General features: G+C 44.7%; 4 protein-coding genes across 8 annotated transcripts; 1 reads left to right on the top strand and 3 right to left on the bottom strand.

The window, feature by feature from the left end:
* Window positions 1–15,374: 15,374 nt before the first annotated feature.
* Window positions 15,375–36,125, bottom strand: UTP14A (UTP14A small subunit processome component). Its single transcript, XM_053373244.1, has 14 exons — window positions 35,895–36,125; window positions 34,698–34,771; window positions 34,517–34,581; window positions 33,913–34,055; window positions 32,599–32,754; window positions 29,948–30,067; window positions 29,731–29,825; window positions 28,301–28,424; window positions 28,112–28,189; window positions 26,649–26,946; window positions 21,801–22,150; window positions 19,212–19,402; window positions 19,023–19,122; window positions 15,375–17,843 (listed from the first exon to the last, which is right to left on the bottom strand). Exons 1-14 carry the CDS (start codon window positions 35,964–35,966, stop codon window positions 17,553–17,555), a joined length of 2,157 nt encoding a protein of 718 aa, XP_053229219.1. The 5' UTR covers window positions 35,967–36,125; the 3' UTR covers window positions 15,375–17,552.
* A 579-nt stretch (window positions 36,126–36,704) lies between these two features.
* Window positions 36,705–57,422, top strand: ZDHHC9 (zinc finger DHHC-type palmitoyltransferase 9). 5 transcript variants are annotated; one of them, XM_053373237.1, is made up of 10 exons: window positions 36,707–37,045; window positions 39,595–39,860; window positions 49,234–49,394; window positions 50,112–50,270; window positions 51,137–51,274; window positions 51,440–51,489; window positions 51,655–51,756; window positions 52,563–52,666; window positions 54,829–54,979; window positions 55,221–57,422. In XM_053373237.1, the coding sequence occupies exons 2-10, from the start codon at window positions 39,694–39,696 to the stop codon at window positions 55,320–55,322; spliced, it is 1,134 nt and encodes a 377-aa protein (XP_053229212.1). In that variant the 5' UTR covers window positions 36,707–37,045; window positions 39,595–39,693; the 3' UTR covers window positions 55,323–57,422. The 5 variants fall into 5 exon arrangements, with proteins under 5 accessions (XP_053229216.1, XP_053229212.1, XP_053229213.1 ...); XM_053373238.1 differs by having other exon boundaries at window positions 36,707–37,075; XM_053373240.1 differs by lacking the exon at window positions 36,707–37,045 and adding an exon at window positions 37,355–37,449.
* Window positions 57,423–57,964: 542 nt separating this feature from the next.
* Window positions 57,965–71,381, bottom strand: SASH3 (SAM and SH3 domain containing 3). Its single transcript, XM_053373242.1, has 8 exons — window positions 71,222–71,381; window positions 65,758–65,853; window positions 64,132–64,284; window positions 62,423–62,534; window positions 61,779–61,942; window positions 60,748–60,954; window positions 59,526–59,676; window positions 57,965–59,245 (listed from the first exon to the last, which is right to left on the bottom strand). The coding sequence occupies exons 1-8, from the start codon at window positions 71,276–71,278 to the stop codon at window positions 59,073–59,075; spliced, it is 1,113 nt and encodes a 370-aa protein (XP_053229217.1). The 5' UTR covers window positions 71,279–71,381; the 3' UTR covers window positions 57,965–59,072.
* A 3,849-nt stretch (window positions 71,382–75,230) lies between these two features.
* Window positions 75,231–108,942, bottom strand: XPNPEP2 (X-prolyl aminopeptidase 2). Its single transcript, XM_053373562.1, has 21 exons — window positions 108,705–108,942; window positions 104,762–104,835; window positions 103,689–103,799; window positions 102,376–102,439; window positions 100,415–100,519; window positions 98,601–98,687; window positions 96,226–96,372; window positions 94,965–95,066; window positions 94,050–94,131; window positions 92,861–93,059; window positions 90,948–91,037; window positions 90,087–90,196; window positions 89,484–89,561; window positions 85,649–85,720; window positions 83,906–83,966; window positions 79,471–79,540; window positions 78,558–78,662; window positions 77,930–77,989; window positions 77,319–77,395; window positions 76,348–76,446; window positions 75,231–75,723 (listed from the first exon to the last, which is right to left on the bottom strand). The coding sequence occupies exons 1-21, from the start codon at window positions 108,751–108,753 to the stop codon at window positions 75,529–75,531; spliced, it is 2,037 nt and encodes a 678-aa protein (XP_053229537.1). The 5' UTR covers window positions 108,754–108,942; the 3' UTR covers window positions 75,231–75,528.
* Window positions 108,943–132,262: the final 23,320 nt, after the last annotated feature.

Below are 132,262 nucleotides of genomic sequence, written 5' to 3'. Positions count from 1 at the left end.
GCTGGCCCCCGGCCTCTTGAGTGAGATGGGCGCACAACCCTAGAGTCTGTCAAGACTGGCCCGTACGGGCAGGGGTACCTTTACCTTTACTATCATGCCAAGCTAACAACAAAGCTTTAGCGTTGCTTCCCCCTCACAAATAAATTGTCTGACTAGATCAGATTTAAAATCAGACTTGCTGGGGTTGGTGATATCAAAGCTTTGGGAGAGCCTGTGGCATTTCCAGTTCTAAATAGTCTGGGTGAGAAAGGCCTTTGACTGAGACCCTTGACAGCTGCTGCCAGTCAGTGTGGACTGAGCTACTGAGCTTGATAATGCAGTTTCTTATGCTTCCTGTATTAGAACCCATGGGGTATGGTGGTTAGAGCAGGTATGGGGCACCTGTGATCCTCCAGATGTTTAATGCTGCTGGAGTTCAACTCCCATCAGTCCTAGCCAGCAGGGCCATTGGTCAGGGGTGATCAGAACTGTAGCTGCATTCAGACAACATCTGGACAGCCACAGGCTCCCTATCCCTGTGCAAGAATGGCCACATCTGCACTATGCAGATTCTTCAACATCAACTTCATTGGACTGGTCATGATGCCTGGTTATCGTCTTCCAAAGCAACTCCTCTATTCCGAACCTAATAATGGAAAGCGTAATGCTGGTGGTCAACAAAAGAGGTTTAAAGACTGTCTCAAGGCAAATCTAAAAAAATGTAGTATAAACACTGACAATTGGGAAACACTGGCCTGTGAGCGCTCCAGTTGGAGAGCAGCCTTTACCAAAGGTGTCATGGGCTTTGAAGACACTTGAACTCAGGACGCAAGGGAGAAACGTGCTAAGAGGAAGGCACGTTTGGCAAATCCAGACCGTGATCAACTCCCACCCACAAACCAATGTCCCCACTGTGGAAGGACGTGTGGATCCAGAATTGGCCTCCACAGTCACTTAAGGACTCATTGTTAAAACCGTGTTTATGGAAGACAATCTTACTCGGCTACGAGTGATCGCCAAAGAAGAAGAAGAAGAAGAAGAAGAAGAAGAAGATGCATTTAATGCAGTATCACACCACTGTAAACACTTGTGATTTTCCCCAAAGAATCATAGAACTGTACTGTATTTTGTTAAGGGTGCTAAAAATAGAGAGGGAGACCTCTTTTCCCCTCACAGAGCTGCAATTCCCAGAGTTCCCTGGGAAGGGGGACTGACTGATAAATCACTTTGGCAGAGGGAGCAAAAGGCAGAAGGAAGGGCTTTCCACAGTGCAGAGCAGGAGCAAAAAAAAAATGCGCAAAAAATGTGCCTGTAATATTATATCGGTGTTTCCCTAACTTGGGTCTCCAGCTGTTTTCGACTACAATTCCCATAATCCCTGACCACTGGTCCTACTAGCTAGGGATGATGGGAGTTGTAGTCCTAAAACAGCTGGAGCCCCAAGTTTGGGAAACACTGGATTATATAGAGCGTGGTGCCATGAGTAAAATTCCCCATTTGATATGAGTCAGGAGTTCTCAGACTGTGGCCTGTGGACTGCCAGTGGTCTGCTAGCTTCAATCAGGTGGCTGTGGCATGTCTATATTAAACATTCATACTGGTTTTTAACTGCTTTTTTAAAAAAAATATTATATCTTATTGTATTGTAGTTTGAAATCTATGGAATGCAAATTGTACTACAATGAAATACAAGATAAGAAACAAAAGAAGCAATAAAAGTATTGTTTAAAACTATACAGCATTTAGCACAGCTACTACAGGCAGAAAACTCGCTGAAGTGGTCCAAGATCCTCAGCAATTTTCAAGCAGTCTGTTAAGAAATAGATGGGAAGCCACTGGTGTAAGCGATCTTATTATTTACTGTTATAACAGTAAGTGCATTTTAAGTTCTTAGGAATTTTCAGACCTCAGACACAGGGGCTGTGGCAGAAGAGGGTGGGGACTTTAGGAATGAAGAAGACAACCCCCCTTTTTTTTAACACAGTTCCCTCAACTTGCCAGATTGCTGCTTTGCTCCAAAGCACACACAGGATGGCTTTTGTAAAAGAGAAAACGGAGCTTGCTAAACTACTCCAGCAGGAACATCAAACTCTCCAATAATTCAAAGTTTCCTGGTCCAGAGTTTTACAGCAACAAGGATTTACTTGCAGCTAAATCTGGAGAACCCTCCAAATATGTTGCAAACAGCTCCCCACCACCACCACCTTCAGCTATAACCAGCCGTAACAAGCAGAACATCCTCCCCATGCGGTAATGTGGCCATAAAACACACACACACAAAACCCCCCTTTTTTCAGAGGCTGCATTTCAGGAATCCAGGACCAAGGGTCACAAAAAGCTTCCCTAGCATACAGCAAAGAGAAGGTAAGAGGCCACAATTCACTAAGGGAACTTCTCCTGTGCAAGCCTCATTGGTATGGCTGGGAGCACATGGGGGCACCACAGAATGTTGGGGAAGGGCTGTAGCTCAGCGGTAGAGCATCTGCTATGCATGCAGAAGGCCACAGGTTCAATCACCAGCATCTGCAAGTAGGGCTGGGAATGTCCTCCACCTGACACCCCAAGACAGCCACTGCCAGGCGGTGCTGATGCACCAATGGGATAATCTGGTATAAGACAGCTTCCTATGACAAAGCCAGAAATGATTTTTCCCTGCTTTGTCCTGTCCCCACCTGTCTGGCTGCCCTGGCCAAGCCTCCACACAACCTGTTTTTCCTTCCTTCTTGCCATATTTCCTGACCCATCCTGCTGAATTTCAGCGGCACTGTCTGTGGTTTCAAGCTGCTGCATAGACTCGGGCAGTCAGAAAAGGTTGAGCAAACTTGCAGTGCAGCCATCATTTTATCACTCTTTTTTACTCAAACCTTGAATCAGCTTTGGTGGCCCAACCTCAGTTCCGGGTGGAGTAGGAAGGAGCAAGTGCTTTTGTAAAGCCAGGAGTCCTGGACTCTTCCTTGAGAAACATGGAACAGCAGAACACCTCCTATTCTCTCTCTTGCCACTCAATTCCTAGTCCTAGCCTCTTTCTCTACCAACACCAACAAAAGGGCTCTCGTGGGAGCAGCCCTCACTTTCACGGCTTCCAAGTCTGGAGGTGGCATTTTTAGGCAAGGCTGAAATTACCTAATGAACTGGTGATTCGCCTAAACCAAAAAAAGATTAAGAAATGTTTGAGTTAAAAGTGGCTCCTGAGTCTGAGAAGGCTGAAGTCTACTAACCCCTGAGAAGCCCAAGGCTCCTTTCCCATGTTTTGCATTTCCATCGCAGAAAGCAGGTTGTGGGAAATAGGTTGTGGGAAAGGGGCGGCTACCCACGTGTCGAACGTCACATGGTATGACAGCACACACGTGCATTTGGCATACCTGCAAGGGAAGCCTCAACCAAACTAGAGTTACGCGGCTACAGCAAATTGCACTCGTGACTGTCAACCGCCCCCACCCCGCCAAACATTCGTTACCACAGCGGGCAAAGTCGCCTTTAACTGCGCTCCCGCAAGAGCTTTACAGACGTGCGCGGCGTTATGACATAAAGTGGGGACACAGAGAATAGAGATAGGTGTACAGTACCTAGTTCCGTGGCTAGGGAACGCATTCATTTTTCTTGTGGGTCCTAACTGTGAAAGAAGCCGCGGCTCGAACATTACTGCGTCCCCATGCCAGATATTCAGTGAGGCTGGACGAACGGGGGTGACGAAGCGGGCATCCTGCAAAAAAAACCTATCCTCGACGGCACTAAATCACTGACGATTTATACATGCGAGTTGTCCGCACGCTACTGCCTGCAAGGAAGCGCTTTCCTTTCCAGGTAAACGACACGTGTGTAATGTGTGAAGCGGCTGTGCATGGCCGAGAGGGAAGGATTGGGGGCTGATTTGGCTTGCATTTCTCTCCAGGAGACGGCGAGGAGGAGTCCGCCGCCTAAGGGCGTGAGCGCGGCGTTTGTTTGTGTCTTTCTAAACGGCCGTTTCTGACCCTGGTGGAAACCGGACTCCGGAGCGGCTCCGGCACACGCGTTTCTCCCCTTGAGTAAAGGCCGTCTTGGTTGCCAATCTGCCCGACGTGTAGTCGGGGAAGAGGGTGGAGGGTATCCGGGTGAGCACGCAGCGAGGGAGGGCGGCAAACCAAAGAACGGGAAGCGACTCCCTTTCTTTTCTTTGCAATTTTTTTTTTTGCTGTGGCTGCTTTCTCCCTCTACTGCCGCCGCCGCCGCCAATCTGCTCCGCGAAGCTGGTAGGGGACGCGCGCTTTGCTTCTGCAAAGTAGGCCAGGCAGGCTCTGCTGCGGCCGCTCCGCTCGCCTTTGCCGCAAGTGAACCCTCCCCCGGCACCACCCGCCCTGCAAGGTGGGGAGGCGGCGGGCCTTGTGAGTGTGTCGGAGCCGGAGAAACATATAGCGAGGGGCTGGCATTAGCAGATCGAGCGGTCGCAGGGAAGGAGGGAGGTTCCGCAACTAACTACTCCATCCTCCGGCTCTGCTTGCAAAAGCTGCGTGTTTATTTCACTTTTCTTTTTCTCCGCCAGAATCTGCATTCCTCTCTGCGCCCCTCGGAATCATTGTGTAGCACGCCAGAGAAAGCGGAGGCATTTCTTTCCACATGTGACGCTAAGAACCGCGTGGCCGTGCTTCTCACTTGGTTATTTATTTATTTGATCTGTGCTTGCCAGGGGCAGGGCGCTGGAGTACATTTAAAAGAAGAAGGCAGAAACATTTAAGTGCGCGGTAAAACAACGATCCATATCGCTGGTGTTCTTCCGTGCAGCATGTATGATGGTTAGAGGAACAGAATAGGACCTGGGAGACCAGAGCTCAACTTCTCCACTCAGCCGTGAAGCTCACTAGGTACCACCCGTCTTTCAACCTAAGCCTACCTCACAAGGTTGTTGTGAGGGTAAACTGAGGATGGAGAGAACCACCTGGAGCTCCTTGAAGGAAAGGTGGGATGTAAATGTAATTATAAAGAGAATAAAATTGTCAAAAAAAGAGAAGGGTCTGGGGGTCCCACACCTACCAGGAAAATATACCATTCTTAATTTTCTGGGGATGCTTAGCGAACTAAATAGGCTGTGTGCACATTAGAGGAGGGGTTCCTAAACTGTGGTCTAAGGACCACCATTAGTCCACAAGCTGCATTCAGGTGGCCTGTGGCATTTCCACATTAAATACTCATATTGATTTCTAATTGCATCTTTGTGGCTTTTTTATTTCTTATATTGTATTTTATTTTCTTTTTGAATTTGAATTCTATGGAATGCGGATCATAATGCAAAAAAGCAAAAAAACCCCACAAAACAATAAAAACACAATCGAAAACCTTGCAGCATGTTAGCACGGCACATTACAATTGTGACAACAGGCAGGAAAAAAAATCACCAAGAATTATCAGCGATTTTCAAGTGGTTCATGGAAAGGGGAGATGGGGAACCAATACCATTGGAGCATTTGGGGAACACTTCTGATTCACCAATGTATGCCCATTGCTCGTTGGTTGCTGTGCCTTCACACATATAATTTGTGGGATTGTCTGTAGGAGGTGGTGTTGGCTACTGGTTTCGCCCTCCAGATGTGGATGGGCTCCAGCTCCCCTTCAACCCTGATCGTTGGCTCTGTTGACTTGGTGTGATGGAAGTTGGGTCCAGTAACACCTGAACTCTAGCATAGTAACATTCCTGACAAATGGCCACCCAGCCTTCACCAAGGGGCCCCATCGCCTTCCAAGACAAGTTGTTCCACAGCCTCCTAATGCAGGGATGGTGAAGCTCAGGCCCACGGGCCAAATGTGTCCGTTCCTGGTCTTTCTGGCCCTTGGGACTCTCCCAAGGCTACACACCCTCTCCAGTGACACCCATTAGCACACTCCATTTTATTCCTTAGGTAGTTTTGCAAGGGCTGGAATGTGTCTTTGAACCCTGATCATATATGTGCCTAGATGAAGGACTACTGCAGAAAGGCAAAATTTTGTATGTGTGCTCTGCCTGCTTTTTCCTATGGTCCCACCCACCACCGTCATGTGGTCCTTGGAGGGTTGCCCAGAAGGGAATGCAGCTCTCAGTGCCATGCTGATGTTGAACTAAAATGCGCAAGAAGCTAAGCAGGGTCAGGCCTGGTTAGTACTTGGATGGGAGACTGGGAATACTGGGTGCTGTACGCTTTCTAAGGGAGTCTTTGGTGCGAAGGGTCAGTGCATCTGGCTGTTGGCCAGACGTTTGTTGGTTTGAGCCAATGCAGTATTCCTGGATTAGATGACCCTCGTGGTCTCTTCCAGCACTATGATTCTATGAATCCCTATGAGTTTCCACCCATTTTTCTAGTACCATCCTCTGCTGCAATTGAAACCAAATCCTGCTCCATTTTCCACATGACATACCTCTTTCAACCATTCCTTATAGGGCTTGGCTTCCAGACCACCTCACCATCTTAGCTGCCTTCCTGTTGACAAAGCTCCCATCCTTAAAATGTGTTGACCAGAAGTGGATGCAGTACTCCCACCTGCAGTCTGACAAGCGCAGACTTAATTCATGAAGCCTCTGCCTACAAGTGCAGCTTCACCCTTCGCTAAGGATGCCACGTTACTTTCCAGTGAATGCAAGAGCAGAGAATCTCATTTCCCACTCACTCTCTGCCTTTTGCCTGCCCGGAATATCCACTGTTGTATTGCAATAATGATGGACAGCAGGCCAGTGATGTGCATCAGGTGGAATATCTCTCCTTGCAGGTGACATAAAACGTGCAAGAAAATGTCCCGGTTATTTGCTGTGCGCTGATTGTCTGGATTGAATAAGCTATTTAGAATGTGATTCTGATTTTGTATTTTTTAAATGACACAAATCAGGCAGATCTTATACATATCCTTTAGGTATCTTTTATATATGTTCTTTAAAAGCTTCAAATTCTTTGCGCGCTCTCTCTTTCTCTCCACTTTTATGCATTTGTTTGTTTGGTTTTAATATTGAAAAAAAAACTTATGATGGGTTATTGGCAGCAATAGTCATACTCATTGAATGGACATTTATAAATAAATTTATAAGCTGCGTTTTTCATAAAAACAGAGCAAGACAGTTTACAAATTTACAACAACACAACCTACAAGTTACAGGAAAAGCATCAGTAAAAACTGGTTAGGAAGAGTAAATTCATGTTTATTAACAGACTGACTTATGCCTATTAAGTTTAATGGGTCTCTGCTCAAGTGAAATTTGGTTGGCTGCAATCCTAACTAAGTTAGTTTTTGCATATCTTTTCTTATATATATATATATAGTCATAAAAAGGTAAAGGGACCCCTGACCATTAGGTCCAGTTGTGACCGACTCTGGGGTTGTGGCGCTCATCTCACTTTGTTGGCTGAGGGAGCTTCTGGGTCATGTGGCCAGCATGACTAAGCCGCTTCTGGCGAACCAGAGCAGTACACGGAAACGCCGTTTACCTTCCTGCCGGTACCTATTTATCTACTTGCACTTTGACATGCTTTCAAACTGCTAGGTTGGCAGGAACAGGGACTGAGCAACAGGAGCTCACCCCATTGCAGGGATTTGAACTGCTGACCTTCTGATCGGCAAGTCCTAGGCTCTGTCCCAGGCAGGCAGGCAGGAGCGGCCACCGACTACACACCACCGTCCCCCGGGGCGAGGAGGCAGATGGGTGGACAGGGAGAGGCCCGGGCTGCCCAGGCAGCATACTTGCAGGCAGGTGAGGAGGCCGTGAGTGGGAGACAGGGCGCATGGGGTCTGGGGTGCGTGAGGCGCCTCTCTCCTCCGCAGTCCCCTCCCTCCCTAACTGCCTCCTCCTTTTCCAAAGACATGACAACTCATCTTCATCTCCCCACCCCAGGTGAGCCAGGTTCAGGACCTTGACAGGCTGGATCTGGCCCACGGACCATAGTTTGAGGACCCCTGCCTTAAAGGATGATGTGTGTCACAGGCTTGAGAAACACCCTGCTGTTAGATTACATGTTCAGTAAATGGATGCCAGGTGGTCGAGAAATTGTGTTTAGTTAAAGCTAAAGGGACCCCTGACCCTTACGTCCAGTCACCAACGACTCTAGGGTTGCGCGCTCATCTTGCTTTACTGGCCGAGGGAGCCGGCATACAGCTTCCGGGTCGTGGCCAGCATGACTAAGCTGCTTCTGGCAGCGCACGGAAACACCGTTTACCTTCCCACCGGAGTGGTACCTATTTATCTACTTGCACTTTGACGTGCTTTCGAACTGCTAGGTTGGCAGGAGCAGGGACCGAGCAACGGGAGCTCACCCCGTCATGGGGATTTGAACCGCCGACCTTCTGATCGGCAAGCCCTGGGCTTTGTGGTTTAACCCACAACGCCATTTAGCTTGTCTATTTAATTTTGTTACCTTCTCTATAATGACTAGATTGCAGATCATGTTCCAGCAGCCTTTCAGGGTGAACTGAGAGTGTAATCCCCAACGTTGTGCTAGTTCCAATCTGGCCACCTCCACTAGATGTGGAATCGAGTCCTTACACGTGGCATTAAACACCAACCCACCTTCATGCAGGGCACTCGGTTCTTTACATCCAAAGCCACATTCCAGTTCTTCACATGATGCTAAATAAACACAGAGGTTCAGGGCTTTTATTATTATTATTTTTTACCAAGGCTCAGCTCTGGTTATTTGTCTCCAATAGCAAGTTCTGAGACCTCTCATTCTAGAAACCAGGCAACTTAAAACTGGGGGAGCTGAGGGGAGCTGCTTCACATGTTCTCTCTTATCTACCTGGAACATACTTCTTTGTATAAAATATGGTGCATTTGGTGTGAATTGGATCACATGGGAAGTACATGAAAGGCCCATTTTGGTCCAGCACCCTGTTCTCACAGTGGCCAACCAGATGCTTAATGGGAAACCAGCCAGAAGGAACTGCTCTCCACAACAGTCTTCCATGCTTACGGATCCCAGCACGTGGTGTTCAGAGGTATAATGCCTCCAAACACTGGGAAAGGGCACTTTCACACATAGGTGTGCAAACACTTCACTTGCCATTTGGGAAAAGTCTTAGCTCACTGGCAGGGTATATGCTTTGCATGCAGAAGGCCCCAGTTCAATTGCTAATACCTTGCATTGCAGATCTTGCCACTAGCAGGTGGCTGGACTAAACCTTGGAGATCCCTCCCGGTGTTATAGTTCTCTCAATTAAAAATATTTGCATGTGATAGTTGTCAGTCCAATTGTGTGGGGGAAGGTGTGAACCCTGAGCCCGCTAGTTCATTTAACATTCATTTTGTGCCTGCTGCAATTATCTGTCCCCGGTGGAGAGGGGCTCATAATCTGTGCTTGCCCTGGTCTTGAGCTGAACTGGGGAAGAAATGCAGCCCTATAATATTTTTTTTAAGGCTTGGCCACAGTAGAAATAGAAGAAGAAATGAGGGAGGGAAATCCTGCTTCTGAGTGTTTGCAAAATGCATTTCCCTCTCTCCATTTCGTAACCACGGTTCCACCTCCTTCCAAATCAGGAGGTTTGAGAAGAGGTGGGTTTCCAGTTGAGAAACAGCGTCATCTGCACAGACTTGCGTTGCAGCAGCACTCTTAGGCTATGTACACATTGCCGTTTACTCTGGCTCCCACCACTGGTTTCTGAAACCAAGCGCACATGATGTTTGCCACAATCCATCTGCATCCTGTATCTTCTTGAGAAATATTGCTATTTGATACATTTCAAAAAGCCATTATACATGCACAAATGGCAGTGCATGTGCAGCTGACAGCTTCATTGAATAGGACTTTGGAGGTTTGGGATAACAAATCAGGTAATATGTGTGTTGGGGGGGGGGAAAGCAGGTAACGGTGTGTACAGCAACATAAAACGCAGCTTGAAACACAGTGTGTGTATGTGTGTGGGAAATTACCTTCCTGTATTTTAAGCTGCTAATGTGTACATGTCATTAGATACTAGACCTGGGATGTGACCCTTCATGTTGCTAGATTGCATCCTGCATCATTCCTGGCCATGGGCCATGCTTGCTGGGGGTGGGGTGGGAACTGGGAGTTCAGCAACACTTGGAGAGCCACAACTTCTTCACTCTTCTAAGCAGATCGATCCAGATGTTTGGTTCAAAAGCTCGGTCCTTTTAAAACATGATCACCTTCCTTATGCTTTCCAGAGTGCCGCAACTGCACGCCTGCATAACTCACTGAAATTTAAGTCAGCATCAAAATAAAACATAAACATCTGTCTGAAAGCCTGTGTTAGTTATTAAAAGCTCATGTTCTGCCATAATAAAGGTTTCTAAATTTAACAGCCCTTGTAGGAGATAATATGCATGTCATTTGGGGTGTCCTGGAACTTATTGCAGAGAAGCTGAATCTGTCTTCTTGCATCTGTCTTCTGAGAATAAGATATAAGACAAACCTTTCTGCCTTTTTGCAGAAAGACAGTTTGAGGAACTGAGGCAAACAGTGGTGGTAGGTAATAGGTTTTACACCTAATAGGCAAAATAAGAACCAACGAATTGCCAGGTCCAGATGGTATCCACCTGAGAGTTCTCAAAGAACTCAAAGGTGAAATTACTGGTCTTTCAAGAAGAATATGTGACTTATCCCTAGTGTCAGCTTTCATATCTGAGGACTAGAAAGTAGCCAATGTAATACCAATTTTTGAAAAAGGGATCCAGGAGGAATTCTGGAAATTATAGGTTAGTTAATGTATTTTGCCAACGGACAGTGTTGTTAAAGATAAAATACCACTGTGTACAGAAGAAGGAACCTTGTTGAAGCAGAACAAACATGGCTGCTGCTAGGGGAAGTCCTGTCTCAACCTACAGAGAGTGTCAGCAAGCATACTGATAGAGGTGATGTGGTTGATGCAGTGTGCTGGACTTCTAAAAAGCTTTCAGCGAAGTACCTTACAAAAAACTGAGTAAACTTAACAATCATGGAATGAGAGGTGAGGTATTGATCAGGAACTGGTTAAGTAACAGAAGTAGAGCATAGGAGCAAATGATGATGATGGCAGGATGTAGAAAATGGAGCCCACCAAGGATTTATACAGGAATCTGTGCTTATTTTATTTTACTTTTTACTTCCTTGGATGTTGTTGTTTAGTCATTTAGTTGTGTCCGACTCTTCGTGACCCCATGGACCAGAGCACGCCAGGCACTCCTGTCTTCCACTGCCTCCCGCAGTTTGGTCAAACTCATGCTGGTAGCTTTGAGAACACTGTCCAACCATCTCGTCCTCTGTCGTCCCCTTCTCCTTGTGCTCTCCATCTTTCCCAACATCAGGGTCTTTTCCAGAGAGTCTTCTCTTCTCATGAGGTGGCCAAAGTATTGGAGCCTCAGCTTCACGATCTGTCCTTCCAGTGAGCACTCAGGGCTGATTTCCTTAAGAATGGAGAGGTTTGATCTTCTTGCAGTCCATGGGACTCTCAAGAGTCTCCTCCAGCACCATCATTCAAAAGCATCACTTCTTTGGCGTTGCCGTGGCGAAGGGGCTTGAATAACTCAGTGAAGCTATGAGCTATGCCGTGTAGGGCCACCCAAGATGGACAGCTCATAGTGGAGAGTTTTGACCAAACGTGATCCACCTGGAGCAAGAACCAGCAAGCCACTCCAGTATCCCTGCCAAGAAAACTCCATGGACAAAGACAACATCCCAGGAAATTCCACCCAAATACATTATGAAAAGCAGTACTCTCACACATGCACCTCAACTTTTAACCGTATACATCTGTGAAACACATTCTTATTAAGTGGTCCACAAGTTAGTAGAAACCTTTGGAACTAGTCTTTGGTTTTCTGGAGAGGACCTGTGCTTTTTAACTTGTTCATAAATGATATAGAATTAGGGATGAACAGTGAGGTAGCCAAGTTTGCTTATGATACGGAGCTGTTCAGGGTCATTAATAAGGGATTGCGAAGATCTCCTAAAATATATCTCCAAATTGAGCAAATTGACAGTTAAAATTGTTGGTTCAAGTTAAAAAATAGGTATATAGAAAGCATAATTCCCTGGATACCAAGATCTAAGTCGGAGGCAAGTACTCTTTGATGAGAGAACCCCAGCAGAGATTTAAAATCACAAAAAATGCACCAAAGTAAAGCATGGAGATATGGGCTGTTAGACCTTTAAAATAAGCCCTTCCAAGTTCCTTCCAAAGCTTCCCACTTCCCCTAGCATAGAAAAGCACTACTCATTTTGTAAGCTAAAAATGGTTTACTTACACACTCTCCAAAGGTCAGGTTCATGTGCTTTACCATATAGCATTCAGAAAAGGTTGCACAGGCAATAAAAGTTTAGTTGCAAAGCAGTGAAAGTCCCTAATTTATTGGTATAGGAGCTCAACAGAGGCTTATAATAGCCATGTGATCTGAGCTTCTGCAGCGAGCTCAGACTTCCTCACACAATGAGCTTCTCTGGTAGACTCAGTGGGAACAATGGTTGTCTACCTAGTTCAGGCATAGGCCATAGCTGTCAACGTTTCCCTTTTTTAAAGGGAAATTCCCTTATTCCAAATAGGATTCCTCGCAAGAAAAGGAAAAATTGACAGCTATGGCATAGGCAGACTTGGCCATCCAGATGTTTTGGGACTACAACTCCCATCATCCCTAACCACTGGTCCTGTTAGCTAGGGATGATGGGAGTTGTAGACTCAAAACATCTGGAGGGCTGAGTTTGCCTATGCCTGACCTGGTTCCTCCCAAGCTGAGCTAAGCCTGGCAGGATAGCTTGCAGTATGGTATTAACTCCTTCATGCAATTAAGTAGACTTAAGCAGGTTGGTTATATGAGGCTGGTTATCCCACAGAAATGGCTAATGTAGTTCAGGATAAACAAGTGTAAAGTGCTTCAAATCAGGACAAATAATCTTAATTCCACATATGAATATGCTCATGGGGTCTAAACTGGTGGTGATTGACCAGGAGGAGCAAGTCTTTGAGGTTGCAGTAGATAGCTCGCCGAAAATGTCGACCCAGTTTTCAACAGCTGTGAAAAAGGCAAATTCAATCCTACAGATCATTTGGGAAAGGAGAATAAAACTGCAGATATAGTATCATGAAATCATGGTCACCTCCTGCAGTCTCCAGGAATCTGTATTCACATGTATACTATCGCCAAGCCTGGAGGTAGTATCCAGCCATCCTAACTAGTAGTGCTCATTGTTAGCCTTATCCTTCATGAAAATGTCCAAAGCCGTCCAAGTTGTGGGTTGGGACACTACTGCATATTGTGGTAGCAAATGCCATATTTTAATTATGTGCTCTGTCAATAAATCCTTCCTTATTCTCTGTTCTGAATCTCCCAACATTCAGCTTCATTGGGTGTGCCCTAGTATTACGAGAGGGAGGCAAGTTCCTTTCTGTCCACTATCTCCATCCCATGCTTAATTATATATACCTTTTGTCATGTTTGCCCCTTGCCTTTGCTCTAGCTCCTTAATCATTTTGCTTGCGCTTTTCCAGCTCTGTGATATCCTTCTTGAGGTGCCGTGACCAGAACTCTCCACAGTATCCCAAGTGCAATCACACTGTAGATTTGTATCAATAAATGGATATTGGTGGCTCCTTTCCTAATGATTCCCAGCATGGAGTTTGCTTTTATGCTGCATTTGGTTGTTTTTGTCTGCCATTGTTGGGGCAATGGAGAGTTTAAAACAAAAACAAAAAAAAAATAAAAGAAAAAAGGAGCAGCAGGTAGGAAGGGGCAAGTCCTCATTTGAACAAACATCTCCCAGTGGACTTGATATTGGCAATCCACAGGGGTAACTATGCATTCCTAGAGAGCCTGTGTGGTGTAGTGGTTAAGAGCGGTAGTCTCGTAATCTGGTGAACCGGGTTCGTGTCTCCGCTCCTCCACATGCAGCTGCTGGGTGATCTTGGGCCAGTCACACTTCTTTGAAGTCTCTCAGCCCCACTCACCTCACAGAGTGTTTGTTGTGGGGGAGGAAGGGAAAGGGGAATGTTAGCCGCTTTGAGACTCCTTAAAGGGAGTGAAAGGCGGGATATCAAATCCAAACTCTTCTTCTTGCCTTCTTCCAAAAATGGGAACTTGAGAGGATGGAAACTATATTTAGCAAGTCTGTCTCATGGCTCCCACAGGAGGCAGTGATGGCCCAACTTGGATTAGGCAAATTCATGGAGAAAACTGTTGATGGGTACTAGCCATGATGGCTCTGCTCCGCTCCCATGATCAGAAAGAGAAATGCATCTGAATACCAGTTGCTGGAAGCCGTAGGTGAAAGTGCTATTGTGCTCATGTCTTGCTTGCAAGGTTCTGACAGGCATCTGCTTGGACACTATGAGAACAAGATGGTAGACTAGGTGGGTCACTGGTCTGATCCAGTTGGGCTATTCTTACATTCTCAACATGCATGTTTTTAAATATGCAAATAGCAGCCTCCAGACAATGGGAATCAGAGAGTTGGATCCTAGCATCCCTTGTGTGGTCCTGCAAAAAAAAAAAGTGTGGTCCTGAAACTATTCGCTCACATCTCATGCAACCAATAGCTCCTGGCAGGTGATTTCCATTGGGACCATGGGCGTCTATAGGGTTAATCTTTCTCTCCAGATCCTAAATCATGGGTAGGCAACCTAAGGCCCGGGGGCCGGATCCAGCCCAATCACCTTCTAAATCTGGCCCATGGACGGTCCAGGAATCAGCGTGTTTTTACATGAGTAGAATGTGTCCTTTTATTTAAAATGCATCTCTGGGTTATTTGTGGGCCATAGGATTCATTCTCCCCCCCCCAAAAAATAGGCCCCCCACAAGGTCTGAGTGACAGTGGACCAGCCCCCTGCTGAAAGTTTGACCCCGGTCCTAAATGCTACAGGCATTAACTTGGTTGTGTGAATCATGTAACTCTGGGCATCAAACAAATGTGGACATGCTCTAACATCCTTTCGTGTAGCACCCTTGCTGTGTCCCCAACCTCCCTTGTGTGGAGCAAGAAAGGTCTGCAGGGCTTTTTGAAAACTTCTGCTTTCTTGAACATAGAACATCTCACATTGAGGACTCCGATATACCTTTCCCACTTAACATTGGGCACACCGCACCTTGGGAGTGGGGCTGCCATGCAATCCCCTGCTTTTGCCCTTGGATACAGAGTTTGAGAGTTCAGGCAAATACCTGAACACTCCTTATCTCTATAGCAGGCTGTTCATATGTTGCAGCAGGGGCAATGGAAACACATAGAGTGACAGTGCTGATCTGCAAAATATGCTTTCAGTCTTTAGAGCCAACACAGGAACAATTTGCCATAGAAGTGTCATTTGTAATTATTTGTATTCTGCACTCTCACTCCCATTTCGGCTTATGAGGTGTAGTTGTTTTCTACACACACATGCGCACAATTAACAGCGTTTTAAATGTGCAAATATTAATAGGAAGCTTTCAGCACCAATTCTTAGATTTACACCTCAGGAAGTCACAACAACAACAATCCCACACATGATGCAATCAAATGTAGAAGTTTTATTGGAGATAAATACATGTTAGTAGCTTTATTTCCCTTGAGCTTGTTGAAGTAGCAGTATATTGATAGTTTTCCCCCATAGTAGGTTGAGTAGAGTATGGCAATTAATCTTGGAAGAGATGAACAAACCCAACTGCATTATTTTTAAAGTATTTTGCTTATGAAAAAGAGCCAGGTATTAAACATATCTTTCAATACAAGCTTGCACTTTTAAACCCATCAACCTTGTCACCAAACTCGTGGCTAGTAGACCAATGTCTTCACATGGAATACCCTATCCCATCTTCCCTTCTCTCCCTCCAACAAAACACAACTGGCTGAACTCACAGACAGCTAGCTTCTTCAATTAAGTGGAAGCTAAACACTAGAATAAACTCCAGTTGGCCTCAAAAAGCTAAATGCTGGAAATTTGGTGATGGGTCTGTCACTTGCCTCTTGATATACGCGCATATGGGCTGTTGAGTTAGCAGGAGAAAATGACATTGAAAATTTGACATTGAGGGAACAACTGGCAAGTTGTATTTTGTTAAATTTGTTTATTGATTTCTCAAAAAACAAATAACACTTATTTAAAAAGACAGGGTGGTGGTGACGTCATCTGCGCAACGGTCAGACTTACCCTCTCAATTTATTTGCTGATTATATTGCACTCATGATCTCTGATCCAGACTAATCACTGTCAGAGGCCAACAGGGAGATGGAAAGCATATGGTAAAATTGCTGGGCTATCTCTGAACAAGTAGTTGTGTTTTAGTTTATCCTGTGAATTGTGATACATTCAAAGTGATCACAGGCTTTAAGATCTGTCCCCACCATGTAAATATATAGGAATTCTTGGGTAAAGCTTGATAAAAGTACTTTTTTACCATTACTAAAGATACTGTTAAAGACCGTAAGTAATAGGCCCAAGTTTAACCTGTCATGAATGGTAAGAGCGTCATCGGTAAAAATGATGGTATTACAAAAATTGTTTTCATTTCAGACTATTCCTATTTGTATATTGATCGAAACTCTTAAAATTATTGGTAACGTTTGTCCATCAAGGCAAAAGACCTAAGATTGACAGAACACTTCCAGAAGTATAATGATGCGGCTCACCTACAAAATACAATTAGAATGATAATATGCAATACAAACCTATGCTTTTCAAAATACTCAGCCAACTAACAATTGGACAACATGATCATGTAAAATGGCTGTGGGAAACTGATTTAGCATAGAAAGTGAAGATGTGGATTGGAATAATTTATGGACCAAAAAACCCTTAGCATTAGTCTCAACTCATATATGAGTGATTACATTTAAGCTGTTACATAAATGGCATCTGACACCACTAACATGCAGCTATAGTAATAAATCATTATCATACTTGTGTTTGTAAGCTTGCAATACAATTGGTACAATGTTCCCCATGTGACTTATATACATCCTTTTGGCAAAAGGTGTTCACAGGGTGGGTGGGGGGAAGCCACATCAAGAGGCAACATGCAGAATGCACATCAAGTTTAGGACTGTTAACCATCTCCAGGGAAGAACAGCTTAATTTCAATGGCAGCAATAAAACTACTAACACATTTGTAAAGCTGAGCAGGGTCTGGTATGGTTTCAAATTGGACAAGGGATCGCGTGTTGAGATTCCTGCATTGCAGGGGGTTAGACTAGGTCACCCTCGGAGATCCCTTCAAAATCTACTGTTCCACAGTTTTGTACAAATGGTTAATAGATTCACTTTCCACTTGGTGGCACAGAAATGGAAGAGACTGGATCATTCACAGAATTCTGTGTGGAAGCAAGATGCACAGACAATTTCCCTTACTGGAAAAACGAACAAGGAGAGTACAAACACTGAACAGCACAGAAGACATAGATGTCTGAAACTTGTCATCCTTTCATTGGGTTTTCAAAATGATAACCCTGATGACCAGCATCCACCTAATTCACTCAATGGACTCTGGCAGAATTTAATAAACTGATTTGTTCCGTGGGAATAAACGGAGGGAGGGAGGGAGGGAGGGAGGGATGGGAAACGAAGACATTTGTTGTATGTGTTTCTGTGCTATATACTGAAAATCAATAAAATTGACTTAAGAAAATAAGAAGACAACAACGCCAGTTAGCCCAAGGAGTCTGGCCTGTATGGCAGAGTCCCTGTAGGACTTAGCTCCGCCGACCCTTCCTCTTTGAGGCATGGCGTGGGTGATGATTGTGGGATGACGATGACAGTGCCAAATCTGGCTCCCTTCCCATGCTGTTTGCCTTTTCCACTTTGCAGAGCAGCTCACTGTCCTCAGCACTGATGGGCCGGATGATGTGGCCAGGCTTGGTGACAATGTGAGGAGCTGTCAGACGCTGAAAAGCACGCTGGGTGTTCCAAGTGGGGCCCATGGGTGCTTGGATGCTGCGTTCAAATTGCTTGCTGTTCTCAAAGGGGAAGGGCAGATGGCTCACCTGCAGTGTAGTGAAGAAGTAGTTTAATGGCACCCTGAAAGTGGAAGGCTAAGGAACAACACACAGCTAAGCAGGCACTTCCTGGGAATGAGGTGGCAAGAGCACAAAGCCATGGTGAGCTGCTTGCATTTTATTATTTTGTAGTTGCAACCTGCTCTGTCAACCTTCAGGCAGATAAAACAATCCTTATAAATAATACCAAAAGAAAAGAATTGCTATCAGGTACATAGTATGGGCGGATGCGGGTGGTGCTGTGGGTTAAACCACAAAGCCCAGGGCTTGCCAATCAGAAGGTCGGCGGTTCGAATCCCCGCAACGGGGTGAGCTCCCGTTGCTCGGTCCCTGCTCCTGCCAACTTAGCAGTTTGAAAGCACGTCAAAGTACAAGTAGATCAATAGGTACCGCTCCGGCAGGAAGGTAAACGGCGTTTCTGTGCGCTGCTCTGGTTCACCAGAAGCGGCTTAGTCATGCTGGCCACATGACCCGGAAGCTGTACGCCGGCTCCCTCGGCCAATAGAGCGAGATGAGCGCCGCAACTCCAGAGTTGGTCACGACTGGACCTAATGGTCAGGGGTCCCTTTACCTTTACATAGTACAAGCAGCGACCATATTCTGCACATCTGATTGTCGCCTGGGCACTGACATGCATGCTGCTTTTGGCCCCAGAACAGGGCAGAACAGGCTTCTGCGCAATTGCTGATGCGTACAATAACCCAGAACACAACCTCCATGCAAACAGGGTGTTGCCTGTACATACCCAATCAAGTACATAGGAATTTGCCTTATAATAGGTTGGACTATTTATCCATCTGTCCCAGAACTGTCTACTTCTCAGCAATCCACGCAGACCTCTTTCCCATCACTTCATCCTTTTAAACTGGCGAGGCAGGGGATGGAAGCTGGGACTTTCTGCATGCAGAGCAGATGCTCTCCTGACTGAGCTATGGTCTTTCCTCAATTAAATTCACAGAGTTTAATTACATTTCTGCATTGCAGGGAGTTGGACTAGACAACCCTTGAGGTCCCTTCCAACTATAATTAAGAAGAAGTTGAAGTCAATTCTAACATCTTAGAATTCTATGATTCTAAGAACATTTATACTGCATTTTCTTTTCCCCATATTGTTTCTGCAGGTGAAAGCGTGAATGGCAGTCTCCCAGGCCTGAGTGATAAACTCACCTGATGCACCGCTGCTGAAATATTGCGCTTTTCACTCAGGATAACATTGGGCAGGTGCCTGTCTTTCCTTAGGGGCCCAGCTGCTGGTTTGATAAGGAACCTAGAGGGCAAAAAAGAAAAGGAAGAAGGGAGGTGAAGCAGGTGACAGCTGGCAGTGACAGACCACTAAGCTTCCGCCCTGAAACGTACCGTCTCTTCTTCTTCTTACTCGGCTGTAGTCCTGCGCCTCCCCACTCGCCCCATCCTGGAAGAACCAGATTGATAACTTTCGGTTTGCTGTTCTGCTCTGCCCGACGCTTTTCTTTCATAAAGTCAGCAACGACGTTGTCACTTGCAAAGGCCTCCCGGATCACCTGTCGCTGGTCTTTGCCCATCTCTAGCTGCAAGGGAGAAAAAGATCAGGAGGCAGGTGGACAAGGAGTCTCACAGGATTTCCAGACAATAGGTCTGAATGAATGAAATGAATGAAAGCTCATTCGAGGAGATTGCTGAATTGCTTCTGCTCACAAAGTCTGACTCAGTGCAGGGATTTGAAGCAGGAAGGAATTTCTCTGCCCAGAAGTCTGTCCAGGAGCGCTGGTGTTTGGATTTTAAAACACCTCCTTCCCTTTCCCAGCAGCATGTGACTCAGCTCGCTTGCAAGAATTCTCTGGAGCAGTTCGGTCCTCGAATACTTTCCTGTAGTATACAAGCTGTCTGCTTAAGACATGCTGGCATGATTCAAACTAAATGACAAAGCATGCTTTGTCACATTGCAGCCTACCCCAATGTGCCCCTCCCCCCAACACTGATGGACTCCAATTCCCATCATCCCCCAGTTAGCAAAACCAATGCTTACAGATAATGGGAGCCATAGTCAAACACCACCTGGAAGGCTGATCAGATAATAATACACTTGCATAACAAGAGACTCTTAATCTCAGGGTTGTGGGTTCGAGCCCCATGTTGGGCAAAAGTCCTGCATTGCAGGGGGTTGGACTAGATTACCCTCATGGTTCCTTCCATGGTTCCTTCCAACGATTCTATTAGCGTCAGTGTGCTGCTGCTGTCCCTTCCTCTCTCCCTTCTTTATGTGAAAGGAGGTTGAAATCACCTGCTTGTAAGCTCTGGACAGTTCCCTGTTAGATCTGCACTTGTGGAACAGAAATTTGTTTTATCTGCTGCTCATTAAAAAATAAACCAGAATACTGAAGACACCCAACCACAGTTCCTCAAGTTCAGACTTAACAGGGAACTGTGATTAATTCAAAAGTGAAAGCATAATAATGTCCCTTTGGTTATACAGTGGAACCTCGGTTCCCGAATGCCTGCATTGTTGTATGTTTTGGTTCTCGAATACTGAAAACCCAGAAGTAAATGCTTCCGTTTTTGAACGCTTTTCAGAACCCGAATGTGCAACGCGGTTTCCGCTGAGTGGAAGCTCTTGAAACCAATGGGAAGCCGTGCCTCGGTTTTCGAAAAAGCAAATGGATTTCGTCTGAGAACCGAGGTACCATTCTATTATTAGTTACTCCTATTTAATGTCTAAGTTTCTCTAGGCACATAAATTGTACTAATGTTAATAGCCTAGTTTTTGTTTTTTTGTAATTGCTGTTGTTGATATTTAGGTGCTTTCACCAGGTTATTATTCTTAATACTCTATATGTATGTATATATGAATATGTATATATATACACACACACACACACACACACACAAAATGTGTGTGCATTCAAATAAAAACATTTTTTTAAAAGGGGTAAAGTAGAACAGCCTCCTCTTACACATGTGGAGGAGTGCATGAGCCTCAGGTTTCTTCTTCTAACAACAAACTCTAATTTGCCATTCATTTCTGAACTGGGCCAGCCTGCTCTGAAAAAGCTAATCTGTGAAGGCAACGATTGGCTTTCTCATACAGTGAGACAGTTGGTCCTTTTAGCTCAGTGCTGGCTCTCTAATAACTCTAGGCAAATACGGCTTCTAGTTCTGCTACCCAAAATCAGTTTTTAATGAGAAACAAAACAAGGAATGAACCAAAGCCCTTCTACATGTGATTGAAGGGGAACCTGTGGACCTCCTGATGTTATTGGACTACAACTACCCTTAGCATAGTTGGCTATGCTAACTGGAGCTGATGGGTGTTGACTAATGACATCTGCAGGGCCACAGCCCCGCCCCATCCCTAATGTAAAGCATGCTCTCTCTTCCCTGATGCATTGGGATAAGGCTCCCTGCAGCTGGAAAACAAACCCGCCAAGGAGATTAAACCTTCTCCCTGACATACTAGCTTTCTCCCATTGGGGAGCTTTCAAAGATGAACGCTTCCCACGCCGTTAGCCTGAAGGGGCACAGTGCAAGTAAAGTGTTAGCACTTAGCTCTTCCGGATCCATGGAACCCCTGACTAGCCCCTCCTAATGGTGCTCACTGCTTTTGAATGATGGTGCTGGAGGAGACTCTTGAGAGTCCCATGGACTGCAAGAAGATCAAACCTCTCCATTCTGAAGGAAATCAGCCCTGAGTGCTCACTGGAAGGACAGATCCTGAAGCTGAGGCTCCAATACTTAAGCCACCTCATGAGAAGAGAAGACTCCCTGGAAAAGACCCTGATGTTGGGAAAGATGGAAGGCACAAGGAGAAGGGGACGACAGAGGACGAGATGGTTGGACAGTGTTCTTGAACATGAGTTTGACCAAACTGCAGGAGGCAGTGGAAGACAGGAGTGCCTGGCGTGCTCTGGTCCATGGGGCCACGAAGAGGCGGACACGACTAAACAACTAAACAACAACAATGGTGCTCACCTCATCCTGTACAGCAGAAGGCAAAAACGGACACTGAATGGGACGAAGTGGCTGAGCCAGCACTGCCTTCAGATCAATCAGAGCCTTGCGCTTGGCTTTCTTCTTGGAGCTCTGGGTCTTGCCGCCCTTGGGCGATGACTCAGCTTCTGGAGGCTGCTGAAGTTCAGCACCGTTGACTTCTGGCATTCCGTTTTCCAGTGGGACTTCCTCTGTCTCTATGGCCTCTATATCCTCTAAGGTACGAAGCCGTTCCAGCTTCTCATTCAGGAGCGGCCCCTCTGGCACAGGGCTTGGAGGTGCTGGTAAAAGCACGTCCGTCGTCTTGGGCATCGCTTCCTCACCATTAAGACCTGAAGCAAGAACACGACGCAAATTAACGTAGAATCTGAAGAGCACTGCTGGATCAGACATCACTCTAGCCCAGCATCCTGCAGGGTAGGAAAACCAAGGCTCTCTCTCTGTTGCTGCTCTTAGCAACTGGTACTCAAGGGTACACTGCCATGGAATGTGGATGCTCCATATTGCCATCATGGTTAATATCAGCAGACCCAAAATTTTCACTAATTAACTTTTTGGAATACATCACACACACACACCCAGCAAGCCTACCCAGGCATATCATTTTAATACACCCAATTTTATTTCTATTTATTCTGAGTTTTAAAATAAATGTTGACCTGCTTTTGCATTTGTCAGTATTTTTAAAAGAAATATTTCAGTTCGTTCCTTCTAAAACCGTGTGGAGATTTAAGCAGTCAAGTAAGCAGTATGCAAACTTCTGTCAACTAGCTAAATAAAATGATTGCTTCTTACAGCAGTCAAAATATACTTTTTCCCCCCCTGAAGGAAACATACGTAGCAAACAAACACAAAATAATTCTGATTAATAAAAAAATTAGGAATGGATTTTATTTCAGCAGACAATGCTAAAAGACGTGGTGTAGTATTTTACATTAAACCTGCACTTGAACCCAAGCTAATCCAAAAAGACAATAAAGGGAGGATTCTAGTGGTACAAATCAAAGTCCAAGGAGAAAAGATAGTATTGGTGGGATATAAACACCAAATGAAAATAAATCAAAATTCTTTCAAAAATTGGAAACAGATCTTTTGGAGATTGCAGATGAGAAGGTAATACTAATGGGAGATCTGAATGGGGTACCATCATTAGAGATGGACAGAACAATTAGGAAAAAACACACCAAAGAAGGTAGGCTACCCAAAACTTTTTTTTATATGACAGAGGCTTTGAATTTAATAGATATCTGGAGAGTAAAACCTGTGTTTGATAAACAGTTCACATTTTTCACATGTACATGGCAGTAGTGCCAGACTGGATGCAGTTTGGATTTCAAAAGAATTAGAATCAAAAGTTTTAAAAATTGAAATAGATCCCAGAACATTGTTGGATCATAGTCCTATAATAATGGAAATTCTGAAAGAAAGTTAATCCGCCTTTAGATGGAGATTGAATGAGGATCTATTAGATGATAAAATCTTGTTAGAAAAGCCAAAAAAGGTTCTGGGAGATTACTTTGAATTAAATCTTAATAATGGAACCAGGCTGCAAACAGTATGGGACACTAACAAAGAAGTCATGAGGGGACTGTTTATGCAACAAAACTCAATTAAGAAAAAGGCAAGAGAAAACAAAAAGAAAGAAATTTTAGATGAAATTTCAGAGAAAGAAAAAGAATTAATAAAAAACCCAAATAAAACACGGTTAAACTGGCAATTAAACTATTACAAATTCAATACTCAATGTTGATTGATGAGGAAATGAGTTGAAAAACTAAAAGGATGAAACAAAAGTATTTTGAACATGCCAACAAGCCAGGGAAATTACTGGCATGGCAAATGAGGAAAAGTGAGCAAAAAAATTATATAAATAAGATAAAACATAATGGTAAGGTCACTGACAAACCAAAGGAAATAAGGGAAGACTTCATTAAGTACTTTACAGATTTTTACAAAAAAGGAATTGAAAAGAAGACACTGATGGAAGAATATATAAAAAGCAGCACTCTCCCAAAAATAAAAGATGTAAAACGGATACTATTAAATGGTGAAATAACATCGCAGGAAATATTAGATGCAATAAATCAAGCAAAGACAGACAAATCCCCAGGACCAGATGGAATTTCAGCAAAGTATTATAAAAAATTAAATGAACAGCTTGTGATTCCCTTAAAATATATGATGAATGAGATTTTAAAAACAGGGGAAGTCCCAGAAACATGGAAAGAGGCCTATATAACATTAACACCAAAACAAGATTCAGATATAACATTAGTAAAAAATTATAGGCCCATCTCACTATTAAACAACAATTACAAACTGTTTGTATATATCCTTGCTAACAGAATGAAAAGTTCTTTGGAGGAACATTTACATCAAGACCAAGCAGGATTTCTTCCAGGTAGACAAATGAAAGATATTATCAGAAACATTTTAAACATAATTGAATACCTGGAAGTGCAAAATGAAAAACAAGCAGCATTGATGTTTATAAATGCAGAAAAAGCATTTGATAATGTTTCTTGGGACTTCATGAAAAAGTTCTTGAAAAAATGGAATTTGGAGTAAAATTTAGCAAGGGAATAGCTATTCAGAACAGAATGCAAAATTGATTATTAACCAGGTGATAACAAACCAATGTAAAATACAAAAAGGAACTAGACAAGAATGTCCATTATCACCGCTTTTGTTAATTCTGGTCCTGGAGGTTCTGGCAAGGAATATTAGAATGGATAAAGAAGTAGCAGGAATAAGAATAAAGAAAAATGAACATAAATTGAAAGCCTTCGTGGACGATTTGGTTATTACTGTAGAAGATCCAAAGAATTCTCTCCCTAGAGTAATAGAAAAAAATTCAAAAGTTTGGACAAGTGGCAGGTTTTAAACTTAATAAAAACAAAACCAAACTGTTAGCTAACCCAGAAATATTACCTCAGGTTAAGAACTTTGCTTCAGGATGAGAAGAAAAATCATGCAGCGGCGGTGCGGCGGCAGCAGGAGGCCCCATTAGCTAAAGTGGTGCTTCAGGTTAAGAACAGTTTCAGGTTAATAACAGACCTCCAGAACGAATTAAGTTCTTAACCCGAGGTACCACTGTATTTACAAAGACAATTATGAAAAAAAATTGGAATGAAATAAAAAGGAATTTGGAAATATGGAATAGGATGAACCTCTCTTTTTTAGGACAAATTGCTACAATAAAAATGAATGTATTGCCAAAAATGCTGTTCCTTTTTCAGACAATACCGATAATAAGTAATAATGCTTGCTTCAAAAAATGGCAGCAAGATATTTCAAAATTTATCTGGAATGGGAAAAGGCCAAGAATAAAGCACAAAATACCTGCAGACTTACAACAGTGAAAAGACTTTTCTCTTCCAGATTTTAAAATTTACTATGAAGCAGCATGCCTTATTTGGATTTGGGATTGGATTAAATTGGAAAAAGAGGAGGCAATAGACTTAGAAGGACACGACAAAAGATTCGGTTGGCATTCATATCTGTGGTATGGAAAAGCAAAGGTACACAAAGGATTCCACAATCACATAATTAGAAAGTCCCTGATAAGGGTATGGGAAAAATACAAAGAATTACTGGAATCCAAAACCCCATGGTGGTTGTCACCTATTGAAGCATTATCATTTAAAATGTTAACAATGAAAGGAATATGGCCAACATATAGAGATTTATTAGTAGAACAAAAAGGAAAGTGGAAATTGAAAGATTACGATGAGATAAAGTAACACCTTCAGAGTTGGTTGCATTATAGGCATTAAATGAAATCTTCACGGAAGACAACAAGAGAGGATTCACTTACACAGTTTCCAAATTCCTAAAGGATATCATAGATGATAATTCTAAATTGTTAAAGGAGGCGTATAATATTCTGTTGGAATGGGAAAGACGAAGTGGGCACAGAACATAGGTCACAACATACAATTTGAGGATTGGATAAGGCTTTGGAAAGTGAACTTGAAATTTACGGATTGTATATTGTTGAAAGAGGATTATATGAAAATGATGTCCAGGTGGTACTTTACACCATTAAAACTGGCCAAAATGTACAAAACAGAACAAAAGAACTTTCGGAGATGTAAAGAAGGGGAAAGTACGTTTTATCACATGTGGTGGGATTGTAAGATTATTTTTTAAAATTGGGCAATGATATATAATGAATTGAAAAAAATGTTTAAAATAACCTTTGTGAAAAAACCAGAAGTCTTTTTGTTAGGTATTCTAGGACAAGAAATGCCAAAGAAAAATCGGACATTATTCATGTACGCTACCTACGGGAGCAAGAATCGTAATAGCAGAGAACTGGAAGACTGGAGAAATATCACCTAAAGAACAATGGCAAGAAAAACTGATGAACTATGCAGAACTGGCAAAATTAACAGCCAAACTGCGTGAAAAGAACAATAGTGACTTTTGAAAAGAATGGGAACACTTTACAACATACTTGCAGAAACAAGAAAAAAACATGGACTCGTTAGCAGGATTTAAAGAAACATTCACAACTTTATTTACAGATAACAAGAAATATAATTAGTGATAACAGAACATTAATGTATAAACAGAATGTAACAAACCAGAAGTAGAAGTTGGGAGAAGTCAACAGGGAGGGGGAAAACTAGAAAATGGATGTTAAATGATGATATTGTATAATTGTTATGAGAAAAGAAAATTAATAATAATAATAATAATTCAAAAAATGTATCCTGAATATACAGCCTATTGTTTTCACTGGATGACCCTGCCCTGGAATAAAAGCACCTTATCTGTTCATTTTCCCCACACCATGCATTGTTTTATGGCCCTGGCCCTGCTGACCTGCAACAAAGCCTTGCAGCAAAGTCTCCTCCTTGGTTGCAGGTGGCTCCATCTCTTCGTCACTCTCTTCGCTGTCTTCTGGTTCAGCTGGAAGGTCCTCCTTGGGCTTTGTGTGGGGCCGTCCCAACATCCAGGGGTTGTCTGGATCCAGCCCAGCAGGCCTCTCATTGACAACACTTGGCACGAGATCCCCCTCTGCGTCAGTGTCGTTGCCACCTTCCTCGCTATCGGATGCCGGGTGTACTTTCTGGGTCAGTTCTTTGTTCCGGGCCAGCTGCTCCTGCATGGCTTGCCTAGCCTAGAAGGGCAGGCAGGCAACAGCATTTACTTGCAGACCTTAGGCTTACAAAAGCTATTCTTTGCTTCTTCACTAGAACCACCCCAGGTCCATCCAACTCCCAAAGCCAGGTGCAAAGAGTAGAGCCTTTGAATAGGGTTGCCATACGTCTGGAATTTCCCGGACATATCCAGAATATTGCAGTTGGAAGTAGTGTCCAGGTGGAAATCAGCAACATGTCTGGGAAAATCTGGACGTATGGTAACTCATGTCAGCAGTGTCGTTTTTGCCTATTTTCCATAAAATAGCTTTAAAAATGTCTGTCACACACACACACAGCTCAAAAACTCTGGCAAAAAACCAACCAGCCAAAATCTCAACAACTTTTGTGTCTGGATTTTCACTTTTTGAAATATGACAACTCTACCTTTGAAGGTGGCGCCATATGCAAAATGGAGGCTTAGGGGGAGGAGACAGTTATCTGCTGCATCCCAAAAGTCAACATGGATACTGGGATGGTTTGCATAGACAAACCTGTTTCTGTATTATTTCAGATAAGAGCTTGAATGGTCTGGTGCTGGAGGATTCTTTTTGACACAGCTGTAGTTAAACAATCAGAAGTCAGAAACCCTTGCTGATCTACTGCAAATTGTCCAACAATCTACCAGTAGATTGTGGATCTATCTTTGGCCCTCCCCTGACTTACAGTATACCGTATTTTCAGCCACAAGGGGACCAGCAAAACATACACCCGTCTAATAACCACCCAGGAAGCAAGTAAAATATTTAACAGCCCAACTTACAATAATTCACTACTATTTCCTCCCCCTCCCAAGTAAGAATTTCAAACAATACTCTCCAGAGAAAGTCAATTTCCCAGGAGAAAGGGTATGAATTGCAACAGGCCAGAAAATGTTTTGCCATCTGTTTTTGGCTTTAGATGTAAATCCACCCAATGGCGGGAAGGCAAGCGGACAAAAGAAAGGCCTTTTATCACCCACTTGCAAATGTTGTTAAAGGTGCTCTAAAAACCACTTCTATGGGGAAAGCCTGATATTTTCAGCCAACCCTTTTCTGGAAGGTACGTTTCAGCTCGATCAAATCTCTCAAGCACCTGCCTTGGTTTAATTACATGTTAAGAGCGGGTTTTGGCTGATAAAGCCTCCTCGCTCCACACGTCTCTCACCTCTAGGTTGTACTTTGCCATGAGGACTGTAGATTTGGCCCACTTGCCCTTGTTCTGGTGTTTCAGGCTCATCCTCTCCTGCACAGAGAAATAAGGCAAAATGTCACGATGGTGGAGTACAGTAAGAGAGCGCCCTCCACTAGGCAGAGGGGCCTCATCTCGGTACCACAGGAAGAAGGCTGCACTCACCTCAATACGCGCTTTCTCAATTTTAGCTAGCTCTTCTAGAGCTGCCTCAGGGTTAGTTTTCCGCAACGTCTCGAATTCTTTCAGCACCTTGCGTTTCCTGCTCTTCCTAAGCATCCTGTGATACCTTCAGGAAGAGGAAGATAGGAATGTCAGAGGCTTGAATAGCCAGGCCAGAGGGAAAGGACACACAGCTAACTAACATCACTGCCAACTCCTGATTCAAGGGAGGCAATAGAGCTTGTGTGTAGAACCTGTTTGCCCTGGCCGTTGGCAATGCTTGTTGAGGCTGATGGGAATTGTAGTTCAGCAACATCTGGAGGGCCAGAGGCTGCAGCAGAGAGTCAGTGAAGTGGTTAGAGAAGGGACAAGAAAACTGTGACTCTAAATGTTGCTGCCCTCCCCTCAACTTTAGCCAGTACAACCAATGGCCAGGGATGGTAGGGGTTGGAATCCAGCAACTTATTGAGGGCTACTAGTTCCCCACCCCTTGTGTGGAGTATCAGCCTAAGGCCAGAAAGTCTGTTTCAAATCCCTGCTAGCTGTTAAGCTCAATGGGTCACCCTGATTGAGTCAATGTCTCTGCCTTACCCACCTCACAGGATAAAGATAAAATGGGCATGGAAATGTTGAGAGAGAGGGGGAGAGCAATGTACACCATCTTCTCAAGAGATCATTGCAAGAAAAGTGTAAAAAATAAACAAACAGAGCCCACACCTGTCGGGGAACAGAGAAACCGCACATGGGGCTGCATGTTTTCATTTTGCGTGCACAGGGATTTGAATCTGTTTTAGAATTCCTCATTCTAACATACTCCAAATGTTATTTATTATTTAATTATTTTTAAAATTACATTTATGTCTTGCCCTTCCCTCCCAAAGGAGCCCAATGTAGAAAGTCGCAAGATGCCTAGTCCTTTGTGGGCTGCAAGGAACTATGCAGAAACTGAACAGGGCTCATCCACAAAAGTGAGAAGAGGACTTTCCCCACCCAGCCTCATTTCTTTTCGGCAGCCAACTTAAAAGGGTGAAGGTGGGTTGGATGGCTGTTCACAAATTTTCTCCAACTTAAGTCAGCTGATCAGCACTTACAGTAATGTCTGCTTTGGGCAGGGATCAGTTGAACTAAGGAGTTCTTCAAGAACTCTGTAGTGCAGCCAATCCCTGCAAGCCTTGCTGTTGCGACCAATCATCTGATCAGCACATCAAGCCTTTCTTGGAACAGAAACAACTGGGAGCATACTGTGCAGCTTCCCAATTGTTCTTTCACACCCATGTCTTTAACTGCGCCCACACCCAATGTAAAATTTGATATCAGGCACGGAGCAGGTAACTGTGCTTGCAGGGGAAGGGGGGGAACGACAGTTTTGTGGTCCGCTATCAGAACTAATGGGACTGTAGGTTGCCAGCTGCTGCTCTACGACAATTGCTTACCTTTTGCTCTTGATCTTCCGCTGACGTCGTGCCTTAGCCTCGTAGTAGGACTGCAGGACTCGAGCCTTCTGGCGCTGCATACGTCGCAACTGTGCCTGGAAATGCGCACAAATGCAGAGGAGGGCTGACTGTAAAAGCTTACAGAGCAAGGCAGTGTGGGATCCAGGAGGGAGGGAGAGATGGAGAATGGGACAGAAACAGCCAGATCTAGACTCACCTCCTCCAGACTCATGGCCTGCAGCGAGGACTTCTCCTGTGGCGTCAGGAGTGGGTCCTTCACTGGCTGCTTTCCTCTGTGCAGAATATCAAATATTTCTTGCTCCAGGGGTGTTCGTGCCTTAAGAGTGGGTGAGACGTCGGAAGGATGGACACAGAGAGGTAAGTTTCAGCTTACTCTAAAGACTAGTCCAACAAGGTTGCAAAAGGTCACTAACAAAACAGGGGACCCTCACCCCCCGACCTCACAATACTTTATTTGCCAGTCTGATTTTACGTGAAGGGATGCTACCTCTTCCTTTGCAGACTATGCTTGTCATTGCTGCCTCTGGAGACTATCTGGAAGCTTGAGGCAACATAGGAACTAATGAAGTTATGAGCATGTTAAACAGATGCTTTCCCATATTCACTGGCTCCAAGTTAGTTCCAAGGCTTGGCTGGTTTTGACATTTCAAGCCCTTCATGGCTTAGGGCTGCAGTATCTGAAGGATTCCTTCATCTCACTGTGTACCCACAAGCGCCCTGAGATTATCATTGGGGGGCCTTTTCTGGAAACCTCTGCCAGCAAAGTTATGGTGAGAAGACCACCAGGTAAAAGGGACTTCTCTGCAGTGGCCCCGGGTTGCATAAGACCCTCCGCAAGAGGGGATTGCTTGAACTCTAATGTTGTTTTAGAACCAGGCAAAGCCTTTAAAAGGGGGGGGGCACAGGCACTCAAACTCTGTTTGTTTTACCCCTGAAATGTTTTAGCCTGTGATTAGATGCTGTCGTTATGGTTTTAGCTTTTCTCTGTCCCTATGAAGACTGTTGTAATACTACTTTTTAGAATTTATTTCCTATTTTATTGTTTCACTGCTTTTATCGTACCAAAAGCATGTTAGTTATTGCCCGAGCAAAAACCATAGCAGGCAGGCAGATAGCTAAATAAATAAATAAATAAATAAATAAATAAATAGAATGTATTATTATTTATTTGTTACATTTATACTGCACCCCTACTGAAGAACTCATGAATAATTTCTACACAACCCTCCTTTTCAAAAAAGGGAGAATACCACACCTTTCAGAGTCTTTAGTAAGGATAGGTTTTAGTTCCAATACGGACAGGAAGTTTTAAGAATGAGTGCTCTCCAAACATGATGAGAGGGAGGGCTGCCTTGGCTGAAATGGCAAAGCTGTATAAAAGAACAGGCTCATGGAGACCAAATAGTATGATAGAGGCAGGAAGAGCAGTTAAAGCAACAGAGCTTGAATGGGCACAGAAACAGAGGGAAGTGGTTGGTTGCTACCTTTTCCTTTTCTGTTGCACTTCCCAGTTTTCAAAGTGCCACATCATCTTAAGTAAAATGTAAACACTTATAAAACTTTCAGAACGGTACTTTTCTTCCAGAAAAATGCACCTGTGGCTAAATTCTCTAGATTTTTCTTCAGCTGTCTTTTAAAAGTAACTCAGAGGTATGGAAAAAGATCAGCTGGAACTGGATAGCCCATATAAGATAGCGTTACCACATAATTGCCATATATTATTTCTAGCAACAACAAAAAAGAAGAAAATTCCAAAGCCTGCATCAATAAATTACAGTTATTAGACCTTTGTTGATTTTTTTCCTACTCAGTACCACTACTGGGCAAATTGTATTCTTAAACTTCAGGTTAAAGATATTGATGCAAATTTCTCCATGACAGATGCTTATAAAACCTGCTCCCCAATTTATCTTGATTTGTCCACTGACTGCTTCAAGGGTTGTGCCAAATATATGGATAATGTGACTGTTCCCAAATATTGGCTGATCTTCTCTAGGACCAAATTTAATTGCCTTAACTGTCTATTGGGGTTTTCTTACAATGAACAATTCTGCCCTCCATGGGGATGGAGCGATATAAATCCTAATAGGTATTCTTTTTGTAATTTTTAAAAGAGATGAGCAAAGCAGATTTATTCCTGTCTGACTAAAATATCCAGAAAGGTCTTTTGAGTGTTATTTAGCTTGCTTATTGGCTGATATGAATAAAACAGTAACAGAAACAGTTCATAGATATTCATTTCCCACAACAAACCTTCATGAAAATATTCTGACAGTTAAGTGTTGTATGGGCTGTTTTTCTTTTCCCTGTTTCATATACACCTGTGAGCCATATCAAATTTTATGCTAGAAGTTATATGGTTTGGGGGTTTCCTTTGTTTTTGAATGGGTCTGTAACTGCATAGTAACATTGGATTGCCTAACAACTTACATGGTATTAATCTGCACAATAAAACAGGTAAGTGTCTCTCTAATTCTCTTTCTTTTCAGAGGAAGAACTGAGAAAGCAACTTGGTAAGTTCTGCTCAAATAGGAGATTAGAGCTATGAAGTTGAATAGCTAAGTCAGAATTCCGTCTACCAGACCACAAGCTACAGAAGCCACAGTAGAAGATTGGCACACCCACACACCTCCAGGTAGGGCTGGGAGAGAACTGTGCCTGAAACCCTGGAGAGCTGCTGGCAGTCAACGCAGAAAATATTAAGTTAGATGGGACACAGTAGAAGAGCAGTTTCCTACACTCCTAGGGGCATAGCTTGGGCTTGAACATGAGGCAAGAGCACTGTGCAAGAGCTGGGTCCAGCTCAAGCCTAATTCTCACTTCTTGCTGAGGTCAACCAACACGCACCTGCCATCCATTTATCACTTCCTCAATGGCCGTGACAGTCACTCTCTCCTGTTGCAATGGGAAGACTAGCTGCTCAGCACGTCTGTTTTGCTGCACCACTGGCTGCCATTTAGCTAGGGCTTGAGATGTCTGAGTGTATGCAGCTTCCCTCACCACCTGCAGGTAGACAGATAAGACAAGCACAACCTTCAGCAGGAAGATCCCAGTGATACACAGGTATTTCTTTAAGTAGACGTGGGAGTTGTCAAGCCAGAACCCATTTCTGGCAGAACATACTATAAAAGTGTGACCCTCTGTTGGCTCCGACTAGTCTGAAACATATATATATATATATATATATATAGAGAGAGAGAGAGAGATACACACACACACGCACGCACGTATATGTATAAATATATATAGGGTAGACCAGCTACAGCGAGCTTTCCCAGAGGCATATTTTAGAGCACCCACTATAAAGATGCCCATAGTCAAGCCTCAGTATAAGTTATTTAGGAATTTACTTCACCCAGAATATGATGCAATCCCATTGTTGGAATCTTAATACTTCATTTAGTGAGAGCTGGCAATGTAGCCAGGTATCAATTCCGCTCCATCTATTTGATCTGAAACCATTAACATAGCACACCCAAGTTAAATTCACGTCCATGAACCCCTCCTCTTCACAAGGCAGAAAAAAATACTTTGCTTTATCACACAAGACAGGAACATTTGGTTCTACATTCCACCTGATGGCTTTTTCCTGTTTATGCTCTGTCTAGCATACTGCCTCAGAATTGTTCTGTTACAGCCGATAACCCCTGGTGGACCTATTCCTCATTAATTTATAAGACCCTTTATTAATTTTTTTAAAAGGATAAGCCAAGGAGCAAACCTTGAGAAAATGAAATTGACAACAAAAATCAAGAGAGGTACAAGTAACTTCCAACATGCACACATTGAACTTGCGTGCATTCAGCTTCATGTGCTTGGCGAACAAATTTTGTAAAAATTTGAAAAAGGCAGGGTGCATCTGGGGAAAAATGGCAATCCCACCCATCACTGTTCCCAATGTGCTGTGACTAAATGTGATTTTGGCTTTATGCTGTGACCGCAGAACGTAACCGTATAAGTTGAGAATTACCTGTACCACAGGAAAAGGTACTTTTGCCAGTCTATCCTACTAGTGCCAACACACACATTTTCCTCTGTTCCTCTCCTTTTGGTTTCTCCCTCCAGTGCCCTTTCCTTCACATTTCTTTCTTCAATGCCAACATCTTCCTCCCTGCCACCACCCCAAGTACAGCTGCCCCCAAAACAGCCCACTGAACTCACTCGCTCATTCTCCTCCTTGCTCAGTGGGAGGTGGATGGCTTTTTTGTTCTGGGCTTTCTTCAGCTGCTTCTGAATGGAACTCAGAGCTGGTGAGCTGGAAGCTGGTTGCAGCAGTTCTGAGAGGAGAACTTTTTCTCTAGCATCTGCAATGCACAACACATGGTAACACTGGATGATAGGCCAGATCTGGGTGCATCGTCTTGTCCAGTATCATCACTCTGATTAGCACCAGCTCTTCAGGGTCTCAGACAGAGAGACCTTCCCCATCACCTGATTTGTGACCATTTAACCTGGAGATACCAAACCTTTCTTCTGCATGCAAAGCATCTGTTCTATAGCAAGTGTGGGGAACCTCTGGCACCTTCAGATGTTGCTGAACTACAACTCCCATCAGCCCCACAAGCATGGTCAATAGATAGGGATCATGGGAGTTGTTGTCCAGTAACATCTGGAAGGCCAAACTTGTTCTATAGCCATGCATCTCAGTTCTCTAGATATTGAGAAATTGTAGATGGATCTGGCCACATGCTCCCTCCTAGTTATGCCCCAGGGGTAACAGAGGATCCATCTGTGCCAGTGATTGCTATGCTCCAAGAGCTCTCACCTCCACCACAAATATCAAATTCTGAGATCTGTCTGCTCGCCTCAGTGCGTTCAACTGCCCTCCGTCTGCAAAAAAAAGGAAAGGACATTGACCTAGTTAGGAATGGAAAATCAAGCTATTTAGATCGCTCATTCTTTGTCTCCATCACCAGGGCCATGAAACAGTCTCCCTTCCTTCTTACCGCTTCGCTCCAGCCAAGGCAGTGAGTGAATCCACAAGCTGGTGGTGCTTCTTTGTTGCTTCTTCATTGTCTGCCTGGGGAACAAAAGGTTACCAATGAATAAGGGCCAAGGACCATCTCACCGAGGGCTGAACCCAGACTCATCCTTGCAACACTATGAATAATAACTTCAAAGGGTACCACTGAGCATACCTAGCCTCTAGCATGACAGTGCTAACCTGTGAGGAGATGCAGCTGCCAGCTAATCAGACTGACCTGCTCACTGGACTTACTGCCTTACAGCCAGGGCTTTTTCCCCCAGTTGGAACTTGCCGGAACTAAGTTCCTGTACCTCTCAGGTGGGTGCTATTGCTGTTACAAGGGAGGAGTTCAAGGTGAGTTCCAGCACTTCTTTTAATAGAAAAACGCACTGCTTATAGCTTTGGAGAGTGGCCGTAAGGAAAAACGCAAAAAAGAAAGGACAAGGGGAAACACAGATGTCGGGATCAAAACTCAGGATTAGGAGTAGAATTTTCAAAAGCCATTTAAACCTTTGCAAGGAGGCAACAATCCAGTTCTGCTATTTAATCTCGCAGAGCTTTAATATATTTATTCCTTGTTGCATAAGCGTAGCCAGAATTTTTGCGGGGGGTGAGTCAGGACATGGTTGGGGAGCAGGACTTTTGTTTTGGGGGGGCAGAACCGACATGACTGTCCCCCCTTCCCCCTTGGCTACGCCTGTGGCATGCTGTCCTGGGCATCTTTCACGGGGCAAAGAAATCCTTAAAGCCAACTGCATTAAAGCGGCTCAACAGGAATACCGCAGCACCCGGAGAAGGCAAAAAAGGTATCCCCGCCGAGCTTACAGAGCGCTTCCCCCACGCGCGGATGGCTCTAAACCACCCCCTCCCCCACACATGGGATCACACAGAGTACAGTGGTACCTCGGGTTAAGTACTTAATTCGTTCCGGAGGTCCGTTCTTAACCTGAAACTGTTCTTAACCTGAAGCACCACTTTAGCTAATGGGGCCTCCTGCTGCTGCCACGCCGCCGGAGCCCGATTTCTGTTCTCATCCTGAAGCAAAGTTCTTAACCTGAAGCACTATTTCTGGGTTAGCGGAGTCTGTAACCTGAAGCGTCTATGACCTGAAGCGTATGTAACCTGAGGTACCACTGTACAGCTTTGGAAATAAATACGGTTGGGCTTGAAAGTTCACCTCCTTCTCCTCATCGTCCTCGCTCATGACCAGCCCGTTCCTCAAGGGATGTTCCTCTTCTGCGACCGCCATGGGGGGAGCTCAGACACCCCAATACTCCCCTTCCCTTTTTCTTCAGTCCACGAAGGGAGGCTGAGAAAAGGAGGTTGAGCACGTGGATGGTCAAGCCCCGGCAGGGAGCAAATAGCACCCTGCGCGCCGTAAAGCACGGCAGCACTTCCGGCTGTGAACCTAAATTTTTGCGGTACTTCCCCTCTCCCCCCCTCCCACTGGTGAGGCTATAGGCTATTGCGCTGCTCTGGGAGGGTAAGGAAATGTCGCACGTGACCCGCCCTTATTTAAATATGCCAATTAATTATTTAAAATACATGCAAATACGTGCAACGACACCCGTACTTTGCAATCTAAAAGGGAAGTGAGCAAGAAGGGTACAAAGGCTTCTTCCCTGAGGCTACTGGCTATTTTAATAAGGGGGCGTGGCCAGCTCATGACCACGCCTCATTGGGAATCTGGACAAGACCACAGAAGGCGGGGCTTAGCAAGAGCCAATGATGTGCCCGAAACAGCAACCACGTGAATGCCCGCCTTTGATCCATTGACGCAAAAAAACTCTGGTCGGGTCCTGCCCTTCATCCCTGCCCGTCAGGCCGTTCCGCCCCCCTCGTGGCTTGGGTTTTTTTTTTTAATGACGTGCGGTTCGGCCAATGAAAATGCGAAAGCAGGGATAGCAGGCGGTTCTTGAGAACGAGATGCCCAATGGAAAGCCTAGTTCCTCTCCTCAGGAGGGTGAAAACCTCCCCCCCGTTTTTTACTACGATCCTGACGTAAACAACCTGCCGCCCCGCTGCCGATGAGCCGCTTTCTTGGTCGTAGGAAGCGGCCTCTTAGCCAAGCGCACCAGTGCTTGCCCCCCACTCAGGATCCTAATGGGTGAGGTGGGAGGGAGCGAGAAAAGGCCCCGCAACTTAGCCTCACCCTCTTCCCTTCACCACATTGTGAGTGAGCGATCCTCAGCTCAGCCAATCGAGCCATCCCCTCTGAGCTGGGAGGCGGTGCTGAAGCACAGCTCAACCAATAAGCAGCCGATCTGCCAGAGAAAAGGCCTCGGCGGCACGCAGCCCAGCCTCGGCCCCGACAGCGATGAGCGGCAGGTGAGGGGGCAGAAATACGCGAGCGAGCCGGTGAGAGGGAAGGGAGGAGGATCGGGGGAAATGGCAATGGGAAAAAAGATCTAGAGCCATGGGAGAGGAGAATAAAGCACCCCCATACCCGTTCCTGTAACGGGTGAGGTCGGGGCCCCGGGTGTTCCCTCAGGACAGCGCACTGTGCTCTCCGCCCCTCAAACAAACGGCCTGTCCTTCTCCCAGTCACGGCGGTGGGCGTGGTGTCCCCCTCTCCTCTTTCTTTTTGTTACGCGTGGGGCGTGGTCCGCGAGTGGGCCCCTTTCCCTGTCACCCGGACACGATCTTCCCTGGCTGTCATTCCGATCCGTGGAGCCAGCCGTGCACGGCAGGAGCGCGGCTTCTCTCTCTCCCCATTGCTGCCGCTGAACGTGGTGTGTGCGCGCGCGTGTTTTTGCGTTTATTGTGCGGCGGTTCTTTTCGCGCGCCGCCCGTGGGAGTTGGGAGAGACACGTGTCGGACTGTCGTCGGGATCCTTGCGGATGGTGCAAGGTCGCGGAGCGCCCAGCTGGAAACAATGGGCGGCAGCCGCGCGTGGGTCTGGGGAGCCCGTTGCAGGAGCCAGGTTGTAAAAGAGGGTGGTGTGTGTGTGTGTGTCTTATTCGGTTGTCTCTACTCGGCTTTCCCTCTTCCCCTTATTTAATTGTATAACTGCTATTGCCACTATTCAAGTGTTAATAACCAACCATGCTAATGGTGGTTGCTTTTGATGTGTTCGGGTTGGGAGTGGGCATGGGTGGGGTGGGACGAGAATAGAAATCACGCTCAGTTTTGTAATGCATGTTCTTATTATTGTTTTTTGTACGTTTAATTGTCTGTGCAGAACGACAGGCATTAAACGTGAAGACGGCAGAGAGCCGCTGAAGAAAGATGGACCTTGTAGTAATCGAAACCAAAATAAACAAAGCGGGAGTCTTGGGCGGGTGCTTTTTAATCCCAAAGAAAGAAAAGCAGATTCTCGAGTGTTTTCATGGGTAGGCGCGTCAGTACAATCGATAGCCCCCCTCCCCACCCCGCACATTCCCCTTCCCCAAACAGGCTCCTGCTGTCCCACGTGCTGAAAAACCAAGGAAAAGGAAGAATAGGGAAATATCACATCGACAAGAGCCTAAGCTTCGCTTCTGTTTAGCTAAACTGGGTTATTTCTCCCTACTGCTCAGTCACTGTAGTGTAATGATTCTCACTCTTCATTAATCAACCTGCTTCTTGAAGGTGTGAAAGATTATTAAATACAAAGAACCTTGCTGCTTTCTTGTTGCTACTACAAAGGGTGGCTAGAAAATTCTAATGGGAACGAATATGTTCTAAGTTATTGAGCCTGTGTCCAGAATCCCAGACAATTAGAGGCCTATTTCATTTCTAGAACACCATGAAGAAACCTATATTGTATTGACCATATCCTTGTCGGATAGTTTAGAGAGCAATGGCTATGAGAGGATTTGTAAAGCCAAGGTGGAAAGCGAAAGCGGGGAATTTTTCTTCTTCATGGTTGTCTGTTCTTATTGCTGGACAACAACAGAGAACCAAGAAATAGATGGGAAGGTGATTTTTAACAGCTGTTGGACAATACTCTGTAGAAACTGAGTGGGTTCAATCACTGGATTATTCTGGGGCAAAGCACCAGGGAGGTTTGTTTGTTTTTTTACATGCTGAACCATAAACTCTGGGCTGGATCCAGGAGCTGCCTGCTAGAGAGTTCTGTGGTCTGTGTGATGCAGGGTATGAAAATGGTTGATGTTCATTTAGTGTGGAAATCCATGTGCCATTATGGATCATACTATAATGTAAAGGTAAAGGTACCCCTGACCGTTAGGTACAGTCGCAGACGACTCTGGGGTTGCGGTGCTCATCTCACTCTATAGACCGAGGGAGCCAACATTTGTCCGCAGAAAAAGACAGCATGACTAAGCTGCTTCTGGTGAACCAGAGCAGTGGAAGGAAACGCCATTTACCTTCCTGCCAGAGCGGTACCTATTTATCTACTTGCACTTTTACGTGCTTTCAAACTGATGGTGGGCAGGAGCTGGGACCAAACAACGGGAGCTCACCCCATTGTGGGGATTTGAGCCACTGACCTTCTGACAGGCAAGACTCTGCTCTTTGTGATCCAAACTGGCAAGTCATTGGGAGAAGAGCAAATCTATTGCAATTCTTGGGACCTATCTGGCATCCATCCTGGTTGAGGTATAGGGAAGGATTCTGAGGAACACACCCAGCCACAAGTGTGTGTGAGGTCTCTTTTATTGCAATTGTTGATGACCTGTAAAACATTGGGAGTGTGTACGCCTTCCTCATACTAGAGATATGGCACAAGCCATATTCTGTGCTTCCTGTTGGATAAGATAGGCACTTAATGTCATTTAAAAGAGTGCTTTTCAGTGAATGACTTAAGCTTGGGAGTAGGATGTGAGTGTACCAGGAAGGAAATGCTTCCAGCAATGATATTTCAGACACTTTTTAAAATCCAGGTATCACGTGACAACCATGCTAACTAATTTCCTTGTCTTTTACCTCTACAGGGGCTGAGGCTGGATCTCTGAGAATGGTGTGTGAATCCCAGTGGCTAGTGTGGAGATCGACTGTTGCTCAGTTGTCCTGCCTTCGGTGAAGGTGCAGTCATGTCTGTGATGATAGCAAGGAAGAAAGTGATACGGAAATGGGAGAAGCTGCCAGGAAGAAACACATTCTGTTGTGATGGGCGCATCATGATGGCTCGACAGAAAGGCATCTTCTATCTGACCCTCTTCCTCATTGTGGGAACTTGTGCTCTCTTCTTTGCTTTTGAGTAAGTTCACAGTGGTTGAAACTTTTGTTTGTGTGGGTGTTTTCAAGGCTGTGGTTGGTTGGAATGGCTCTACTCTTTGAGTTGCTTTGACTGTTAGAAGAGTACATATTCATTGGAAATATTGAGCTGCTGCCTGCTATTGTAAGGGCAGAGTAGATTGGTAACCAGATGTCTTTATCCGTCTTGAGAAGTATTTGTGAAACTATGCTGATATTTTTAAAATCCTTTTTTGATTCATAATCTGACCCAGCCAACTCAAACTTGTGTGAATATATTGGAAATCATTTTGCCTTTGTCCCATGCAAGGGGATGAATAAGGGTGAGGCCCTTTAGATCCACAGGGCCTTGTTAGCCTCTATAAAGTACTGTACCACCTCTGAAAGGTGTTGTTTTTGGTTGAGGACAGAAGATATGAATATTGTATCTTAGTGATTTGCTGCTGCCATTGTGGATTTGATATGTGTGAGTTGCTTGTGAAAAGATAATCTGATTATGATGGCTTGTAAACTAGGAAGTGGCATTGCAGAAGATGTTACTTCAGTTTGTTTCTGCCAAATATGCTTACAGCGTCATTTGTGAGAACCATTGGCTTGCTAACTGAACAGCTCATCACTAGAGCTTATGAATCATTTGGTAAGACAAAGGGTCTGAAGTTTATCTACTCAGATTGTTGAATGTCCAGGTTAATAAACTTATGGCTAGTCACTTACCCAGGACAAATGAGTGTGCTTTTTTGGAAGGAGCTTTCCAAATTAGCTATTGAAACCATGCAGCAATATAGTATGCATCAAGAGAGACACCTCTGAGTGTAGATTATGTGTTACTGTAAGTAAATTTGGAGCCAATATTTGTAGAAAAAAATAAATATAAGAAATAACCTTCTAAGAGTCCCATAGTTCACCTTGATTGCATTGTTGAGAGCTGAAATTAGGATCATCTCTGGAAATACAGTGGCACCTTGGGTTAAGTACTTAATTCGTTCCGGAGGTCCGTTCTTAACCTGAAACTGTTCTGAACTTGAAGCACACTTTAGCTAATGGGGCCTCCTGCTGCCGCCGCGCCGCCGGAGCTGGAGCATGATTTCTATTCTCATCCTGAAGCAAAGTTCTTAACCCGAGGTACTATTTCTGGGTTAGCGGAGTCTGTAACCTGAAGCATATCTAACCCGCGGTACCACTGTAGGTGCCGGTTTTTTAACTCTTAAGATGCAATTGTTTTGAATTCATGTGTCATTGCAAGAAATGATATAAAGAAGAAGTTATTGAGACTGGGAATTTTTTGTGAAGGCTTCTAAACTTTGATATTAACATTTTATGTAGCCAAGCATGAAGTCTGTCAACTAATTATATCAGTGCAGGTTGCTAGATTTAACTCTGCTGTCATCAAGAATCACCTTAGAAGGCACCTCTTCGCACTAGCAAACTTGAATTCTGATTTGGAACCTAAACATAGTCATATTTGCTTTATTCTGAATGTCTCTTCTAAAATCATCCTTATGATCCTATGTACATTTACTTGGAAATAATCCCCAGTAATTAATGAAAGATGGTACATTATACAGAAAGAGGTTAATATAGAATCACACAATCACTTAAGGGTTATGATCCTTTGATTTCTTAATCGATATATATGTCCAGATATATGTCCAGGTATGTCCATATCAAGATCCTGAAATCATGGATGCTGTCACAGGTTCAGCCTTCTTTCTTAAAGATTTTGCTACCTTACGTTTGTAATGAGCCCCTTAAGACACTGTGCATGTGACATTCTGGCAGATAATAGACTGATTGATCCAGTTTCTACCCAGCAGCTGTTGCGCAAAACTAGATTGTGTGTTGGCACTCACATCATTTCCAGCTCACCTTGCTAAGCACTCAAGCATTTGCTGATGAGATGGAGGGAGGGGTAGGTAGGACTAAGCTAGTATTTCTAATCCAGCTTGGAAGATTCAGGGCAGATAAAAGAAAGTACTTCTTCACACACTTCTTTAAATCCTGCCTTTTCTCCAATAAACTTAAGGAATACATGGTTCTCTTCCAGCACCACTTTTATTTTCACAGTGCCACTGTTAAGTAGGTTAGGCTAAGACAGGGGTGAGGCCATCCAGATGCTGGATTCCTGTCAGTGCCAACAAGCATGGCCATTGTTTTAGGATGATGGGAATTGTAATGTTGTTGTAATGCAACAACATCTGGAGGCCTGCAGGTTCCCTATTGCTGCAGTAAGAGATGGTAACTGGCTCAAGGTGATCTAGTGACCTTCATTGCCAAATGGGAATTCAAACCAGGGTCTCTCTTGATGTACATACACTACTGTAGCTGCTATACTTCACTGACTGGTGAGAAGCTGCCCTCTGATCCTGGGTTGGGAGTGATGATCATCACTACTGTCATGGTAGTGCCCAGCAAGTTATTGCCAAATTAGCAGCAGATTCTGATAAAACAGTGAACACCCAAGACTCCTTTGACTGTTGTGTGATTTGTCATCTTCTTGTTGAGTGCTCCTTGATGGGTCCATGTTTGGGTAAGGTAGATCCCTAATTGAGAACACCGAACATTTGTCAAGCCATTTAAGTGTTTTTGACAATAATTGACTATGGATGGGAAGAGGTTTTGGAGTAACCAGGTCCTGGCACTTTGTGCAGCTCTGTCTCACTATATTAATTTTATTATTTATACCCCACCCATCTAACTGGGTTTCCCCAGCCATTCTATTTTCCTGATGCACATTTGAAAGCAGATTGTGCAGGGATTTTTCTTTTCATCTGTAATGTTGGGGAGTGCTTTTAAAGGGAAAAGAAGAGTTTGAATCTTTGTACCACTCCAGTTCTCTTGTGTTTCTCTAAGGTCCTGGGCACCACCTCCTTACGCAAATACAATAACAGAAATGAGAACAGGACATGGTGAAGGGTAAAATCAAGGACTGCTATGTACATTCATTGTGTACATACCCTGGAACTTATTGCTGATTCTGATGTATTGGTCTAACCTTAGGGGTCAGGTTAATTGGTTTATTGCGATTTGTTCCCCTTCTTGTGGTCAAAGTGAAACAAAATTTTTTTTAAAAAAAATTTCACTTTTGAAATGGCGTTGTGGGGTAAGTCTGGAATGTTCAGTGTTTGAACCTGTCTTATAGAAGAGGTCAAATCAGTGTCACAGATTCCTGAAAATCTTAATGTACTATTCATTTGACTATTACTTGAGTTACTCTTTGGGTAGAAGAGTGCCTATTTGCTGCTGTTTTAACTATAGCAATGTTGTGTTGCCTGCTGAAAGTGAATTAGGAGCTTGTTCAAGCCATGGAAGAAATCTCAGGACACTTCTATCCATTTATCCTTGGATTAGAAACATAAGTTATACTGTGTCAGACCATTGGTCTGTTTAGCAGCTTCAAAGTACGAGTCAGAGTTCTTTGTAAGAAACTTGTAAAGGGTCCTGCATAGTGTTTTAAAATCCTGGGATTGCTTGGCATTGTGTCATCAGGTGATTGACAGATTGGTGGCCCTACCCATTTGTCACATTGGGGCCATAAGAGGTAGGTGTGTGATGATCTGACCCACCAAACAGATCCAGTTTCTCACCCCTGATCTAGCTCAGTTTTGTCTACACTCTCTTGACAGCTGCTCTTTAGGGTTTTTGATGGGTATCTCCCTACCCTGTCTGCAGACACCTGGACTGAATCTGCGACCTTCTACCTGCAGAGCAGGTGCTGTCCTAGAGCTACAGTCCTTTGGTGAAAGTCAGCTTCTCAATTACTCTTTTTGGGGATGCTTGTGTTCTCTCTAGTTACAAGAGCTATCTAATGTAAGTTTTATTATATTCTGTTTGGCATGACCTCAGTTTGCTCTGTTATTGTTGTCATGTGGCAACTTGGCTTTTGTCCCAACAAGGTGTAGTCATGTTTTGTATATGCACCATCTGCCCTTCTGTTTTTATTTGTAGAGTGCCTCCCAAAATGTGACTTCCAAACCTGATGCAGTGAATTAAACCTTTGAAAATGTGTCTTTTCTTGGGAAATACTTGCACAAGCAAAAGAGAAAGGGAAATAAACGGTCATTCAGTTTAATCTTAGTGTAGCCGTGCTCACTTGAGCTTGGATAAACAGACCCCCATGTTCCTATGCTCTGGCCACTTCGCTTCACATCTGCCATTGATTACTTGCTGACACTGCTACACCTCTTAGAATTAGCACCTAAACCTAGGACTAGCAGCTTAAATCCCCCTGGCTGTGTATTGGTTCTGTAGTTTTCAAAGAGCTACTGGCCTTTTAAAGCAAAGGGGTGTGAGAGACTGTGCTGAGAGAGTGTGCCACTGGAACCAGCGTATTTGGGATTTCTGCATGGGAAAGAAGTGCAGACCCACTCCTGACTGTAAATGACCCAGCAGTTGTATATAACAGATAGGGAGAAGAAGCTGCATAGACAAGTGGAACAGGAGGTGAATGATCATCCTCAACATTATTCTTCTTCACAAGGCTGTGTCAGTGGGTGTGTGACTTGCTCTTTGCTGCCCAGTAGGCATTCATTTAAAGCTGGTATGCCATGTAGTCTGTTTTCAGTAATGTGTTTTGCTATTTTGCTAATGCGATGCGACTGTGTCAAGACACATTTGCTTCCTGGTACAATTTGATCATGATTATTTAAGCCTTGCTATTATGATAGTGATGCGGCAAAGGGGGCATGCCCAGGAGAGCCTCTTACATCCCCTTCTTTGCCCAACTCTGCACAACAGCTGTGCAGTGTTATCAGTTGGGTCCTGCTCTCCGATAGTTGCTGCCACCCTCATTTTTTGTCACCCACAGCCCCAGAAGCAAGGGGGAAAACTGAGCATGCACAAAATTAATTTCTAAAAGTTCTGAGCCACTGTACTCTGCAGTCCTTGGTTCAGCTTGCACACAACTTGCTGGGAAAATCAGGGCTAGCTTCCAATTGCCTTTTCCTACTCTGATATCAAGGCAGCTTTCTTGTTTCCCTGCCATACCCCCCTCCCAAACTTCCTAAAGCCCAGGAATTCTGGGACCAATACACCCTTCATTTCCCAGACAGTTACCTTCTAAGTTATTCAGAGTTTAAATGCAGTCCACACTCCCTAAGACTCACCCAGATGGCACATGGAGATTTTAGAATCCTGAGATTGGCAATTGCACACACATCAGTGGCCAAATTGTGAAATTTTATTAGAAGTAATAGATAGAGGAGGAGCAAGTGGAAGATAAAAACTGAATACAGAATAAACCATAGCACTGTGGCTCTAAAACTGGGCTAATCCTAATTCTCCCACTACAGTATAATACTTCTAATATATTTAAGAGTGGGCTTCAAGGATGGTCAGCTTCCCAGTGGCATGGAAATCCCAATCTTCAACCCCCCCCCCAAAGGCAGGCAGCTCAACTTTTTAAAGGCTCTTTCCCTCTCTTTTGAGGGAATGACTTTTGACTCTTTCGAACCAATGGGGAGCCAGAGCTAGTTGGGCAGATAACTCAAGTCTCCTTGAGTTACCTTTTTGCATTTGAAGAGCATGTGAGGAAGTTATATGACAGCTTGACTTACGAATGGTGGGGCCAGGAGATTCTTCCTTCACAAGTGGGACTTGCTTGTTGCTTTTGCTAGTGCTGCCTCGCTGGTGTTTGGTTTTGTGGAGGAAAGCCCGGCAAGCTAAACATTATTTAATAGGGAAGAACCCTTATATGATATCCTGAGAGGGGAGGTGGAATTACCAAGGAAGCTAGTGGGCTGGCAAGAGTTTCACGTGATGTGTATGTCTTCCTGATGAGTCATGACTCTGTCCAATTTCTTTCTAAAGTTATTCTACCTAGAGATCTGCCTGGTGAAATAGATCTGGATATATTAAGTGACTTGTGCACATGTAGAAAAACAGGACTTAAAATGTGAGTCTTGGAACAAGAAATGACAAAGAACAGGCTTTTTTTACTTGACACCAAGAACAGAGATTCTCTTTTAGGGTGATGCACAATGAACCTGCAGGTTTGGCTAGATCAGTTTCATAAATGATGGTATCCAAAATTCCTGTCAAAGTACCAAGTCTGTGTCATAGTTGTGCCTACAAATAAGGTTTTTTAAAAGTCTTTTGCTCGTATTTCCATGAATGATTAAAGTGTCCTTTGAATCTGAACATATTCCCTGCCTGCCACCAAACTTCTAGTGCTTTCAAATAAAAATTTCCATACTAAATATTTAATCTCTCTTTTCCCCCCCCCAGATTTTTTTATTGGTTTTCCAAATTTATAATGAACACACAAAGAAAACATTACAATAGACAAACAGACAAACATATATCTTAACTGTTAAAGACCCAATTTAAATAACATTGTTAAATGACTTCCTCAGATCCGCCCTAACTGTGTTTCCATAGTACTCATTTTAGCAGTTTTCCAAAATCCACTTTCAAATAAAATTAACTTGTTCCATTAACATCTTTCTTTCTTATTAGTCTTATTAGTCCATAATGTTATACAATTCAATCTATTTTACTCCTAGGCCAATTTGTTACTTATAAGTAGTTCTGCTTAAATTATGTTAGAATATCTAGCCAAATAGTCCTTGAACTTCTTCCATTCTTCTTGATGCTCCTCCTCCTTCTGATCGCGGATTCTTCCAGTCAGGTCAGCCAGCTCTAAAAAGTTCATCATCTTCATCTGCCATTCCTCCACTGTTGGTATTTCTTGTAGCTTCCAATTTTTGGCTAACAAAATTCTTGCTGCAGTTGTGGCATACGGCTAAATATTTAATCTCAGATATTGGAGGCATGTTTTCACTGAAAGGGTTGTGGCTGGCAATCCCACTTGCTAGTAATGTGAAGGTTGCTTGGAGTACAGAAGAGTGCATTGAAAAGTATTTCACCGTGGATGCTGATGAGCTTTCAGCATTGATTGATCGCGGGGTGGGAAAGTCACCACTTTGCTGGATTTGGGTGGTGGTTGCTGCTCCTCTTGCATCTGTTCCTTCTATTTTTGTGTTTAACTGTATTGGTTGGTTGGAATTTCTATTACTGTAAGCTGCCCGGGTGCCAGTTGGAAAGATTTTAAGTATGGTCTGTATACTGAAAATTTCCTATTAAGGGATGGAGGGAGAGGCATGGGCTGTTTTTGTTACTTGGTAGCCACTATCAAATGGGGCTTCTGTTTGGCTTATGGGCGTATTGGACATTCAGCTAAAGATTCCTCTTTCTGGGGTTCTTCCCATATTCTCTCTAATGAGGGCGTGGAAGGAAATTCTGTCTGTCAGTTCCAGTTGATTTGTTTTAATGGTGACACAAGTTTAGCTGGCTGATGCACGTGACCCCGCCCTTGTTCATATGGTGGTGTTTTTCTTTTGAAAGTTTAATTTTAGTTCGCTAAAGAGAGCATATCAGATGAGTAATGAAACAAGCCTTCTGAATGTTTGGAATGCCAAAAATATTTGTGAAGCAACATTAGAATGCTGGGAGAATGTAGTTGCTGGAGTGGATTTCTGGTGGCTGGTGCAAGTTACTGATTTCTAAAGTACTAGACAGGGGGCCAAATAATAATATAATTCATTCTTCTTTCTTAAAGTGTTTTTAAAACTGACCCATTTTGGAGAAAGCAGCTGTGAGACCCCATTCTAGGTTGGTGGCCTATACCAGGGTACTCCTGAAAGGTAGGAGTTTTTGAACAGAAAACTGCTTCTGGTTCCTAATCTGGATTGGAGCCTCACATCTTTTTCTTTCAAATAAAAGTGCTCATATTTAAGCACATACTTTTTATGAAGTGTAATTAATGTAACATGTATTTAGCCCTCAGATAAGCTGGTTTGAAAACAGTAAAGACTTGTCCCTGATACTAGTAAGATCATCTATTTTCTTCCAAATAAATACTCTAAAATGGCGCAAGAGGCACTGGAACATTTACAGTGGTTTTCCATTTCCGAAGGCTGTTAATTAGCCTCTTTGACCTTTCAAGTTGACTCCTATATCAATTATATTTCCTTCCCTCCCTTCTAACAATTGTTAAAACAGGTACTGTTGTAAACATCTCATTCTTAAAAGCAGAATTATTTGTGCAAAAGAAGTATGTGCACACTTCCATGATTAATTATTCTGACTTCCAAATTCAGAATTGAGGGGTCTTGTCATATCAGTGAGCTGTTAAACCAGAGGTAGAAACTTGGAAATGGTGTCGCAGCATTTCTTGTTAGATATTAATTCAATAGGAGAGTGTGTGTAAAAAGAGAAAACAAGGCGGGGGGAGAAGAGAAGGCTTCAGCAGTGCCAGAGAGTCAGCTGTTCTTCATGGGTTGTGCTCCATGCAGAGGTTGTTCCCTGCTGGCTCCAGCAGGGATGTGGAGGCTGCAGAGCTACTGTCAGCATCCCACTTCTTTTGCTGCAGGAAAGGGGTGGTCTCCCCCTCTCCTTTCTTTCTCTTGTTCTTGCTCTTGCTAGATTTTCCTCCACAGTTTACCTACCTCCTTGTTGTCTTAGTGATAGCGTCCTTTTGGGCAGGAACATTGTTAAGATAGGCATAGGTTAGACATGGTGGTGCTCTGCAGATCTCTGTTTCCTGTCCTTTTTTTTTTTTAACTGTAAAAGGTCGGGATGGTGATGCAAAGGTGCATGTTGTAGCAACCATTCTGAAAGTAAGCTGGTGGTCCCAGTCCAATCAGCACTTGGGTGGGATACATCTTTTGCAGTCAGAACATCCCAGGCTCAGTCCTACCAGGTAGGCCTGGGAAAGACTTCCTGTCTGAAACCCTGGAGAGCTACTCGGATGCTAGGATGGAAAGTCCAGCCTGTATTATGGATGCAAATACATTGTACTTGAGGGCTGTTCAAAAACATTGTGCAGACAAGTGCTTTAGCCAGAGTCTTGCCTTTCAAAAGACTGCACTTTGATTTCAGTGCTTCCTGGGGCAGATAAATGCTTTCAAATATTAACTTTCAAACATAGGTATATGAGAAGGCCCCAAAAGTGTGCTGTGTAGACTTTGTTCGATTATCATACTTCACTAGCATTTGCTCAGCTTTTTCCTAGTTCTTCTCATCAACAAACAATGGAACTGGAAAGTGTATTTTTTTTTAAAAAATGGCAGAGTTAAAATCTTGTTTTGAAAAGAGGGGTTCTCAAAATAAAACAGAAATCTGCAGCAAATATCAGTTTCTACCCTCCAGCCAGGGGACTTGGGAAATCCATGGCATTTGCTTTAATCCTGATTCTATTGGTACAAGGTCTTTTTTTTTCATGCCCCACTGCCTCTGAGCATCAAGGAGACATGAAGTCAAAGGGCAACATTTTAAAGCAATTATGTTAGGGTTTTTTTAGCCCCCCCCCAAAGCATAATTTGGCACACAACAGGCTTTGTGTCTGATTTCAGTTGCTATGGGCTTTTCTCTCATTGCAGGTGTCGCTATCTTGCTGTCCATCTGTCCCCAACTATCCCTGTTTTTGGAGCTGTCCTCTTCCTATTTGCGATGGCTACCCTCCTGCGCACAAGCTTCAGTGACCCAGGAGTGATTCCTAGAGCCTTGCCTGATGAGGCAGCTTTCATTGAAATGGAGATTGGTGAGTGGGTGGCATCTTCCTCAAGCTTTCCAAACATAGTTCTAGCCTGTTGGATGGTGCCTTCTTCAAACCTTCCAAGCATAGTTTAACGACTTGAGTCTGCAGGTATGGAAAGAATTCCCCCACTGCTCCTGGATGATGAAGGGTATGAGAGGGTAGGGTCCTGCCCAGAGATATGGGCGCACACCACTTACCTTATGCTGCATACCAGGGTGCTGAATCCATGGGCTTAATCAGGCCTGCCAAGCTGTCCAAAGTGGCTTGTCAGCCCCCCTGTAAATGCACCTTTCCCTCCCTTTGTGCATTGCCTTTGCTATGCCGTCAGAGTGCTTTGGAAACAGGAAGTGCTCCTTCCTGTTTCCTGAGCACCTCTAAGCCATTAGCAAGAGCACAAGGGGAAGAGTAAACACTGGCAATAGCAGGAAGAAGTGCCTTTGCTTCCTCCCAGCCCAACCCTGTGATGGGGAACAAAATTATGAAGACCACCATCTCCAAAGAGCAGAGATTTAAGTTTTGTGGAGTGGTTTGTGCATTGTGTGTGAGAAAGATACCCTTATATCTGTCTAGTTGTCTGCCTAGGTGGGTGATGATTATGCTGTGTGAGAGAGTGTAGACTGGTAGTGCCCACTTTCACTTTTACCCTGGCATACAGCTCTCAGAAGTTTGACTGAAAATGGTAGCCACCCCTGCCTTATTCAAACTGGTTTTCATTTGCAGAGGCAACCAATGGGACTGTGCCTCCAGGCCAGCGGCCACCCCCACGCATTAAGAACTTTCAGATCAATAACCAGATAGTGAAGCTGAAGTACTGCTACACATGCAAGATCTTCCGTCCACCACGTGCCTCGCACTGCAGCATCTGTGACAACTGTGTGGGTGAGTAGTGGGACTGTGATTGTGGTTGAAAAAAGAAGCTTAATAAAGGAGTTCTCCTGATAATCTGTGACAGAGGTCACAAGAAAACTGTTGTATATTTACTACAAATAAAGAAGCTCCCTGCTGTAAATGGCTGAATTCTGTGTCCTGGTTCTGTTAGTCACGGAAGGAACACTGAATTTCCATCTTTACGATATGTAAAATTTGACCAGGCATGGTCTCCACACCTTCAGTCCTCTGTTCAGCCATAAAGGCTAGGAACTTGATTTTGGTTTTGTTACATAAAAGCATTCTCAGTTTTTTTACATTCTCAGTTTTTGTTCTTGGTGCCTAGACAATCATCAGGCAGTCTGGGTGTGCTGTGATCTGGAACCTAACCAATAGCAAGGTTAGGTTACCTCTTCCTGAGAGTAGTACATCAGCAGTTGTGTTTAAGAGTTGTCACAGATTCAGAGGGAGGATTGCCCTACACCAATCCCCTCCCCCCGCCAAAAATAAATAAATCCATGTGGTAAAACTGCTTGTTCTATACCTGTGAAAGGTTAGAAAAGAAGTGTATTTTTTTTCTGGGATGTGGCCACTTTGGATATAATCACAAAAGCCTCCTTCCAAAAGGGCAGTTTTTACCATGTGGGTTCTAAAGCGAAAAGTTGCTCCTTGGCAGTTGTCCCACCCCCAAAATGGGTGTGTGAATCTGTCCATTAGCAACTTAGTACAGGAAATTGCAATGTATCTTTGACATGTTAGTGGAATTCAAATACATATATATTTATATATGTACATACTGACTTCTTGCTGAGAGTTATACGGCTAGGGTGGAGAGGTACAGCTTTGGCTCTGCTGATGTGCTTGTCTGGCTCTTGCAGAGCGCTTTGATCATCATTGCCCCTGGGTGGGCAACTGCGTGGGAAAGAGGAACTATCGTTACTTCTACCTCTTCATCCTCTCCTTGTCTCTTCTCACAATCTACATCTTCTCCTTCAACATTGTCTACGTTGCCCTGAGTGAGTCCATGTTTTTGGCGGGGGGGCGGAGGAGGAGAAGAGGGGCTGTGTTGCTGGTGATTGAAAGATCACTTGGGAAGGGGGTGGTTTTATTGGGAAACAATACCTGCTCTTCCTGGTTTGTTTGGCACCTGTAGACTAACTAACTTTTCTCCTTTCACATAGAATCCCTGAAGATTGGCTTTTTGAATACTCTGAAAGAAACCCCAGGGACATATCCTTTTTGCTTCTGCTGCAGCTGTCTCTAACCTGCCTGTTGCAGGAGGAGAATGAGAGAGACCATCTTGAATGGAGGGGCATCGGGGTGGGGTTGTCTACAATGTGGGGGGAAGCTAAGCCATCTGTGGTTCAGTTCTTGTTCCCTAACTCAGCTGCTCACGGTCCTGGAGGTTTTGATCTGCTTCTTCACACTTTGGTCTGTCGTGGGTTTAACTGGCTTCCACACTTTCCTGGTAGCGCTGAACCAGACAACTAACGAAGATGTGAGTGTCAATACAAAGATACACCCCTTCCAACAAGCAGCCTTCCAGCTTCATATGTGACTCCTCACACTCTTTGTAGGAAGGCTGCTAGATGCAAACATGGGCTGGGAACCCTGATGGGCAGGAGTGGTTAAATACCATCGGAACATGGTCCAAAACATATCTTGGATGGATTTGAACTAAATCAGATTCCTTCAAATAACATTGCAGAACCTTTCTTTTGTTTTTTAATCCCTAGTTCATTCTGAAATGTTTTAGAGGTGGGAGGAAGGTGCAGCTCTGGCTTCTTTACTTTGGGAGCCTCTCTTTCAGTCATAGCCTCCAGAGACTACCAAACTGGAATAAACTTTTTCAAGTGCAGATTAATAGGCAAGATAAAAGTTTTGCTGGACAACAGTTTGTCGAGTCTTTCAGTGACGTACCAGATTCTGGGACATGGGCATAACCAGGATTTATGTTAGCAGGGGTGGGGGGAGGCTGGGGGGGCAGAACTGAGTTATCTGTGATGCGATTGGTCAGTTAAGTATTTTTATTATTTATATGATGGTGGGCAGCTGCACCACCCCACCCCCGGCTGCACCCATGTTCTGGGAGTAAATCTGCTCTGTAAATGATAAAGGTTTCTATTAGGACCAAAGTAATTAAGAAAGCAGCAGGGACCATCCTCTTAGCATAAGGGGAGAGGGAGAATCAGGATAACAAGACAGGTGCTTTTTTGGTCGGGGGGTGGGGGGAGGTCTGTCATCATGCAGATGAGTGCTAATTTTGGTGTTTGGTCTTCCTTCCACCTCTTGCTGTTCTTTCAGATCAAAGGTTCCTGGACAGGGAAGAACCGTGTGCAGAATCCCTATAGCCATGGCAACATTATGAAGAACTGCTGTGAGGTCTTGTGTGGCCCTCTGCCTCCCAGGTAATGGTCTGATTTGGGCTTGGATATTACATTATGCCTCTGAGAATAGTGCTGGGCATAGTAGGGTATGGGGTGCTTGGACTGAAGGCCCTCATGTGCATCTAAGTGATGAGAGACTAATGGCAGCTTCTGGGAATTGGGTGGGATAATCTTCCTCCTTGACTACCAGCTCCCTATATTAATTCCCCCTGTTTCCATCTCCCAGTCTTGCTTCAGGTTGAGGTCACAAGGAGAGATGGACAGATCCATCTGTTTCCAGTCCATTTAATTTAATTTATTTTATTTCATTTATTGTGATCCCAGAGTGGGGTACAATAACTGAATTTACAAATAATATCCATCAGCGCAGTAATATAAAATAAGGGCAGAAAAAAACAAATAACTAAAACAACCAGTTAGAATGGCAGAAACATTTCTTTCTGCTAATCTGTAGAACTGATAGCAATTTATGCTCCTATATGGCTGAAGATACTTTTACAGACACGTGCACAAAAGCTGATCACGTTATAGTTTATTACATCTGGCATGGGGAACTTGTGGTCCTTCAGGCATTGTGGGATTATTTCTGTCCTCATTCTGTGTCCCTCGGGTGTGGTGGTTGAGTCTGATGGAAGCTGGAGTTTTAACAACAGGGCCACAGGCTCATGTCAATTCTGCAGGTGTTGATTTATACATCTGTTCCATTCACTTTCCATATGAATGTCATTAAAAAAAAACATAATTGCATAGTACTTAGAATGTATTTCAACAACATGTATTTAACAACTTATTTTATTTCTAAGTACACATTATTTTAAGGTGGGTTTTGATACTTGGTGGTGGTTGTTTAGTTCAAGCACCATAAAATTCAAAGGAGTGCAAAACTGGACAGCTAATTATGTTCTGATATGTATATTAGTCTAGGAGGTGCAGTATGTGTGTGTGAAATATCAAATTCCAGGGAAATGGATAAGGCAGCTTACATTGCTACTGCTTCATTGGGCTAGTTCCTTGCTACTCTTCCCAGTGGAGCAGCGAAAGCATTTCTCAAGCCTTCTGTGTTTGTTTATCTAATCAAATAGTTCCATTTGACCTGCATATCTTTAAAGCCCAGTGGTAGGTTGAGCTGGAATTAATGACAGGCAGAGCCACACCCTCAGTGGTTATCACAGAATCATAAAGTTGGAAGAGGGACTCCAAGGATCACCTAGTCCAACCCCCTTGCAATGCAGGAATCTCAGCTAAAGCATCCAAGACAGATAGCCCAGCCAACCTCTGCTTGAAAACCTCAAAGGAAGGAGAGACCACAACCTTCTGAGGGAGACTGTTCCACTGTCAAACAGCTCTTATCGTCAGAAAATTCTTCCTGATGTTGAGTCAGAATCTCCTTTCTTGTAACTTGAAGCCATTGGTTCAAGTACTACCCTCCAAAGGAGGAAAAAAGAAGCTTTTGCTTCACCTTCTCTGTGACAGCCCTTTAGATACTTGCAGATGGCTCTCGTATCTCCTCTTTTCCAGGCTAAACATACCCAGCTCCTTCAACTGTTCCTCAGTAGGCTTGGTTTTCAGACCCTTGGTCATTTTGGTTGCCCTCCTCTGCACACATTCTAGCTTGTCAATATCTTAAACTGTTGCACCAAGAACAGGGTACAGTATTCCATGTATGGTCTGGCCAAGGTGGAATAACAAGGTACTATTACTTCCCTTGTCCTGGACACTACTTCTGTTGATGCAGCCTGTAATAGCATTCATTTTTTTTGCTGCTGTATCACAGTGTTGACCCATGTTAAGCTTGTGGCGCACTAAGACCCCCAATATCCTTTTCACATGTACTGCTTGTAAGCCAGGTGTCCCCCATCTTATATTTGTGCAGCTGGTTCTTCTTGGTAGGTGAGGGCTTGCTGAGAGCAACTGAGGTTGGTGCAACAGTGACCCACTATTATTACTATTACTATTATTTATTTATACCCCACCCTTTCCCTTGAAAGGGACTCAAGGCAGCTTACAGAAAGAAATAAGAACAGCTAAAAACATAGGAGGAGGGGGAATAATAAAAAAAAAGCATAGACCTATTCACCCTAATGATCCAGACTCCACTCATTAAAACACAATAAAATGTTTTTAAAAGATCAAAAATGTATACTACTATTCTTGATTCACCCCACCGCATCCTTTCCTTGTAGCGTGCTGGATAGGCGAGGCATCTTGCAGCAGGAGAGTGCTGCCCTTGAAAGCAGTGCTGGACCCGAGCCCAACACTCAAGAAGAGGGGACCACAGAAAAACCCAGTGCCCAGGAAACCAGTGGTGACAGTGCCCTCCCAGAGGAGAGTGTGGTAAGTGTGGCAGATGCCAGCTTGCTTTGAATGTACTCTGCAATCTGGTGGCCAAGGACAGGGAATTTGATGGGGTTTTCTCAGGCGGGGTGTGTGTGGGTGTGATTTCTGCTATGCAGTCCTAAAAGAAACCTCCAGGAATTGCCAGTTTTCCTTCTGAAATAGATTTTTTTTTTTTAATAATCTGCTGTGACTCACCCTTCATTCTCTTCTCCCTCTTTTTTTCCTTTCTCCTCTCCAGCTCCCTGTGCCAACAGGCAAGGTGCCACAGGAAACAGCGCAGCCCCCTTCTGCAGCAGAACCATCTGTTCCATCCCTGGATCACGAGCAGACAACGCACTAGCCTTCGAAGTGGACATGAACGCTATTTTTGTTTGGCATACTCCTTGTGGAGAGGACCAGGGCAGGAAACAGCTTGGCAGGACAGTGGCCTTGCTGTTCCCTTTGGCTGTTTGTTCACCAGTGGTTGTGACCTGTGTCTACAAACTGATGAGTGCCAGCACTCCCCTTTCTAATGGATGCTGAGCACCCACTATGCTGCTGAGGGACCCTTCCCCCCTCAAAAGGCAATTGCTGCTGCCTAGGGCAGGCCCACTTCCCCTGTCTTTGGTCTCTTAACACTACTAAGTGAGTGCCTCTCTAGCCTGACATCGTTGAAGCGTGGAGCCAGCTGGGAAGAAGATGGAGCTGGTGGCACTTTTCTGTACTGTCTTTCTACCTGTGGTTGCAGTATTTTATGTTGGCTGAACTCAGCAGCCAGCAGAGCCAAGTTGATAATGGGAACATAAGACAACCAGGTTTCTACATAGCACTCCTTCCCAAATGTTTCCTGCCGGACCATGCCATATGGTACCTCTGAACCCCAAGTGGTCCTAAATCATCAAACAACCAGCCAAGGGAGCTCTAGCTTGTCCTTGCCCCCCAACTCCCTCTATTTGTCTAGATATTGAAACTCTGGTACGTTTTTCTCTTTCCTCTTTTATCCCAGTTAGTATGTCTTCCTGGTCTTCTCTCAGTCCCTCCTCCCAACCATTCCAGTCTTCTGAGGTAGCATTGGTAAAAGCTGGCCCCTCCATTCTGCTAAGCTGCTCAGTCAGGGCTACTGAAGGGGCAGGGTGGACCACAAGGTGGTAAAGTAACTTGGGAGCAAAAGAGCCAGTGGCATTTGCTTGGAAAGGATACTACTATACAGGCATAGGAGGTGCGCCCCTGTTCCATTACTTCCTTGTGGCCCATAAACCACCTGGTGCTCTTCAGCTCAGTTGATCCAGTGTTGAGTGATGCTCTTTGTATTATCTGGCTAAATGGTAATTGCTCTGTCCAGACCTTCTTGTGCCTCCCAATCCCTCCTTGTTTATAAGTGGAGGGGAGTTGCCAAAAAAAGGGCTCTGAATGAGTGGCAGTATGTTTGGGGTGGGTGGGTGGAGTAGCCTTCAGTGCCATTTCAAGCAAGACTCATACAGCTTAACTGCACATCATCAGGATTCTTCACCATAGGATAATTTTGTGGCTGCTGGTCAGACTGTTGGTAGGAACATGCTTCTTTTTTAAAACTCTCTCTCCACATAAGAAGCCAACTACATTGGGGAGAAGACTAGCTGGAACCCTCACTCCCTGAAAAACTAGCTTTCTTCCTGCACCATGCAATTCTAACATAGTTCAGCTGTCACTGAGTAGACCATATCCAAAGTGCAATGAACAGCACCTCTGAGGTGGGAACAGAGCATTGCTTAGCCTATTCCTAAGATTTAGCTAACTGTTCAGGTCAGGGCAGCAGAGAAGCTTATCTTCCCCTCACCTCTTCCTAATGGTCTGCAGCTGTTAGAGATTATATCTCAGTGTATTCCCACTTGGCTTAGGACAGTCACATCACCAGTTCTTCCCACTGTGTTTCCAAGTGGTGAAGCACTCTGGCCAAGTTTGTGCTCTCTTCATCTGCAGGGGTAGAATCAGTGTGTTACCAGATAAGGTTACCAGATGTCCCTGTTTCCCGGGGACAGTCCCTGGATTTACAAATCAGTCCCCATACAAAATCCATTGATGTTGAAAAGTGTCCCCAGATTCATTGGAAAAAACCAGGTAACCTTAGTTTAGCAAGTCCCCTGCAGTGACTGAGAGAAAGGTGGTTCTTCTAACGTGGTGGTGTGGTCCATGTAGCTTCCTTATTTCCCCCACTGGGCATGGTGGAAGCCAGGAATAGGCAGATGCACCTCCAACAATCATTGCTTGATGCCTTGCCAGTGCTGCCCTCCTTCCTTGAGGCAAAGGTAGAGGCTACTTCCGTATTTCCCCAATTACTGACCAAATCTCAAGTGTTGCAACCATATTGTTTCGATTATATTTTCTAATGTACTGTGTCAAATTGCTCCAGGGAGCAGGATGGTCCTGGCTGCCTTGAAGCTTTGGTGTGCTTCTCTGATCTCAATGAAGGTATTGGAATTTATCTGGTGTGTTATGTGTGTTGCCTTGGCACCAGTTTGTCTCCACTGCTAGTCTCCATTATTGGTGTTAGGCTTGTAGGTAGCCTGGTTCCCCTGCTTCTGTTTATGGTGCAGCATTTACTTTAAACTGAATCTTCCGTAGTAAAAAAGAGGCAGCCTGCCTTGTGAAGTGGTACTTTGCCAGGACACCACCCTTTTGATACAAACAGAGAAGCCACACTGAATCAGTGGCCATAACTGTTGTCAAAGAGGGAAAACCTGGTGTGGTATACTTGACAGCTCTTCCTGCCAGTCATTATCATGGAAGCCTGCTTGGAGAACTGCCTTCAAGTTTTCATAAGACACAGCTTTTGTGTAGGCTGGCGTAGGGCAATTGGATGAGGGGCTGATGGAAACAAACAGGATGAACTGGCTGTCACAGTTGTGTGAGAGGGGCCAGTATGCCTCACTCCACAGCAGAGTGGAGGGTTTCTTTTTCTGCTGCTTGGGTAGAGGGTGGTGGTTTTAAACCCACTTTTCCAAAAAGGCTGTACCAGACCTGTGCTTTGGGGGGTAAATGTGCTTTATTGGGATCCTGTACAAAGAGGCTAAATCTTACCCCAAGAAACCCTGGTTCAATTTGCCAAACACAGCCCAACATCCCCAGCCAGTAAAGTGCAGACCTCCTAATCCAAATGGTGCTGCTTCTCAGAGGCAGCTCAGCTGGCCTGTGAATTACACCTACCTGATGTTGACCAGATACACAGGAAGCTTCCTTATATTTAGCCAGACCAATAGTCCATCGAGCTTTAGTCCACACTGCCAGCAGCATCCCAAGAGTTTCAGACAGGAAGCATCTCGTGGCCTGCCTGGCTATGCCATGAATCCAACCTGGGACTGTCCTTGTATAAAACATGCATTCTGCCACTGAGTTATGGCCCTTCCCTGCTTTCTCTCTCTCGTTGCAGTACCACACGTCATTTTAAACAAGATAATTATGGGTATATTCAAAGCAAAAAAAAGTAGTAAATTGTCCATCTTCATTTCCTCCCCACATTAGAGCAAGCCACCCTGCTTTTTAGGTCGTTGTTCCTCCTGGGGAGCCTTTTTCCATTCCACAACACAAAGAAGGGGAAAGCAGTGGCTACATTCAGAGCATTAATCTCTGCATCTGCTGCTCTTCTTCAGGGATACAGACCACAGTTATTTAGTTCTACCTCCAGCCTTCAGTCATGACCCCTCTTGTGTCGGTTCTGTATTTTGCGTAAGGGGGGTTGGGGTGTCCTTTGAGCCAGAAGGTACCGAGCCTATGGGGAGAACAGTAACCATCCTCAGCTCAGCATCATGTTCAATAGTTCTCAGTACCTGTGGTGGGGGGACAGCTTGAGCCAACTGCATGCAAGAAGGCTAAACAACAAGCCTTTCTAAATGCAAAAACCTGTTCTTAAAATTTCTAGCCTGGGGAAAGGCAGAGTTTCTGGGACCTGACAGATTTATTGATTTATCCAGCCAATACTCTGGGAGTAGTAAGGCTGCAGCAATGCTCTTGCTCTTTCTGAAGAGGGAACTTTTGATTTTGCAGCTGTATCTTCTGTCTTGGAGGCAGGCGCATTTTGGATGACTGCTTACATTTGCCAAACCAACCCCAAGGACGAAGAAGGAAAAACCTTTTCTCAGCGTGAGCCAGCCAGAGAGAGATTTTGCAGCTCTTCCCCCAGCTTAGCGTCTTCTCGCCCGCTGTCCAGTGTCTCTGTCCCTTCAAAGCAGCCAGAATCACGGGGAATGTCTCCCTTTGGCTCTCCAGGGGCCCCCAAGCTTCCTCCTTCATCTTCAGCCTCACTGCTTGCTGGGGAGAGAGAAAGCAACTATTGTTACTGGAAAGCCCACCTGTAGGAAAATAGGAAGCTGTTGGACATGAGGCCAGATTATTTGTTGTCTACCCTTGAATGCAGTAGCCTCCCATGATTTCAAGTAGAATGGGGTATCTTCTATTGTCTGCTACTTGACCCTTTTAACTGGAGATGGTAAGCTTTGAATCTAGGACCTTCTGCAGGCAAAGCAGAAGGTCTGCTAAAGAGTCTGTGAATGGGAGGGGAAGAAACAAGCTTTTTAATAAAAGCCCTTACTGTCATAATCAAGCAGGAGGTCCGCTGCTGTTAGCAGCTTGGCACGGTGTTGTGGGTCAGTTATATTCAGTTCATTCAGGTGGGTCTCTTGCAGCTCTTTGAAGTCCTCCAAGGTCTGGTAGCCATTCAGTAGCAATGTAGAGGCATACTCCTGATGAATGGGAAAGAGCATCAATGTGCTGGCTATGAGCAGCTAGCCAGGTTCAGTGACTGGGGGACTTCATGTGTAGACTCTGGTAGACTTACCTGACATTGGCCACAGCAGCATTCTGATCAGTGCTGGGCTGCGGTTGCTTCCATTTAAATTTCCCACAATTCCCCAGAAGTCCTGAGCATTGTGGGAAATTTATTGGTGGGTACCAGACCCAATCACCCAGTGCTAAGGAAGCAAATTGTTTCTTCAAGTGGAGTCCAAAGCAAGGATCTAGCCCCTGCCCCCAACAACTGCCCTAGGGTCCTACATGCTGATAAAATATTTTGCTGAAGAAGTAAGTCTCATTGTAAACCCCCAAAGGGAGAAACAAGAGTAGAGGCTATAACAGTTCTGACAGAGGCCTCTGTGCAACAACATAAATAAGTGTTTTTATAGAGAGAGGGAGGATTTAAAAAGTGGGGACTAGCAGCTTGGGGGAGAAATACACTACATCTGTACAATAGATGCAATCAGAACAGATCTTCAGCAATGGAGCTCAAATGCTAGTTCTTGTGGAATTTTTGCCAATAAGTTTAGATCCTTCATTGCTGCACATTTGTACAAGCTGCAAGAGCTTTTATGCAGTGGCTACGACAGCTCTATATGGTTGAACTCAGGCTGCTAAAATTCAGGCTGGCCTATCATTCATTTACGGGGAATGAATTACGGCTGTATGTACATATGTGGACTATATGCTAGCCTGGGCTAGTTAATCGCATTTGTTCCTAGCCTCTCTGTACAGCAAAATGCCAGCAATGAGCTAGAGCTACATGCACCCTCCAAACATTCCTCAAAAACAACTCCACCAAGTCAAACCATTAGCCCATCCAATGTCTATCTAACCATAGTTTGCTAATTAGCAGTGAGGCCCAGAGTTTCAGACAGGTGTCATTTCCGAGCCATATTTCGAGATTCCAGAGACGGACCCCTAGATCTCCTCCATGCAAAATGTGTGCCCAGTCCCTGAACCACAAACCCAACCCAAAAAACCCTTGCTGTTTTGCTCTGCTGGTAGGGCAACATCCTCACCTCAAGATTCATGCGTTCCAGCAGTTCATGCAAGGTCTTGGGTTTGGGCCTCTTGCTCCTGCTTCGCGAACTGCTCTTTGCAACTGGCGCAGGGTCGTCTGGGATGATGTCCACATAGATGAACTTGAAGGAGCCCACTTTGTTGTTCAAAAGACCAGTCCAGGTACCTGCAGGTGCCTTTGCAATGATGTGGATGACATCTCCTTTCTATGCCAAATGCAAAATCATCACATCTTTTAGTTGATCTTACAGCACCACACAGCATGACTATTCAGTCCTACAGGAACACAGGTGCTGGTATCAGCCTGGTATCTCTCTACTTCCTCCCCACCCCCACCCCCGAACTGAGGATGTGGGGTTTCTGTGACCTTCAGGTATGGTTCAGCCAAGCTACTGCCTTCCAACAGAGGAGCCACCAGCCTAGATCTGCCTTGTTTGAGATAGCTACCCTCTGAAAACTAGTCCCACTCTTCATGTTGATGGGGTGTTGCCAGCTGTACACAAGTAATGGTCACACATCTATTGCTGCACCCACTTTTTGCTTCTGGCCTTGCTCACCCCTGGCGTGCTAATCTTGGAAAGTTGCCTAAGGGAATGAGGCCCTTTGGCTGAAAAAAAAGAGAGGCTTCTCACCTGCTATTATACTGAGTGAAGGGAAGACAGGCAGAACCAACACTTGAGAAATGACAAAGGTTTTTTTAAAAATTAATTTATCCCTCTCAGTTGTTAAAGTGCTCCAGTTTGTGGAGTTTGTAGTCCTGCAGGTGTTGCTGGACTATATTGTTCATCTCTGACCACTGGCCATGCTGGCTGCAGTGTTGGGACTTGGGAGTCCTACAACAGCTGGAGAGCCAACTCTTGCTACACAGTCCTAATCCTACAACCATTTTTCAGGATGATGCCACATTGGCCTGATCAATAACTTGGCATGAAATATTTCCTTTGTAGGCTGATGACGAAAGAGATCTCTCTGCTAGAACAGGTCTGACTTGCATGGGAAGATAAATGCCAAGTGTTGCATTGTTACCCACCTGAAGTTTCAGAGAGTCTTTATCATACGGGCTGGGGAGGAAGTCAGTGTGAACTTTGGCTTTTCCACAAAAAGGGCCAACGTAGGGTATGGGGCTGGCCTTGTCTCCCTTCTTGCTGCTGCTGCAGCTGCTTCCCATCAGTCTGGGATTGGACAATTCAGTCCCTGCAGGAGGAGAGGTTCAGATCAGAAGGAAGAAATTGTAGTGGGTGGATTTTGCTGGGGCTTAAAGTTTGGACACTGGACCTCTGGTAGGTTCAGTGAAATGGAGACAGAGTGATTGATGGATGTAAACTGTCTCCTCCCCTTTCAGCAGGGGGTGAGCTACTCAGGGTTTAGGAGATCTTGCCAAGCTACATCATTCAGTGTGTGCTGATATAAAGCTACCCTCCAGCTTGTGGTCTTTCTCCTGCTTCCTCCATCCAGAAAAAGAAATCCCTGCAAACAGAAAGCTAGTGTGCCAAGGAAAAAAAGTGATGTTCGAACCCTTCTCCATGATGCCTCGTTTCCTGTATGGAGGAAGCTTGGTGTTGGTGTTGCGGGGTTTATTTGTACAGACAGGTGTCCTCTTATGAGAACTTCTGTCTGCAGTCCGAAGTGTTTATATAGCCCAGCCTCAGTGCTAAGCCTTCATGCTGGACTCACCATTTGGTGATGGAGAGCTGCTCGTCTCCTCACTTGATTCTGGAAAGACTGGGCCTTCGTCTTCAGTGGGGCTGCTGATGGGAGATGCAGCAGCCTCGTCTTCAGCCTCCCCCTGCATTAGGGCAATAAGGCACAATGAACACCCCTTTGCGCTTGAAGAAGAGACAGAAGGGCGGATTGACTTTGCTCGGGTCTAGTGTCCAGACCCTGTTTTCTTGCAGCATCCTGCTCGGTTCTGTTCTTCCCCCAACTACCAAAAGTCTTTCCCAGCTGGGCAACCCTTTAACTGAACATGTGCTTTGCATGCCCAGTGGTCCATCACTGAGCTATTAGGGCCCATATATTTTGGAATTACTGGTCGTATGTTCCTTCTCTCCCCACTCCCAAACCTTTAGAGGGTATCATGAATTATGTCACTCCCTTCAAAATATGGTATGTAAATCCTACATAAGTGTTCAGATGCCATGCTGCTGAGTCGGGACCTGGATTTCTCCCTTAAAGTCCTAAACATCATGGTTAGCTGTGGGTGCTTAACATGTCATTAGCAATCGTGTATCTGTTCTTACACACCCACACAGGGAAGGGCCAGAGCTCAGGGGCAGAGCATCTGCTTTGCATATGTCCCAATTTGAATCCTTGGCATCTCCTTGTAGAGTTGGGAAAGAACCCCGTCTGAAACTCCAGAAAGCATTAACAAGTAGAGACAGTACCAAGCTAGCTGGACCTTAGGTCTCATTTTGTATAAGTCAGCTTCCTATCTGCAGCATTCTGGCCACTTCTTCCCCCTGCCCTGTGCTCCTGATAAGGGTTTCTCAAAAGTGGGTCTCCAACTGTTTTGGGACTACAACTCCCATCATCCCTAGCTGGCAGGATTAGTGGTCAGAGATGATGGGAATTGTAGTCCGAAAACAGCTGGAGATCCAAGTTTAGGAAACCCTGCTCTAGATGAATATCTCCTTGCCTAAGCTGCTATTAAGCTCAGAAGGAAAGTTCCTGCTGGTGCTTTCCTGATGGGCTAACAGCAGCTCATGGATCTCTGCACCTGTTATTAATTTTTAATTTTTTAAAAAACAAACAAACGGTGATTAATGATGCATTTAAATGTCATGTCTTGTTTGGTGCTTAGGCTTCAGTCTTATCAGGCTCTGGGCAAGTATTCAAAGAGTTATTATTATTAATAAAGTATTTATAAGCCACTTAGCATCCAAAAAAAAAATCGCAAAGCAGTGTAGAAAAGGATAAAAGGCATACAGTGCCAACCACTGAAATAAAACCTGTTCAAGCATCACAGTGGCCAAGTAAGAGACAATAAAATGCACAGCCAGCGAGCTACTCCATAAAGGGTTAGGTGAAACGAAAAGTCTTGAGCAGGTGCTGAAAGCATAAGGTTGTTGGCCCCTTGACCCAAGGTGTGCTAGGTGTCAAAGCATCACAGACCTTGGTGGTTTTGTTTCGCACAAGACAGCAGACCCAGGCCTTGCTGCATGAATTGACACCACCAGGCAGCTGTACATGGGGCTATTGCGGATCCCTAGAGCCTCTTCGCTGGCGTTGCTCTTCGTTTCTGTTGCTGCCTATTTACTTTCCCCTTGCAAGCATGAGGGCTGAGAAAAGAACAAGAAAAGAGCAAGCCTCTCCCTTTAGGCAATGACGCAGTTTAGGTCCAGTGGGAAAGGGAAGTCGGCTGGTCACACTGCCTCGTTTCTCACCTGCTCTGCGAGAGCTTTGGCAGCTGCTTTGCCAGTCTTCCTGTTCATGGTACGGGAGATGGCAGCTCTCCATCTCTTACCCAGCTTTGAGGTGCTGCTTCGGCCTGAGTCATCTGGGCTGGGCACAGAGTTTGTCTGACTGCCTTCGGGGACCTGTACAGAAGAGGAAAAGTATTGAGAGCAACTGGCCTGGAAAGGAGGAGGATGCCTCCTTGCTGGGTGTGGGATGGGGTGAATCAAACCTTCCATATGCCCCCAGCAACAGATATGAAGAGGCCTGCCTTTTCAGACAGGCTGAGCTATTTGGATAGCTGTCTACACACCCTTTCCCCACTGAATACGCGAGGGGAAAGTGCACGTAAATATATGTGCAGTTGCTGAACTGTAGCTATTGAGATGGGACAGAGATGGACAGAACAGTGTTTCAAACAGTGCAGGAACCACGGAAGAGGGGAAATAAGGACCAGGCGACATCCCTTGAAAGGGGCAGGAGCTCTAACATTGTCAATATAAAACAGAAATGGGGAACCCGTGGCCATTTGGATGTTGTTTGGGATGCAGCTCCTGCCACTCTTGACCAATGGCCATGTTGGCTGAGGCTGATGAGAGTCCCAACAGCTCTGGGATGTCACAGGTAGGAGAAGCTAACATGAGCTGCAGTACGAGAGGCAAATGTGATGCAGCTGATTCAGGGCTGCAGCAGCGGAAGCCCAAGGCAGGCAAGAGCAGGACTGACTGTAGACAGTGCATGGGAACAGGTATGGTTCCAAGGCACATGAGACCACTCCTTGCTTCGCTGAAACTGGTGGTCAGCACCTGGAAGGTGATTGGTCGGAGCCATATAGATGTTGCCTGATAACGTAAAGGTAAAGGGACCCCTGACCATTAGGTCCAGTCGTGACCGACTCTGGGGTTGCAGCACTCATCTCGCTTTATTGGCTGAGGGAGCTGGCGTACAGCTTCCGGGTCATGTGGCCAGCATGACTAAGCTGCTTCTGGTGAACCAGAGCAGCGCACGGAAGCGCCATTTACCTTCCCACCGGAGCGGTACCTATTTATCTACTTGCACTTTGACGTGCTTTCGAACTGCTAGGTTGACAGGAGCAGGGACCGAGCAATGGGAGCTCACCCCATCACGGGGATTCGAACCGCCGACCTTCTGATCGGCAAGTCCTAGGCTCTGTGGTTTAACCCACAGCGCCACCCGCAGCACCATACATTTAAAACACACTTATATTGCTTTAACAGTCATGGCTTCCCCCAAAGAATTGTGATTTGTAGCTACAATTCCCAACACGCTAAGCAAATCACAGTGCATAGATAGAAATCTTTGGAGAAAAGAATGTGACCATTCCATGATGGATAAAAGGTGGGATATTAGGGTAAGAAAATAAACAGATTAATATGTGAATAAGCCTGGGCAGAGTCGGATGCTCTGTGATGAAGGTGATATGGTCAGAGTATTAGAGCCTAGAGTTCGAATCCCCATTCAGCACTGAAGCTCACCTTGGGACAGTCACTGCATCTCAGGGTTGCTGTGAGGATAAAACTGGGAGAACCACCTTGAGCTCCCTGGAGGAAAAGGTGTCCTAAAAATGTTATAGGTAAATAAATGGGGGTACTCACCTCCTCCTCTAGGTTGAATTCCTTCTCACTTGGTAGAGGGGAGCTGGGTTTGGATTTAGGAAAGTCCTTGAAGCTGCTGGATCGCTGCAGGGACAGCTGATAAGGGGAGCAAGAGGGTGCAGAATGTAAATATAGGAAAAAGCAGGGAGCACACATCGGGAAACGGGTGGAGGGGCATGTGAAGGCTCAGCCTCCTAGTCCTCATGTTGTAACTAATTCTGCAACCAAATCCAAGCTGGTGTAACTGGAGAAAATAAAGATTCTTCCTGTTATAAAATATTTATTAGAGTTTTACAAAAAGCAGAAATTTACAGAATAAAAAGAAAGCAAGAGAAAAAAGAAAAATACAAAAAATACAAAAATACATAGAAAAAAGAAAATACAAAATACAGAAAAAGTAAATAGGAAAAGTTAAAAACAAATCCATTTTTTCATATCTTGAATTTCATTTGCTTATTTCCCTGACCTCCTCACACCTCTCTTTTTTGTATTCCCGTTCACATAGTCAGTTCAGCAAATCCTTACCCGCTTTCATTTATCTTAACTCTATATCTCAACATATTATAACTATATATTTTCATCCGTTATCAATCCATTTTTACATATTCTTATTAACCTTGTTGCTAATGCCACTTAATTTCAATCCAGCATCATTTTAACATTAATTTTACAATGTTTCTGCAAATAGTCTTTGAATTTCTTCCAATCTTCTTCCACCGACTCTTCTCCCTGGTCTCGGATTCTGCCAGTCATTTCCGCCAGTTCCATATAGTCCATCACCTTCATCTGCCACTCTTCCAGGGTGGGTAAATCTTGTGTCTTCCAATACTTTGCAATGAGTATTCTTGCTGCTGTTGTGGCATACATAAAGAAAGTTCTATCTTTCTTTGGCACCAATTGGCCGACTATGCCCAGGAGAAAGGCCTCTGGTTTCTTCAGGAAGGTATATTTAAATACCTTTTTCATTTCATTATAGATCATCTCCCAGAAAGCCTTAATCTTTGGGCACGTCCACCAAAGGTGAAAGAATGTACCTTCGTTTTCTTTACATTTCCAACATTTATTATCGGGCAAATGACAGATTTTTGCAAGCTTGACTGGTGTCATGTACCACCTGTATATCATTTTCATAATATTCTCTCTTAGGGCATTACATGCCGTAAATTTCATACCTGTGGTCCACAACTGTTCCCAGTCAGCGAACATAATGTTATGTCCAACATCTTGTGCCCATTTAATCATAGCAGATTTAACCGTTTCATCCTGAGTGTTCCATTTTAACAGCAAGTTATACATTCTTGAAAGTATCTTTGTTTTGGGATCTAACAGTTCTGTTTCCAATTTTGATTTTTCCACCTGGAAGCCAATTTTTTTTGTCCAAATTGTAAGCCTCCCTTATTTGATAATAGTGAAGCCAGTCTCACACTTTATCTTTTAATTTCTCAAAACTCTGCAATTTCAATTTGTCTCCTTCTTGCTCCAAAATTTCCCAATATTTCGGCCATAAAGATTCTTCCTGTTAACCCAACCTCTCATTTCATCATTCCTCTCTTGCATCCACTGTGCAGTATTTTTAGATTTGAAAGCTCCGCGGGGCAGAGATCTGGCCTCTTATGAAGTGCCATGCGCACGGATGGAGGCACCCACGTCAGACTAGCTGGGACTGATGGGAATTGTAGTCCAAAAAAGCTGGAGCGGGTACTAACTTGGCGATGGCTATACCTTAAACAACAACAACCTCTCCCACATCAAGCTCTGTTATTAATATGTTGGCTGGGGAGGGGGGGGGGTAAATGGGGAACTGTGGGAAGGCGTGGCTCGGGAAGGAAGCAGGCCTTTTTAAGGAAGCATGAACTGTTGTTACGAGGGAAGTACTGTAGAAAGCTGCACGTCTACGCTCCTCGCCAGCTCACGATCTGACTGTACATTTTGGTAAGAGGAAAGAGCAAGTCGCTCCTGTCCTGCTCTCTCTCCAATTAGTGGTAGCATCACTTGGAGTCCCCCGTCCTCTCATCTCGCAATATACAGTGGTACCTCAGGTTACATACGCTTCAGGTTACAGACTCCACTAACCCAGAAATAGTACCTCGGGTTAAGAACTTTGCTTCAGGATGTGAACAGAAATCGTGTGGTAGCGGCGCGGCGGCAGCAGGAAGCCCCATTAGCTAAAGCAGTGCTTCAGGTTAAGAACAGTTTCAGGTTAAGAACGGAACTCCGGAACGAATTAAGTTCTTAACCAGAGGTGCCACTGTACATGCATTGCATTAATACCTTGCTCTGGGTCTTGCCCGCCGTCAGAGACGGGAAACGGGTGCACGGACGAATCACTGGCCTTAAGCCAACCTAGCCGTTCCCGCTTTCACATTTGGTGTGCATCTCTTTTTTTCTTTTTGTAAGGTCGCTACAAAAATCGCCACTCAGCGAATGAAGTGTGTGGCTTGGCACCACCAACAACAGCAAGCACTCTCGAGCCTAAGCGCTAGAGCGGCAAAGGTGTGCGGGAGGTGGGGCTTAGTTTACGAACAGAGAAGCTGCCGAAGCCAGAGGACGGGTATTGCGTGCGTGTGTGTGTCCGCACGCGGTGGCGCATTTGAGGTCTGGAAATGCAAATGCTTGCAAAGCAGAGTTCACGCCTCGGTGCATAAGCAAAGCAGGAGGAAGGGGTGGATGTGGGGAGCTGGGAGCTGCTGGTAAGCCAACACCAGATACACACAATACGAAGCCCACGACTCCGCCCCGATGCAAAAGCTGCTCATCATCGCAGTGACCCCGCCCCCTTGAGCAGGACTATCAGCCGGTCACACCAAAAACACACACAGTCAATTCTTTTGCGGTAGCCCTCCAGTCACACGTAGGAAGGCTCGCTTCAGCTCTTGTCGGAGTTGCAAGCTTGCAGCGCTGTGCAAAACTCGGAACTGATTTGCTCAGAGGGCCCCCCAGGTGGGGCGGCCGCAACGAAACCGTGCAATGACAGCTCTACTCGCGGTCTCTAGTTGAGTTGCAGCTTGAGATCTCACGGGCTGCAGCCCATTTCATCAAATGCATCCGAGAACAGATGCATCTGATGAGAGGTAGGTTGTTGCCTAGCAAAGCTCTGCCCCCCAGTAAGAAGCCGGAAAAGATATTCTATAGGGGGTGCTGTTCTCTGGGAATTTGAACCATAGTTTGGTTTTTGAAGAGAGAAATGAGGAAGTGAAAAAGGGGGGTGACAGGGGAAGATGGAGAGGTGAGGTGCATCCCCCCAAGAATGAGAGAGGAAGAAACTGGGGCAGTAGCATTTAATCCACTAATGAGTGAGATAAATGGGAAATAATATGCCCTGAAATCAATCAGGCTGCTGTTTGGAAAATATATAAAAGCTGCAGATGACAAACACCATCTTCCTTGTTTTAGGTCCAGGAGGAAAGCAGCTTTGAAGATGATGCAAGCTATGCAACACATGTGAATAGGCTAAAAATTGGGAGAAAGTCATAGCGCAGCCATAGGGCATTACATTTGCATACAGAGGGTCCCAGGTCCAATCCCTGGCATCTTCAAGTACAACCGGGAAAGATCCCTACTTAAAACCTTGGAGAGCTGCTATCTAGCCGGCGTAGACAATACTAAACTAGATGGAGCCAATAGTCAGCATGAATGCAGCTTCTTGTTCCTAAAACAGACTTATTGCTTCAAAAACATTTGCTTTTAATGTGTGCAAATTTAACTGACAGGTTAATGACCAATACTGTACTCATATTATAAATTCTTTAACATTTATTTAATAGGCCTAAGAAAGAGCACCCTCTGTCTGCAGAGAACAGAGTGAGTACTGAGCTCTGATCTTTCATGTTTCTATGGCTTGATCATTTCACTCCTCTTTTCTCCTGTGTTTCTGGGTTACAGATGAAGTCTTCCTTCCCCTTTGCCCTGGCATAAGTGCTGCACTGTTTATCAGCTGCTGTTTTCCGTGGTGTGGAAAATGTCCCTGATGGATTTCTGCCCATCATACCACTTAAACTAGAACAAGCTCAGAGTCAGAAAACAAACACACAAACACATCCACATATGCAGTACACAGACACTGCCTAACAAGGATGCCTGTTGAAGGAAACTGACCCCCCCCCAAGCAGGGATGGAAGGCTTGGATGGCCACAGTTTACCCACCACTGCCCATGAAGCAAGCTGGAGGACTCGTATCTAAAAAGCATCTGTCCTAGACAGTTTGGTGCACTGGATAGCTGCAGGGCTGTCAACTGTCCTGGAGAGCCCCTCTAGGATTGTGGCACTCAATTTCACTGGTGTGACAGCCTCACTCCAAGGACAAAAGGAAAAAAAAAATTTCCCTTCCAGTAGCACCTTAAAGACCAACTAAGTTAGTTCTTGGTATGAGCTTTCATGTGCATGCACACTTCTTCAGATACTTCAGATATCTGAAGAAGTGTGCATGCACACGAAAGCTCATACCAAGAACTAACTTAGTTGGTCTTTAAGGTGCTACTGGAAGGAAAAAAATTTTTTTTTTCTTTTGACTATGGCAGACCAACACGGCTACCTTTCTGTCACTCCAAGGAAACATTGCTGCCCAAAGAGACCACTTGAGTGGATTTTGCAGTTGCTGTGAACCTAGCTGGGTCCAGCTTTGCCTAACATAGCACAACCACAAAGGGACCTAAGACAGCTTCCAGAGCAGCAGGTGCCAAGCAGCATGGGGGAAAGGGGAACACAGAAGCTGCCATATTTTCAGAACCTTGCTACAGCTAGCTCAGTATTGTCTATGCTGGCTGGCAGTGGCCTTGCAGGGTCTCAGCTAAGAAGCTTTTACCAGCCTTACCTGGAGTTGCCAGGGATTGAACCCAAGACCTTCTACATGAAAAGCAAATGCTCTACCACTGAGCTACAGCAACCCTTGTACCAAAGCATAGCCCCTAAGGCAGGGGTCAGCAAACTTTTTCAGCAGGGGGCCAGTCCACTGTCCCTCAGAGCTTGTGGGGGGCCAGCCAGACTATATTTTTTTGGAGGAAAGAACAAATTCCTATGCCCCACAAATAACCCAGAGGTGCATTTTAAATAAAAGCACACATTCCACTTGTGTAAAAACACCAGGCAGGCCCCACAAATAACCCAGAGATGCATTTTAAATAAAAGGACACATTCTACTAATGTAAAAACACGCTGATTCCCGGACCGTCCACGGGCCGGATTGAGAAGGCGATTGGCCCCTGTGCCTTAGTTTGCCTACCCATGCCCTAAGGAAATCCACAACCCCTAGCCTCTGGCTGGCAAACTATCCCCCCCCCCCAAAGTCTTCTAAAAACAATAGGTACAAAGGACTATCATGAAATGTAAGCAATTCAGGCCCTGGTGCTCTCCACAGCCTCATCCCATTGGTCAAGTGCTGCTGTTGTGCCTCCACTAGCAATCTGTTGGGCAAGAAGAGGCTCTGGGAAGAGGTGAGGACCTGGTGCTTGCCTCTCCAATCACTCACCTTCCTCTTCTGCACTGGGTCCTTCTCGCTGGCATTAGATGGCTTCCGGCGCAACATGGTGCTCTCTCTCCAGAGTACATTCAGTGACAGGCAGAGCAAGAAAGTAAGCCAGAGAGAAGCAGCAGGCTACGAGAAGCGACAGAGGCCAGGAAGTAGGCAGGAAATCACTGCATCACATGGGCTCCTTTCCCAGCAACAGGGCCTCAAGCAGCAGAAGTCAGGGGCCCAGCCCCACGCTTGCACATTTGCACAGGAAGGAAGTGGCGACTTACATGCACAGGCAGACTTCTCCACCGAAGACCAAGTGAGAGGTTGATGCCTGTCTTCTGGAAACGAGAGACTCAAAAGGGTGCCTCTCCCCCTGAAAACACAATAGTGGGGCCCTTGCTGTGGTGGTGTGGGTCTTTGGAGCACAGGGGTTGTTTGGAGAGCCAAAGGAAAGGATTATCTACGAACACTCCCATATTTATTTCCATTTTAGCCCACCTTTCCTCTAAGGCACACAGGGGGAAACTTTGGCTCTCCAGATATTGCTGAATCACAACTTCTATCAGTTGCAGCACACATGCCCAATGGCCAGGGGTGATGGCAATTGCAGGCCGGCAACATCTGGAGATCCAATGGTCCCCTGCACCACCTGCTGTAAGGAATTTAGCAGGCGCTCCTCCCCATTTCATCTGCACAATAGCTGTGAGAGGTAGGATAGGCTCAGAGAGAGTGTCTAGCTGAAAGTCACCCAGTCAGCCTCCAAAGTCACATTACATCATGGGCTTTGTAGTTTTCTGAACAGCTTAAACAGGCCACCATAATACAAGTGTGATGTGCTGAAGCCTAGTGAAACCAATGGGCTTAAGTGCACCTAACTTTGTAAGTTGGACTGAGGCCTTGGTGGTTTCCTGTGCAGGATAGTGACAGATTGCTCACTGCACAAGCACTAAAAGCAACACAGCACTTCCTGGGTGAATACTGCAGTTGATTTCAGAAAGCCTCTGTATAATTTCAGAGCATGATTTCGCACTGTCAGGATACTACATTTTGACACAAACTCCATTCTGTGCAGGCCTCCTTCCAGACAGACTTCTCGATGTGACTTCATGATGATTTGTGCCCACAATTCTATTAGGGTGGTTATGTGCAACAGCAATGGGTTTAGGGCACTGCAGGTTGCCACCCCCCCCCCCGCCGGGTGCTGAGCTAAGAGGGCACATCATCATACCTATATTTATGTGGGTACCTACTGAGAAGATCCTGAAAAAGGCAACTGTACCAAAATTAATTATTGTGAAAATAAGAAATCTGGGGTGGGGAGTGGGGGTGAGCCAAATTTTGTCCTCTGGGCACCATATTACCAAAGTCCACCCCTGTGTGCAATCTCACTTTTCACCTGAAAAAGTTTTTAGCTGATCAAACCGCTTCATTTCCAGTCAGTATATATCCTGTAGCTTAAAACTCGTAATTTTTAATGCCACAAATGGGATTTCATGGGCTACTTCTGTTGCATTATTGGTCCTCTGGACAGCAATAAGGTGGTAGCATTGAAGATGCATCACAGAGTAAACTAAAGCAGAATAAATACTAGTGCACTAGTGCATGATTATTGTGCCAATAACTTGTTGCAGAATACACCCAGAATAAAATAATAGTCTGGTAGCAATATTGGCCAGCATAGTAGGAGCTGCTGAATTTTTCAGCTTTCAAATTCAGCAAATGAGAGGTGCTAAAAGGTTGTAACATGACTTGGGAATTCAAAAGATACTTTGGTTATAGTAAAGTAATTTAGTTTTGCTTGGTAAGTGAATTGTTAAATTGCATAGAACTCATTAAAAATGATTGTCAGATACATGCATTTGTTTGTTTGTTTTTGTTTGTTTGTTTGCATTACCTGACACTTTCAGAAGGTAAAATTAAAATTATTTGATTTTCTGAAAGCATCTTGATATGCTTCTTCATCACATGTAGATTTACCAAGCTAAACGTCTAGTCACAAATAAAAGCAAATCTGAATTCCTCACACCCCAAAACATAGTTTTAAAACTCCTCACTGAAGAAATTCACAGAAATTAAAATCCCTAAAATGTCATGCCCTATCTGCACAGTAATATACACAACCCGGCCGTATGCGCTTCGTGCATGTGTTTTGTTTGTGCCTGTGTTATGCGCTCCGTGGCGCAGCTGCTACTGCTACCATCTTATTTTCCCTCACAATGAATCTCTCCCACAGAAGATGAGTATGACCTTGGTGATTTGAAGCAGCAAGCTCAAGCAATAAAAATGGAATCCAACAAAGTGGATGAATAATAGTCCCAGGTTGAAAGCAAAAGAGGGATGTCTTTTAAAAAAGGGGGGTGGGGGAGAAGAAATAAAAGAGAGGGAGAAATTAATTACATTCCAGCCCTGCCAAGGAGATGGTAGGCACAGAGAACATACAAAATGTTATGGGGCTGTGTGACATTTGCAATCCGGCTTCGTGCGATGTCAAGAATGAAGGACGCACGCTGCTCACGTCAAGAAATACTGGAATAATTTGTACTTTATTTTAAAAATAGTAAAGGGTTTCTTGTCCATGCAAGTCATAACACGTGACGTTGACATTTTGGCTTTTTCGAACACTTGACATTTATTATGGAACTTTGTGTTTTGTTCATTTGCTTTTTATGGGACACCTGCATGATACCATGATCAAAATATGCTCCTCTCTTGTTCTGGTCCATTCGCCCTCCTCCCACCTCAGAAAAGTAGACTTTTAAAGCATAATGGAACTTCTGTGCATTTTCCCCCAAGTGTAGATGGTCTATTGCACAGCCATTTTTTCTGGTTATGGCCCTGTATGGGTTGCTCTAAAAGTTTCTTTCTCTATGGTTCATCTCTCCTCTCTGTCCCTGCCCCCACCCCCAAATTGCAGCAGGGCAGAGATCATGATCGTAAGTGCAGTAAGAGGGAAGATAATATTTAACCTTCTGATCTGTTTGCAAGGTGGTTTTATACAACAATGAGTGTATGTCCCACATTCATCTTAATTTGCTTGCAGGTGTTTATACATCATTCTTTCAGGCCACACTTTCAAAGCATTTCTCTATTGCTTTCCAAACTGCAAAAAGTCTGTTTCTTTTTTCTAAGTGGATTTCTTAAGCAAAGGCAATGGAACACTTAGGCCCACTTTAATTGCAAAAAAACTGAAGTTACAATATGCACTTGAAATTGGGTTTATCCACATTTACCTTTCCTCTGCTCTTCCCAGGAACAGCCTGTGCTTTAAAGCTCCATGTCAAAGCACCTGTTTTTGTTTGTGCTTAGGAGATTTCTCTGCAAAAACCACACTCTTTAAAACTCAATTGGAGCAAATGACAATCCACAGAAAATCCAAACTGAGGTTTCCCAAGCCTGGTGCCCTCCAGATGTCTTTGGACAGCAACTCCCATTAGTCCCAATAAGCATGGCCAGTGGGCAAGGGACTGAGAGCTGTAGTTCAACATCTGGAGGGAACCAGGCTGAGACAGCCACAGATGCTCCATGTTAGTTGGTGAAACGTGAAGAAGATAATCCCATGCATAGATGGGGTGCTGACTCAAGGGAATCAAGTACATTACCGTATTTTTTGCCCTATAGGACGCACTTTTTCCCCTCCAAAAATGAAGGGGAAATGTGTGTGCATCCTATGGGGCGAAGTCGCACAGCTCTCCCACGGCTTGTGGAGATTTCCCCGCCCCAGCCCCACACCTGGGGGGGGGGGAATAATTTTTTTTCTTTATTTCCCCCCCAAAAAACTAGGTGTGCCCTATGGGCCGAAAAATACGGTATTTCCTCCTTTTGGGTTTTTATTTTTCTTTGGGGCTATATATACTGCTGTATTAAATCCTGATGTCAAATAGGGATGTATCTTTTCCTGTGTGCCATTTTTACATACAGATGTATCTTTTTTCTTAACTGGGGGGAAATGGCACTGACACATAATGCAGTAAGAATGAAGGAGGGCATCGAATGAACTTTCAGACATGGACATCTCAGGTCCTTCTTTTTAAGGCCTAATGGCAGATCCCTTTATTGGATATACTGTAGGTAAAGATGAGCACAGATTCTCCAAATTCTCAGAGCAGACTGGATCTCTGTAGATCAAGGGCTGTTTGCATATATTTTGTCCTGTAAGGAGCCGGAGACTTGATGGGCAGAAGGCTTTGGAAGCAACAGTGTCCGGCAGCCATAGATGGCTGCTAACTGTAGGCTACGTTTGGAGGTGGAACAGCAAGGAGAGGCAGGCTTAAGTGCAGCGATGTGGACCAGTGAAGCGGTATAATGCCCCAAACTCAGCCCTACACCCTAGGCAGAAGAGTAGAGGTCAAGGTGCCTACAGCCAGGGTACTTAGGGATGTTGTCAGCAGGTTGGTGTGAGAAAGGGGCTCTGTGTTCTGCTCCAGCCACAAGTATTCTTCATCCAGTTTGCGTCTCTGTAGCTCACGGCCGATGTGCTCACGGATGGACTCGTAATACCTGTTGATGTGTTTGATCTGTGTGTGTGTGTGTGTGGCAGGCGGAGTGGGAGAGACAGAGAGACAGAGAAATGGAACACTGTGTTTGGTGTGGCAGGCTCCTCCCCTCTTCACGACCCTGCTCTCTTTACCCACCAGGCTTTTGCTAGAGATGCTTGAGGATTTTAATCAGTCTGTAATTTTAAGCAAACAAATCTAATTCATACACCCTGGGCCCTTCTTTGGTCTGTTCCAAATTGTTTCATTGGGTTTTAATATTCTATGAGTGCAGGTTTGCAACCCACCCCAGAACCTTATGCTGAAGGGCTGGTAGGAAATCCTATTAAATTAAATAAATACTAGTTCATAGATCGAGCACAGTTCTCTTTTAGCTTTTGCACTTCTCCAAATTTTACAGTTCTTGGCTCAATATACCAAAATGCATACAGAAATGCATGTTTTAGATGCACACCAAATGAACGTTTTATGATCATTTATGAACCCCTATCAGGGCAAAAATGCATATTTTAGGATAACGTGCATGCAAATATGTTAATTTTTGTATGTGTTTTCTTAAAAATTGCAGATGGGTGTAGAAATGGGCTGGAATGAATGAACAATGCCAGAAACAGACTGATCTGCCCACCCTTAGCTTGCACCCACCTGTTCCGAGGACAGGAGGTTCACATCAATGAGGTTCCGGTCGTAGGGCACTAGGGACACCACCTCAAAGGTCAGGTAGGGCTCTTCAGACATTTGGTACTATGGCAGACAAAGAAAGGAGGTGGCTCACATTTTTTTCAGCAGTTGCATCAATTTTGTGAGGTTGAGTTTTGCATGTACATTCTCTCTTCTGTAGAATCAAAGGGCAACTCGGGCGTGTGAACAAGCCAAAACCACTCAGGGGTTCCTCACATACTACAGTCCTAATGAAAATTACACACCACATTTACTTTTCTTTAACAACAACAACAACAACAACCCATGGGCATGGTTTGCCATGACACCTTTAGATTCACATCTTGTCTAGCCCTTAGTGAAGTCTGTTCACATATATAATTGCTGGTTGTCAAGTTATAGCGTGAAGAAGTCAGATGTTGTCCATACACGACTGAGTTGGCCCCGGGGAAATCCAAGGGATTATGGGGTTGTCCCCCACCATCCTACGGGTGACAATGACCACCTACCCTTGCCCTGGATATTGCGTTATAGCAGGTATGAAGAACCTGTGGCCGTCCAGATGTTGCTAGACTACAGCTCCCACCTGACCCTGCCATCATGATCAATTGTCAGGGTTGATGGGAGTTGTATTTTTTGCACCACACTTCAGCCAAAAAGGCTCCCCTTGTCCTCTTTCTATGCAATTGGTCCTGGATTAGGGGCTGCAGTTATTTCACACAAAGGACAATTATAAATGCTTTCCCCCCCTTTGAACATGCAGAAGGGTCCTCCTTAGAATGGGAAATGGGAATGAAAGAGACTTTGAGGATTCCAAATACCTTAAGGCCTGACCTGTATGTTGCAGAATCTCTACCTGTTTAAGGTTACAGCTCACGGTTTGTACAGAAAATGTCCTGCAGGTTGTCTTGCACCCACCCATTAGTGACCTATCAAAGGCAGAGAAGGAGCATCACCTTGGTCTTTGCTTCTACCACAACAGCAATGTCCTCCAGGCGGATCCCAAACTCACCATCCTGGTAATATCCTGGCTCTGGAGAGAATGGGGCAAAGGAGAGAGGAGGCAGAGAGAGAGTTCAGAGTGCTTCTGTGCCTCCCCCTCCCCACCAATCTGGCAAATCTTCTTACTTCATTGCCCAAACCAGTCAGGCTGTTTATTTAAATGAGACCCTCATTAGCAATGCAAATTCCTGGGTGGGGAGGGTGGAAATCTAGAGAGAAGGCGGTCTCACAAAATGGGCTCTGAACGACAGACACTTATGCTGCAATAAATCTTATTAGACTGAAACTGTGGACAGCTTTTACTATGGACACGCTAAGACTTTTGGTAAACATGCACATTATTGTGATTTCATGTGGTTTAAAGAACTGCAAAAAATATTACTTCTGCTCGCTGTAACAGACTAACACAAGTGCCCCTCTAGAATATGGTGTAGTGAATAAAACATTTAGCAGTTCCCAGATACAAACTCCAGAAAGAAAAAGAATCCCTGCCTGCGATTCAGGATGGGGAGGGGGAAGCAAGGCTTGGTGGCATCAGAACCAGTGAAGAGCATGTGGCACTTACCTATGGAGGTGAACATGCCTTTTCCCAAGGGCACATTGTTAGTCTGAAAGCCCACAGGCCCTAAAGGTGAGAGGATCAGTTATTGCTATCAGAAAACCAGCCCAAGAGATTTTGCCATCCCTAGTGAACTATGAAGTCTTCCCCTCTTAACGCAATGAAAACCAATTCTCCCATGGCATTTCACCAAAGCTACACAACTCCTGCAAACAGACATAATATCATGAGAAATCTTGGTTTTCATTTTTTCATGTTAAAACTCCCCAAGTTTCTAGTCCTGAATATTACAGAGATCAGCTTGAAAGTATCCTGATAGGACTGAGCTTAGTTAAATGTCCATAGTATATCTGTAAGGAAGGAGGACGGGGAGGAAATTGGAATAAATTGGCCCCACCTCCCGTGACCCCCTAGGCTTGGCAAAGCTTCAGTGCCCTGTGCAAATTACTGGCCTTTGCTACAGCAGACCCGATCTATAAGCAAATGTGTAGGGCAGGCTGTTATATAGATTTTCCAGAATTCAGCTTCTAGTAGCGTAGAAGGTGGATTGCCATTTTTAAAATGTTTGTTTCATTGTTTGTCACTGTTGAAGGGCAATATAAGCGCAATTCAACCTGACCCTGGTGCGACTTACACTCATGAACAGACAAAAAGTTGCCAATGCCATGACCAGTGCCATGGCCGTAGTTGAGCCCAGCTTCCCATAAGGCTCGGCGAGCAAGGGCCTCCACAAATCTCCCTAAAACAGAAAAGTCAAATTTTGTTGAGGAACAGTAGGAGAGAACACTTAGTTTTCCCGCACACCCTTTCCCACACCTGCAAATCTCAGCAACAGGTAATAAAAGGCATACTTCCTTTGACAGTGGAGGTGGAACATAACCAGAATGCCTAGTGGCCACTGATATCCTCCAAGAATTTGTCTAACTCTTTTTTACAGCCACCCAAGTTGGCAGCCATCACTACATCTTGTGTGACATGGCCTGAGAGGTGACCCCTGAGGCTGTAGGTCTGGAGAACTGCCTGGTGGGTCAGGGTCTAAGTAAAACTGAGACATGGGAGGAAAGCGGTGTGGGAGCGGGAACAGAACAACTTGCAGAGAGACTCTCACCTATGCCCAAAGCATGTTCACAGGGCCAGCTCTATCTTTAGGCAGAGTGAGGAAGCTGCCTCAGGTAAGAGTGGTGCTGATGGCAGTGGCAGCGAACTGATGGAAGACAGAGCTGTATGTATTGCACGTAGTCTGCCTTAACAACCCTTACTAAACTAGACTGCTGCTGTCAGTTATGGTGGAAAAACATCACTGGTGTTTGTGTATGACTCAACCAGCAGTCCAGCCAGCTTCTGTCCATGGAATCATTTTATTTGCCTCAGGCAGCAAAATGTCTTGGACCACATTCACACCATACGTTTACGTGCTTTAAATGTGTTTTAGGTGTATGGTGTGGGGGTGACCTTGGGCTGCCCCTCCTAGAGCTGAAATTAAATTTGGAGGAGGCAAACAATCTATATCAGAAGCTGGGCCGACTTTATTTGGTGCCCCCTCTCACCTGAAGTTCTGGATGGAAAGACGAGCCTGGACAGGTCAATGACTCCCATCAGCACACGGGTATAGGCTTCCTAAGAAGTGGAAGAGAAGAAGAAATAAAGAGATGAAAGGAAGCATGTCTGAAATGGAGGGGGGGGGAAGATGAGCCAGATTCATGGAAAATTTATTTGCCGTAAGAACACACAAAACCTGCCCTATACTGTTAAACCACTGGTCTATTTAGTACTAGGGGCAGCAGGGAGGGGTGAGGAACCCAACCCTGACCTAGCACTCAGGGATGAAGGGGGGATGACCATATTTTCCAAAACCTCTTTCACCCACCCACTCAGAGTCCTTTCACCCAGAATTCCCTGCGTTACAGAATAATCCCTTATTTGTTGTTCCTCAACCAAAGGTATTACTTTCCTTTCATTTGGACCACATCAGTGAGGCCAAGGGGGGTGGGTCTTGTTGTTTGGGCAGCCCAGGACCTCCATACACACTGCCTAGGTTTGTGCCCCAGGGACGTCACTTCGGTGCTACTAATGCAGCAGTTTGACTTCACCCTCGGAGGCACACTCCATTGTCTCTCAAGACAGATGGATGCCAACAACTTGCTGTTGTGAACGACAATAAAACAGTATGTTTTATTAAGCACCCAGTTTCCTTGTCTGGTTTGGGAAGCCCCTTGCAGAGCACAGCAGATGAGTTTCCATTCAGGGTCATGAACTGAAACCAACATGCAAATCCTGCAACAAAATGTTGCAGTGTTGAGTGCTGCTGCCCAGCCACTGCCCTGCCCTGCAGTCCATTCCTTTACCATTCCAGCCCCACCCTCCACATTCTGTGGCCATTCCATTGAGCATACTTATTTCTTATTTAGCTGTTTTGGTCCCCTCCCCTTCCCAGAATCCTCCCCTGAAAAGTGTTGTTGGTTGTGTTTTTTGGTACTTTTGCAAACCTCAGGGTTCCCCAAGCCTGCTGATACTTCCTTCTTATGGAGGTGCTGGGAACTTCAGCTCTGTGAGGGGTACACTTTAAATGCATGGTGGGAGGGGGAAGGGCCCAATATAGGCAGAGGTACCAGGGACATCAGTTCCACAAGGGAATCGATATACCGCTTGCCTTGGTTATTGCTGTGGTCTCCCTAGAGTGGGGACAGGTTTCAGGAGGTAAGCCAGGAGGTAAGCCAGTTGAGATATTTCTGCCCAAAGTAATGGCTTCGTCATTATACACTTTAGGCGCTAGGCAAAAACTTTACTTTTTAACCAGGCGTATGGTTGATCTGCCAACCTAGCAGTTCAAAAGCACATCAAAGTGCAAGTAGATAAATAGGTACCGCTCCAGCGGGAAGGTAAACGGCGTTTCCGTGTGCTGTTCTGGTTCACCAGAAGCGGCTTAGTCATGCTGGCCACATGACCTGGAAGCTGTACGCCGGCTCCCTCGGCCAATAAAGCGAGATGAGCGCCGCAACCCCAGAGTCGGTCATGACTAGACCTAATGGTCAAGGGTCCCTTTACCTTTACCTTTATGGTTGATCCGTTTGACATCCTATACCAGGGGTTGGCAACGTTTTTGGGGCATGGGCCGGTTCGCAATCCTGCAGACGCCACGGTGGGCCAGAGTGCATGCGTGTGTGTGCATGATCGCACGCATGCATGCACAAATGCCATTTCCAGCACTCCTTCCGGCGCAGAGGAGGCGTGCACAGCTTCCCATTGGCTGGAGGAGCTTCCTGCAGCCAATGGGAAACTGCCCAGCATTACGGAAGGCAGTCCCCGCTCTGCTCTGCACCGGTTTAGCGCGGTGCACGGGAACCGACCGAGTGGGTGGCGGGGGTCCATGGGCCAGTTAAACGACCCCCAAGGGCCACTTGGGTTGCCTATGCCTGTCCTATACCCTTTTAAAATGTGGCTCTTTTCGGGGGGGGGGGTTATTGGGTTGTTTTTATTCTGATATGTTGTGATCTTTTCTGTGAACCGCCCTGAGACCTCTGGGTATAGGGTGGTATATTAATTCAATTAACAACAACAACAACAACAATAACATATTACAGTAGGATCCAAACAATATAAATTAAAAGCCTTTGCTGATGACTTAGTATTGACATTATAAGACCCAGACTCCAGTGCAGTAAAAGCACTGGATCTGATACAGGAATTCGGTCAAGCAGCGGGATTTAGGTTAAATAAGAGCAAAACCAAAGTATTAGAGAAAAATCTGGACAATGATGAAAGAAAACTACCACAAGAAAAGACGGGCCTTGATTTTGTGAAAAAAGTTAAATATTTGGGGGTGAACTTGTCTGGGGAAAATCTGAACTTGTACAAAGATAATTATGAGAAATTATGGAATGAAATAATTAGAGATTTGGAGGTATGGTCAAATTTAAAATTGATATTAATGGGCCGGATTTCAGTGGTTAAGATGACTGTGCTGCCAAAGATGCTTTTTTTGTTTCAAGCCCTCCCAATTATAGATAATGTGAAATGTTTTAAAGAATGGCAGAAAGCTTTATCTAGATTTATCTGGAAGGGGGAAAAACCCAGAATTAAATATAAATTACTTACGAATTCTAAAGAAAGAGGGGGATTTTCCCTGCCAGATTTGAAAATCTATTTTGAAGCAGCTTTGCTGGATTAAAGAGTGGATACAGCTAGAAGATATTGATGTATTAGATCTGGAGGGATTCGAAAATGTGTTTGGATGGCACGCATATTTATGGTATGGTAAGGTAAAGGCCCATAATGCATTTAAAAATCATGTAATTAGGAAATTGTTGTACAATGTTTGGATAAAATATAAAGATCTTTTAGAAAGGAAGACTCCCAGATGGCTCTTACCAATGGAGGCGAAGGCCCAGAAAAAGTTAAATAAGGATACCAAATGGTTGAGATATTCAGATTTATTATTGGAGGATAAAGAAGGATATAAGTTAAAACCATTTGATCAAGTTAAAGATAAGTTAAATTGGTTACATTATCACCAGATTAATGAATTGTACAAATCAGATAAGAAAAATGGTTTTGCTTCTGAAAAATCTAAGTTGGAGATGGAGTTGGTGGACACTAAAGTTAAAAATCTGTCTAAAATGTATAAGTTACCTTATTTTTTGCTCTATAAGACTCACTTTTTCCCTCCTAAAAAGTAAGGGGAAATGTGTGTGCGTCTTATGGAGCGAATGCAGGCTGCGCAGCTATCCCAGAAGCCAGAACAGCAAGAGGGATTGCTGCTTTCACTGCGCAGCGATCCCTCTTGTTGTTCTGGCTTCTGAGATTCAGAATATTTTTTTTTCTTGTTTTCCTCCTCCAAAAACTAGGTGCGTCTTATGGTCTGGTGCGTCTAATAGAGCGAAAAATACAGTACTTTTGGAGTGGCATACAAAGGATGAACAAGTTAAATCAGTGATGATAGATTGGGCAAGAGATGTAGGACATAACATAATGTTTGAGGATTGGGAAAGATTGTGGAAGAGAGGGGTCAAGTTCACTGTATGTACAATGTTAAAGGAAAATATAATGAAAATGATGTATAGATGGTATTTGACTCCTGTTAAATTAGCAAAGATATATCATAACTGTGACAATCTATACTGGAAATTTAAAGAGAAAGAAGGAACTTTTTATCACATGTGGTGAAAGACTTCTGGGAAAAGATTTATAATGAATTGAAAAAAATGTTGAAATATACATTTATAAAGAAACCAGAGGCCTTTCTTCTGGGAATAACAGGTTTGGAATTGCCCAAGAAAGATGTTAAATTATTTTTGTATGCCACAACTGCTGCTCGAATTTTACTAGCTAAGAAGTGGAAAACGCAAGAACTACCAACTGTGGAAGAATGGCAGATGAAGATGATGGACTTTTCGGAGCTAGCTGACCTGACCAGAAGAGTCCGCGACCAGAATGAGGAGTACCAGGAAGAATGGATGAAATTTAATGATTATTTAGTTAAATACGTTAAGTTAAATTAATTGGAAAAAGCTTGCAATTACTAGTTAGGCTTAGGACTTAAATAAGTAATGTTATGAATTATTATGTTTAATGCTGAATTGGGAAGAAAGAGTGATGTTAAGTGATTAAGTTAAAATTATAAGAACTTTGATTTGGAAAACCGTTAAAATGATAAGCACTGAAATTCAACTAGGGGGATACGAGGAAGTCACTTAACAATGTTAAGAAGATTAGTTTTAATAAGGTTATGGTTTATGTTTGTTTATTTGTTAGTGTGTTTTTAATTTTGTAAAAATCAATTAAAAAATTTGAAAAACAACAAGAACAACGCACTTGGGAGCCACCTGCTTTACCATAGCCATCCTGAAGGTAGCAAGAGAAAAGGAGGGCAAAGTAACTTAGACAAGGGGGTGGGGGTGGAAATACAGCAGAAGGAAAACAAGACTTTGTCCCCGAGTCCCAGGTGTGCAATCCAGGTGTACGTGTTGGAAGAAGAAACAGTACCTTCTGAAAATCTGTGGGCTCCCCCCAGTGGACAGTGCGGGTTATGTCCGTTGTTCCATCTCTGCAGGGGTGAGAGAAGCAAAGCAAAGGGAGCTTTGTCAGGCAGCTTTGGCAGAAGGAGCTGGAGGGCTTCCCAAAATGTAGCAAGGCTGGCTTACCACATTTTGAAGCAAAGTCGGTAATCCAATTGCCATGCAAAGAGGCATGTCCCCCACTCCTTAAGCAGTCCAGAGTGTATAAAACTACCTAGTTTTAGGTAGTGAGGAGCTGTTTTGGTGGATCGGACTCCCCACACTTAGCCCCAAAGTCGTGCCACATATATTTAGGGTAGCACGTGGAGAACCTTTGAGAGCAGCAGTTCCCCCTTTGCTACGTGGAACCTGTTGCTCCCAGACACTTGCCTGACTCTTAACCCTGATTTAGGAAGTAAGGGTTTCGTTTTTTAGCAATGCCTTTGTTCTTCCTTCTGGTTGCCTGTTTTATTCTGAGTAGCTGTATTTTTAAATACCATTTATTGCGCCTCAACCCTGGATCTCCTCCACAAGACCTGTTCCTTGAGCAGGGAGCCTAATGAATCTTAACAACAAAAATAATGACAATCTGGGAGCACCTCTGCTCTTCCTCCTAGGCATAGTTTGATATTTCAATTGTATCATGTGATGGGTAGTAAATATTCTGACTGTTTATATGTTGTAACCTGTTCACAACATTTTACAGACTTTATAGAGAAAGCGGCCAATAATTTGTAACAACAACAAGTATTATGACAAGTTCATTACCCGCCCTTCACCAGCAGGTCCCAGTGTGGGTTACAACAATTTTAAAACAGTTTAAACAAATCACAGGTGACTCCTAAAACACACACACCCCTTGTCAAAACCAAGGCAAAGAGGTGTGTCTTCATCATATGACAAAAACTACATAATGTAGGCACCATATGCACCTCTGGGGAGGAAGTTCCACAATTTAGAGGCCTCCACAGGCACAATCCCTCCATTGCAGGGGGTTGGACTAGATGACCACAGGGTCCCTCCCAACTCTACAAGTCTATGATTCTACCACCCCGAGCCTGTGAGGGCAGCAGAACTATCAAGAGCTGCTGCTCTTAATACTCCATACGGTCAGTGGCAGACGCTGAGTTCTCAAATTTTAGCGGTGCCCTGTGTGATGCCAAAATCTGCTGCCCCTCCCACCTCTTTCACTGCATTCTAAATAATAGTTGTGGCATCCCCAGGTTCCCCGCCCAGTGCGACCAAACCAGTTGCACTCCCCTAAATCTGCCTCTGATACAGTCTGTAGGGTAGGACACTGTATTTCAGAGATCAATAGATGAAACCAAACCCTAGAGTACAAGGAGGTGTCACTGGGGCATATTCAGAGTGCTATCCTTGAAAGCTCCATAAATCCAGAAGCAGCTTGCTAGGTGGGGAGGAGTCTCTTTGCTATCTTCTCAGCAGATGGTTCACTGGTGTTTACCAGGGGATGGGGTGTGTGTGAGGCAGTGGGGAAGTTGGTGATGTGTAAGCACATCAGCAGGAGTGCCACATTGGCTCTGCCAGTGTGTTTGCACTCTGCTGACCTTCCTGCCACTTTCCTCTCTCCCTCCTATAGTACAGTGACCCGTCTGCCAGCAACCTAGCACAGAGGCTCTGCCCCACAAGGTGAGCTGCTTCTCCATAAAACCCACTGCCAGGTGCAGGCACCTGAGCCGGGCCAAAGAGAGAGAGGGCATCCCATACTCACAAATATTGGCCCCCTGAGTCCAGCAGGTACATTTCATTCACAGTCAGGTTTCGGGCAGTAGCATTGGATGGGCTGAAAGAGGAAAAGAAAGACACAGAGAGGAACATCAGAATTAGCATGTTGGGTCAGGCAATTGTGCCTCCAAGCTCAGTGTTCAGTCACCAGCAGACACAGGGAAATTCAAAAACAGGATAAGGTGGCAACATTCACCCAATAAGAGTAAAGGAATATTACTATTATATGGAAGCACATAGTTTCCCCCAAAGGATCATGGGAACTGTAGTTTATCCCTCACAGAGCTAGAATCCCCAGCCCCCTTAACAAGCAGTTCCCAGAATTCTTTGGGGGAAAGTCATGTGCTTTAGAGGCATGGGTTGTACACAGCCTCTGTTTAGATGATGGTTTTTATTCCTCCGCTGCCCTCCACCGTAAAGTCCCATGGCAGATGACAACAATATAGAAACAAAAGATCACAACAATTTACAATCAGAAAAACAGAGCAAGAATGTAAGAAGCAACAGTGGCCAAAGGGGTGGGAATGTGCTTCAATGCCGTCCTCCCAGCACCGGGGCCAATGCAGCTTATCTGAATGTGCCTTGTGTGGAGTGAGGTTGTGGTGAGGCTGGGCTGTGTGGCTGCACCGAGTGCCAACCTGCCACTCTCACTGGTGTGTCCCATCCAAGCCACTACCATGGGTCACCCAAGTCCCACCCAGTAAGTGGCAGGGATGCTGGTTTTGGGAGGGCTGTTCCACCTCACCGCAAAGGCTGCTAGTAAAAAAACCCTGCTGAATCAGACCAAAGAATAGACTAATCCAGAACCCTCTTCCTGTTTTCTACAGTGACCAACCAGGGCTACGGTATGTACACACCATACATTTCAAGCACCACCCCAAAGAATCTTAGGAATCGTCGTTTACCCAGAGACGAGCCTAGGCGCTTGTGCCCTTGGCAAGGAACTATATTGGTGCCTCCAAAGCCAGGAGAGACGATGGAGTAGAAACTTAAAGTTTGCTTTTCTTCACCTTTTGCACTCCGACAGCGATTTCCTGGCCATCAGAGTTGGGTCTGCTCTGTTCCCCATCCCCCCAATCAGTCTGTCTGCCTACTGCCTCCTTCTGCTCCATGCTTTCCCTTCTGCCTCCTTCTGCTTCCCTTCCTTTTCCCTCCTCCTACAACTCTTCCCTGCTCTCTCTGTCTTTCTTCTCTCCGAGCCCCTGCTCACACTTCTAAAAGCTTGCCAGCCAACTGGAGAGGGCTCCACAGGGCTGCTGCAACCATGAAGTAAAGGTAAAGGTACCCCTGACCCTTAGGTCCAGTCCCGCTCCTGCCCACCTGGCTACAGCAGTACACACCAGCAACTGGATTCCTCTGCAGAGATGGCCAAAGGAGCCTGTATGCCTGACTGAACAGCGGAAGAGCAGCCCTGGGGTGTGTGCAGGCTCCTAGCCACTCCAAGCCAGAGGTGCAATTCTCGTGCCTTCCTAGGCCTGTGCCCTTGTGGGCTAACCTGGCCAGCCCCTGAGTTTACCCCTCACAGAGTTACAACTCCTAGCACCATGAAGAAGCTAGAGTTCTCAGATACTTTAAATGCACTGGGTGTCTACACCTGGGTGTTTCTGGAAAGCCCACAGGCAGAGCAAGAGAGTGACAGCTCTCTCCCAGGATAGCTCCCCAGAGAGGCAGCCTTCTTCTGAATCTGAACATAGCATACAAACAGAGCAGCTAGCAACTATTGGCAGCTGTATCCTCCACGAACCATCTCCTTTTAAAGCCATTGAAATTGGTGGTCATTATTGCCTCTTGTGGGAATGAGCTCCCTAGTGGCACCTCGATGTCCCAAGGCTCCCAGGTGGTTGGGTGGTTGGGATATAATTGCCTTTGTGCCTTTCTGTTAGTTTCCTGGAAGCGGGGGGGGGGGGGCTAGCAAGTTTGAGAAAACAGGATGCTGAATTCACCAGCAGGGCTCTCTCTCCCTATGCTTTGCAGAGGCAGGTGTGACATGCACGCTCAGGAACCCATGTGCACAAACCACAACCTATATTTGGGCATGCCATTTTTAGATCCTGCCCACCCCGGTTTGTGCAGATTCTTGGCAGCTCTGTGGTTTCCCTCTACACGCTCACGGCTTTTAGGACTGGCTCCTTTATGTGAGCATTGCAGACCAAGGCTATGTGCACATCAGTAGCTTAAAATGCAACAAAGTCTCTCTCTCTCTTTCTCTCTCTCTCTCTCTCACACACAACAACAACAACATTGCGCTTGCATGTTGCAGTGAGGGGGTGGGTGGATGTCTTCAGCTGATGCACATTAACTGTTTGATTTCTCCCCACCCCCGGCCCAGCATTGCTCTTCGTGAATCTGCCATCTGTACATGTGCAAAATCTGCTTTGAATGTACCCGCCTCAGCTTAACTGTGAAGTGAACGTGGTTTAGGCTTTCAAATCGGGTAGAAGCTGCATCAAACAGCAGTATATCTCAAGAAACAACAGTGTGGATAGGGACCGTGGCTCAGTATCATGTGTGCATTGCTTCAAACACCAGCGGTGGGACTGCACTGGAGCCAAAGTAAGTGGTAATGTGTGCCAAGCCTAAGTTCTCAGAGGCTGTGACGCCAGTTTTAACAAACCCAATTTTTCAACTGTTCTTGTGGAGAATGCAAGGAGGCAGTAAGGCAGAAGTAGAGAACAATCAGGCCCAGAGGCCAAATCTGCCCCTCCAGACCTCTCTGTTTGGCCCTTTGGGGCTCTCCCTTGGACTGACTGCCTCTCTAGGCCACACCTCCTCTCCCCTGGCCACGCTTCTCACCACCCCCATTTTGTGCTCCTCCTTGGGCGCTTGTGTCTGGCTGAAAGATGGGGAGAGAAGAGGCCACACTGATGCATTTCAATCACATGGCTTCCCTCAAAGAATCCTGGGAGCTGCCATTTGTTAAGGGTGCTGGGAACTGTAGCCCTGTTGGGGGAAATTACAGTTCCCAAGGTTTCGAAGGGAGCAAGCTGTGACTGTTCAAGTGGCATAGATGTGCTTTAAATGTTATCGTGTGGATAGGATCGTGTGTTTCTGGCCTGATTTCTGTGTTGCTGGAATGTAGCCTACTGTAATGCTCTATAATTTAAAGTAATATCATCCCCCTTTGAACAGTCATGGCTTCATCCAAAGAATCATGAGAACTGTGCTAAAGGTGCTGAGAGTTCTTAGGATTCCTCTATTCCCCTCACACAGCTACAATTCCCAGAGTTCCCTGGGAAGAGGGATTGATTGTTAAAATACTCTGGGAACTGTAGCTCTTTGAAGGGGCAACACCTCTCAGCAATCTTAACAAATTACAGTTCCCATGATTCTTTGAGGGAAGCCCTTACCGTTTTAAGTGGGGGGGGGGTGATACTGCTTTAAGTGTATAACGCAGATGGAGCCTCCAAATGTGTACATCGGTCAAAACTGCATACAAAAAAACAACAACATGTTTATTAGGAGAAATTTGCACTAAAATGCTGATGAATTTTCACAAATCACAGATCTCTACAGAAATGTGGAGAACTGAATTTAAGAGTGGGAAAATGAGGAAAGGGGGGAACTGATAAGGGCAGAGCCCTCCATCCCTATCCATCTCTAATTATAGGCCCTAGTTAAGGAGATGGAAATGGTGAGTGATAATAAGAAGCAAATGGTAGAGTCCTCCACTACTTTGGTTCTGAGAGAGGGAGCTGTCCACATGTTTTGGGTTGTGGCACTGTGAATTTCGAAGGTTACCTGTGTTTCGGTTCCTGTATTGTTTTGGTAAATGTGAATCAGGTAGGTTTGCAAACCAAAACAAATTTCTCCTCAATCCCTACCTGTAATGGGCCAGAGCTGCGTTCAGACCAGTGGCGGAGATTGTCTCAAAGCTGGGTCCCTTGCAGTTGGCCTCTTCGCTGTGGAGGGAAAGAGAAAACTCTGGTTGGCACCCTTTTCACCCTCCGCAGCGTCATCACCACTGATTGATTTTCATACTGTTCACATGCCACAAAAGCTTCTAAGCCATTTACAAGCATAAAATCTACTATAAATTCTATACATAATTAAAATAAAAGAATAAAACAACTCTACCAAAATAGTAAAACCACTCAGATTTGATACCATTATTTTTATTATTTATTTAATTTCTATACCATCCTATACCCAAAGCATAACAATGTGACAGTTTTTAAAACCCCCCAATTAAAATAGATAGGTCAAGAAGTTCAACTTCAGGGGAATGAATGCTTGTCTAAGCAGGTGTACCTTCAATAGCCAGGGGAATGCCAATATAGATGGGGCTTCTCATATTTCAGCAGAGAGGACATTCCACAACACTGGTGCCACCAGTGAAAAGGCCTTCCTCCATGTTCTCACAATGTGATAATCATCAGACCATGACAAAACTAGCCTAAATGAAGCATTGCCCTTTTCAGACTGACCTACGCAACTGGTCTACATAACGGGCGCCAGAGATTTCATTCACAGAACCGGTGGGAACATTCTTTTCCAGCCAGACCAAGTACCGAATCACTGCAATGGCATCTCGTACCTGTGGTTGTAATCGTTGTTTAGTATTTCTATCCTGCCTTTCTATAATAAGTACACAGAGAAACTTACAGCAAAATAATAAATAGCCACGTTGCAAATTTACAAGCATGACCAAAAACACCCTTCTCTCTCTCTCTCTCTCTCTCTCTCTCTCTCTCTCTCTCTCTCAAAACCAAATGGAACACATGATTGCAATAAATATTCAAATATCATTTTATCATCATGTCTGTTGCGGAATGCACACATCATTCACAGATGTCCCATTCTGACTGTCTACACCCTGTATCAAGTTTTCATCTGCAGAGGCATCATAGTTGGCTGGAGCCACACTATATGGCTGCAACATGGCCTCATGATATAATCTCTACCAGCATCATGTCTAGCCCTGACCTGGTACTGGACATGGAGTCCTCAGAAGACAAAACAGACACCCCATGGGTTGAGAATCTTGGGGAGCTGGCAGGGTCCCCAGAGTTCAATGCTGAAGATCCCCTTGTGGGTCCTCCCCCAAGTTGATACTTGATGAAGAACCCCCGAAACTGTCAAAGATGAGGAGCCACCCTCTCCCCCACCAGTCCTGATGGGTGCCAGCCCCAAAGGCTTCAGGCAACACTGTCCAGACCAGTCATGGGTAAAGGGTCCATTTGCTGTGGTTTAGGAGAACTCCCTTGAGCTTCCACCCAAATCTAAACTCACAAGATCATTGCACCACAACGTTCCACTGCTTTTGCACTTGCAGTGGGCTTACATACATGGGCAGCTCGCAGCATCTCTTGCTCCTTGGCGTTCTTGACTGCTTTGGTGATCATGACAGGAGAGTACTCCTCTTCCAACAGTTTTTTCTGTAAGACAGGAAGGAGGCAGCCATGTCAACAGGCCATTCTCAGGGGGGATGCACCTGTCGGCTTACCATGAAGCAGACCAGCTGGAGGCAGGCCTTTGTCATCACTCGCAGAGCATGTTGCGCAGTTCCCCTTTGCTTATGCTGCATTCTATATGTGGCAGTTCTCACAGCATATCTTAGAGTGCCTGCATGCATGCACGCATGATCATCTCCTGATGTCTGCTGTGTCCCTCAATGAACTCCATTTGAGGCAGGGCTCTGGTCCTGGAGCCTGGTTTCAATCCCAGAGCTCAACATTAAAAACACTTGTGAAGTAACAAACATAAGACATGAGGAAGAGTCCCTCTGGATCAGATGAAAGGTCTATCTAGGTTTAGGGGATTAGCAAATCTTCCAATTTCAGGCTGAATTCAGATGGCATTTTATTTCATTTTCACAACTTTCCCCATTGGTTCTACAAGGCATTGTGGTGAAATACAGTGCAGAAAAAAGAGACTTCAGTTACACCACCCAGAAAAAAACCACGCCTCTGCACAGGTAACTTTCTGTGCAAATGCATATGCCCTAACCAGAGTGAAAGGAGAGGTGTGCCTAATAATAGCTTGTGTGACCTAAAAAGCAAGGCTTGGCAGCTCAGTTGTCATGCACTGCTACCCGCTGCAAACATTGTCAGGTGGCGCAGAAACTTTGCAGGATTTAAGACAGCAAACAGCATGCAAAAACCATGCAGAGAGCTTCCTGTGCAGGAAGTTACCAGCTATGTTGATTATCCCCTCAGAGACAGCATGCTTTTGAATACCAGCTGCTGGAAACTGCAGGATGAGAGTGCTCAGGTCTTTCTTGCCGGTTTCCTGCAGGCATCTGGTCGGCCACTGAGAACAGAATGCTGGACTAGCCTGATCCAGCAAGCTCTTACGTTCTTAATTGCACAGTGAATGGAGGTGATGCACTATTTGATGTCATGTGAAAACATAACAAAACTTTTGCTTTTAGCAAACAAAAAGGGGTTCCCATATGGATGGGCCCAGGGTTGACAATACTAAGCTAGGTGAATCAATTGTCTGACTTGGTACAAAGCAGATTCCTATCCTAAGTTTCCAAACCATGAGTGGTGGTGATGGCTCACTCTCTATGTTCTTCCTTTTCACCTGGGAAGGGCCATAGCTGAGTGGCAGAGCATCTGCTCTGCACAGAGACGGTCACAGGTTCAATCCTTGGCATCTCCACATGGGACTGGGAGTGCCCCCCATCTGAAACCTTGGAGAGCAGCTGCCAGTCAGTGTAAGGTAAGGTAAAAGGTAAAGGACCCCTGAACTGTCAAAGGCGACTATGGGGTTGTGGCGCTCATTTTGCTTTCAGGCCGAGGGAGCCGGTGTTTGTCCACAGGCAGCTTTCCAGGTCATGTGGCCAGCATGACTAAACCGCTTCTGGCATAGTGGGACACCGTGACGGAAGCCAGAGCGCACGGAAACGCTGTTTACCTTCCCACTGCAGTGGTACCTATTTATCTACTTGCACTGGCATGCTTTTGAACTGCTAGGTTGGCAGGAGCTGGGACAGAACAACAGGAGCTCACCCCCTCGCGCGGATTCGAACAGCCGACCTTCTGTTCGTCAAGACCAAGAGGCTCAGTGGTTTAGACCACAGTGCCACCCACATCCCTGACCAGTCAGTGTAGTAGACCATAGTAAGCTAGATGGACCAATGGTCTGACACAATGGAAGGCAGATATCTATGCTTCTCCCCCAGTTTTTCCAGTGCAGCCTCCTCTCTGATTCAATGGTTCCCCTGTACAAGAGTCTCTCCATCTTTCTTACTTACCAGGGGGATTTCTCGATAGAGTCCTAGGGTGGTGTATTCAGTCCCGATCCAGATTCGAACGCCATCCTGCTGGGCATACTTTCTCAGACTTGCACTTGCTTGATTGTAGTCCTCCACCTGCACACACAGTGGCCCTGGGCACTGAGAGGCCAGCGACTGGGATGCCTCTTTGCTCAGTCGACTCTGGTTCACAAACAGACTAAGGAGGTGTGGGGGCAAACCAAGTGAGGTTGGAAGAACAAACAACTGTGTGTTACTTTGTTGATTCACTTTGGCCCTTCTAACACTGTACATTTAATGTGCTAGTAAACAGCTAAAATCGCTTTAAACCAGGGGTAGGCAACCTAAGGCCCAGGGGCCTGATGCGGCCCAATCGCCTTCTAAATCCGGCCTGCAGATGGTCTGGGAATCAGCATGTTTTTACATGAGTAGACTGTGTCCTTTTATTTAAAATGCATCTCTGGGTTATTTGTGGGGTCTGCCTGGTGTTTTTACAAGTGTAGAATGTGTCCTTTTATTTAAAATGCATTTCTGGGTTATTTGTGGGGCATAGGAATTCGTTCATTCCCCCCCCCAAAAAAAATAGTCCGGCCCACCACATGGTTCTGAGGGACAGTGGACCGGCCCATGGCTGAAAAAGGTTGCTGATTCCTGCTTTAAACAGTCATGGCCTCCCCTGCCCCAAAGAATCCTGGGAAGTATAGTTTGCTAAGGGCTCTGAGAGCTGTTAGGATGTCTCTATTCCCCTCACAGAGCTCCAGTTTTCAAGAGTGGTTTAAAAACAGCCCATCCCTCTTCTCAGGGAACTTATGGGAATTTTGTAAACATTGTTTGGCTGGAGAACTGCACCACAGAATACAGACAGGTTAGAATTTCAAAGGAGGGCTGTGTGTCCTGGAACGATATGAAGACTGAAAGTGAGAATTTGGTAGCGTTGCCTGTAAATACAAACTGCATAGAATTTCTCCCTCATCCCTAATGCTTAGTCAGGACAAAATGCTGAGTTTCTGTTTTGGGGGAGGGGAGGTAAAACAGGAAATGGAGGATAGGAAATGGAGTGTTCTGGAAGAGGGCATGGCTGGCTGGCATGCACCTGAGGAGAGCATCTCACACTGCAGCCATTTTATTCTGGATCCCACCTGTTTGAACCAGACCCTTGTCTGAGACGGTGAGTAAGTTGCTCAAGTACCTGATATCTGTCTTGGTGAGAAGTGTGTAAGCGTAGAAGACAGGTGTGTAAGGGATGTCATCTCCCCGAAGATTGAAGAGCCCTGTGGAAAGGCAGGAGTTTCTTACAAATTCCATTTCCCCCCTTCTTCTTTTTGCCCAGGAGGTTTTTAAGTGGTTGAAGGAAGCAGGGTAGGGTTATGGGGAGAGTGGCTTGCAGAATGGAGACAGGATTAGAGTCACGGGGGAAGCAGAGGAGAAGGCCCTGAAGTGATCATGGGTCATTCTGAAATCCCTGGAATCTTGCACAGCTCAGAGATTGGGGTGGCGTGCAAACTGTATATAAGGGCACATTCAGATGACCTTTTATTATTATTATTATTATTAAGCATTCATTCTGAATTGTTTGCAGGGAGATCAGACCATGGTGGATATTTATTGTGCATTCATTCTGATTTGTTTGTGGGGAGGTTAGATGAGATTGCGCCAAAGCAAATGTTATCAACACGTACTCCAGTGCATTTCCCAATCACTTTCCTTATTAAAAAAAGTCTGATCTTTTGGGGAGAAAGAGTTTGACGTGCAAGATCTCCCAATCCACTGTACAATTTTAATTGGCAGGGATGTGACTGGTCCATCTAGCTCAGTGTTGTATATAGTGAATGACAGCACCTCTCTGGGGTTTCACAAAAGGAACTTCCCAGCCCTACCTAAAGAAGCACAGGACTGAACATGCGACCTTCTGCTTCCAAACCATCTGAAGCCTTCCTAACAATGCCACTCTCTGGAGCCAGCCCTGGTGGGAGTAGCTCAGGAACAGCAAGTGAGGACAACAAAGGGAATGTGTACTGACATAGCTGAGGAGGCTGCAGAAACAGGCAATATGGAAATATAGAAAGCAAGCTGTGCATTAACTTGATTACAACGGAGCACTCACAGGCGGTTTCCTCGAGACCAGAAAGCAGGACTGCTGTGGGCTTCCTGCCATGATTCTCCATCTGAGTCCGGATAACAGAAATCTTCTCTTGCCAACTGCTCCCTGAAAGAAGAGGAGGTGAGATGCAATGGTAGGTGGGTTGGCACCCACCTGTCCCTTCCCTAACCTTGTGGCTCCATGAGGGCCTCATGCAAGACCATGTGCAGTTAAGAACCAGTTTCCATGGTCCAGAAATGAAGGTATTAGAGGCAGCTGTGAAAACCTGGACAGCATCGTGCTATCAGTGTACAGGGCACGTTACGGAGTTACACAACCAATGGGAGGAGAGATAAACCAAACAGATGAAAATAGGAAATATATACAGAAGAACTTATCTGCCTGATGCCAAGTCAAACCAGGGAATATTAGAACACTGAAGCATGCCAACTTGAATATCTTTTCTTGCTTCCCCTGAACTTCATTAATGTTAGAGAAAACAGGCCAGTCCTGCCAAGTAACTCTAGTGTAATGTATGAACATAGGAATAATAATAGTAATAATTATAAAAAAACCGGGCTCAGGGCAGCTAACAACAAATTTAAAACACTTAATTATAAAAGCAGCATAAAATACAGTATAAAAACATGAATAACAATAAAATTCAAAAATCAGTTTAGGGGAAAGCATTAGATAACACCCAGGGCTAGCTGGCTGAATTGGTCCTACTTGGGCCAGCGAGGAGGCCAGGGGAGAATTAGCTGTGGGGTCTCAGAGTGGGTGATCTTCATAAAAGGGTAAGGGGAGAGAAGAGAAGGGAAATGAATGATCAGGCTGAATTCAAATTAAAGGCGAGACAGAATAGCTCTGTCTTACAGGCCTGATGGAAGGAGGTTAAATCCTGAAGGGCCCTAGTCTCATGGGACACAGCATTCCACCAGGTCGGAGCCATCACTAAAAAGGCCCTGGCCCTAGTGGAAGATAGTCTGACTTCCTTAGGGCCCAGAACCTCTAAACTATGGTTATTCATGGACCTTAAGGTCCTCTGCGGGGCATACCAGGAATCCATCTTATAGTCATAGCATTGGCCAACTAGCTCAGTGCTGTATACACTGGCTAACAGCAGCTCTCCAGGGTTTCAGACGGGTCAGGGGTTATTCCCTGCTGTACCTGGAGATTCTGGGGATTGAACCTAGGACTTTGTTCTGGGCAGGAGCTTTGCCACTGAGGTGTGGCACTTCCCCAGGAAGGCCGGCACCAGTCCATGCATGGCTCAAGAACATACCCACAAAGTTGTCACTGAGTTGGTAGATGGTGTTGGTGGGAGGAGGAGGTCTCTGTGCCCCCCATGCTTGGTCCACCAGGTTGTCCTCTAGGGGAACGAGGATTATATCTGAACCCTCCAGGACCTGGTTGTAGCTCTCCCAGTTTTCTGTGGAAAGAGGATGTCAAGCAGGTAGATGCGGAAAAATCACCAGTGATTGTAAGTATCATTTCCAGAAGAAATTAGTTCCAGTTCACATTGAACAGCTGCCAAGAACGATTACAGAAAAGGAACTAATTTTGTTCCAAAGGGAATTGATTCCGTTCCAGTTCAGTCCACAGTTAAACTCAGTTTATTCATGTCGTCCTTGGTTCCCCCCCCAGCCTTCAGTATCTTACAAGTCGTTCTGCTAAATTAGAATATATACTTAAAAGAACATCGAAACACACTATGTAATGTGAGTGGTTGTTCCTCCTCCCCAACAATTACAATATTTGAACTTAAATAGCATTACAGTCATACCTCGTGTTACGTTTGCTTCATGTTGCAGCTTTTCAGGTTATGAATGCAGCAAACCCGGAAGTGTTTACTTCTGGGTTCGCCCCGCGCGCATGTGCAGAAGCGATCTGCACGCTTCACGCATGCACAGAAGCGATCTGTGCGCTTCGCGCATGTGCAGAAGCAGATTATCGCACTTCGTGCATGCGCAGTAGCGGCACTCTACTTACAGACTTTTCGGGGTGTGAATGGCACCCCGAAATGGATTGCATTTGTAAGTAGAGGTACCACTGTACTTTTTAGATAGGTAAAAATGTGAAATGCAGTGACCACAATCAAACACAGAGTTAAACACAGTGGAGTCCCATGTATAAAATTATTGAATGAAAATGAAAATTGAATTGAATTTATACAACCTCCCCAAGTTCTGCTGCAGAAGGAACTGAGGGCTTATCTCACTTTTATTTACCCCACCGCTTTCCCCTGGGAAAACCCACGGTTTAGAGTTGCATTGCAGCAAATGGCAATCAGGTTTCCTGCAGATTGCCATTTGTTCCGATTAATCGCTAAAGAGCATGTTTTCTGGGGGAAGCAGGGCGGGGTGGGGAGCAAAGGTGAAACTGCTCAGACCCATCATGCTTTCTTTGCACTGGACAGGTGGAAGTGGGGACGAGCCCTTAATTCACATTCAGTTCACCTGGAAATTATAGCAACTACTTTCATGCGTTATTCAGATTTTTTAAAAAAGTTAATTAAACTGAATTAGTTCAATCCAGGGACTGAAAATGACTCCATAGCTGCCCACAGTACAGAGCAGCTTTCCTTGGCCAGGGTCTGTGGGAGACGGGAAGAGCAAGTCACCTGTAGTAGAGCAGTTACTGTTAGAGTCTGGGTGGACTTAGGCCTCTCCGTCCCTCTTAGAAGGTAAAATCGCCCACTGAGCACCATGGCTAAGTGTGAATTTACACAGTAGTATGTCTAAATCTCATGAGAGGGGTGTTTCCAACTACCCAACCCTTGTGCTTGGGAGCCTTGCAAGTGAATGCAGGAGAGGGACACTGAGCAACATAATGGGAGCAGTATCTCTAGCACTAAGCTGAAACTGTGATGCTCTCTTGTTATTTTTGCTATTGGATGCTGCGTGTTGTTTAAGTAATCTTGTTTTATTTATTGTATTATTATGAATCTGTGGTGCAAGACAGCCTAAATTCTGGATCGGGTTAGTGTTAGAATTTAATTAAAGTTGGGATGCTAGAACCAGGAAATAGGCGCACTCATGTGTGTTTAACATAGATCCATGTGTGTATTTGACCTGTGTCCTAATAATTTAATTAGCATATTATGCTGGGCAGACTTCCTGTGTTGGGTATTAGGCACTTCTTAATGCTAGGAAATCAGCATGAGTTGAAAGGTAATGGAGTCGTCTTAATTCCCTTTGAGGTGATGGCCTGAGGATAATGAACCATTAGCATCACGAAAGGGTGGGGCCTCTTCCTGAGGCCGAGACAATGAAAGCTTGAGAGGAACAGAGTGATGCAAGCTGTCAGGGGAAAGTTAGAGATGAGTGATTTGCTGCTGAGCTGCAAGGCTGCAACCAGGGGGGAAATAGAAACCTTGTGGTACTCTGTATCCCTCTCTAGCTAGGCTTCAGGTTGTATATATGTGTAAATAAACCATGTATCATAAAGACACCATAGTCTCTGCTGTGCCTCATTTTTCCAAAAGGAAACACAGACCAGAGGCGGAATAAGGGCTGTGCGAGCTGGACCTGTAGTTTGTTAAGGCTGCTGGCAATTGTAGCTCTGTGAGGGGTAAGCTCCAGTTCCCAGGATTCTTTGGGGGGGGGAAACCATGTACTTTAAATGCATAGTGCGGATGTGACAAACAGTGCTTCCTACCAACAGAAAAGAGGAAGGGATCCAATCCAATTTGCTCCCCAGCTGAAACTTCTTGACGAATCCACTGCCCAATAGAGTTGATCCAGACTACAAGAGAAAGGAGAGTGAACACTGGTGAGTATTCCAGCAGCTGCATCGACCACCTCAGGAGAAGAAGAAGCTAGCTGCAATTCCATTGGTAATATTGGCCATTGAGTCAACTAATGCCATAGCTCAATGGCAGAGCCAGTAGCACCCAATGTCGTTGGGTGGAACTGCCTCCCTGATGCTGACATCACAGCAGCACACTTGGATGAATCTGGACAGGGCAGCGGGTATGGGTCAAGTGGGTCCAGGATGTGATTAAGGCATTTTTGCAGGGTGGGTGGGTGGGTGGGAGTGGTCCTGGTGATTGTCAAAGGGGCAGTGATTTGATCACTCCTGAAAAAGCCCACACTGGACTCATTGGTTCGCAGTGACTACTGCACAGCTACAAATAGTCCCTTTTCGAATTTAGGGAATGAGAGGGTAGTGGTGTAACAGCTCCAGGCGCTCTTGGGTGAAACCAATTGTTTTGATTCATTTCAATCTGGGTTCAGTCCTGGTTATGGGACTGGATTGACCTTGGTTGCCCCAACAGATTACTTTTATCAGGAGAAAGATAGGGTGATGCTGTTATTTTTACTTGCACTCTCAGAAGCGTTTGCTGCCACTATGCATGGTATCCTCCTGAACAGACTAGGGTGGGGGGAAGATGGGTGCGAGAGACGCTGTTTTACAGTGGCTCTGATACCACCTCCAAGGTTCAGAGAATAGCCTCAGGTGATCACCTTCTGGCTCCCTGGCAGCTGTGCTGGGGGGTTCCAAATAGTACCATCTTTCCACCAATGTTATTCAGTAACTATATGAAGCAATCAGGAGAGACTATGCCAGCCCTGGACCAGTTGCTCTGTGATGGGCTTGATAAAGGTCAGCAGACTTGAGTCTGAATCCTAGCAAGATGTAGGTGTCATGTGTCAGCAATTCCTGAGTCTGTGTGCCTGTTTTTCATATATGAAATCACATAATTGCTTTTATTCCTGATGTGAATTTATTGTGAAATCATATTGAGATATTTTATGGGCACTGATTAATGAATGGAATTAGTTAATTAGCTATGCAGGTGCCTCATTTAAAAAAGTGAGTGAACAGAGCATAGCTGTTTCACAAGAAATTCACACGGTGGAAGCAGCCCAGGACTTGTGGTTGGAGTATCTGTTTGACCTGGTCATCCATTTCACACTGAAGTCTCCTAGGACACCTGCTTTAGTCCAGAAGGGCTTGTCCGCTGACGTGTGGCACTAGAGATGAACAAACCTGTTGGTTTCAGTTTCTCATTTTTCCAGTCTTAAGTTCACTTCTCAGCATTTCCACATCTGGGTGCAATATATATATATATATATATATATATATATATATATATATAGTATTCATGAAAATTCACCAGCGTTTTAGTGCAGATATATTCATTTTCACATTTTTGTATGCACATTTTCACAAAGCAACTTCCCCTAGTACAATGCATTTTTGTATGTTATTTTCACTAATATATGCATTTCTATACACACTCTGCCCTAGTTTCTTCACATTATTTGGCTGGAGGACTCCACTGCAAAATTCAGAAGTGCCAATTTTGAAAGACGGCTGTGTTTCAGTCTGCATATTGTTTCAGGAAAAGCTAATTAAGAAGGTTCACATTTAATTGTGAGCTGAATTGAATTTCTCCCTATCTCTATGCAGCCCTGGTGGCCAGAGGGGGAACTGCACCCCAATACATTTTTATGGTGGGCACTAACTTGATTTCTGCAGCTCCCAGTTGCAATCCATTTGGCGCTCAGCTTGGATCCAGTAGCGGCTGTCAGTGAAGAGTGCAGCCTTCTGCAAAGTGACCACACCAGTCCCTACAACAAACAAGCAGAACAATTTAATGTTTGTGTATCATGATAAATTCCTAAAATCAGAGTTGCTATGACCTCAGCTTGCTTGAAAACACATTCCTTAAGTGTTCAGCCCTAGTTTGTAGCAATTGCTGGAACTGGTTACTACTTGGTGAAGGAAATACACTCTGTACATGCCTAGAAGCTTCTTTACTACGTCTTGGTATCCCAGAGCTAAACAAGGCCTAAATAAAAGGTAAAGGGTAAAGGACCCCTGGACGGTTAAGTCCAGTCAAAGGCAACTATAGGGTTGCAGCACTCATCTCGCTTTCAGGCCAAGGGAGCCAGCGTTTGTCCACAGACAGCTTTCTGGGTCATGTGATCAGCATGACTAAATCGCTTCTGGTGCAAGAAAACACCGTGATGGAAACCAGAGCGCATGGAAATGCTGTTTATGTTCCTGCTGCAGTGGTACATATTTATCTACTTGCACTGGCATGCTTTCGAACTGCTAGGTTGGCAGGAGCTGGGACACAGCAATGGGAGCTCACCCTGTCACAGGGATTCAAACCGCCAACCTTCTGATCGGCAAGTCCAAGAGGCTTAGTGGTTTAGACCACAGCACCACCCACATCCTAAATAGGTCATATCCAAACCATACATTTAAAGCTCATGTCTTTTCCCAAATAATCCCGGAAACTGTAGTTTATTAAGGGTGCTGGGAACTGTAGCTCTGTGATGATGAACTACAGTTCCCAGGCTTCATTGCGGGCGCAGGGGGAGCCATGTGCTTTAAATGTCCTTTATATGCATGGTGTAGAAAGGATGTGGCAATGTGTTTTCACAACTGATGTTGTGAGTGCTCTTTCATGTGAAGTGTGTCATTTATAAATGATGTCAATGAAAAGACACAGAGAACATGAGCGCCAAGTTTAGGCCACATTTGAATCTTTGCCAATGCAAGCTTCACACTCACATTACAGGTGTGAGAAATCAGATATGGGAAATTTCTGCCCTTTGTGTCCCCCTCCCCTTTAATTTTTTTATTTTAAATGAGCAAATACAGTGCCTTGAATACGACACCTCCCAACATCTTTAAAACATTAAATGCAGCTACTTTTCTTATTCAAAAATTCAGAAAATTCATTTATTCCCTGCCTGCCTTCCTTCGCATGTTCATAATGAGTCAATTGACAGCGATCATGCCAAGTGCTGATGGGAATTGGAGTTCAGCAACATCCAGAGGATCAGGGGTTCCCCACATATGGCTTAAGGGTTAGCTCTGTTAATGCTAAAGTCAACTAGCCAAGAGGGAAACAGCCAGGCAGGGGGGAATGATATTTGCTGAGGTAGCACATGCCCTGATTGGCTGTGTAGCTCTGAGGGAATTCTTTTCTCTGTATGTTTGGTTATGCGGATGTTGTGAAGTAATAAAGACAAAATCTCTTTGTTCTTTTCTTCCCAATTTATATACTGTATTGTTCAGCTTTTCTGAGTAATGTGTTATCAGGATTTCATTTCACTCTGGACTCCTGTATTATAGAAGCGACTTTGCTAACAGTAATGTGCTGTTGATATTTCTATGCACATTCCATTAACTTGGCATTCCATTTAGGTGCTGGTTCTAACTCCCAGTGAACAGAAGTCTGTATTAGGCTTAGGCTGGGAATTGGAAACCTGGGACCTAAATATTGCTGAACTACAGAGCTCCTATCCCCCCTAATAACTAACCGTGCTGGCTGGGGCTGATGGGAGCTGAAGGCAAACAACTTGCAAAGGGCCACAACGTCCCCCATTTATTGTTCAGGACCTGTGTATCTTAGGGTCCTGGCCAATGTAGACCAGGAAAAGTGGGATGCTAAGTCTGAAAGAGTATTTACCTGACGATCCTGTGAAGCCTGTCATCCAGGATAGCCTCTTGTCCCGTTCACCAATGTATTCACTCTGGGAAACAGAAAAGCCCTCTGAGTGCAGTGAATTGTCTTCACAGAATCATAGATTTGTAGAGTTGGAAGGGACCCCTAGGGCTGTCTAGTCCAACCCCCTGCAATGCACTTAAGTGCAAGAAAGGTTCCCCTTTCTAATAACATACCAGTATATTATCTCCTTTTCAAGGTAAACGGACCCCTGACCATTAGGTCCAGTCGTGACCGACTCTGGGGTTGCGGCTCTCATCTCGCTTTATTGGCCGAGGGAGCCGCCGTACAGCTTCCGGGTCATGTGGCCAGCATGACTAAGCTGCTTCTGGTGAAACCAGAGCAGTGCACGGAAACGCTATTTACCTTCCTGCTGGAGCGGTACCTATTTATCTACTTGCACTTTGACGTGCTTTCGAACTGCTAGGTTGGCAGGAGCAGGGACCGAGCAACGGGAGCTCACCCTGTCATGGGGATTTGAACCGCCGACCTTCTGATCGGCAAGTCCTAGGCTCTGTGGTTTAACCCACAGCGCCACCTGCGTCCCTATTATCTCCTCTTAAAAAACCCAAAAGAAAACAGAAAACTTATGCAGCTAGGAAATCAAAATTATGTGTCCAGAAAAACAGAATTCTGCAATCTGTGTACATTATACAAAGTGTGCAGATATATGCAAATTAGAAGGTAAATGGTAAAGGACCCCTGGCCGGTTAAGTCCAGTCAAAGGCGACTATGGGGTTGCAGCGCTCATCTCGCTTTCAGGCCAAGGGACGGCATTTGTCCAGACAACTTTCAGGGTCATGTGGCCAGCATGACTAAACTGCTTCTGGTGCAACAGAACATAGTGACGGAAACCAGAGTGCACAGAAATGCCGTTTTCCTTCCTGCCACAGTGGTACCTATTTATCTACTTGTACTGGTGTGCTTTCAAACTGCTAGCTTGGAGCTGGGACAGAGCAATGGGAACTCATCCCATTGTGGGGATTCGAACCGCTGACCTTCTGATCGGCAAGCCCAAGAGGCTCAGTGATTTAGACCACAGTGCCACCTGCACCTTTACCATATGCAAATAGATTGTTTTGCATAACCTATCCTGCTTCTGCTAGTCATGGGAATCTGAAGCCACATACAAGGCAAGGTCTCTTACGAGGCCTTGACACACACTTGCCATCATATCTTTGTAGATTCAGGTCTGGAAGCGTAGTGTTTCTTTTTGAACAGAACCCAGTCCCTTCCCACCCCTGATAAAGGTGGAACAGCTGCACCCTTTGCCTTACCATGTGTGAATCCGTGGCAGGAATGATGTAGGCAGAGAAGTTGTGAGACTGCATGTGCAGCCGCAAGGCGCTCAGGCGCTCACTCGTATTGGTGACTGTAGGAGGCAAGTGCTGAAAGCACAAATGGATGATCAGTACAAGGGCAGAAGAGGAAGAAATGGGGGTCAGGGCAGCCATTCACACTCCTCCACCGGCCCCTTCTCAATGTTGCCTCACGGTCTCAGCACAGCACTGACACCTGGACCTCAGAGGCTGCCAGACCAGATACTTCATAGGGCTGGACTACACCTTCGTAGGGATCTGTCAGTTTTCGTTCTCTCGGTTTCTCATTTTTACACGTTTCTGCAGCAATTTGCAATTCGTTTATTTTTAAATCCTCATGACAATTCATCAGCATTGTAGTGCCAATTTCTCTGAATATACACATCTTTGTATGCAATTCTACCCAATATGCACACTTTTGTACAGTGGTACCTCAGGTTACACACGCTTCAGGTTACAGATGTTTTAGGTTACAGACTCTGCTAACCCAGAAAGAGTACCTCAGGTTAAGAACTTTGCTTCAGGATGAGAACAGAAATTGTGTGGTGGCGGCGCGGTGGCAGCAGGAGGCCCCATTAGCTAAAGTGGTACCTCAGGTTAAGAACAGTTTCAGGTTAAGAACAGACCTCCAGAACAAATTAAGTTCTTAACCTGAGGTACCACTGTATTCAGTTTTGAACTAAAACTCACATTTTTGTGGTGCCTTTTTTGCATGTTATTTTCATGAGTATATTTATTTTTATGCATGTTTTAACATACATTATTATTTTTTAAAGATGGTTGGAGAATTGCACCACAAAATTCAGATAAGTGCTAATTTCAGAGCACAGCTGTATTTTAAGGTAGGTGTATTGTTTCAGTTAAGTGTGAATTTGATAAAGTTGATTCAAATGCGAACTGAATAGAATTTCTCTGCCATCCCTAGATGCTAGACATTTTGGGAAGGGCGTTCTCTCTCTCCCCACCCCCCATGCACACACACAAACACAAATAATAGATTCCTCAATTTTGAGCAATATTAAGGATCTCACTGGAGGGGTGATTGTACAGTTTCTGATGTCTTCTGATTCAGAACTTCTTCTTTTGGGGTAACCTGTGATGAGGCCTAAAAAAGAATGAAACACTCCATTCATATTTGAGTAAGAATGTATGGGTTGTGTATGGGGGGGGGAGAGGATGTATGGCCCAATGCTCGTTCACCCGTCCTGTTGCAGTTGTTTGCTAAAATGCTAAAATCCTACTCAGAGACCCATTGAAATTATTGGACCTATGGCAGTCATGCCTATTATCTCAGTTGGGTCTAGTCTGAGTAGGACCATCATTGGAAGCCAGGGGTTAGATTTATAATTCACTGAGCGCTTGCATGGAATATTGATTTCACATCTCCTCTTGTATCACAGAGGTACCTAACAGAAAGAAAATATAGCCTTAAATATCTGGAGAAGGTGAGCAGGGAAGCCAGGCTCCTGCAGGTATCATGCTTCGGGGAATAGGAAAGTCTCTAAAAGTAAATATGTTGGGGTGGGGGAACCCTCCACATATGTATAGTCTTCTTGGAACATAGAAAGCTGCCTTATATAGAGTCACACCATTGTCCTATCTAGCTCAATATTGTTTACATTGACTGGCAGAAGCTCTCCAGGGTTTCAGGCAGGGGTCGTTCCCTATCTGGAGATGCTGGGGGTTGAACCTGAGATCTTCCTGTTTGTGAGGCAGAGGCTCCACCACTTCAGCTTTCCCCTCTAGTCTTTTAAGAACCAACCAGTGCTCCTGGTTCTATATCTTTAAACTGGACTTGACGGCCCTTCAAAGAGAGGGCTGTCTTCTGGCAACCCTTCAAAAAGAGGACTGTATTGCAAATTAAGACACATTACAACGGGTGGCGCTGTGGGTTAAACCACAGAGCCTAGGACTTGACAATCAGAAGGTCGGCGGTTCGAATCCCTGCGGCGGGGTGAGCTCCCGTTGCTTGGTCCCTGCTCCTGCCAACCTAGCAGTTCGAAAGCACGTCAAAGTGCAAGTAGATAAATAGGTACCGCTCCGGCGGGAAGATAAACGGCGTTTCCATGCGCTGCTCTGGTTCACCAGAAGCGGCTTAGTCATGCTGGCCACATGACCCGGAAGCTGTACGCTGGCTCCCTCGGCCAATAAAGCGAGATGAGTTCCGCAACCCCAGAGTCAGCCACGACTGGACCTAATGGTCAGGGGTCCCTTTACCTTTTGCAACCTTTAGACAAGACCTCTGGTGGCTAACTCAGTGGTGGCATATTCACACATGCAAATCATCAGCTGGTCCTGCAGTGATCAACCTGCAAGTGTGAATGAGCCTACCTTTGCAAAAATTTACCAACAAGATACATAAATATTTAAATCTGGAATGTAGGGAACTGCTGTTCTGTGGAGTCAGATCATTGGTCCATCTAGCTCTGTATTTCTTGCACTAGCTGGCAGCAGCTCTCCAGAGTTTCAGGCAGGGAGCACTCCCAGCCCTACCCAGAGAAGCTGGGAACTGAACCTGGGAGCTTCTGCATGCTAAGCAAATGCTCTACCGCCACTGAGCTATGGCTCTTCCCCCTATTCACTGAGTGTAGGAGTCCCAATGATCATTTGCCTTTGCTTCTTTATTGATTTCAGGTGCACTGCACTGATCCTAGTTGCCCAGGCAAACCGTACAAGTTTCCTGAACTTTTTCAAGTTTACTGCCCCTGTTGAGAAGAGGCTGTGCAGAGCTGATCCCGTTGGATTAATGCTACCATTGGTTTCCAGTAGAGAGAGATGACACTTGGCGTGAGAGTGTGTGGTCTGTTCCATTAGCAAGGATGGCAAGAGAGTAATCAGCTCTAGCAATTGGCACCAGATGTGCCACGTTTTCCCTGCTGGCAGCAGGCAAAGGTTTACATCATCGAAGGAGCATGCGGTGCTATACAGTACTTTGGCTCTGTGTTGCAGCCTTAGAAATTCAGCTAGCCATGCTCAGGGCTGAAAGCATATTTAGATAGAGTTAATGGAGCACAGGGAAAATTTGGGGGGTGGGTCTGCTTTTATTTTTATGCTCCTGTTGGGTTTTCTTTTCAAATTAACAGTCACCTGATGACAGGAAGAAATCAAACAAGGAGAACTATGTCTGTCACTTTTATCTTCACACCAGGAAAAGTTCCCTTTCCCTAATATGGTCTGCATGCTGAGACACTGTTAAAGGACACATAAATAAGTAGGTACAGTAAACAAAGAAAAATGGTTTGAGATCCTAGGAGTCTTTTTAGGCTCCTGGGCAGTGTTGGCTGGTGCCCATTGGGATTGGTGGGGCAGACAGGAGAGAAGTAAGTGGAGGCAGAGCCAATGGCAGGCAGAATCAGCTGCTTTTAAAATTGCAAAAGCCACGGGGATGGGCAGTGTGTGTGTGTTTCCCCCCCGCTAGAAAAAGAGGTGCAAGGGGGAAAAAGGCCTGGGAATGGGGTAGGGGAGATAATTTGATTCGTACTGTTGTGAGTTTAGAGAGTTAGCCTGCATGATGCCTGCATCCAGTGCTTGCATTGACAGGTGCAATTAATGACAATTCAGTGCCTGTTCTCTGCTGCTGCCCCAAAGGGAGCAGCAGCTGATAACAGGGTGGAAGCCCAATGACACAAATCATGGAACATGATAAGCATAGACTGGATGGTTCTTGGCTATGTTTGGCACAATGTAGGATTTGCTGAGCATCCCTCCGGCTTATCATTTTAAGTGCCATAAATTGACTGGAGAATGCCATTGAGCAGTTTACCAGAGTCTGAGTTGACGAGGCACCAGAGTTAGCCAGGACTTGAAACAGGACGCTTCTGCTCTTTCTACAGGTTCCCTTTGTGAAGAGTAGGAATGGGTGAATTTCTCAGTTTTTGTTTCTCTCTCTCTCCCTCCCCTCTTAAATTCAGTTCTCCATATTTCTACACCAGTTTCCTTTTTTTTTTAAAAGGAAATAAAGCCCTCATGAAAATTCACCAGCATTTTATTACTGATTTGTCCCAATATACATTTGTTTGTGTGCAGTTTTACATTTGGGTAAAGCACACTCTCCTAATATAATGCATATTGGTGTTTTGTTTTTGCAGTTTGGAAAATGACAGAGAAATGCATTGAAAAGTGTGGTTGAACAAATGATAAATGGGAAGATATGTAAGCTCCCTGCAAGCAAATCAGAATGAATGCTTGATCCAGATCAGGGAGAAATTATATTCAGTTCACATTAAAAGCTAAATTTGTAGTTTCTGAAACAATATGAGAACCGAAACACAGACATCCTTCGAAATTCCCACTTACTAAATTTTGCAATGCAGTTCTCCAACCAGAGTGTTTACAAAATAATAATAATAATGTATTAGGAGAAACTGTGTGTAAAAACAAATACATTAGTGAAAATAACACACAAGAATGCATAGCATTAGAAGAAATTGCTTGCAAAAATATGTACATCGGTCATAGCTACATATGAAAATGTGCTTATGAGAAGAAAAGTTGCACTGAAATGCTGAATAAATTCCATGAGTACTCCTCCCCCAAGTAGCAAACTTCTGCAGAAATGTGGTGAGCTAAATTTAAGAATGACAAAATGTGAACTGAAATTATAAGATCCTCCCATCCCTAATGCTCAATGAATACTATAATCTAACCTCTGTGAAAGCTTTGTGAAAGCAAATCGGGATGAATGCTCAATAAACTCAAGGCTTTCCTCATGGCTAGCAGGTGCTGAAGTGGTTGAATGTGCAGGCCCTGAACAATCTGAGGGAAGTGGAATGTCATGGTAAACTGGATGCTCATGAGAAAAGCAACCAAAAATTTGTCAACCTTGTGTGCCAAATCAGCCCAGAACATCCATTCAGTTCTGCCATACTCACCATGAACATGTGGTCATATGGACTGGACTGGCCTTTAGGGATGGTTCTGCAGACAAGCCCTCCCTCCCTCTTTCCACGGTCCCTGTTTCACCAATGTACATACCATGAAGAAGAAAAATCCAGACGGCTATGATGCGGGTAGAGTCGGCCATGTCCTTTTCAGACTGGAGACTCTTCAGCAAGGTAAGGTTTTTGAAGGAAGATTAAAACACCAGCCAGCGCTAGAAGACCTGTGTCTGCCAATACAGATGTGTGTGTCTTGTGGCAGAGTGGCCCAAGAGAGCCCAGATAACTTTCCAGATTGCATCAGTCCCTGCGCTCCAGAGATCAGGTTATGTTCACCAGATAAAACAAACAGATAATGAGGCACATGATGGGGGTGCAAAGTCCAACTTCCAGGCAGCAGAGGAGTCCTGTTATTTCTTGGAACACTTTCTAGTGATTTTTTTGCAGTTAAGCAAGACAGCTAGTTCATATTATTCGCCGAACGCTTCAAAGGTCTGAGGGCAAAAGCGCACATTATCTTCACAAAGTCCTTTCCCAGTCTTGTGTCTTTTGCTGTTATAATGCGATTCAAGGTGGGGAGGGGTAATTGTAGGTGAAATTGGCAGGTGGGTGGGTGGGTGGGGTGATTAAATACCTCTCTTTCCCACAAATTATTCCCAGCACATACACCTGCCCAATTTAACTTGGCGGGATGTCACTACCCTGTGTGTGGTTGTGGTGGTTTGTTTGTTTGTTTTTTAGTGTGCAGGTGGATACAAAATGTGGAGCTGTAAAAAAAAAGTTGTTTGGTTGGAAAGCTGATAACGATAATGTCAAGTTTGAAAAAAGCAGGGAATCAGGCAGGTGAGGTTCTGTGCTTATTAAGTACCTATGTGACAGGCAGTGTCAGAGATAGCATTTACAGAAATGCTGTTTACAGCATATACACAAGGGTACAATGTGCTCAGTTTCCATACTTAGGCAAAACTGCCCAAACTATATTAAAACACCTTCTTTTGGGCCAGAAGCTCCTCTTCTCCTTCACCTTCCTCTTTGGCCAAGGAATGCTTTTGTTACTTGCAAATACTCTTAAAGTACTCTTGTTTTTCTCCCTGTTAAGCTACTTAACTAAGGCAGAGTCATAAATGAATCTACTATTACAGTAGATAAGAACTACTGACTTCTATGGAGAAACCATCACGGAAACGGCAAATATCGCTTTGTGTTAGTTCAGGTTTCCTTTCCTTTTTAGTGTAGGGAATGTGTGAAACTGCAAAATCTGCTCAAGATAAACAGAGTTTTGGAAATTTCAGCCTGAGCTACGCCTCCAGGTATGGTTCAACAACATTTGGGATCTGGCTGTCACTTAAGAGCGTAGCAAAAGTTGTTACAAAGAGAGATACCTTTGTTGAAACCTGATCTTCTTTCTTTTCATATGTAAGGGAAGAAGATAACAATTCTCTCTCACCAACTACTCAAATTTGGCTGTGGAGAGGGTATATTAACCATTAACGTCTTAAGAATATGCTTGAAATCACTTCCGGGTTGGCGCCATCGTCTAATGGCGGATTCCCTCCGAGCTCCGGAGGGAATCTGCTCAACAGGGGTCGGGTTCTGCTGCGGCGGCGACGCGGGGACCCTTAGAAACCACAGGCGCTGAAGCCTGTGGACCTGGTGACTCGGTGGGCACCATTTGCGCGCCCCCCCGACCCGCAAAGAAGCCTTTTTAAAGGCTTCGGAACGGGGGACGGAGGGAGGTATGGTGCTGAGAGTTCGACTGCTTCCCCTGCTGAGTGAAGCCGCATGCCATGGATGGAGAGCGTTAACTTCTTCTTTTGAACTTTTGGATCAAAAGTAACGACCCGTGAGTAACACGGTAATTGGACTTAAAAGGGAAAATTATTTCTGGGAATTCGGCAAGATCGGGTAAGGTGCTAAAAAGGAAGTCAACCTGCCCGCCTCGTAAACATCGTAAAGCAAGGATTTTATTACTAAGGTTGTGTGAATGTCTTTTTTTTTTTGTGGAAAAGTGCAATTAACTTTATATTGGGCCAATTTAAGTGACTGTGCTGGAGGATAAGAGAACGGAATTCACCCCTCCCCCAAAACCCGGGAGCGATCGGGGAGAGAGCCTGTGGAAGAGGTTTATAGATTTTGACAGCTGTCAAATTAGCTGTCAAAGTTGGGGGAAAAAAAGGAGAACTGTGTCTTTGCTGTCTTTGCTGGTTACATCTGATACAATTTGGTAACAAATTGTTAAAAACAAAGAAGAAAAGGTTAATTTGTCATTAAGTAACTAGAATCCCTCTAGAGGGGGTTCAGGACATTACAAAAATGGCTGTAAGTGGAAAAATACTGGCTGAACTGGAAAAGACCTTCCGTCTTTTGGGAAATCTACAGAAGCAGACAAATGTTTTGACTATGAGTGTAATAACAATGAAGGGAACAGTAAACAAAATTGCTGAACCTGGAAAGGATATGATTCAAGCTCCTGCAGATGAACAGGGGAGTGTTGTTGCTGATACAAAAATCCTTATAGCCAAACAGGAGAAAGAGTCTGAGTCATTTGAGATGCCATTTAAAGAATATGAGAAAGAAGGAGGCGCTGGGATGTTGCAGATGGCTAAAGAGAGCCAGAGGCCTGTTAAGTTGGAAACAATTGAAAATAAGAACATGACAATGAAAGTTTGGCTGGAAGTGAAGAATGGAATCTGGAGAGATCTTCTCTTATGGGGATCTGAAGACATATGGAATATAAATATGGACAGTACAGAGTTTGGAGCCTTTGGGACATTTGAACTTATGAGAAGCAAGAAACAAGATTTCGGCTCCATTGTTAAATATGGAGGTCTGGCTGGAAGAAATATGGATTTTACTGGAACAGAGCCTCTTCGAGATTCGGAATTTAAAATAAAGGACTATCAAGAAAACCGGCAGAGAGAAATTGAGAGAGGGTTAAGTGCCTCGGATGTGAGATCGCCAGGCTGATTTTGGATGGACTGATGGACTTTGGTTGGGGATCGAAACCGGGAAAGGGGGTGGGAGGGCTTCGGGAATTTAAAGGGTGTAAAAATATGATTCTGTTTTAATTAAGTTGGCTTTTGCCACTAACATAAAAATGGGGAATTTGGGGAGAGATTTGGGGCCGACCTTAGCAAAAGATTATCAAAAATAAGTGTATAAAGATTGGGATTTTTAAGTTTAAATAGGTTAATTAAATTGATGGAGGAATTTAGGGAAAGTATGTTAAGAATAAGTTTTGAAATATAAAGATAGAGGTTTAGAAGTTAAAATTTGTTTAAGATAATTGAATTAGAGGAAATAAGGTAAAGTGGGGGGGATAAAAATTGCTGAGCTAAAAATTGGAATTGGAATACAAGAAGGGCAGGTGTGGGGAAGTCATGGAAATTGGGTATGGAATGTAATTACGGTAAACTTTTTAAACTGCTGTTTTTCTTTTTCTCTTCTTTTTTCTTTTTTTTCTTTTTCTCTTTTCTGTTTTCTTTTGTATTCTTTTTTGAAAATTTTAATAAACATAATAATAATAAAAAAAGAATATGCTTGAAATGACACTACAAACTCAATGATTTTTTTTTATTTTGATTTTGGTGGAGATTGTATTATATTACTAGACTTGTACCCAGTTATTTTTTGGAAAACAAACAAATTATTGCGAAAGAAAAAGAAAGAAAAAACACCCCCTCCCTCAAGGCAGTTCTTTTCCCCTCAACGGAATTTTTATTTACAGTATGAGCTTAGGAGCATCGGAAGAGAGAACTGAACTTTGCAGGCAAGAAGCGGCACCGTCTGGGTGGGACTTCGGGGCAAAAGTCCAGGGTCCCACTTAGCAGAATGAACAAAAGCCGCCCCAACCCCCACGTTGCAGCTCAGCTGTTTATTCTGAAGTACGTGGAGTTAATGCACTCTCACTCCAAACGCCCATACCCCAATAACTCCAGAATCTAAAATTACCTAACCGCTGAAGGCAGGAGAAGGGTTAAGCTATTGGGGAAGTCCGTGTTTATCTCAAACTGCAAGTCCTGCCCCAAACCAGAGTACGCAGACTGGTGAAGGTTTCGTCCTATCAGAGTCAATGTACTCTAGCTGAACTGCTGTGTGGTTTCATCTAACACAGATTGCTTAAAACCAAAGTGCAGCAACTTGAAAGGAGCTGAAGATAATAAACAGAGGAAATCGTCCTTTGATGCTGCTGACGTTTAATAGAGAGGAAATTGATGGTGGTTGGCTTTGCATTTCTCTTGAAAACAGCCTGAAACCTGGTGGTAAAGGAAGAAATAAAGTACAAGGTAGTTTTTTTTGTTTTGTTTTTGTTTTAAGCACGAAATCATTATTGAATAAAACACTAGGAAATGTCATTCCAGATAGTGCTGTAATGCAGAAGAGATTGTTCATGAGCTCAAGAGCAGAAAGTTTGGTAGACATTCGTTTAACTAAGGGTACAATGATGTGAAGGGACGCAGGTGGCGCTGTGGTCTAAACCACAGAGCCTAGGGCTTGACGATCAGAAGGTCAGCAGTTCAAATCCCCATGACAGGGTGAGCTCCTGTTGCTCAGTCCCAGCTCCTGCCCACCTAGCAGTTCAGAAGCACGTCAAAATGCAAGTTGATAAATAGGTACTGCTCCTGCGGGAAGGTAAACGGCATTTCCGTGCACTGCTCTAGTTCACCAGAAGCGGCTTAGTCATGCTGGCCACATGACCTGGAAGCTGTCTTCAGACAAACGCCGGCTCCCTCGGCCTATAGATGTGAAGGAAATAAGCAGCTATCCTATCTTTAAAAGACATCTTAAGGCAGCCCTGTTCAGGGAAGTTTTTAATATTTAACGCTGTACTGTTTTTAACACTTGATTGGGAGCCGCCCAGAGTGGCTGGGGAAACTCAGCCAGATGGGCGGGGTATAAATAATAAATTATTATTATTATTATTATGAGCAATCCCAGAGTCGTCCATCACTGGACCTAACAGTCAGGGGTACCTTTACCTTTACCTTTACAATGATGTGAATAAATTGTGTCCAAATGTACGATTTGTAAACCACTTTGAGGCTTTATTACAATAAGAGGTATATGAATCACGTGAAATAAATAGATTTTCCACTCAAGGAAAAATGTTGAGTGTACACCAGACTCCTTTTATGTTGCATGCTGTGGTGGTGATGATTATTGTCATCATCATTGATTTGTTAAATATTTAATTATTAGGTATTTATTTCAGAAATTTCTTGCCTGCCCTTAACTATAAGGTCCCAGGGTAGGTTAGAAGCACATAATATTAAAATCCAAAAGCAGCAGCAGCAGCAGCAGCAGCATCAATTTAAAGCAAACCAAACAATGGTCTCATCCACACCAGACTTTTAAAGCACTGTTATACCACATTATCAGTTGTGGCTTCCCCCAAAGCATCCTGGGAACTGTAGTTTGCTAAGGGTGCTGAGAGTTGATAGGAGACACCTATTCCCTTCACAGAGCTGGCAAGAGGGATCAGTTGTTAAACCGCTTTGGGAATGTGTTCTCCACACTTGCTGTAGACTACCAAGATGATCCTGGGAATTCGTTTATGCTCTTGGATGGGGTTTGGGGCTGTATCTCCCCAACTTGTGAAGGCTGGGTGTTTTAAAGGCGATTCTGCAGTCCAGAGAGCTGGGCCTTAATTCGCCCAAATAAAACATTTCAGGAAAGAACCCCCAAAACTAGCTAACTCCAAGCACTGGCAATAATGCAAGGGTTGCTACTTACATTGGGTAAAGAAGTGGAAGAGCTGTGTTCAGGCATCCCTGGGGATGCTGTCACCATGGGAACAGCATCAACAGCCTGGCATTGGCTCTTACAACTGGTACATTTTGCTCCGTTGCCGCCCGCCTCTTTCACTGCTTGTACAGTAGCCGAGAGGGCCAGAGAAACACCTCTGCTTCCCTCCCAGCCATTTCCAGGTTGACTTTCAACACTAGAGGATTTCACTTGCCATCCATGCCCTTGCTCTGACTCTGCTGTTGAAGAAGGCAGCTGGCAGAGAGTGCCACAATCCGCCTGGGTTATGTAAGTCTAATAAATGCTCTTCAAATTACAGCGGAGACGGCTGTGCCTGCAAGGCATGACTATGAACAGGAGTCTCTCTAGGAAGCAGGAGAGTCAGCTGCTTTCCTTTCCATGGGCTATGCCAAGGCACTTGCCCTCAGCGGGCAGCTGGTGCATCATTTATTTCCTTCTGGGCATGGCAATCCTCACCCGGGGGTGCTGGCAAAAGGCACACCATCACACCTCCTCCCTCCCTCCCCCTATGATCATTGCGGGAAGCCTCTCATGATTCTGCTAACGTGCAGAAATGCACGCACAGATTCCTGGAAAAGCTTCCATTAGCCACTCCCTGATTTTAGCGAGAGTTTTGCTGCCTAAGATAATCTTCCGTCTGCTTCTCCCTTGACTGCTAGTGCTGTGCGAAAGGAGGGCACAATCAAAACCTGTAGGCTGTTCCAGGGGTGTTGTTAGCCCTATGCCAACAACTGCTGCCAACTGCAAGAAGGGTATTTCAATGCCTTTCAGTTTCAACTCCTTAGTGACCCTAAAGAGACACTGTTTTTTTCTGGCAAACTGTGAGCGGCATCTGTCAGAAGTAACAATCCTGCTGTTGAATCTATCCACAAACACTTGTCCAGAGATGTAATGACAGACCACAGACATTTTGGGTTCACATTTCCTTGCTTTTCCTGAGCTTCTGAATATTGTTGCACACCACCAATCTCTGAGCAGTGTGAGATTCTGGAGATACCCAAGGTTTGTGTTTCTTTTTGGAATGAAGCACAGTGAAAACTGTGGTGTCTTTATGATATATGAGGCTTTATTAGGCTGTGATGGAGGGGTGCAGAGCATCAGCACCCCCAAAGGGTCTTGTTTCTCCCAAGAAACAAGCAGAAATAAAACATGGATCTCAAATGCTGATTTGACTCTGTCTCCAGCTTGCTGCTTTTCTTCTAGATCACATCACTGCCTACTTTAAACTCCAGCTTTGCCTTTCTAACCATCTCTGAATTGAATGAGGAGCATCTCTGAGTTGCCTTCTCATTTTCCCTTTGCTCTCTTAATGGCCCATAACCCAGGAGATCACCTCAATACAGGAAGGTAGCCTGGCGTGTATTTTAATACTTGCTGAATCCAGGAGTTAGAAGGATATTGAATGCAGCCTGCTTCCTCCGTTCTTCTAATGTGCTGCAGCTGCTGCCACCCCGTCACAAAGTCCTGTCCTAGGGAACCACCTAGAACCGTCTTGTGGAATAGTGAGGGCTCTGCTGGGGTTTCTAATGAACTGTTGCTATTGTTGCTGTCCTTGGCTAGGACTCTCTCCCGCCTACCACGGAGCCTTCTTGTATCATCAAGAACGTTCACCCAGTCAAAGGCAAATTCCAAGGGAAATCAATCCCTTACACTGCAGCTTTCCCAGGAAGCCTCTTCCTTGGCTGCCAACACAGAGAAGCCGGCCAGCTCAACACTTTTAACTCCTTCCCATTGCTTGCTCAGCTGGTGCATCACAGTCTTCTGAAAGCATTTGTAAATCTTAACATGCAAAGTGCTTAGAAAATCAGGTACAGCAGAGAGTGAGCAGAACAGGCTTGGGGTAGCCAGTGCCTTGTTTCTGAAGAAAGTTGCTTGCCACACTTGGACTTGGAGGATTGTACTTGAAACTGCAGCTTACCTGAGCAGGTGAAGCTCCCAGCACTAGCATGGCTGTCTGCTAATGGCTGCGCACCAAGCAACAGTTAAGGACAGGGTGGAAGCAGCCTGTTGAAAAGTTGGGAACCCTAGTTGCTTCAAGATCCAAGGCCTCTGGTACACATGCAGAATTTGTTTTGCTTGCTCTGGGCCCAACCACTCTTGTACTTGTCCTGTGCTTTCTAGACACTGGTCTCAGTGGCTTTGCCTTTGCTGCACCACTTTCCCTCCCAAAACTAAAAATGTCTGCTAAATTGTAGCAAACATCAATCTGGAGAGAAGCTCATTAACGTTTGCTCTGATTCAGTGGTAATCTGCGAATTTTCATAGGGGAAAGCGGGGATGGGGAAGACATTCATTTAAGCTCTCTTTTAATTCCAAAATTACCAAATTTGCACTTTGTGAAACGATATGCAAAACAAAGAACAGCCATCGTTTGACATTTACATTGCTTGAATTTTGCAATGCAATTTCTCCTGCCCAGTAACATGTACAAAAATGAACATATTTGTGCATAATATTGCATATATTTATGAAAATAACATAGAAATGCATGATATTAGGGGGAATTGCTTTGCAAAGATGTCTATATTAGGCCAAACTGCATAGAAAAACAGGTTTATTAGATGAAATTTTGCACTAAAATGCTGATGAATCTTCTTTAGGTTGTTGTTTTTAACCACAGATTGCAGAAATATGGAAAACTAAATGTCTTTTAAAAAACAGGAAATCAAGAGAATTGGAATTGGCAGATCCACCCATCCCTACCCCATACTGATAAAAGTTGTGTCGACAGATGATGCATCTGTTGATTTGGCAGAATCTTGTTGCCATTGGGGCCTGCTTTACAGAAGTCCATTGCAAGGCTCTCTCGTTCAGGAAGGCTGACGGCATGTGGAGCTGCAGAGCTGCTCCTCAAGGTCTCCAAAGGGCATTCTCCAGCTCTTCCCTTGGGGCTGACATTGGGCCACCTGCTTTAAAGCTGAGGAGCTGGACGTGACAGAGAGAGACAAGTCCAGCTGCAGTTTCTACAGCTTGACGTCCTTCTACAGGAATGGCCATTGGCATCCCGCACATGGCTGCAGCAGCAAAACCGGACCTTTGGATCATTTCCCTCATATTGGAAATATGCAGCCCTAATTGCTCTTTGCTGAGCAAAAAAAGCGAGCCCTGCCCATGGCCAGGGAGGGGAAACTAGTGACTGTAACTGTTATTGTGTCTCAAGCTGTTTATTGTTTTGTTTTCCTAGAATCCAAAAAAAGATGTGGGAGGGGAAGGACTTATCCTTAGCCAAACATCTGTACATTCTCAAAATCCAGCCATTTGTTCAGCAATCTGTTGAAACCAAAAGACGTCTGATGACCAAAAGTTAATGGACTTGCAGAGATTGCTTGAAATGTGGTGGTGCTTTTATGTTGCTGTTTTGAGATGGGCCAGGAGTAAGGCTAACTGGGGGGGGCAGTGATGGCCTGAGGGGGGGGGGCAGTGTCAGGCAGTGCTTAAATCCAGTCCCCACCAATTCCACCTAAAATAGTATAGGAATAGGGATAGACAGTAAGGTTTAGTCAAGAGTGGGGTGGGGGCAAGACAGAAGAATGCCTATCTTAACATTATGATGGAACACAGGAAAGAAAGCTGTGGGGAGGCCAAAGTCTCAAACTGCTAAGTACTTAGGTGTGGAAGCTGCATGACAAAGCATTCTATGTAACTTGGAATCTTAATCTTTTTACACTAATGGTAGAGAAAATTTGTCAACTTTTCTCATTCCATATCTCAGTAAATGTCCAAAAACCTCGCTGGAAAGTCTCCTGCGAGTCTCCTGCACTGATGTTAGGAGGAGCCATAGTTCACTGACAGATCATCTGCTTTGCATGCAGAAGGTCCCAGGTTCAAACCACACCACCCCCACCAGGTGGGCTTTCAGGCAGTGTGGACAATACTGAGCTAGATGGACTGCCTAGGCAGTTTCCCTTGACCCTATTTTGTCTATGAATAGTGGCACAGGATCCAAAGACCAAAGGATATGGTTGTATCCATCAGTGCAGAAAAGCACGATGACAATACAGAGTCCTGCAATAAAGGGAACACATCATTTAAAATAACACAATGTCCCGTATAATAATAAATGACTACCTGGAAGCATCTTGGACGAACCACTAGGTGGCAGTCCAGTCGCATTGTATATTGGCCAGGTGCTGGCGCTCTCAGGAAGGTGCTGAGGCCCTTTTGTGAAAAGCAAAAGGGAGGTTTGAAGGATGGCGGTGAAACATGTTGTTCTGCTGTGAGGCAGCGGAGAGCGCTAGCGTTCCCTGGTTGAATGAATACTTTTGCAAGGAAGAAGGCTGTTCAAGGAAGTAATAGTTATGAAGTCATCCTGCTTTGAGTTAAACCTCTGGTGCGTCTAGCCTGGTGCTTCCTAATGCGTCTGGTGGTGTCTGGTTAGCAACTTCAGATGAGGTTTCCCCTCAGCCCTGGTACCTGTGAGTCTGGTGATGGCAAGGACTGAACCAGGGACTGCTGTCATCCAATGAATATGCTCTCTACTCTTGAAAAACGCCCCCCTTCTGATTCCCGTTGCCATCCTAGCGATATCTGACTATTTCTCTATCTTCTAGTTTTCATCTACCTACCTCACAGATGGGGAAACCTTTTCAGCCTAAGGGCCTCATTCCCTTAAGTGTAAGCTTCTGGGGACCACATTCCAGCGGTGGGCAGAGTCAAACGCAAAATGTTTGGGGCAACGGATGAGACTCTGCAGCGGGGGTACATTTCCACCGTACAAAATTCAGGGGGTTCTGCACAAGCACACAAAGACGCACATCTCTTTCCCATATTGGGGATGAAAGAGGATTTAACTCTGTTTTACCACAGCAGCAGCAGCAGCAGCAGGCAATGCATTCCTTGGAGGCCAGGTCTACTGCCACTGTGGATCCTGCTTCATGAGGCAGTCACCTCACCTTACCTCATGGTATCCTTGCCTACAAATTACTGTGAGGTGGGGCGGGGTGTCTTCCCTCCACTATTTCCCTCTCCCAATTAACCTCTGTCTCCAGGGCTCAGCCCCATGATGTTACCAGGGGCAGCTCCTAGATCTCAGGTTTGGTGTTAGTGCAGCTGAGCAGGAAGGCCCTAATATAAGTCAAGGATCCATCCCCAAACCCCTGAGTTTACTAGCAAGGCTTGAACCTGTGACACATGAAGCAATGATCTTCTCCTGACCTGGAACAGAGTTATTGATTATTTATTACATTTTCATGCCACACTTCTTGCGTTTGATGGAGACTTGTGGGGCTGTATTGAGTGGAGAATAGCTCTATTATGGGCTTCTGAGAAGCGAGGCCCCACTTTTATAGGGATTTCAGGGGACTTTATTACAGAGAAATGTGAAACTAATGCTGGAGACATGCTGAAATGCTGGGGTGTCCTTTGAAAGGAGGAAGCCCCCGTTTAACGTGTGTTAGCCATCAAATGGTTGTCATATAAGAGTGTTATTTTTCAGGAAATGGTTTTTAATGCGTTTAAAATCAATCTCAGTTCAATCAAGGGGGTGCTTTGACATTTATATTAATTATCATAGGCAAATAAGCAATGATTGGTTTCTCCCTCTACCACCACCCTGGAGAAATAGCAGCACCCAAGATTTTCAGGTATGGAAAACTTCCAACTAACTACTTTAGGAGCCATCTTGCTTCCTTATTGGGGCCTAGTGATGGAAAGTGGCTTGGCAGTTCATGTCGCTATGGCAACCCAAGTTTCAGGTTGATGGGAACTAAAGTTGCCATGGCAACAAGGAGGCGAGGGTTTTCTTTCCACTGCTGCTAGTAATTAAAAATAGCATCCTAACTGGCCACTTCTCCAGCCTGCCATTCATCTGGTGACCAGCCTGCCGTTTGAGGATCTTAATTCATTTAATGGCAATATAGATAACATCATCTTACCCCGCAGCACTGTTCAAAATTATTGGGCAGGGGGAAAGGTCTCATATTTTGCTACTCATTTTATGCCAGAGATAGGGATAATATTACCAGGTAACATTTAATTCTGCACAGGTATCCAAACATTAGGAGAGGGGGACTGGATGGTTTGGATGCTTTGTCTTTTTAGTTTATTCCTTGGAGAATGGGCATAGTTTAACGATAAACCATCTGCTTTTCATGTTTTGCATCTCCAAGAAAGACTGAAGTAGACTCTTGCCCGAAACCCTGGAGAAACTGCTGCCAATCAGTGTAGAGCAGTGGTTTCTAAGCTTCCCCAACCCCCCAGACCACTTGAAAATTGCTTAGGGTCTTGACGGACCACTTAAATGATTTTTCTGCCTGTAGTAGCAATTGCTCTGCTAGATGCTGTATGGCTTTAATTGTATTTTTATTGCTTCTTTTATTACTTATATTGTATTTTATTGTATTGCAAATTGAATTTCATAGAATGCATTATGAAACAAAATATAAAGTAATAAAATACACTATAAGAAAGAAAAGAAGCATTAAATTCAATTAAAAAGCAACATGAATATTTAATGTGCTGCACCCGCTGTTCATAGCCACTGCTCCTGCTGATCTTCGAAGAAACATTCCAGACCACCTGAATGAAGCTGGTGTAGCAAATATTAAACTAAAAGGCCCGTAATGTACATTGTATTCACGTTACACTGTGGGGAGGGAATCTTGTGTGTGTGTATTTGTTCCATATAAGATAAAATCCCACAAAACAACACATAATTTTTCAGGGTCATCCAAGCCTTTGGCAACATGGTAATTTATGAGTTACTTTTTCAACTCAGGCTAAACTCCACATATTTTTAAAACAAAACCCAAAGTAGCAAATTCTGCAAGGTTTTCCACTTTGGGGCAAGTAAGCCACCTATATCCACATCAGGACGTCCTTTCAACATCCCATAGATTTCGTAATCAAAGCTGCAGTGAAGTTGGAATGGGAAGCTTGAGTATTTTTGTCATTTCTTGGCAAAACATTGTCTAGAATTTGAATACCTATGGGCTTTCTGAATAACGTTAATCCATTTGGACTTTCAAACAGGTTTCTGAATAGAAAGCTTCCATCTGAAACAAAAAATATCAAGTCCATATTTGTGTTTGGCGTTTTGTCCCAGGGATACTGAGTATTTACAGAGTGGAAAGCCTTATAAATTCTTTATATATAAAATAAGTGGGAAAGTGTTGGGCTGGGTACTAAATATGGCCATCTAGACTTCTCTCTATGGCCCTTAAAATTCTTCCCAAGACACACCACCTCATAGGATAATGCCTTTTGGATTTTGCCCATCTAGGTAGAGAAACGGTACAGAAAGCCTATAAAAGGCAAAATTTGCCTTCGTTCTGCTCGCTTCTTCCTCTGGTCCCAGCCACTACTGATATGGCCCCTGGAAGGCTTCCCAGAAAGGAATGTGGCCCTCAGGCTGAAAAAGCTCCCCAACTCTCACATACCCTCCAACATTTCTCCAATGAAAATAGGGATGTCCCATTCCATAATGATAATTTTACAATTTATACCCCCCCCCCACATCTTACTGGGTCTCCACAGTCAGTCTGGGCAGCTTCCAACACATATAAAAACATAATAAAACATTAAACATAAAAAATAATAATACTTCCCTATACAGCATTGCCTTCAGATGGCTCAGGGGTCAGAAAATTCCATACCATCCAACATTTCTCCAATGAACATAGGGACGTCCTAAGGAAAAGCAGGACATTCCAGGATCAAATCAGAAACCGGGACAGCTTCTCTAAATCAGGGATGTCCCTGGAAAATAAGGACACTTGGAGGGTCTGCTCTGATACATATAATAATATAAACAAATAGTAGTAGCCAAAGATATGCCAGTGTATCAAGCCAGGTGAAACTAAACTAAAAAGTGATGAGACAGCTGGAGACTGACTTTCCCAATGCTGACATAGAGTAATACCACATAAGAGATGGAACTAAAATAGGGCTGCCAACTTTGAACTGAAGCTGTTCTGTTAACAGCAATTCCATCTGGCTCAACGAGCAAGTAGCCTTTACTTGCTGACTTCTGCATAGCAAACCTCAGGAAAATGGGCAGTTTTTAAGTGGTGTTGTTTTTTTTTACTTTGTTCTGACCTGTTGGAAACCCTAAACTTGAACCCTGACTTACTTAGCGTTTCAGAGCATTGAAACTCCTTTAAATACCTTGCACCAAACACTTCCTTCTGGAGGAAATGAACGAACAAATGATCTCTTTCCAATATATTCAACCAAGTACAAGTTATAAATGATAAAAAATGTCTGTGTGTATGTGTGCAGTTTTGCATGATTCGAATAACTTGGCAGCATTTGGAAAGCAACATTCTAATACCTTCATTGGAGAGATCTATGTCCTTTCCCAAAAATGACTCTGGGGTCAGCAGCGAATGCTGTTCATTGATCCTTACCTGCATGGATTGTAAGCTGTGAACATGTTCTACTTAAGCTGAGCATAAACAGATGGCCACAGGAGAGGGGTGACACCAACATAAATTGACTGAGCTAGCAGCACAAGTGCCCGTTTTGCTTTAAGTTCCTATCAGGGGACTGTTACCAGATTTTCTAGTTCAAACCCTGGGAGGATTACAAAAAAGGGTTTCCCTGGGCAGCCTCATGATGACGCTTGCGCTTGGATGCAGCTGTGCAAGGATAGGAAGAAGGCATTTCAGCAAACAACTTGTGGCCATTCAGCCAGGTCAAAAATACAGCCGATGAGGGTTGTGTGTGTGCTTCCTTGGCTGTTCAGCTTAGCCTGTAAAGTATCACCATTTACAGCCAGGTCAGAGGTCATGGCCTGCTAGGCCACAGGGCAGGGCCAGCACCTCTCACCCTTTGTCAGTGATTCTGAGCCTGCATTCCTATAAACTTCCCCAGGCTTGCTGGTTAATGTCCTTATATCGCAGCGCTAGAGATTGCCACTAATCAGTTTCTTGGAGGGGAAAGGGGTTACGCTTTGAAGAGGCAGATCGTCAACTTTTCTGTCTTTCCAATATGCCTGCTGATACCTGGAAACGCTGCTGAAGAAGGGAGCATAAAGCTCCTAGGATTCCCCCCCCCCCTTGATCCAGAAAGCCCCGGTCCTTTTCACAGGACTAAAATAAAGCCAGGAACACAAAGCACCGGTTCATACATCCCTTTACATCACTTGGTTTCTCCTTACTGGGTTACTCAGCAAACAGATGCTGACCAGTAACCGAAAGTGTGAACTGGCTCCACGCTGAAATACACTGTGTGCTTAAGATGACATGGAAGCTTTCTCTGCCATTTGATCTGTAAAGACTCACACGTGAGGCCTCAGTGGAAGCTGCAGTGATCACATGATGAAAAATGCATGGGGGAATCAGCCCAGATCCAGTATAGTGTGTGGCACAGGGATAGGGGACATGTGGCTCTCCAGGTGAACAACTCCCATTGTCCCTGGTTAGTATGGCTAATACACAGGGATCATGGTGTTCCACCAACACCTGGAAGGTCACTGATTTCCATCCTTTGGTGTAATGGCTGGCATGCTGGACTACGTTTGGGAGACCCTGGTTCAAATCTCTGTTTTGTCATGATGGCATTGAAGCTCTGGGTCAGTTGTTGTTATGATGATAAAAATAAAATGGGTGGAGCTCTGACCTCTGTGGAGTAAAGGTAGAATAAAAGTGCAATGTGAAATAATAATAGATCAGGGATTAGGTGGTCTATATTTATGTTCATTCCAGGCACTTGTTGAATGGCATGCTAAAAGCAAAGTATGACACTGTCTTTTGTGGACTGAGGCCCTGTGCCATGGCATAACAGGTAGAAACCAGCAGGTGAAATTTTCCATTGCTTCATCATCATGCCAGGGGAAAAACTTCTCTTGCCAGCATTTGTCTGTTATGCAGCAATTAAGGACATTATTACAAGTGGAACATAAGGATTGCTACTGATAAGTTGGAATAGAGTGTTTCTGTTTCAGATGGAATTCTCAAATCAGTGCCCAACACTCCCTCTGCGAAATAATTATTCATCTTTTTTGCTCAGTGGTAGAGCACACATTTCCCAGGTTCAATCCTTCCCATCACCAGTTAAAAGGATATCAGAATTTAAGGGTGGGAGAGAAATGTGATTCGGTTTACATTTTTCCTTGAACCTTCATACTTCCTGAAACAATATGAGCCATGCTTTTAAGATGTGCCCATATCCAAATCTTGTAGTTCTCCCAGCAAATAATATGTACAGAAATGGGTATATTCGGGGAATGCAAACATGAAACCTTATATTGGGGAGAAATAACACACAATAATGCATTATGTTGGAGAAAATTGCATGCAAGTAATGTGCATATTAATTATTAAGGGACGCGGGTGGTGCTGTGGGTTAAACCACAGAGCCTAGGACTTGCCAATCAGAAGGTCGTGGTTCGAATCCCTGTGACAGGGTGAGCTCCCGTTGCTCGGTCCCTGCTCCTGCCAACCTAGCAGTTCGAAAGCACATTAAAGTGCAAGTAGATAAATAGATACCACTCTGGTGGGAAGGTAAATGGCGTTTCCGTGCACTGCTCTGGTTCGCCAGAAGTGGCTTAATCATACTGGCCACATGACCCTCAGCCAATAAAGCGAGATGAGTGCTGCAACCCCAGAGTCAGCCACGACTGGACCTAATGGTCAGGGGTCCCTTTACCTTTACCTCTTAATGTGCATATTAATAAAAAAACCACAATTGCACTAAAATGCTGACAAGTTTTCACGAGGACTTCAAAAATTGCAACTGCAGACTGATCCGAAAATGTGGTGAACTGAATTTAGGATTGGCAAAATTAGAAACTGAGAGAAAACCAGAATTGACAGATTCACCCATCCTTATCTCATAACAGAAGGGAAAGATACCCACGTGTGATCCTGGAGGATCCCTATCTTTCAGAGCAGAGGAAATTGGGATACATGGATCAGTGTCTTGACCAATACAAGGCAGATATATATAATACAGGAGAATGGCGTTTTCCGTAGGGGATACATTCCAGAGGAGTAGCATGGAAAAGCAAAATTGTGTAAAGCCAGAACAATTCCCTGGAACCATCACCCTGTGCATGCCATATTACCTTCTGGAGCCAGCACAAGATCTCACAGGACCGTTCAATATCTCATGTGATCTCACTAAGGCACCCAGACCCCACGTGCGACCTTCCCAGAGCCCAGTAAGCAAAGTGGAGGGCTTAGAAATGTTTTCCATGGTGGGAACACCCGCTGTGGAAAGAACTTTTAAAGCTCTCTAACCTGCATATAGGGTGAACTAAAGGTGAGTTAAGTTAATTTGGGGGTAAAACTTGGAATGATGTCTGCTTCCCTCTCCCCCAACCCCCAGCAGGAGTCCCGGATTCTGGTTTACCTTTAAAAACAAAAATGGAAGCTAAATCTGACATCAGTAAAGAAAGTTAGAAAGCAAAATATGGAGGCAGTTTTCTAGGACATATGGATAGGCTGCTATTGCTGAGGACATGTGAGACATTCTTGTATCTTCCTTGCTGAAGAGCTTCATTCTCTTCAAATATGAGTAACTTGCAGGAAGATATAGCCACTGCTATTGGTGGTCACTTTGGTGCAGTTATTTTCACCAGTTTGTCATGGTTTGGGAAGGGAAGGCAGGGTCGGGTAGGTTCTTGCCTACTTCACACTGTTTTTTTGTGGACAGTGGTTTGTTAAACAGAATAATTGGTTCAATTAATTTGGTCATCTCACACTAAGGTTGAGAAGGGAAAACAGGAAAATGGCTTGGTGATTCCCCTTAGGCAACTTTGGAGGTGGTGGGTAGCTTCTAAGGCTCACAGCTCAGGGCTAAAGAGCACAGTGGTGTCCAAACTTTTTTCAAAAAGGGCCAGATTTGATGAAGTGAAGGGCCGTGGGGGCCAACCTCCTTTTTCCCGGGGGACCTAGTCTACTTCTTCAGATGCATGAAATGTTTCCCTGAGTTATAGATATGTACCAGGTTTTAGTCTGTGAAATATCATGCCTCTGAGAGGCTGCAGCCCACAGAAGCTTATGTCATAATGAATATGTTAATCTTTAAGATGCCATGAGACTCTTGTTTGTTTTTGCTGAAAAAGACTAACATGACCACCCCTCTGGAAACAGTTAATTAAAGTGTAATTAGTGGATGCTGCTCCATTAAGACAACTGGGACACTACCAGGGTATAAATAACATGTTGTTGTTGTTGTTGTTGTTCTTGTTCTTGTTGTTACCACCACCAACTTCAGACTATCCTCAGCCAGCCTCCACTTGTCTGGCTTCTTGCTGAAAACCAAATGGGTGGGGGCTCTGCCTGTCATTGGGCCTGGCTTCATCTCCTGTTGGTCTCCACGCCTTCTGCCCTTCCAGTCCCAATGGGCACCATCTACCGCTGTCCATCATGTTGATATTTAATTGATACTTGACACCGAGCTGTGGAATTCCGTCCCCACAGAAGTGTGTCTTGCACTGTCATGGTGTAGCTTTCCCTATGTTCTGAAGATACACTTCTTTACCTTGGCCTTTGACACCTGAGTTATATAATTCTTAGGATCCATCCAATTTCATCTGGCTGCACAGTCATTTGTTTTAATTGATTTTAATATTGAATTTTTTATGTTGCTGCAGCCTGCCCTTGGACCTTACGGCGAAGGAGTTGTAATAATGGATAATAACAATAGTATTCAGCTAAGCTTTACTCAAGAGCAGACCCACTGAAATGAATGGGCCTAACTTAGGTTCTACTCTGAGTCTATTCAGAGTAGAACCTAAGTTAGGGTCCACTCCGAGTAAAATGTGGGTGGATACCACCAAATGTCTCTGGGTATCTAGAGACAGAGCCGGCCCACACATGAGGTGGGGTGGGACAGCCACCCCAGGCGGCACCCCCCAAGAGGCATCACCTCTGTTCCACTGCCTAGCTTTGCCGCTGGTCTCCCTGGCCTCCAGGGGCAGGAGGAGATTAACGGCAAAGCTATGTGGAACACCTCCCCTCATGCTAAGCCAGTGAGAAGGGAGGCCTTCTGCCATCCAGCTTTGTCACTGGAGTGGTGGTGGTGATGTCCCTCAACCCACTCTGGGGGGGGGGATATCCCCCATCCCACCTCTTGAAAGGAGGAGCTGATACAAAGCCCCTCTGCTGGATGGGAACGGGAGTTCTGGAAGCCCCCTGTCTAGAGCCACAACATTTTCTTAAGTGCCTCTTGAGTCTTGGAGCAAATATGCTGAGAGAGCCTTTCTGCTGATTTCCCTTACTATTAGTGGGTGAATGTTGCTGTCTTGTCCTGTTTATGAATTTTCCTGGGGCTGCTGGCAACTGAACCCTGGAACTAGAAGTACCAATTGCCTGACCCAACATGTCAAGTCTGATAATAATGATTTTTACAGAAATAAAGGAGCTTGTGTGCTGAGCACATTTTCTGAAGACCTTAATGGGGCTGTGATGGTATCCGTCCCTTTGGGGATGAGGGGCTTTTGCCAGCATGAGCTGCAAGTAAGGGTGTTTTGGTTCTCTCAGTTTACCATTTTCCCTATCTTAAATTCAGTTGTCTGATGCAAGTTAATTAATTCATTATCTTTAAAAAGCCTTGTTAGTATTGTTTTAGAATTAGGGTAAACCCTAGAAATCAATAAATTCTAGGATTGTGATTATTTGGGGTGGGAAGGGAGAAATACAAGCTGCAGAGGAATTCCTGGGCTGGCTTATGCAAACCAACTTGCCTGAGCTATGGCTATCAATAGAACAATAGAGGGCCATCAACATGACAAGGTCTGGGATCCATCTTTGGCAGAGGCAGACTGGAGGCTGCCTGCCTTGTTGCCTCTTGAAATGCCTATGCTGTAAGATCTGGACTCCCTCCATGCAGACTGAAGGTGTAAATAGGTGACTAAACCCTATTTCTTAAAGCACAACAGTCTCCGCCATGACTTCCATTCTCCAAAGGGACACAGACCCAGTGTACGTACCTAGGAGTCCATGGGCTTTTGCCACCACTCAGCAGACACCCGGGTTTTGTAACACTATTTTCAGTATTTTAGTACAAATTTCTCCTAATGAACACATTTCTGTGTGTGGGTTTTGACCAAGGAAAAGATTTTTGCAAACAAGTTTTCCACATTCTGATGTGTTCTTGTACGCTGCTTTCAGATACATATGCATCTTTATGCACAGTTTCCCTGCATATATGCATTTTTCTATGCCTTCTTTGCTAGGAGAACTGCACTGCAAAATTAAGAGAAGGGCAAATTTCTAACAAATGGATGCATTGGTTTGGCAATCAGGTAGGTTCGCCTTTAAATGCAAGCCGAAGTAAATTTCTGCTCCATCCCTAGTTGCAAGGTGTGGAGATTGTGCCCCTGCCAAGCACCTGCTTCGGAGGGCAGTTCCCTCAGCCCCATCGTCCCTTCCACCCCCAAACAAAACATTCTTTTGCAAACAGGAAATAGAATTTCCTTGGAAAAGGCACGTTCATTTGAGCTGCCAAGCTCATCTGCGCTGCTGTCCTCCATTCGGAGTTTCCTCGAAGGACTGTGGCAGGATGCTTTCCAGGTTGGCCCGGGAGCGTGCGCAAGGGAGACATCCTCCCTTTGTTGGCTATTGTTAGCCTTCCGTCACCTGCAGAAGCCATCGGTGGCGTGACTCAGGCCCTTGCTATGTCTCTAGGAAACAGGATGCATGGCAGTGAGGTGGCCTGGGGTGGAACGCAGGAATGCGGATACTGGGGTGGGGGTTCTGGTGGAAGGAAGAGTTCCCCAGAATGTTGGAAAATTAGATGATTGTGGATTATGACGGGGGGGGGGGGGAGAAAGGTGTTTCAGGAGAATCTGGAGTGAGAAGCTGCCAGGGACTGTAGCAATGGCTTGGCATTCCGGAGAACCAGATGGTCTCCTCTCAGGCTTCCTTATCATGTAACAGAGGAACGGGGAACCACAAACACAGGGGCCAAATCAGGCCTCTCAAACTGGTCAATGGGGCCCTCTCCAGGCCTCTCCCTATGCCAGGCCACACCTGTCCACATTGAAACATGTCCTTAGAATTGTGATAATGCCTGGATGGAGGATGAAGTGAGCTGTTCATACACAATCCTCTGGTTTTGTATGGTTGAAATGTAGCCTACTTGGAGAAAGGTGTCTGTTGCCCTGCTCACTTTCCTCTCACCCGCTGCCCTGAAGGGAGAAGGGAAATTTGTTTCACATGTTATCTCTCTGAAAGAGAAATAGCCATATATTTCACCTTAACACTCTCATACTAAGCATATTTTATCTGAAGTGAGTCCTGGTGATTTTTATGGAGTTAACTTGTCATGTAAACATGCCTAAGATTGCAGCTTTGTTTTAATATGAGAACATTATTGGATTCCATTTATGAATGGCTTCCCATAGAATGAGAGAGCCTTGTTGGATCAGACCAATGACCCATGTAGTCTAGCATTGTTTTTTCACAGTGGTCAGATGCCTGTGGGAGACCCACAAGGAGCACAACCCTTTCTCCCTTCTTAATGTACCCAACCGAATCTCTTCCATTATGGTAGCTACTTTCCCACCTTTTGGGGCCTTCATGTTGCCTTCGGTCATGTCTGAAGCCTCCTCTGAAGCTTCAGACAAAGCTCTGTCTATTTCTTCCTGGAGCTCTAACCTTGCAAGATTTGCTTTTGGTCCCCATATTCCTTGGATCATCACCTTGCTGATGCTGTATACTGATTCTGGTTTAGATGTCAATAGGATCCATTCCACTTAGATTTTGTCCTGGAGCAATTGGAGCAGGGCTGACAACTTGAATAAGGAGGGCAGGTAAGCTCTGCCCCACATAATCAATCACAAGACGTGGCATGAACACACAATTTGAATGGCAATGTCCATCGACTGGGGGGGCAGCCCCCTCAAATATTTTATGGAAGGTGCCAAAGGGAGGTGGCCAAAGTCTAACATACAGGTTTGTCTCCATTGCTGAGTTCATCACATACTTTTCCCATGTGTGATAGAGATAATAGAATCACAGAATTGTAGAGTTGATTCTCTTGTCATGACTCCAACACCACTATGTGTCCATACATTGACATAGTATTTGAATAGGGGCATATGCATTTAAAACCTACCATCCATAGGCTCCGATTGCATGGCTGAGTCCTGGATTTTGTCAGGGCTATTCCTTGCACCATTCAGGCTTACGTGCAATGAATTTTATGTACATATGCACTACCCAAATGTTATGCACACATGCAAACATCTGGCAGTGTTGGAAGTGGGACTGTCAGGTGGGTGAGGGCAGAAGGGAGAGAAATCAAAGTGGTATATTGTCTGAGCATATAAAATTATGCATCTAGGTTAGCTCTATAGTATAGATATACCTATGGGTTGATTGATAGTGTGGAAGGCAGGGATGGTATTACTTGCTAGAGATGTGGTTTTCATCCAATCTGTTTCTTTTCATGTAAACTCAACATTTATTTTGCACGTACTGGGTAATTCCAGACTGTCACTATTTTTGAATGCAATTTAATCACATACCGGCAGATTTAGGTTGCACAATTAAAGTGGATTTGTGCAGCAAGTGTGCTCTTGTGCAACAGACCCCCTTCCCCCACCCCCCCAAAGGCAGACTTTTCATGACAAGGAAAGTGATAGAGAAATGTCCTAGGGAAACAATGGTTTGATGCATTGTGGCTTAACCTAACCACAAATAACAATGAGTGCTCAATAAATAGCCAACTTTGTCTAAACACAAAACTTATGCAAACAAATCAGGATAAACGCTGAATAAACAATTCATCTGGAAGTGAGCACTGGTAGTTTAGTCCCACATTAGTTTCCTTTTTAAAGCATTTCCCTTCTGGGCTCTTCGCACCACCATAACCATGATTGTTCCTTTTTCATACTTTGTCCTCAGGCTATGAAGAAAAGGAACAGCGTTTGCCCTTGTTCCCTTGTATATAGAGAGCGCTACTATTAAAAAGGTTTCTCTGCCCAACAGCTCATCTCTGTTGCCTCAGTAACTATGAACTCTCCAATTAGATTCCCCCTCCAAAACTATATGAAAGATGATATACTTGTTAGAGAATTAAGAGATAAGCCTCCCCACCCCCTCAGCCCTGCCAATTTCCCTACCCATGTTTAAGCAGCAGTGGTGAAGCAGAGTTAAGCCCCTAAGCTTAAAAAACACATTTTTAATTATACTATCAACACACAACTTTGGCATACAGTGGTACCTCAAGTTACATACGCTTCAGGGTTACATACGCTTCAGGTTACAGACTCCGCTAACCCAGAAATACTACCTCGGGTTAAGAACTTAGCTTCAGGATGAGAACAGCAATCGTGCGACGGCGGCGCAGCAGCAGCAGGAGGCCCCATTAGCTAAAGTGGTGCTTCAGGTTAAGAACAGTTTCAGGTTAAGAACGGACCTCCGGAACAAATTAAGTTCTTAACCTGAGGTACCACTGTATATTTTTTTTTGGGGGGGGGAGATACCAGATTTGGGGGTTCACAGTTAATGGAGGACAGACATAGTGCCTTGCTCTGCATTCCTAAACTAACAGTGCAACCCTGTGCATTTTTTCTCAGCTGTAAACTCCACTGTGTTCAAAAGGGGCTTATCCCCTGGTAAGTGTGCATAAGGTTGCAGCCTGTGCAGCCTGTGCAGATGTGGGCCTTCATGCTTGTGCAAGTGTTGCACTTCCCTATGGTCATTATATATGTGTGTGTGTGTGTGTGTGTGTGTGTGTGTGTATTTGTGGCACACAAGTGTGACGTTCTCTTCCCACCCCATTAAAAAAAACTTTTAAGCATCAGAATGAGAAAAAACCAAACAGAAACACATGTATTAGAGAATCACCAGGATTTCTCATCCCAGCAAGGAAAATTCACTAACAGAAGTGGGAAAGGATGTAGACTTGTGATTCTGCATTCCCACCCCCAACCCCCCCACCACTGCCCATCAGCAGAGCCAGATGGTCAGCTGGCACCCTGGCAGGAGCTTCTGC

Source organism: Podarcis raffonei, chromosome Z (assembly GCF_027172205.1).
Source record: "Podarcis raffonei isolate rPodRaf1 chromosome Z, rPodRaf1.pri, whole genome shotgun sequence".
Classification (NCBI taxonomy): Eukaryota; Metazoa; Chordata; class Lepidosauria; order Squamata; family Lacertidae; genus Podarcis; species Podarcis raffonei.
This window is presented reverse-complemented; position numbering and strand designations above follow the sequence as displayed.

Coding starts and splice junctions, on each gene's coding strand:
- XPNPEP2 (XM_053373562.1), bottom strand. CDS start 108,753: ATGGCCGACTCTACCCGCATCATAGCCGTCTGGATTTTTCTTCTTCAT. Junction 103,800..104,761: donor ACTGTACAATCACCCCTCCA/GTGAGATCCTTA, acceptor TTGTGCTTTCAG/CACTTGCCTCCTACAGTCAC. Junction 90,197..90,947: donor AGATGCTGCGAGCTGCCCAT/GTATGTAAGCCC, acceptor TTACAACCACAG/GTACGAGATGCCATTGCAGT.
- UTP14A (XM_053373244.1), bottom strand. CDS start 35,966: ATGGCGGTCGCAGAAGAGGAACATCCCTTGAGGAACGGGCTGGTCATG. Junction 28,425..29,730: donor CGGAAGATCAAGAGCAAAAG/GTAAGCAATTGT, acceptor CTCTTCCTGAAG/GTATCACAGGATGCTTAGGA. Junction 19,403..21,800: donor CTTCTGCTGTACAGGATGAG/GTGAGCACCATT, acceptor TCTCCCTTGCAG/CTAGAGATGGGCAAAGACCA.
- ZDHHC9 (XM_053373237.1), top strand. CDS start 39,694: ATGTCTGTGATGATAGCAAGGAAGAAAGTGATACGGAAATGGGAGAAG. Junction 51,490..51,654: donor TGAAAGAAACCCCAGGGACA/TATCCTTTTTGC, acceptor CAGCTGCTCACG/GTCCTGGAGGTTTTGATCTG. Junction 54,980..55,220: donor CCCTCCCAGAGGAGAGTGTG/GTAAGTGTGGCA, acceptor TCTCCTCTCCAG/CTCCCTGTGCCAACAGGCAA.
- SASH3 (XM_053373242.1), bottom strand. CDS start 71,278: ATGTTGCGCCGGAAGCCATCTAATGCCAGCGAGAAGGACCCAGTGCAG. Junction 62,535..64,131: donor CCAAAGCTCTCGCAGAGCAG/GTGAGAAACGAG, acceptor GCCCTAATGCAG/GGGGAGGCTGAAGACGAGGC. Junction 59,677..60,747: donor TGGAACGCATGAATCTTGAG/GTGAGGATGTTG, acceptor CCCATTCATCAG/GAGTATGCCTCTACATTGCT.